A 105,528-nucleotide genomic window follows, 5' to 3' on the forward strand; every position below is an offset into this window, starting at 1 on the left:
GCCTGTCACTGTCAGAGCTGGATTTGCATCAGGACTCGGCCCCTCTCTGTCTGCATTGCACACGGACAAGCTGTCTGTACCTCTGTTTGCTCCCTGTGGAATGTGTGGACCAGTGGCCACTTCACAAGGTGATTGCTAGAAAACAAGACTCAAACTCACTTCCATCGAGTAGATGCCGACGCATAGCAAGCCCCCTAAGGGTTTCCGAGACGGTAACTGTTTACGGAGTAGAAAGCCAAGTCTCCTGAGGAGCTACTGGTTGTTTTGAACCTCCAACCATGCAGGTCGCAGCTCAGCGCGTAACCACTAGACCACCAGCATAAAAGGAGGTAATTGTCGTGAAGCACTTTGTACATTTCCTGACAGTGTGTGCTCAACAAATGGCTGCTGTCACTGCTGTTTATTATTTCAGGCACCACAGCCATGGCTGAAAAGCAAAACAAAGCACAGCAAACTCACTGCCTTCGAGTTGATTCTGACTCATAGTGAGCCTGCAGGATGGGGTAGAACTGCCCCTCTGGGTTTCCAAGACTAAATATTTATGTAAGTAGAAAGTCATATCTTTCTCCATGGAGCAACTGGTGGTTTTGAACTGCCAACCATTCAGTTCCCAGCCCAACACCTAACCCATTAGAATCCTTATTAGTCATGCCCATAACATCCTATGTTCGTGAATATGTATGTGCATGATCTTCGGTGGTGGTTTTTTATCTGTTCAACCTCAGTTAAGTTCAGTAGGCACAGAAAAAAAGGCCTTGAGATCCAGTAGGGAAGACCTACCTGTAAGCTCATGATTATAAACAGTATGTAGAATATTAAAGAGGCAAATAAAAACTGAGCAAACTTCAGTCGTAGCTCAGAGGAAGAAGTGAATGTTTTATCAGGAGGGTTTAGGAAAGAATTCATGAAAGAGGTACAATAACTGGGATTGGAAGGACTAAGAAGTTGGCATCTGAATTGTGCTGGAGAGGAATATTGAAAGTACCATGGTTGTGATTTACCTGTGGAAGTGTAGGATATGTGAATATTCTATCAAGAAAACCAAAGAAAAAAGAAAGAAACCAGCCTTAACCTATGGTTACCGTGGGTGAAGGAGGGAGAGTTGGTGCTTAAGGGGCACTGAGTTGATGTTCATGGTGGTGGAATGGTCTGGAAAAGGATATCATTAATGGTTGTACAGCAGGAAGAGTCTAATCAATGGCATGCAAAAGTTGAATTGGAGAACGTTTTGTTGTGAATATTTTTGCCACTATTAAAAAATAATTACATGATTAACAATGAGTGCAAGGAAGAAGAAAATGTTCTAAGATTGATTGTGGTCGAGCTTCTACAACTCTGCATTATTGAACTATCGAATGGTATGATATGTGGACGAAGTGCACTGTTTAAAAAAGAAAGAAAGAAGGAACCTTGGACTGCTGACAGGACAAACCCGTCTGTCTTGGAAGAAGGACAGCCAGAGTGCTCCTTCGAGGCAAGGACGGCCAGTCTCCCTCTTGCCTACTTTGGACCTGTCGTCAGGAGACACCAGTCCCTGGAGAAGGACCTCATGCTGGGTAAAATGTGGGCAGGGAAAATGAGAAATGCCCTTCATGAGCTTGACTGACACAGTGGCTGCCCCACGGGGCTCAGGCATAGGAACATTTGTGAGGATGGTGCAGGAGCAGACAGCATTGTGTTCTGTTAGGCATAGGGTGGCTCTGGGTCAGAACCGACTCAGTGGCACCTAACAACAGCGAAGGAGTTGAGCAGTGCAGGGAAACCAGGTGCTTTTCAGGCAACGGGAACCTGTGTGCTAAAATGCTCCCATTTGGAGCAGCATAGTATATGGTGCGACCAATTTGGCATGGGGCAGTGGCTGAAAGAAGAGGTGGAATCGTTTGAGGAAGCAATTTGTGAAGAATCTGAGCCTTTCTGGTGTGATGGGGACCTCGGAAGGAATCTAAACAGGACTGGTCTGCCCACACGTGCATATGAGGGAGCTCTTCCGGCCGAACAGCAGGGAGACTGGTCATGCTGCTGGGTAGGAGTGGGGCCATCTTGTATGTATGTGCTTGTAAGTGTCCTCTCTCTCGCTCCTCTGCCATAGCTCCTCAGTTATGTTTGGAAAATTCCCTAAACACCTATCACCCCCCCTGAAAAACCACACATACACACCCCACAAACCAGTGGCCGTAGAGCTGATCTCCAACTCTTGGCAACTCCATTTATCAAGGGAGAACTAATCTGCTAAGTCTTCCCTCTGAGGCACCTCTGGGTGGACTCGAAGCAGCCCCCTTTCACTTTGCCGTCGAGTATGAAATAATCCTTTGCACTATCCAGGGGTGCTAAGCTCCCTAAAAGACCCCTGGACTTCACTGGCCACACTCCCTTTGTCAATAAAAAGGTAAAGGCCGGTTGCTGCCAAGCCTATTCCAACCCATGGGGGTGACTGCACGTGCTTCAGAGTAGAACCACTCATGAGCATTTGCAGAATTGTGGGCTTTGGCAAGCGGCTCTTGCAAAGCACCCGTGTGTGCACCGAAACCACCAACCTTCCCGCGTGTAGGCCAGCCCTTCAGGCTGATCCTGTATTTCAGACCCTAAGTGTGGCGTGCCTCCCTGACCGGCCACTACCCCTCCAACTGCTGCTCCCTTTCCATCGGGCACCTACCTACAAGGGCTCAGTGAGTGGGGTAGCACTGAATGCAAGGTCTAGGACCCCACTGTGAGATGTCTCAATTCAGAACCAGCCCTCAACCTCTTGAACCAATGATGTGCCTTGGAGGGAGGAGCTAGAGGCCGTCTAGTTTTTTGTGTGTGCGCGTGTCTGTGGACAACTGATCTGTGCGTTGAGGGAAATGTGCCTTGGCCTTCTTAAGTCCAGTTGCACCCATGACGTCTGAGGAGACATATTGGCCTAGTCTCTAGCCATTTGTGGGAACATCAGAAGTAGCTGATGTGACCATAATTCCACACGAGAATCTTTCCACTTGGTGTCGCCACCGATGAGCCCTCCTTTCTGCTGCTTCCTGGAGATGGTCACTTGCTCAGTTGGTTCTCATATCCCCCAACCCCAGCTAAGCCCTGGGGACGTTACTGGACAAATCCCAGCAGGCTCCAGCACAGCCTCCCGCCTCTGCAGCTGGGGCTATAAATAACCACCGGAGGCTAAGCAGTCAAGTAACTTCATTTTGAAAATTGCTCAGACAATCACTGATCTGATCATGATTCAATAGCCGTTGGCCCACTCCTGCCCTACTCTCCTCTCCACACCCCTCCTCCCACCCCACTTATCTGATCCCAGCTCCCAGGGAAGTTATTCCCAGCACAAAGCCATCTTCTGATGAAGACATCCTTTCCTCTGACGGCCGGAGCCCTCCGGGGCTGGAGTTACAGCATGTTATGGCAGCAGAGGCCTCAGGGCAACATATGTTCCTTGGTGCCGTAACTGGGTTTGCTTTCACAGCCTGTCCCGCCCTGGGTTCTCCAGGCCCAAATTCACTTACCAAGAAGACCAGGGAATTTCTGTAATGGATGAGCCTTCAGTTTTCTATTACAGCGGAGCCAAATCCCTCCTGCTTCCCCACAGGTGTGTTCATTTATTCACTTAACAAGTATTACTGAGCATCTTCTACGTGCTCGGGATTGGGCTGGGAGCTGAGTGTTGCTGAGCAGCTCTGCACAGTCACATGGGGCTGCTAAGAGCCGGGAGTGGAGGGGACACAAGAGTGCGACTCTCCCCTCCCCACCACCTCAGAAAAATCTCAACCCAATGTAACCACCAAGTAAACGTTCGAGAACCTAAAAGCCATTCTACCCGCACAAAGCCATCTTTACTGCTCCCATTTTGCCTTCCATTTTTCTCCCCATGTGCATACATTTTATTACCTGTGTACTTACGCAGATGCACTCCTTGTTTCCATGCAGTTTTATAGTTTCACACAATCTCAGCATTTTCCCTGCTTCTCTGTGTTGTTTGGTGCCATTGAGTTGGTTCCGAGCCGTAGCGACCCTACGCACAACTGGACGAACACTGCCTGGTCCTCTGCCATTGTCACGCAACAGTGTCTCCAGGCCACACGTAAGGTTTTCTGTGGCAACTGCCTCTGACGTGACCGACCGAATTCCTCCTCCTCCCGGCCGGATGACAAACTGACAGACTAGCTTCCCTATGGCACTGTGGTCTCTGTGACGTTGCGTGGTACCCGTGACCCCCGTGCTCTTTCCCACCTTGGGTGTTGAGATTCCTTCATGTCAAACAAGGCTGCCATGAGTGGTTGCCTGCCTCAGTGTGAGCCTCTCCCTCGTGGATGTTCTTCCCACTCTCCTTCCCACTTAATTTCTTAACCCCCGGATTTGGCACAAATACTAAAGGGCTGCCAAAAGTCCATGGAGAAAAATTCCATTTTCCCAGGAGTGTTTTTAAGCTGTTGTCTACTGCGTTGCCCACAGCATGTGAGGGTGTCCGTTTTAAGACCTACTCTCCAGAATTGACTGTTACTCCTTTGGGAAATTTTAAGGAAGCAAAACTACTTCAAATGTGACTTTGAGTTTAGTTGCAGGAAACATACACTCTAGTCTTCCATGTGTTTATCTACTAGTTCTGTCTCTTCTGTATGAAATTGTATCCATTTCTCATTTCTCGACTGGGGTCCTGATGGCTTTCTTTGAAATCTGAATGAAAGAACACTAGATAGATGCCTGGTCAGAGCCACATCCAGTTACAGCGGAGTCAGTCCTATAAAGTAGGTAGACAATTTGCCTCATGTCTCGTGTTCTCTTTTTCGCTCCTGCTTCCCCAGAAAGCCCAGGGATTTTGGTCAAGCATGCACGCTGTGCAGAAGGCGGGTGACGTGCACAAAGGTGGCAGTGCCACAGACGAAAGCTGTGAGCACACAGCTTGTTTCTTGCCGCAGCTAATCTGGACAGGCCACTTCAGAAGTCGCCGTCACTGTCCCAGTGTAGGACCCATCAAGATGATTCTGTATTTGTGTCTGTGTGTGTGTATGATTAGGTGCTGTCAGGTAGGTTACTACTCATAGTAACCTGTGTACATACAGTAGAAGGAGACACTGCCTGGTCTTGGGCTATACTCACAACCAATCCTCTGTGTGAGCCCATTGGTGCAGCCACTGTGTCAGTCCATCTTGCTGAGGGCCTTCTTTTTCTCTGACCCTCTACATCACCAAGCATAATGCCCTCCATAGACTGGCCCCTTCTAATCACATGTCCCAAGTACATGAGACCAGGTCTCCCCATCCTTGCTTCTCAAGGGCATTCTGGCTGTACGTCTTGCAAGACAGATTCTTCTTCTGGCAGGTCATGATAGAGTCAGCACTCTACCAGCACCATCATTCAAGTGCATCAGCTCCTGTTTGGTCTTTCCTCTTCATTGGACAGCTTTTGCATGCATACCAGGTGTGGTTACATTATTTGTTGTCAGTTTGAGAGGATTAAGAGTGAAGGGGTGGAATTTAACCTATCAATCAGGTCGCAGCTTGATGACCTCATTTGAAGGTGCTAAGGAGGTAAATGGCTCGATGGAGGCGGGTCACATGCTCACTCCCTGGGAGACATTTGCTGTTGATATGCCACATGAAGAGAAGCTGATGGAGCTGGAGTCCTGGGGCTGAGGAGTCATGTGGAAACCCATGCCAGTGGTGAGATACTCCCACCACCACCACTGGACCCACAAGGCTTTCCTCCCAGTGGGCTGTGCTCTTCCTGCGTTCAGTGTCATTCATTGCATGTGTTGTGTGAGTCTGAAAAAGAATGTATAGACTGGTAACGGACTTATGGGCGAATATCAGATTTGTGGACTTAACCTGGACTGGGCTGGGTTGCTTCCTCAATATATAATTGTTCTTGTATATAAAGCTCTTTCTTATACACACGAGTTTCCTCGCTTTGTTTCTCTAGTCCACCCAGACTGACACACCAGGCAATTGAAAATACCAAGGCTTGGGTCAGATGCCGCTTAGTCTTCAAAGTCTTTGCTTTTGAGCTTTGAAGAGCTCCTTTACAGTACAGTCTCAGAAACCGGGAGCCGCTCTACCCTGTTCCCTAGGGTGACTGTGAGTCAGCATCAACTCGGCAGTGAGTTTGGCTCTTTGGTTTTACGGTACATTTGCCCAGTGACTTCTTGATGGCTGCTTCCATGGGCATCTTTTGTTCCAAGTAAAACAAAGCCCTTGACAACTCGAGTATTTCTCCATTTATCATGATGTTCCTTATTGGTTCAATGGTGAGGGTTTTTTGGTTTTCTTGATGAGGCATAATCCACACTGAAGGCTTAGTCTTTGATCTTCATTGGCAATGTTTCAAGTTCTCATTACTTTCAGTAGGCACAGTTGTTTCATCTGCAGATACCGGTTTGTTAATGAGTCTGCCGCCAGTCTTCTTCATATAGTCTTTGCTTGCTTCTTGCTCAACACACAGATTGAGTAAATACAGCAGAAGGATACGGAACCCATCGCAGTGATTGACATCACCACCACCACCACCCCTCCCCTGAGGGGGACGAACAACAGAAACTGTGGGGGACGGGAGCAGTTGATATAAGATATGAAAATAATAATTTATTATTTATCAAGGGGTCATGGCGGGAGGAGGGATAAGGGGGAGCTGACACCAAGGACTCAAATAGAAAGTATACTATGTTTAGAAAATAATGATGGCAATATATCTACAAATATGCTTGATGCAATTGATGTACGGAATGTTATAAGAGCTATAAGAACCTCTAAAAAATGATCTTTGGGGAAAAAATCTGTAAGACCTTCCAATAAAATGATTTAGTAAATTAAATAAGTAAACAAAACAAAGGATACAACCCTTACAAACATACCCCTTTCTTGAATTTAAAGCACACAGTGGCCCCTTGTTCAGTTTTGGTTTTTTTAAAATCATTTTTTGGGGGCTTGTACAACTCATCAGAATCCATCCATCCATGCATTGTGTCAAGCACATATGTACATTTGTTGCTATCATCCTTTTCAAAATGTTTTCTTTCTACTTGAGCCCTTGGTATCAGTTTCTCATTTTTTCCTTCCCTCATGAATCCTTGATAATTTATAAGTTATTATTATTTTTTCATGTGTTACACTGACCGGTGTCTCCCTTCACCCACTTTTCTGTTGTCCATCCCCCTGGGAGGGGTTTATAGATAGATCATTGTGATTGGTTCCCCTTTTCTCCCCCACCCCCTTGTTCAGTTCTAATGACTGCCTCTTAGTCTGTATTCAGGTTCCATAGGAGCACAATTAAGAATTAGGGAATTTCCATTCTTCACAGTCTTATCCATAATTCGTTGTGATCCACACAGTTGGGTGCCTTTCCACAATCAAGAAAATACAGACAACCATTTTTCTAGTGTTCTCTGGTTTCACCCAAGATCTTTCAGACATGACCATTGCTATCCCTTGTTCCACGTCTTCTTCCGCATCCAGCTTGAATTTCTAGAAGATCCCTGTCGATTACCACTGCAGCTGTTTTTTTAATTATCGTCAGCAAACTTTTACTTGCATGCGATATTAATGGTATTGCTTGATGCTTTCCACATTCTGTTGGATCACATTTGTAAAAGACACAAATAGGAATCTCTTACATTCAGTTGACTGGCTCTCAGTGTTCCAGACTTTTAGGCCTAAAAGAGTGAGCGCCTCCAGTGGTAGATCCATTTTTTGTGACATCTCAGCTGGTATCCTATCATTTCCTCGAGCCTTGTTTCATACAAATGCTTTCAGTGCATCTGGGACGTCTTTCAATACCATCAGGTTTTTTCATTCTACCTCCTAAACTGGTTGAGTATTGGCCATACTGGTCTGTTTTCCACCTTCTTTTGGTGCATCCTCTGTCATTCCGGGACTCCGTCACCATTGTAATGTGAAGCTGGATTTTTTCTTCCGTCCTTTCAGCTTGAGAAATGCCGAGCATGTCCTTCCCTTTTGGTTTCCCACTCTGGGTCTTTGTGCATTCTTAATAATACTTTGTCTTTTCCAGCCGCCATTGGACATCTGCTCAGCTCTTTGACTCCATCGCTCCTTTCACTTTAACTGTCTACATGTAAAGAGCATCTTTCAGAGGCTTTTCTGACATCAGTTTTATACCCCTGCCCCATCTTTTAAATCATCTTTTGCTTTCTTCATGTGTGATGTCTTTGATGTCATACCATAACTTCTCTGGTCTCAGGTCATCAGTCTTTTCTTGAGTTGACTCTAAATTCAGATAGGATGTTTGAGCTCTTGTGGACGTGTTTTCATTTTCTCGCGCTTCAGCCTGAATGCTGCACCGAGCAGCTGATGGGCTCTCTTGCTGTTGGCCCTGGCTGTGTCTGACAGATGCTATTGAGTGTGTCCTTCCTTCCTTTCTATACACAAATAGAGCTAATGTGGCTCCTGGAGGTCCCGTCCTATGAGGGACATGTGTATGTTGTGTTTGGTGCTGTCTAGTCAGATCCAACTCATAGTGACACTATATGCAAAAGAACAAAACACCATCCTCACAGTTGTTAATGTGTGAGTCCAGAGTTGCAGCCCCTGTTTCAGTCCAGTTCATCAAGTGTCTTCCTCTGTGTCTCTGACCCTCATATTTTACCATGCATCATGAAGACAGACTTGTTTGTTTGTTTTTTTAAATCATTTTATTAGGGGCTCATACAACTCATCACAATCCATACATACAGATGTGTAAAGCACATTTGTACATTCATTGCCCTCATCATTCTCAAAACATTTGCTCTTCTGGGAAGGTAGATGGAGGGTGGGTTGGAAAGGGGGGACCCAATTACAAGGATCTACATGTAACCTCCTCTCTGAGGGATGGACAACAGAAAAGTGGGGAAGGGAGATGTCAGACAGGGCAAGATATGACAAAATAATAATTTATAAATTATCAAGGGTTCCTGAGGGAGGATGGAGCGGGGAGGGAAAAAATGAGGACCTGATGCCAGGGACTTAAGTGGAGAGCAATTGTTTTGAGAATGATGAGGGCAATGAATGTACAAATGTGCTTTACATAATTGTAAATGTATGTATGGATTGTGATAAGAGTTGTATGAGCCCTTAATAAAATGATTAAAAAAAACATTTGTTCTCCATTTTCCCCCTCCCTCCCTGTTCCCTCATGAACTCTTGATAATTTATAAATTATTATTTTGTCATATCTTGCCCTGTCCTACATCTCCCTTCACCCACTTTTCTGTTGTCCATCCCCCAGGGAGGAGGTCACATGTAGATCCTTATAATCGGTTCCTCCTTTCCAGCCCATCTTCCCTCTACCCTCCCAGTATGGCCACTCACACCACTGGTCCTGAAGAGATCATCTGACCTGGATTCCTCGTGTTTCCAGTTCCTCTCTGTACCAGTGTCCATCCTCTGGTGTAGCCAGACTTGCAAGGTAGAATTGGGATGGGATCATGATATTGGGGGGTCGGGAGCATTGAGGAACTAGAGGAATGTTTTATTTTTCATTGTTGCTACATCACACCCTGACTGGCTCATCTCCCCAAGACCCTTCTGCAAGGGGATGTCCAGTGGCCTACAAATGGGCTTTGAGTCTCTACTCCGGACTCTCCCCCCTCATTCACTATGATAAGATATTTTGTTCTGATGATGCCTGATACCTGATCCCTTCTACACCTCGTGATTCACAGGCTGGTGTGCTTCTTCCATGTGGGCTTTGTGGCTTCTGAGCTAGATGGCCGCTTGTTTACCTTCAAGCCTTTAAGACCCCAGATGCTATATTTCTTGATAGCCGGGCACCATCAGCTTTCTTCACCACATTTGTTTATTTACCCACTTTGTCTTCAGCGGTTGTGTCTGGAAGGTGAACATCATAGAATACCAATTTAATAGAAGAAAGTATTCTTGCATTGAAGGAGTACTTGAGTGGAGGCCCAATGTCCTTCTGCTACCTTAATACTTAACCTATAACTTTATATATTTAGAGGTTAAGTATTAACCTCTAAATATATGCACATAGATCTATTTCCCCATCCTGTATACATATATTTGCATATGTACATGCCTTTATCTAGACCTCTATAAATGCCCTTTGCCTCCTAGCTCTTTCCTTTATTTCCTTTGACTCTCCTCCTGTCCCACTATCATGTCTAGTCCCCATCTGGGTTTCAGCAATTCCTCTTGGTTACATTACCCTTCATCATGCCCTACCAGGTCTCCCACACCCTCCTCACCACCAATTTGGATTACTTGTTGTTTCTTTGTCCCTGGGTTTGTTAACGCCACTAGCTTTCCCCCCACTTCCCCCTCTCCCATGTCCCCCCGGAACTGTCAGTCCCGTTGTTTTCTCCTCCACATTGTTCATCCAGCCTGTCTTATTTAGACAGACCTGCAGAGATAATAACCTGCACAAAAACAAGACAGAGCAAACTAAGCAACAATATACAACAAAACAACAAACCAATGACAAAAAAAGAGAAAGAAAAGCTTGTAGTTAGTTCAAGGATAGTTTGTTGACCTTTAGGAGTGTTTTCCAGTCCAGCCTGTTGGGGCACCACGCCCTGACCCCAAAGTCCACCTTCAGCATTCTCTGGGGACCTCGCCGCTCCATTCCCTTGCTGTTCTGTTGCACCCCCTTAGTGTTTTGTCTCGGTGTGGCAGGATCAGATCGGGTGCATTTCCCACACTGTGTCTCCGGTTAAGACAGACTTGTATAGTCACCATTTATATTGTTGGAAAACAAAGATATTTACAATGAATAAGTTGTTGGTCTTGCAAAATTCTCTCATACAATCATACAGTGTCAATTCTGTCACCAAGCCCTGCTTTCCTAACTGCTGACCCTCTTTGTTTTCAGCTTTCACATTTACCTACCAGTAATTATCAGTGCATCTGGATAACATGTTCCATCAATTTCAGATTGCAGATGCTGTTAAAAAATTTTAATTTCTTCGTATTTGGCCTTTAGTGGTGGTTGTGTAAATTTGAATGATAGTGGTGATAATAGAAGCAGGTTATGGTCTGAAGTACTACTAAAGAGGAGTCTCTTGGGTTGGGAAGCATTCAGAGTACGCCTCTGCTTCCCTATGGTAAAGGAGGAGGAGGAGGTGAAGGAAGAGGTACTGCCTCCTCAGCGTTGAGTGGACTTCGGTGATGTGAATGGAATGAAGTTCTCAGGACTTTCCGTGGTAGGTGTGGCACAACTCAAAATGAGAGGAAACAGTTGCAAACAGCCATTAATCATCAGTCTCTGGAATGTATGAAGCACGAATCTGGGGAAATTGGAAGTCATAAAAAACGGAATGGAATGCATGAACATTGATATCCTAGGCATGCTTGAGCTGAAGTTGACTGGCATTGGCCGTTTTGAACCCGACACGCATCTGGTCTGCTGCTGCTGGGAATGACAACTTGCAGAGCGATGGTCAGTGTCAAAAAGAGCATTTCAATCTCTCTCCTAAAATGCAACATTGTTAGTGATAATACCCGTGTGTGTGTGTGTGTGTGTGTGTGTGTAATATAGCTACTGTACTGCTATGGAATGACACACCAACCACTGAGGCAAAAAAAGGATGATATTTATATTTGTAGACACCATTATCTTGGTAACCTGGGAGAAAATGTGTCCCAGTAAAAAAGCTTCGCAAACAAACCAACTTTTAAAAAATCTTTTTTTGGGGCTCTTACAGCTCTTACAACTCATGCATCCATTGTGTCAAACACATTAGTATATATGTTGCCATTATTCTTTCAAAACCTTTTCTTTCCACTTTGATGAAAACTGGCCTAGCATTCTCCCATCTGTGAAGTATGGGTCCTCTTCTTTGTTGTGTGTTGCTGTTCCCGGAACAGAGGCTAGGAATGGGCCTCCCTTTGTCATGTACACATGCTCACCCTACTTCCTGTGTGAGTCATTGTGCCCAGTGTATTACCTGGCCAAGGTGAAGGGCACGGTAAACAGGACATACCGACGGGCGGCCTTGTCTCATGTGCTTTGGACATGTGCTCAGGAGAGACCGGCTCTTGGAAAAGACAGGCTTGGTGAATTAGAGGGTCTGTGAACAAGAAGACTCTTCCTGAGGTGGACTGACAGGTGCCTACAACAACAAGCTCAAATGTAATCATTGTGAAGATGACTTAGCACAGGGCAATGTCTTATTTGGTTGGACACAGGGTCACTATGAGTGACCAATGCAGCAGCAGCAGATACATGGACCAAACCTATACCCTTGGACCTCCTAGCACCATGCCATCGGTTCCTCGATGGTTTTGGCCTATAATCCCTTTCCAGGGGAAAAAAAATCCTCAGCACCACCAATTAAAAACTTGTACCCATGATCCAGGATGTGGTGGCGGTGGTGGTAGGTGCCGTTGAATCAGTTCCGACTTGTAGCACCCTGTGTACAACAGAACTAAACTGCCCAGCCCAGCACCAGCCTCGCGTGTTTATGTGTTTGAGCCCATTGGGGCAGCCACTGTGTCAGTCCATCTTGTTGAAGGCCTTCCTCTTTTTCGTTGCCCCTCAACCCTACCAAGCATGATGCCCTTTTCCAGGGACTGACAACAGGTGGAGAGGTGGTTGAAAATACCTTGGCTCTCTGCTTTTGCAGCCCCCTTGGATGGTCCCAGGACTCCCCTGGGGGGCATTAACACCCATTTTGGGAAACACTGCTGTGATGGAAATTGCTGGCCCCAAATGAGTCACTGGGGCTAAGGATGATTTTCTAGCTAGGCTGGAAAACTACTTGAGGATGAACTGACCTCTGGGGACTTCCTTACCTGCTTCTCCTGCCAGCAGATGTCACTACACCAAATTATTTTCTCCAAAGACAGCACTGGAAGAAAAGAGGGCTTCAGAAAGGCCTCGTCTGACCCTGGTCTCCCATGGCTCCCATGAATACTTCTGGGAAACAATCAAGCATAAGTACATGTGGTTACAGATTGTACTGAGGCCTGAACTCAGAAGATCACGACCCAAGGCTGTGGACAAAGTGGAGGTTCTTATCCATTGGACCTTCTCCAGATTGGGTGGGGAGCACATCTGCTATAGGAAGAGCAGCAGGGTAAGCAGGTCATTTGAAATGGGGGGGGGGGGCGAGGAGGGCGGTCATACATGATAGAGTTATCTAGGACCAAGAGCTACCGTCTTGGGACCATTCCAGATGTAATTGTGGAGCTGATACTTCAGCCAAAACACTGACCCCACCCATCCCTTACTCCACCGCACTGTCCACACTGACTGGAGCCATCCCTCCCTATGGGAGGCTTCTTGTCATGAAACGGCCTGGTCCATCTGTTTTTACACCTCCCTGAGCCAGCCAGACCCAGCCACATCACTCCAGACCACTGGACAAGTGGCTAGCAGTTTCGACCACCATTGCTGTTGTCCTTCCCAGCAAGCTTGAACAGTGCTGGTGACTGAGGAAAAAGAGCCATTGTCAGCCCTTCCGTGAAGACTTCTCATCCCATGTGCTGCTGTCCTTACCTGACCCACAGTGTCTTGCATGGCATGTCCTCATCCACACGACCCTTTGCTTCATTTCCTGTGTTGCAGCTTCAGCCTTCCCGCAGTTCCTCAGAAGAACACTGGTCCCTTCCACCTCAGGCCCTTTGTATGTTCTCTTTGCCTCGAACGTGCTTTCCCCTCACTCTTCCTTACTTCCTTTCACCGATCCTTCAGATCTCACACCAGTGTCTTTCCTCTGGAAGCCTTCACTTAGCGTCTTGGGTTAGATCAAGGCCCCCAGCACCCTCTACTTTCCTGTAAAGTACTTGTATCGGTGTGTAATTATATGCTTATTTGTGTGGTTGTTTGGAGTCTCTGTGGAGCCCAAGACTGCAGTGTCTCTTTTCACCACTGCATCTCCGCCCTCAGTAACCACTCAGTGTATGAATGAGTGGTGAGCAAATACAGGAAGTCAGAAAACATAGTTCCTCTTAGACACCTTCATGAAGCGTCCACCTATGAGATACAGTGCTTAATTCGGGTCAGAGACCATCATCTCCATTGGCCAAAAAAAAAAAGTGGAAGTTTCTACAAGGCAAGATTAAAAAGATGATGGAAAAATGGAGGCTGAGGATATGACCCATGCCTCTGGGTTGTTGTTGGTTTTTTGCGTATGGTTTATAAGGAGGCTGGAGAAAGCTGCACTTAGGCTTAGCAAATCCAAAATGTTAGCTCCAAGGAAAATCTTTTCAAAGCTAGACCTTGGATTCCCCAGAGAAGGACACCTCCCATGTGTTAACTTATTTCTGTATCTGCAGCATCAAGTATGATGCCCAATACTCAGTGTGGCTGACGAAATGCGCCTTGAAGTCTTTGTTATTGAAGTTAAAGGCAGTAGATTGGTCTGGGGTAAGAAGTATGCAATTATTCTTTTGAGAAACCCCAGAGACAAAAAAAAAAAAGATGAATAGGGTCAAGAAGGGTTCCTTTACATGTACAGACAATAGCTACACAATGAACTGTTTCAGGGACATTAGGGCTGTTCAAGGCCCATTCCATTCCGTGACCTTCTGATAGCCTCCTTAGGAAAAGGGCAGTTACCGTGCGCTCCCACCAAAGGTGCATCTTCTTTCCACCAGTAGGAATCAGACTCCCAGCTGTATAAAGCATCCATCTCCCCCTAGCTCACATGGCTAACTCTTTCAGAACCCCTCAGACTCTTGGACATGAGCCCTGTTGGTCCCTGGGGCGAATTCCACTCAGTTTCCCACCAGAGAAGGGGAAATCCCAGAAGGTGGTGCCCTTCAATCAGAAGTAAAAATGGCTGCATCTCTAAGGGCAACCAGGGCCTGCCCTTGGTATTCTTGAATCCGCAGCAGGGAGGCTCTTAGCCCAGGTTCCAAGAAACCCTAAGACCAGCATCCCTGGCATTTAGCCTTCCATCCCCAGCACTTAACCCCTTGGGCCCCTAAGTGGGTGTGAGGGGAAGGCATTGGAAATAGTTTTTTTTTTTCTTGGAGCCATGGAGGATTCTGAAGAATTCCTGCATATTAAAAAAAAAGAATCCAAACAGCTATTGAGTTGTTCAACCTCATTCCTTTTCTTTGCTCTCTCAGCAGAGTGAAATTTTTAAAAAGGTGGGAGGGGGGCGTTGAAGGTATGTCCACCAGCCTCTTCCTGGCCAGCTCCACTGGTCTCACCATCAAAGGTACCAGAGTCGCCAGCCCCAGCGGGGTGTAGGGCTGCCTTTGTCCCAAAGCTGGACCCGAAGGTGGGAGGCATCTAGAAAACATGCCTAGACTCTGGTCAGGGGCGGGGCTTCCCCTGTACATCACTGAGCATTAAGCGTTGTCTGGAGGACCGTGCGGTCACCACTGCTCTGCGGCTCCCTGCCAGGCAGAACGCTGCCAACCAAGCCAGAGAGACGACAGAGTGGGCATCAGGCAGGGCTGCCCATCATTTACCAACCCAACCCAGCAGCCGGGCACTCTTTGCAGCAGGGCTCTGGCAGGCTGGGCAGGCCAAACCACGAGGGGTGCACAGTCCGACAAGAGTTCCCCTGGTTTGACTGCCCCACCCCGAGAGGGAAGGGATGTCTATTTCTCTCAGTTTTGGTGGTTTCAGAATGGGATTGCTTTTTTTGGGGTCTTGAGTGGATTCTCCCATAGGGCTGCCTCTTGTAGCTTCTCTTTTGAACCCACAAAACACTTTGTCACATTACCTGGCACCCCACGGAGGTTTCTTAAAAGAGTCCTGGTTCCCGCAGGCTTTCTTAAAGGGCAGTGCCAGCCTTTCATTTGTCTAAGGAGCTTTGCCCTCCCTCCCTCCTCCCCCAAGGGAAGAAACTTAGAGAAAGGGTATGGATTCGGGCCTAGGCTAGGCCACTGAAGACGGAGACATCCTAGCCATGCTTTCAGGGAGGAGGAGTTGCAAAAGGTGCTGAGCTCCTCCCACACCAGAAGGGCCAGAAGCTGCCCGACTCATCCAGCAGTGTAAGCACCACGGGAGTTCTCCAGGCTGGGGGAGGAACCTGGGGTATGGCAGGCTTGCCTTGTAGTCCTAACTCTGACCTTCAGTCTCTGGGTCAGGAAGGGGCCTAGACAACGGTGTTCCCCAGACCTGGTCCACTGAACCCCTAGCAGCGGCCTGAACATAAACTCTGACCCATCACGTCTATGTAACCTCAACATGCTTCCTAACCTCCGAGAGCGTCCGATTTCTTGCCAGCGAAATAGGGGGAAATAACAGCTATTACATAGTCATGAGGATTAAGTGAGGCGTGTGTGTAAATTACTTAGCCTGTGCAAGTACCAAACAAATGGCCGTGTTCTTTTATGCCGTGCAACAGAGCCACGTGGCCTGCCCCATCCCTGGTATGCTGCTTCCTTCCTGGGAGGACCCTGAGGCCACTGTTTCCACAGGTGGTAGAGAATGCAAACCACCGCCGTCCCCGTCCCCCGCACCCCACTCCTCCTACTGGTTCAAGGAACTCAGGACTCTACTTTGAGATGGATTCAGAATGGGGTGCATGGAGAAACTGTATCTAAACCCTGACGTGGCATTTTGGGCAAACACCCAGGAGACCAGACAATTGGCGCAAGCTTCTTTCTGGATGGGACTTCCCAGGGATGGTGCCAATTTGTGTGATTTTATCAGAGGAGCAGGGCAGAAGCCAGACCAAGCTGTTTCCTACCCCAGTAGAATACAAGCTGTTTTGTAGATTACCCGGCTTTAGCCCAAGTTCTATGGAAGCTGGGATCACAGAGGTCATGGGTGGAATGTGCTGGAACATTCCAGGCCCTTCCGCTATACAGCACAAATCCTTGAGGCATTGAGCCATCATGGGCTTGCAGAAGTGGGTGCAAGGTCTTACCCCGCACCATGCACAGTAGAAGAACCCCCGTGCTGAAAGGGGCACAGTTCTAAGTGCCGTCCGCAGGTCAGTCCCGCCTCCTGGGATGCTTGCGTTCGAGAGACGTGGCTGCCAAGGCCTTTCTGTTGAACTGCAGCCATCTTGTGGAGCAGATACGCTGGAAATCCAGGAATAGACACCCAACACAGCCGGGCCTGAAGAGCTGGATGCAACCAAGCTTCCTTCTTTCCATCACAAGCAGATTTAGAGCAAAGCCAGTGAAACTGGAATCGGAGCCGTAGCACCTCACCTTGAATAGGCCCCTTCCGAGACCTTGTTCCTAATTCTGTATTCTACCATTTCCCCCAAGACAGACAATATTCAAATGCAACTTTAAAAGAATGCAGCAAACAACCTAAAAGGACTGCTACCCCCACCACCCGAGACAGAATTGATGTGCCTGATGTGGGGGTTGTGCCTAGGATTTCATCACGGGGGTTTTTGGTTTTGTTCTTCAGTTCACCCTTTACTAAAAGACCGGTAGTCGGGGGGCAAGAGCTCTTGTCTGGTTTGACTGTGTGGAGCTCCTGGTGCAGGTCTTGGCTGTTGGCACAAGGACCAGGAGCCGGGCAGCCCCAGGTCCGCGTGCTCTGCACAGTGAGTCTCTGCTGTCAGAGGAAGTCCTGAGCGCCCAGTCTGTGGTATTCCTTCTTGTGGAGTGGGTGAGTGGCTAAAGGAGAAGAAACTGGAGCGGCCCCTTGTGTGGCTAGCTATACCGCTCCACCCCCGAGCTTATAACGTTGAACCCCAACCTGATTGATGCATCGGGCCTCGCAAAACTTGCCTCTCGGTCGGCTGGGCATTTAGCCTCAACTCCCGGAGCGGTCAGGAATATTAGTTGGAGAAACAGTCAAATACTTTAGATAAGCAACATTAACTCCGCATTGCTGAAATGCAGCGGCTTGAACTAAATGCTGGCGAGAACTACCGGCATAAGTGGGTCCCTGTGCCTACAGGCTTGGAAAGGAAGGACAAATATCCAGCAGAGGAGCGATTGCAGGGCTGCCTAGAAACGAGTACCAAGGAAAGGGGTACACGCGCAACACCTCAACTCTGAGGGAACAATTTGTGCCTGGCAAGGTCAGCTGCGGGATGTTGGGAGGAAATGAGGTCTGATTGGAAGTTGGGGCTCATGATGGAGCAGGGATGAGAGGAAGCTGATGCACAAGGAATGGAATGGAAGGGGAGTCTGGTATCTTAGAGTGATTTTACGATTGACAACAGATTGGCTCTGAAAATATGTTACCCAGGGTCTAAAAAAAAATCACTCATCCCCCTCATATTTTTAAAACCGCTGAATTAGGTTTTCATTATGCTTGATGTTTCATTGGGGCCTGGTGTGAAGAGAAGGGAGGAAACATTAGGAATGGAAATCAGAGAATGCTGAGGGCATTCTGCTGCTTTGCCCCAGTGGCCACTGTGTTTTTTGAGGCAGATTTGAGAAAAATCCGTGGAAACACCAGTGGGAAGAGAGAAGCCTGAAGTGTGGACCAACCAGAGGCCTGTGGGGATGTATGTCATGTCACCTCTCGGGGGGCCTGGGAAAGTCAGGTGTGGGGAAGCAAACTGTTCCCACGGAAGCCCTGCTCTGGAATTCAGCTGGCTCCCCAAGGTGCCCACCACCTCATGACACAGATGGAGGCAGCAAAAACCGTGTGTGTTGCCCTGCATGGTGTGGAAGCCCCGTGGGCACACCAGTGCTAGGGTTGGATGTTAGAGGAAATCGGCTTGTTTTCATCTGACTCCGAGTTCGCCTTTGCACCCCACGTGGTGCAAGGGATAGGACCTTTGTGAGCCGGAGTAGCTGAGTTTGCAGAAGTAGGTCACCAGGCATTCCTTCCTAGTCTGTCCTAGTCCAGAAGCGCCCTTGAATGCTTGGTTGACAGAGAGATGAGGGGCGACACCTGCAGTGCGTTGACCTCTCATGTGGGGGGCAAACTATTCTACCACTGCCCCACACCGCCGCACCTCCCCGCTCTCCTGAGAAAGCTTGCATTTTCATGTGGGAGGATATTTCTTTAAACGAGGAATGTCATCTGGGGTGTGCTGGGGGCCAAACAAGCAAGCCACAGCGACCCTTGAGGGAGATCAGGGTGATAAGTGTGTTTCCTGGGACAGTCCGCTAAAAGATTATGTCTCCCATGAATCATGGATCTCAAGTCTAAATGTATCTGCATACGTTTTCTCCCTATAAAATTGTTTAAGGTATAACTTATACACCACACAATCTATGCATTACAAATAGGTAACTATAATCCTGGCAGCTTTACAGACTCATACAGCTGTCGCCACTGGCGTGACCCAGGAAGGCCCCTAGTGCCCATTTTCAGGTCGTCCTCGGGCCTGTTCCAGCCCTCGACAACCACTCACTGACCGACCGTCTCTCTCCATCCATTTGCCCTTTCAGGACACCTGTGTACACGGACTGGACTCTCGGTGTCTGGCTTTTTCATTTAACAATGTTTTTAAAGTCACCCGTGCAGTAGCATGTGTGAGTAGGTGCCTCTTTAATTAATTGGTGAGCCATGTTCCATCTAAATTCTAGCTACCCAAACTTGGCCGATCACTGGAACCACCTGGGGATCTGGGGAAACCATAGGCCCCCGGACTCTATTTGTAACCCAATGCATCCAAATCTCAGGAGAGGAGCCCAGGGAGCCCTCGTCTCACCAGCTCCCAGGTGATTCCAATGATCAGCCAAGTTTGGGGCCCAGGCTCTCAATTCTCTTAGAAGCAGTTTTGGTTTTGAGGCCACGTTGCACCAGGCCTAGGAGAGCTGGTCGCTCCCCTGCTGCGTGGGCCCTGGCAAGACCTTCCCTTGTTTGGGTCCATCTGTTTCCCCATCTGTGAGCATCAGGGGCTGAATCACATGGGAACCAAGATCTCTGTTCATTCTTTAAACAAGTCCACTTTTCCTCTGTCATGGACTGTCACTAGGTCTAAAATTTCAGAATTTTGATAAGATTCTGAGCCCACATTTTAAACTCCTGCCATCATTTTAAAGGTGAGGCATTTTACTTTTAAAGGGGCTTCAGGTGAGCAAGTAACTTGACTCCCATGGCGCCCCAGGCGTTCAGGAGGCGTGGGAACAGTTTGCTTCCCCACACCTGACTTTCCCAGGCCCCCCAGAGGTGACATGACATACATTCCCACAGGCCTCTGGTTGGTCCACACTTCAGGCTTCTCTCTTCCCACTGGTGTTTCCACGGATTTTTCTCAAATTTGCCTCAGAGGTGTTCAGGAGGGCGTGTCCTCCAAATGGAAAGGTTCCCGCAGAAGGTAGAAGGGGCAGGCCCAGGAAGGTACAGCGTGTATCACGGAAGGTCAAAATCCAGGCCATGCGGTTGCCCTGGGAGTGCGAGAAGCAGGGGCCCAGCGAGGTGGAGACAACCAGAGCAGGAAGAGATGCTGAGGCTTAGCACACCCACCCCCTCTGCTCCCATAACCTCATTCATTCCCTCCACACGCCTTCCCGATCTCGCCGGGCTGCTCAGCTCCTTCCACGCTGACCCCATTTCCTTAGGATTTCATTCCCTGAGGAGCCGGGCCTGACATTTCAGACAGGCCGAGCTGAGGAGGTAGGTCGAAAGAGACACCCCATCTGCGTCATCTGATTTTCTGTTTTATTATTTTGGACCAGGGAGGGCAAAGACGTAAGCACTTAAGCCAATTAGCAGGAAGCCCAGAGTTTGTCCCCCTAGTACCAAGAAATAGCAAGCCTTCTCTCTGAGCTGGGCGGTTGCTGCTGGTCATGCTGGTCATTAGGGTCCACACGGTGACCGGGAGGCCCGTTCTTGTGGGCGTCGGCGCCAGCACGAGCTGCCCGAGCAGAGTCAAGGTGCCCTGAGAAGTTGTTCTTGACTCTGGCCACCCCAGCCTTCCTGATTCTGATTCATTTTCTTTGGGTGGTTTGGGTATACACAGAGGAACCTGCCCCCCTTCATCGATTCCTGGGTGTACGATTCAGTGACGTCATGAAGTGTTTTGGCATTGTGCAACCATTTCCATTCTCCCCCTCGGAGTTGTTTCCTGTTAACTAACGCCCCCCACACACACCTCCCACCCCCACCCCCGGAGTCAGCCCATCTTTTGAGCGGTGGTCGGTGTGCGCCACTCAGATCTGACAAGACCACACTCATCAAGGAAGACGTCAGTATTAGGGCCATTTTTTGTTTTTTAAGAAATATTTTGGTTAAGGTGTAAATATTACCAGGGGCAATAGTTTGGGGGCTTCATCCAGCGTCAGTGACCGCAGAAAGTCTGGATTTCATGGGTTTTTTTTGGAATTTTGCTTGGCATTTCCCACATTTGATAGGGTTCTGCCATCACCCAGCAGGCTAAGACCTCCACAGCCTTTTCTCTACGGTAGTTGCACAGGTAGGTCCTGCAATTTTCACGACCACCAAGCATTATAGGAGTGTTGGGGGAGTGGCCATAACTTTGACCGCACCTTTAGGAAACAGAGATCCCATTCTGAGTCCTCACGTAGTTGTGACAGCTGGGAACATGCCAAAGAGCAGACTGTGCCCAGGAGACTAAGCATTTGCTGTTGGGGCTCCATGAAGCAAATAATGTTCCTAGGTTAAATATATTTGTACATGTATGTTGATAAATATTACGGATATAGCCGCCCACGTGTATGTTGTCAAGTCCCTGCCTCATCCAAAGTCCCTGAAAGCAGGTCCTGTCTCTCCGCTGAAATAGCAACCAGCCATGTAGGTTCCCCAGCTTGCTAGACGATGAGCTTCAGGGCAGGGCCCTAACTTGGGACGTTAATGCCCTTCCCTCAGTGTCCGCACACCGTGATCATTCCCTAAGTTTGTGGTCAGTGAGTTAACGAGTGGCATGGATGCTGGTAAGGATGTAACACTTGCTTTCCTGCAACACGAGGAGGGGCTTGGCCACACAGGTCATCCCCCTGCAGCAGCACACAGCCTGCCTCCAAGCCATGGCTTCTTCCACCGGAGGAAACAAGACAGGCGTCGATCTTCAGATGAGGTTCTTATCTCCCCATCATGCCTATGCCAGAGACGCTGTCCGCGATAGAGAAGGGAACAAGACACAGCTGGTTGGGTGTGATATTTGGTAAGGGGAGGACCAGGTTCTTTCCTGCTTGCTTGTCTTCTCATCCCCCAGCCAGGGCCAACGTTAGTGTCTTTTGCCAGCAATGTGTTTATCAGGGAAGACCATGACTCTCTGGACTCAGAAGATCCAATTCTTCAGCTGTGCCACCCCCCTGGCTCGCCCTCCCTTATCCAGACCCTCGATCCCTGGTAGCTTAGCTTTGGAGCACAAGGATTAAACCATAGGCCCTTGGGCCCACCCTTTGGCCCCTCTCCCCAGGGAATGAATGTGTTGGTACTATAATATTTCACTTTATCTACAGAACAAGCCTGTGAGGTTAAGAGAGCAGGGATAATTCTAGCACAGGGGTTTGAAGCCACTGACCCAAACGCTTTATTCTTCTTCTTGGGCTTTTACCTTTAAAACATTAACTGTGTAAAATGAGGAGCTGATTCCAGGAGCCCAAGCGGAAAGTGAACTTTGAGAATGATGAGGGCAACGAATGTGTAAGTGTGCTTTACACAATGGATGTATGTGTGGATTGTGATAAGAGTTGTATGAGTCCCAATAAAATGATTTTTTAAAACTGTGTGGCTCCACCAATAAGAGCAATACATCCTCTCCTAAATTTTCTCGAGGACATGCATGTGAGCCTTAAAAGGGTACATGTTTTCAGACCAGACTCTTGGACATCAACGGACCCATCTGCTGTGCCCTCAGTCAAGACAATGGCCTGGAAGATGAGTGTTGACCGGGAAGGTCCTTGAATCTGAAGTCAACGTACCTAGGATGTGAGTGCTGGTAATTTATTCATTAAGTGAATAATCTTGGGCAAATAATTTAACATCTGTGATTTAGCCTTCTGTAAAACGGGGCAACAATAACTGCCTTTTCTACGTTACGTTCACATTGTGAGAATGAGATAGGGTGATGTATGTGAAAGGTGGACAGTACCAGCCAATTGTGAATTAACTTTAACCTCTTCTCAGCCAGATTGGCCTCTTTGGAGACTCTTTATGTGAAAGATAAATAGAAATCCTTCTGTGTTCATAAGAAAAGTGTCACAAGCACAGAGATTAGGAGCTTGGTCCTGGAGATGCTTCTCTCTGAAGCCTCACCGAGAACGATAATAGCCACATGTGCATTATGAGAGAATGCACACACAGTGCTCAGCACAAGCCTGCGTGGAGAAAGGAACTCGGTTTGCTAGTGCTCCGCGATTACTGATTTTACTGGTCAAGCCGTGCGACAGGGTGGTCAATGATGGACAAAGAGCTGGGCTAGGAGTCAAAAGGTGTTGCATTTCTGTGGATTTCAGTTTCCCAACCTGCACTCTGGCAAGAATTCATGTGTTGTTTTTCTTCTTCAAGATTCTCCTGGGGGGTGGGGTGGGGGGAACAACAATTCTCCTGAGAATTTTTTTTTCTTAAAAAAAAAAAAAGACGAGAATGATTGGGGCAGGGAATGTGCGGATGTGCTTTATACAATTGATGTATGTATATGTATGGATTTTGATAAGAGTTGTATGAGCCCCTAATAAAATGTTTTTAAAAAAAAGACTTGAAACTCTTTGGGACTGAGGAACAATATAAATGTAAGATAAATTCAGAGAACCTTTTAAAAGCTTCTGGAAAAAATAGAATTAAAAGAGAATGGAATTTTCCCAAAACATTTCAAGCCCCCTTGTATACATAGAAGGCAAGTAAAAGAAAAATTGCAATAAGATCATACAAACGTATTAAAGGAAACATCAGAATCTGAAATTCTTGTTTCTCAACATCAGTCTCCGCGTGTAGGTCTGCATCATTTCTGGAGGCGATGTTTCCCGTCTCACCCTTCCTCCGAAGGATTCTGTTCTTCGATTTAAACCACATCAAACAACAGTTTGGGGCATCCTCTAGAGGTATTCACATCATGTTCCTTTTAAATATCTTCTGAGTTTGGAGAGGCTGTAGCATGGATGGGGTGAGAGGTTTCCCAACAAAATCCTTGGAGCAGAGGCCTTGCCACCCTGAAAGAATGAAAAATCCGACCACAACATTCCTGGCCTTTTCCTTGCCAGTGGAAGTTTCCATTTTCTAAAGTATCTTCTTACTAAGTCCTGTGGTTGTCCTGAGGTAAGTGAGGAGTATTGGTACTGGGGTTCGATTCATAAGTGCATAGGTGGATTCCACATGAAATGGGTTTGAGCGTGTCTCTTAGTAACACACTTAGCCTCTCTGATGAGAGTGCTATAAAAAACCCGGCCTAATCAAAGTAATGGCTTCTGAGGGGTCAGCTGGACCAGGTCAGTTCAAGGCAGAGAGGTCAATTTAGAAGGTGTAGAGGCTTTTGGAGGGGGACTCCAAATGGGTAATCTTGACAAGCGTTTCCCAAAGGATGACACTGGTGGCTGTAAGAAAACCAGGAACTGCTTTGATAAGGAAAGAGCCAGGAAACTGGTGCCAAGGAGCGAGCCATTGACAATGTGCCTGCTCTTCTTCCAGGGCAGCCGAGGGCTGGAAAATCCCACCCCTCTACCCCAGAGCCTCATCCTACTCCTACAGATTTCTTTGTGTTCTCCAAGCTCAAGAACATTTAAAAGTTTAAAAGGCACATAATTTGAGTCCCCAGAGGCTGTCTAAAGCTGCTGTTTTGAGTTGGCATAAATCAAAGAGGTAAAAGAATGATTGGAAATGAGTTGTGGTAGCAATTGTACAGTTCTACTTGACATTGAAATATGGAATGTTATATGTATTAAATCCCAAGTAATATTTTTTAGAAAAGTGCAGGATTCTTCAGAAAAGGGTTAGAGAGATGGAAACACTGCCTTCAAACGTATATAGACCTAGATGGGATAGCTACGTTGAGAAACAATAGTTTCATATATATATATGTTTAATAAAGATTTCTATGATTCTACAGCAGTGTGTTTTTGGGTTTTTTTGGTGGGTGGTGTATGAGAACTGAGTTTATACAAACTGAGTTTTTGTATTTCATCAGTTTTTTTCATTCCTCTGCTTGTCCCCTTTATGGAAAAGTAGTCCAGCATTTTCTCAGTCACTTAAAAGAGATTCAAAACGGCAGATCTTGAATGAAATCCTTCAAACAGGCACTCTGTGCACTCTGCAAAGACCCCTGTCCTCAGGAGATTCCACCGCTTCACTCCATTCTGTCTGCAGGATGATTGCAATATCCAGCAATTTCCACTTTGTGCATTATCTGCTTTGCGTATTTCATCCCAGAATGACCACACCTTGCCTCCAGCAGGCTCCCAGATCACCTCCTCTTCTCTGCCTTTAGGGAATCCCTTAATTTTAACATCAAACCGAGCAAAAACAGAAATAGATCTGTTGCAAACTTAAAAATAGAATTCATAGCGAAATAAAAACCCAAAGGGAATTATTCAATTATTTGAGTGGTCCCTTAACAGGCAATTCAAGGCTGATTGCCTTTGCTTTTTCCCCATATATAGAACACAATGGTTGATAAGTAGCAAGCATATTTCTAAGAATATCCTAGAAGCAATTTTCTATACTCAAGTGCCTTCAAAGTTATTCCATAGCGTGTGACTTCCACACCTTTTGGGGGTGATTCAGTGTCATTTTGACTTAGGGATCAGAGAGCGTTCAGCTGGGAAGACCACGAATGGCTTCCTCAGGGACTAACTTGGGCCCTTTCTTCAGTCACTTTGTTCCTTCCACTCTGCTGAGCTGGAGACTTGGAAAGCACGACTGTGAAGGGAAAATCCCTGCGCCTTTTCAGGCCCGAGTTAATTTGCAGGCTAGCAGCTGGTTCTTTTTTCCCCTAAATTGGACTAAATCCAAGTAGGGACCTGGAAACGTGAAGACAAATGTAGGTGTCACAAGAGCACGGGAGCCATTAAGCGCACGACTGTTATGCAAACCATATATGCAAATAAGATGCAAACTTTCCATTAACTTGCAGACTAATTTGGCGGTTACAAGCAACACTGATATTCTATGAGGATTCAAAACTAATGTTTTTAGATGAAAAGAATGCAATGCTTTCAGAAATTAACGCTCTCTCTGTGCTGGCTGGCGCTCAACTGCTGGAAGTTTGACACCTTCCCCAGCCCCCATAACGATTTCCCCAGTGCCGACTCCAACCTACACCCGGCCCCGCCCCCCCACGCAGCCTAACGTCACGTGGTATATTTGCATACTACCTGGGGCTTGGTGTGACGCTCCCCTTTTCTTCGTTTTCTCATTGGCGGCTTCGGAGGACCCGCCTACTTTGCGAAGGACCAATCTACGTTCCCAAGGCCTTCGGGAAGAAGGCCGGGGGCGGGGCGGGGGTGGAGCATGAGGTGGAATCGCCACGCCCACTGACCAATCAACCTTCAGGAAAGGCAAAGAAAGTTGCGAATTGGGCGGGAGGGAGCTCTGGATGCTGCGTAGACCAATAAGAGCCCCGGGCTGAGGGCCCGTCTCCGCCCCGTAAGGCAGATAAGCGGCGGCCGCGGGGGCCGGGGGCGCTGTGTGTGGCTCGCCGTGGAGCCGAGCGAGCCGGCTGCCGGGCGGGCGATGGCGGGGGCCCCAGCGGGCGGCAGAGGCGGCGGTGCCTGGGGGCTGGGTCGCGGAGGGGCCGGGGGGCTCCGGCGGGGTTGCTCTCCTCCAGCTCCCGCCGGTTCCCCCCGGACTGGGCTGCAGCCGCTCAGGGCCACGGTCCCCTTCCAGCTGCAGCAGCCGCACCAGCGCCGGGACGGGGGTGGCCGTGCAGGTGAGCCGGGCCTGGAGCGGGTGCCCGGGGAGGCGCTGTTGGGGGAGGGGGCGCGGGGCCAGGGCGCCGCGGGGAACGGGGAGAGGATTAGGGCAAAGAAGGGAAAAGGGGCACAAAGTCTGCGAGGGTGGAGGAAGCGAGAAGAGCCATGAAAGTGGGGTACACCGCCCGTACTCTGTCGCGGGTGAGGCGAGGGGAGGAACCTGACTGAAAGGAGCCGGGCTTTGGGGGCGTAACCGAAAAGTGGGCCGAGATGTTGTGTGGGGGCCAGTAGAAGATGCGGGAGGTGGCTGCGAGGGGGGACGTGGCGCGCGATGCGGGGCGCCCTGCGAGGAGGACTGGTCCTGGGAGCAAGGTGCGGGTGGGCGCAGGACGCCTGCCTCGAGGGGGAGGGGCACCGGGGAGCGCCCGGAGGAGCCAACCATGTGTTGCTTCTCCAACTGGAGTCTGTTCCCCGGCACCCCGCCGAACAGCGTGCGCTGCCCTTCATGCCACCACCCAGAGGCTATTTTATCGGAGCCGTTGGAATAAAGTTAGCTTGACGGCGTTGACTGCCTTCCTACGCGCCACTTGTCCCCGCACCCCTCTCTGCGAGGCTCAGCGGTCGTTGACCTCCTTAATACAATCAGCGCGTGCGTGCGCGCGCGCGTGTGTGTGTGTGTGTGTGTGTGTGTGTGGGTGGGGGGGGCGGTGTCCATTCGTCCCTACTTTCATGCCTTCTCCCCTACCCCCATCCCCCCACGGCTGTTTAGGGCATTGCCAGCCAACGTGGCAGTGGGGGAGAGGGCTACAATCAGCCCACTGTGGTCAGCACCCCACACCCCGCTTTCTGAACAGCCCCGAAGAAGGTGTCTTGGTAGCTTGCTGTGGTGAGCGTAGGGAAATAAGGGCGGAGCGAGCGTGAGTAACCTTGCTTTCACACTCAACGCTGGGAGCAGCCCCACAACGCAGGCCGTTAGCAAGGGGAAAAGAAACCTACTTGCACGAGGAGGTTGGCAGTAAGTTGAAAGTGAGGCTTGCATTTGATTCGCACCAGATGTGAAAAGATCAGAGCCCACTTGCAGAGTCTCAGAGCCTGTACCACATGTACAAACGTCCTGGTCCCTGCCATCTAAGGGCTCGTGGCATCCTCCGAACCAGACGCCCTGGAGCTTTCTGTGATTACTAAACACATCCCCCTCCTGAAAACAGAGCTGTTGTCGCTGCCTTGCTAGGTAGGCACAGGATTTGGAAGGATCTTGGAGGTGGAAAGCCCCCCACCCCACCCCAAAGTCTTTCTGGCCCTCATTGCAAATGTTAGCATCACATTTTAGAGCGCAGAAACCTTGTCAAATCTGGCAGCAAGATGGTGACCAAGTAGTGAAAGCATGTGCAGAAACCACCCGGGTAGACCAAGACAATGCCCAGACAAACTCTTGCCTCTCATGAGTTGTAGAGCAAACCACAGGACTGCAAACCTGTTGGTTTTGTTTGGGCTTCCTAGGAACCTAGGGAATTAGTAGAAGAGCAAGCCAAGAATCTTGGCTCACATGCACTAGCAGCGGGTCTTGGGGCAAACCCTCTTTTAAGGGCCATTATTTTATGTCTGCTGCAGAACTCTTGTAATCTCAAAAGGGTAAAGGACCAGTGGTGGGCGCTGGGGAAGGGGGAAGTGGGAAGGGTCCGTGTTCTGTTTAGAGGGCGAGGTGCTCCGAGTTACTGGTGAAAGCAGAGGAAGCCGGATCGGGCTAATAAGACACTAATATGCTGAGAAAGGATCTCGGAGGCATTCATATGACTCTTGCCTGCTGGATAAGGGCTTATCTGTTGATTTTCAGCAAAGCAGGCCAGAGGAGAGGCAAAAGGAGAGTGGCTGGAGAGCGTGTGCACATCTTTGTACCCCGCCATCCCACGGGTGACCCTCAGTGTGTGTTCTGAATGCCCATTCCTTGGCCTTGAGAACTGGCAGGAGTGGTTTGTAGACTGGCTAGTGGGATCTATGTGACAGAGGGGAAACCCTGGCAGTAATAAAACCTTTGCATAGCATGAGATTGCAAAAACCCAAGTTGTCAATCCAGGGTTCTGCTATTTAGTAATTCAAACCCACCAGCAGCTTTCCTCGGGAGCAAGTCGGGGCTTGCTTTTCCCCTAAAGAGTTACAGTCTCGGCATACCCACAGGGGCACTTCTGTCCTGTAGGGTCCCATGAGTTGGAAATGACTCGATGGCGGCCAGGTTGGTTTTTGGAGTTTGTCCTCGAGGGAATTGCTTCTGTGCCTCAGCTGCCTCTCCTGTAAACAGTGGGTAATAACGCCAACAGTGAATAGATTGCTAGTGCCGAGCACAGTGTCAGGCATGCTGGCGGTGCTGTGGAAGTACTTGCTGCTACTCATACCGGTCTGTTCCCCTCCCTTAGCCAAGATGAGAGCTCTGTTGGCCAGAGCCATTGCCTTTTCAGGCTTCAAAGAGCAAACCCAGATGGTCTGAAACCAGTACTGCAGGTTTCAGAATCCCAGACTCTCCCTCTTGCCCTTGCATTCCCTCATCCTTTAAGAGGAGCTTTCTAAGCATGGCTGGGAAATCCAACCGTTGAAAAGGCTTATGAGCCGGGACTGGGTGGCGGGAACAGCCGCTGTTACCACTGGTGCTCTTCCCCATCCCAAAGTGAAGCAAAAAGTGGGGAACCCCCTCAGGGCTGGCCAGTTATCTCCCCACCACACACCCTGCTGTGTTCTCCGCAAGATACAGTAAACCCTGTGCAAAGGGTCAGGGTGTCAAGGGCAGGCTTACCTTGTGCCCGCCGCACCGCCCAACGGAGGGCTTCATCAAGCCAGGAGCGGCTTCATTTCTGTGAGCCTGGTCTAGGCATGAGGAAAACGAAGGGCAGGCGACTCTCAGAAAGCAAAGAGCCCCACGAGTGGGTGATGGAAACAGAATGCGGTTCTGAAAGCATTTCCCCCCCGGACATTAAATTCTCTCCTGGGTTTTATGTCCATTGGAGGTGTCTAACTTTTGGGTACTTCGGGATGAGTGATAATAGAAAGGGGGATAAGGAGGGGACCTCCGTCGGATTCCATTCTTGCCCAGCCCTTTTAAGTGTCTGTCTTCATATCCCTTAGAGTATGTGCTTTCATGCCCGTGAGTCCATCCCAACTCATGGCCCCACTGGGTTTCCGTGGCTGTCCTCTTGCTGCTCCTGAGTTATACACGCCACCAAGCACACACTGTTTTGGTACTTTCTGCCCCCGCCACTCAGGGACATTGATTCCATACTTCCAGATGTGAGACCACTCCCCTCCTCCTTTCGGCATTGTTCCTCCCCATGAACATAAACTTGGGCCCGCAGAGGTTCCTGTTCATGTGACCCCGATAGATTGTCCTTGAAAGAGCACAGTGCTCAAGGCAGAGTTTTTACTGGGTAAGCCCAGCGATGACTGGGCTTTCTTTCAAAAGACTTCAGAGGGTGTTTTTGTTTAAGCTTTTAAGACTATGCAAGGCAATGGTTTCAGGAGCTCTTTCAATCTTCGTGGCTCCAGGAAGCTTAGAGAACTTGAAATTCTGATCTGTATTTTCCCCCTTTTGATCAGGATTCTTCTATAGAATCTTGGGTCAAAAAGTCTACTCATGGTTCCTGGGCACCCGCCAGTCCCTCTGTCTGGTCTCCCAGCAAAGGAAGCAGCTGCTCTGGGAGGCTGTTAGCCACACACTCCGTATCTTCCATCTAGTGACCCTCCTCCTTTCTCGGGTGCTCTGGGCAAATAGAGACCAGCTGTTAGGCCTCAGACGGCAGCTGGTCAGCAAGACCTCTGGCACTGCACAGTGAACTAGGACACACATAATGTATCCTATGTGGTTGTCCACAAACCTAGGCTGGTGGAATGGTAGCATATTGCCAAGCCTTTGCTTGCAGGGTGAGTTTGGACCACTGACCTTTCAGGTAGGAGACAGGTGCTTAACTGCCCCACTGCCAGGGCTGCTTGCCCTAGAATGTGGGTAACATTTCATACTACTTTGCAAACGAATTCTCTAGTGGACCAGCCCCACTGGACAACCCTGTGCTGCTTTCCTGCCTCCTTCGGTCCACAGTGCCTTCTGAAGCTAGGGGTCAGCAATGAAAGACCTACAGATCAAATCTGAGCCTCTGCCCGTTTTGGTAACTAAAGTTTTATTGAACCAGTCACTGTGTTTCAATAAAGCTTTATTGGCAATACCATATAAGGTATTTTCTGTGGCTGCTGCCATGCTCTAATCACAGGGAGCAGCTGTGATAAGAAACCATATGGCCCACAAAGCCTAAAATATCAACTCTCCCACATTTTACTGGAAAGTTTGCCCAACCTTGTTTTAAACAATGCACCTGACCTTTACGCCTACATAAAGATGTTTCAAATATGTATTCTACATGCCTGTTTGCATAAAATCCTACAGAGATCAAGAAAACTATCCGGTGTCCTGATTCAAGTTTTAGGGCAGAGTGGGGCCACCTGCTTCCAGCAACTCTCCATCTCTGTGAAGGTCAGCATGTGTGGGTCCAGGTTCCCCTCCCCATGCTACCTCTGCTGTTGGCTGGTGACAGGCTTATTATGTAAATTTTGCTTTACATAAAAACTGGATGGTTAAGTGAATTTGCCCTTCACCCCTTGTATGCCCATGTAGCTCCTGTTTTGGGTTTTCCTTGTTATCTTTCTTTAGTACCCTTTGATCTTCTGAATAAATCACTGGTAGCTGACAGTTGTTACAATTGCTCTGAAATATTGTCTCCCCCATGGGAAGGGCGCCCCCAAACACCCAACCCAACCCACTGCCATCAAGCCGATTCCAACTCACTGTGACGCTACAAGGTAGTAGACTCCCATCGGGTGTCACGACGAAATCTTCCTGGGAGTGGACGGCTTCCTCTTTGTTCTCTGAAGCAAGCCGGTGGGCTTGAACCACAGGGCTTCTTATAGGAAGGATGGTGTATCAAATGCTGGTTAGATTGCCACTGGAATGAACCCAGGCTGTCGGGCATTACGAAGCTCCTTTCCTTGGAATGCCTTGAAAGCGCAGCCCTTGGGGGTAGGTGTTGAAATATGCAGAGAAGTTCATGAAGGCCGTTGCTTCTCGGAGACCCTGAGAGAAAGCCCACGCACTAAACCGTTGTCCTGTCTGTCAGCTGGTGCCCGAAACAGCCCAAGATTAGAATCGAGTTTGACCTTTCCGTGCCAAGGGGCTGCCTTGCTATAATGGGGCTTGGGGGGTGGGTTGCAGTTAAAACCCTTTAAGAGCTACAATTGTCCTTCAAGACCTATGATTGAGGCAGCTTCTGTTTGGGCATTTCTCCGCCTGACCCTGTGAACTGTTGCTTTTGAGCTCCAGGCCCACGGTCAAGATCACCCAGGAAGAATCTTGACTTAAATGTTATCACCCACTGGTGACATCTCTGCAATAAATGGGAGGCTCCTTTGCCTCACTACTGTAACTATCCCCATTGCCACCCAAAGGACGGTGGGCCCAGGGGTGCAGTATTTTGGGTGGCAAACGCCGCCTTTCACTTACCTAACAAAGAGCCAGGAGATGTAACCTTTTGAGGTCCCCAGAGGAGGAGGTCAGCGCACTACTGAAGGGGGTGCTGATGAGAAGTTCTCTGTAGTTTGCGAAAAGATTTGAGGCAGGGCTGTCTGTCATAGTTGTCTTGGCAGTTGGAATGCTGTCACGGTGGACGGTGGGCTTCCACAGCCAGCGAGCCCCTCACTTGCATTTCTGCTAGTTTATAATGAATGGGGCGATGGGGCACCATTTCCTTGACCTTGGAAATAGACTTCTTCTTTCGCCCCTACCCCCCACCCCCCATCCCAGTCCCATCACCTAGTCCTAGAGCCGCCCGGCCAAAGGAGCAGACTGCAGGGTGGGGCAGGTCTGGGTTTAGGCTCTTCCCGACACTCACCGAGGTCAAATAATGTCAAGTGTTCCACTCTCCTTCCCTGCGCTTCCTCTTATTCCATTTGCAGTTTGGAGCCCTTTTGAGGGGCTGGCAGAGAAAACCTTGAGTTTCCTTCCCAGCTCAGAGTGAAGGTGGGTCCCCACCGGCAAGGTAGTTGAATGGGAGTGGACCAGCTCTTTGGAAGCTTATGAGTTCTAGCCCTGTCTGAGATGGCTGGTAGCCCCACCCGGGCACGGGAGGGAGCAGGGGAGAGTGGGGAATGTGGTTACTTCCCCACCTCTGCTGGTGTTGGATCTTCACAGAGGCCCGCACTGCTTCGTTTTCACGGTTTTGAACGAACCCAACTTTATAGTCTAGTCCGTTGACCTGGTTGGAGCTCCCCGGGGGTGGGGGGTGGGGTGTGTGTGAACCGTTGATTCACTTGGGCCGATAACAACAGCTGAAAGGGTGGAATCCAACTTTTAGAGGTGCCTTGGGAGAAGAGCCTGGCGGTCTCCTTCGAAAAAAGAATCAGTCTGTGGAGCCCCGTGGAGTACAGGTTTACTGTGACACGCATGGAGTCACCGGGAGCCACCCAGGTGGGACAAAGACAAGTCCCATTATGCTTAGAGTTGACAACTTCCCTGCTCTGATTCCTCTCCATTAGCATGGAGCCTGTGATGGAGCCTTGTGGTTGGGAGGGTCTTCTGCAGCTGGCTGCTAACCCACAGGTCCCCCCTGCGCCTCCTGGTTTTTCAAACTTGTCCTGGCACTTGGCTTCCGGCTCCACACTTCAGGTCAAGATTCACGACAAAGCCGAATGCCCAGCTTCAGAATCATTCGAGTGCTCATCCTCAGGCCTGAATAAGCCTCACTGGACTTTTCACTGTGTGGGAGCACCACAGCCAATCAAGGGTAGCGCTAACCAACTTGAAAGAATGCCACTAACGGGCATTTCATAATAGGAAAACTTCTCCGCAGCCCCTGGGGAGCCTGGAAGCGCAGACCAGGCCGTGTACTGGCACTGCCCCGCCCTGCTCAGGCATACCGGTTTGCTCCCGAGCCCCAGACAGCTGACATGGGGGTGGATGGAACGCCTTTGACCAGCCCTGCCTTTGAAAGAGCAGTTCTTGCTTCCAGCTGCCTAGTGAGCGGGGTGGAAGTGGAGGGAGGCCCAGACAGCTCCTCTGAGGGATTCGGCTGATCCAAGCAGCAGACCGGAGCGTTGGAGCTGGGTGTTTGCTCTCAGGGCTGCTTGGATGTGGCTCCTTCAGAGCAAGGCCAGGGCGGGGGAGTAGAGGTTGGATGCCTCTTTGCTCACGCTGAGCTTGGTCCTCTCCTGCCAGTGGTGTGTGTGACTTCTGCAGGGGAGCCATGTTGTCAGGGAGCAGCCTGGTCCACCCCCCGTCTGACTCCCCCTCTCATCCTTTGGGTCAAAACCCCATACCACACTCTACTGCCCTCAAGTCCATTCCGACTCACAGTGATCCTGTAGGATGGGAGGCTTCCAAGGCTGCAAACATCCCTGGCCAGCTGCTGAGCTCTGTCACCGCTGTGCCATAGGACTCTACTTAAAGGGCACTGGGGGGGGTGGTGAGCTGCACACCCCAAAAGCAGGCAGCTAACACCCGACAAGTGAAAGACCTGGAACTCCAGCTAGAGGAGGCATTGCAGACGGAAAACCAAACTCGGCTTCCAAGGAGTCAACGCTGTCTCCCTGTACGCCATAGGACAAAGCAGAACTGCCCTATGGGTTTCCAAGGCTGTACATCTTCCTGCGGGAGAAAGCCTCTTCTCTCTCCCTTGGAGTGGCTGGTGGATTTGAACTGCTGGCCTTGTGGGTAGCAGCTCAGCGCATGGCCCAGGACACCATGGGCTCCTAGCAGAAGCATAGAGGGAGGGAATGGCCAGTGGTGGAGGCAGGGGACTTAATTAGATGAGATGTTTTGAGAAGGTTTAAAAAAAAATTGGCTAGTGTACTATGCTCCCAAAGGTGGAATGATGTATTTTTCTCTCTCTCCTCTTCCTTTAAAAAAGTGATACGGACTTGGCCTTGTCTCAGACCTCTTTGGTTCCCCTGACCCCATCTTGGAAATGCTATGGCTGTTTGTTTTAAGAGGTAGGCACCTCCTGTTTCAAGTTCAAGTGCAGTGGCCCTGCCCTGCAGGGTGGACAGATTGGAGGAGGGCCATGCTCCATAAACACTTGTTGGATCACACGGAGCTCCCCCCGCCCCCAGCTCACTTGTAATGACCTCTCTCACTTCTGTGCGCACTCCCCCCCGCCCCCGACACACACCCCTACAATTCCTCTCAGCAACTCCCACCTACTACGGCTCCAGACGTCCTCCCTTCTCAGCACTGGCCTCCTATCCAGCCTGGTCATTGGGCTCAAAGCCCAGCTGGTGGCAGGACTTGGCATTGCAATGGTTGTCCCCGCTCAGCTTGTAGGTGCTCGAGCCGCACCCTTGAAGCCAGGGCGGGAGCTTGGGCCAGGACCCAGTTGGTTCATGGAAACTGACAAGGTTTAGGATTCTGTAAAACAGACACACAAACAGCATTTGTTTTAAAGCTATGTAGGCTACCTGGCTTTCAGTGGAAGAGTCACTGTGGGTAAGAGCACCAAGATGGACTTGTACCAAAGTCCTCGTGCGTGGTGCTGTATCGATAGCAGAGAGAAGCCGGGCCAGGACACGCCATTGCTGAAGCTTCCCTCACCGGGCCGTTGGTGGGTGGCTTCAGAGGTAGGATCTGGCTGGAAGCCACCCTCTCCCCGACCAGGACCATCGCAGGATGCCAGGCACTGCTGTTCCTCCTCCCCCATTCCCCAGGCCCACACATGCTCATGCCCAGAGTTCAGCTCCCTGGTCTTTCAGGTTGCCAACCAGGGGCGTGGGGGCTTGGTCCAGGTTGTTTTGTAAACCAGCCTGGCTGAGTGTAACTTTAATCCGAGTAGAAATGGGATTGGGAGGAGAGGCAGCTTCTCCTACCCCCACCTCTGTCCCACTCCCTTTGCTTCAGGAGACTTGTGTGCGTGTTTGTTCGCCCACAGGGCTCTGACAGAACCACCGCTGACTGCACGAGCACTCCCTGCCCCACAGCTGCGGGCGGCTGAAGACCTGCCGCGCATGCCCCCGTTTGGGGCTGTCTTTTTAACTCCTGCCCATCAGATACGGTGCATAAGCTGGGACCGAGGGGGGCAGGGGTGGGGAGCATTTGGCCCAATAGAGGGGAAGCCACCAGAGGGCTCTGGCAGCATTCTGTGGCATGGACTTGGAGACTGGGAGAGAACAGCACCCTGGAGTGGCACCCACGATGTTCCCACACGCTCATGACTCAGAGAGCGGGCTCCTGGGCCCTTCTCACTAGGTCCAGGATCATGGGTGGTTCTGGGTCGCATGCCCCATGCTCAGTGGTGGGAGGGCTGCGCGGTGCAGGTGGCTTTGCTTCATGATGAGGATAATATAGGACCCCCTGGGGTGACCCCCTGGCACACACATCCTTCTGAGGGAGAAGAGGCCTGTTGTACCCATGATGCCTCTGAGCTTAGGTGAGCCGGGAGTGGGGTTGTTGTGACATCGGCTAGAGCTCCTTTCGCCACAGGGATGTGTCCCATGACAGGGCAGCAGCGTCTTCAACTCCAGGACAAGGCTCCATCTAGAGCAGTGGTTCCCCAGCTTCCTCGCGCCGCGACCCTTTTATACAGTTCCTCGTGGGGGTGCCCCCCAGCCATAACATGATTTTCGTTGCTACTTGATCACTGTCATTTCCTACTGTCCTGGATCAGACGGCCCATGTGAAAGGCTCCTTCGGCCCCCAAAGGGATCTCGACCCACAGGTTGAGAGCTCCTGACCCCGGGGCTGGGTGTCACAAGAGTTTCCAAGCCCTCGAGAGGATGGTTATGGGACTCTCTTTCCACCCAAACAGGTTTTGTATAATATCTATGTTTACGTGGCCCCTCTGTTTCCCGGGTAATCCCCAACCGCACCTGAAAGCCAGTCCCATTTCAACAAATGTTGAAACACTGATTCTCTCCAATAAAGCTATTTCCATGGCTCCTATAAATGCTTTCTTGTTTTGTGTCTCTGTGATTTTTGTTTAAAGGAAGAGAGGGGAGGAGGTGGAGAGAGCAACAATCTGCTGTAACAGTGCTTTATCTGGTCCCTGTCTGTCGTCCTGCACGCCGCTAAGCCAGACCCCTCTGGAGTGTTTGCTGTTGTCCTTGGAGGCGGGGAGAAGGGAGCTGAGCTGTGGACACATCACCAAATAGCAGCACCCTGCCTGCTTTTTCTTCACCTCGAACCTCCCACCCTTGAAAACCTCCCTGTGCTTTGCAAGGAGACCACCAGAGAACAGCCCTGCAGAGGAGCGTATGTGAGTGTGCGTGTGCGTTCGCGCTTGAGCATGTGGGCGTCTTGAGCGAGAATGTAGGGGGGAGAGAGAGAGACACGTCAGAGAAGGCAAATAACAAAGCAAGTATGGGGAGTGAGAATAGTAGGCAGACCTGCATAAAGGTTGCATGTGTTTTCTGTATATTGTTTTTATTTTTGCATGGACAAACTTGAAATTACTTCCCACTAAAAGTTTTAAAAATAAATCTATGCTAGACTCATGTGACTGTATCCAGGACTCTGGAGAGTGGGAATTTTGTGCTCTTATTCATCATTATAACCTCTCTTATTCTCTCCCGTTTAACAGAACATCTGAAACATTAAGTGGCCTATCTGAGTCCACGTACCACATTGGGGCACAGACAGGATTTTGGTCCAGGTATTTGCCATAGTAGGCCACTTCTCGGGAGACTTCCACTTGACCCCACTCTTAGACACGGACAAGCCAGGTGTCAGGTTCTGGGCACTCACTGGGTACCTACCGCTGTGTGTCCGAGCCCAGGCCATGGTCCAGTGACCCAGCAGGAACGCCAGCAGGTTTGCAGCTGTCTGCTGAAGGGCACCGAGCAGACTCAGGATGTCCAGGTTCCTTCTAGGGAGCAGTGCTTCCTTCCAAGAAACTCTCTCTTCATGAACTGCAGCACACGAGCACGTCCCTTTGCCCCAGAGTGACGGCACTTACACGGAGTAGAAATCCGAGAGGAAAAGAGCTTGAGTGTGGTGTAGGAAGTCGTGCCGGGTGCGAAGCCTGGCCGTCAGCTTTCCTGTGCTCTGGACAGTCAGTCAGTTGTCTGACGATCTTGTGAGGAGGATGGTCGGCCTGGTTGAGTGCAGCACGCCTGACCAAGTGCTACAACTGGATCCGCCAAAGGATGGCTCTCTTTTTTTTTCTTGTTAGGGTTCAACCTCTTGCGACCCGTGTACGACCCAAGGCAACACCACCGGGTCTGCGCCATCCCCACAGTTGTGGCTGTGCAGCCACTGTGTCACGCCTTCCCACCGAGGGGCGTGTCGGCCACTTTCTCTGTGACTCCACTTGACCAAGCCTGAGGTCCTTCTCCAGGTACTTGTCCCTCCTGATCACGTTTCCAAAGTAGGTGAGACGAAGTCTCGCCATCCTTAACTTCTAAGGAGCGTTCTGGCTGTGCTTTCTCCAAGATAGGTTTGTTTGTTCTTTGGGCAGTGTTCTTCCACACTGTAATTCGAACGCCTCAGTCCTGTACTCTTCCTTACTCACTGCCCACTGTCCTTGCCTGTGAGGTGGTTGAAAATACCACGGCTTGGGCCAAGTGCATCCTGGTGCTCAGTGACAGCTTTCCTTTGGAGCACGTTCAGGTAGACGTGCCCCTTGCGATACATCATTTGTACAGCATTGGATGCGATGCACCGTTTGACTGCTGCTTCTGTGCGCATTGGTTGCGGATCCATGTAAAGGGAAATCTCTTCTCCATCAGTCGTGATGTTACTTATTGACCCAGTTGTGAGGAGCTTTGGTCTTGTGAGCGTGGACGTATACTCCGTAGTGGAGGCTGTGGTCTTTGAGCTTCATGTGTAAGAGCTTCACTTTGTCATGTGCACATCTTACGCTGCTAATGACGCTTCATTCCCTTCGTTCTTGGTTGAATGGCTCCCTCTTGGTGTTTGTGCGGCTTCTATGTGAGCAGAATTAAGTATCCTGGGATTCCCATTCTTCATAATGTGATCTGTGGTTTGTCATTGTGCACCCAGTTGGATGCCTTTTCATGGTCAGTAAAACGAAGGCGAACATCTTTCTGATGTTCTCGACTTTCAGCCTAAAGAAAGCTGACATTGGCAGCGTGAACGTGGCTTGGATTTTCATGGATTGCGGCCCAGTGCACAACCATTACGCCACCAGGGCTCCTCTGGCTTGCATTTTTAGCAGTTCCTGTTAATGTGTTGCTGTAACTGTTCATGGTTTATCTTCAGCAACATTTTACTAGTGTGCGATGTTAATGATATTTTTCAATAATTTCTGCATGTTGTTAGATCGCCTTTCACAAACGTGGTGGATCTGTTTCAGTCAGTGGGCCAGGTAGCTGTTTTTCAAATTTCTTGTTACAGATAAGGAAGCTCTTTCAGCTTTGCACCTGTTTCTCAACTCTCTCAGTTGGTATTCCATCAGATCCTCACGCTTTGTTTTCACCACTGCCTTAAGGACAACTTGGACATCTTCTGGTGCCTTGGCTTTTGGTCCTATGCTACCTCTAGAAATGGTTGAACACTGACCCATTCTTTCCAGTACGGTGACTCTGTGCATTCCTTCCATCTTCTTTTCATGCTTCCTGGGCCAGTCAATATTGGGTCCATGAATCCTTCAGTAGTGCAGTACGAGGCTTGAATATTCTACTCACGTCTTTCCACTGGAGAAATGCCGAGCGTGTACTTCCCTTTTGGTTTCCTAACTTCAGGTCATGACACATTTCGTTATAATATTTGACATCTTAAGTCAGAGCCCCCAAAGAAGGGTGACTCTCACCCCTGAGCAGAAAGAGGGTCAGACACTGCCATCCCCCCAGCCCCTTTTCTCTTGCCCAAACCACATGTCGGGCATCTGTCTCTGTTCCTTGAAGGCACTTGAATTAGTCTTCGTCATTTTCACTTACGCATAATCTTCCCCCCAGCTGCCAGAATTTGGTAAGTGAACGAGTCGTGCTCGGCTTTTTAACATAGAAGATGCAATCTTCAGAAATGTTTCCCCTTGGTGTGAAATGCCTCGCTGGAGCTACCCTCCCCCGACCGTGGTTACATTGTCATCAAAGGAAGTTGTTCATGGGCTCCGGCCAGGTGTACGAAACAGAGTCACGGACACCTATTTATTAGTGTCCTAACTTGTCTGTTTAGATGGGTTGTCCAGTTATATATGGGCCTCCCCACTATTCTGATTCTCTACTTCCTGGACTTTGCTCTGCCCTGCCCCAACGTCAGTAGCAGGTGGGTGACGACCGGAAACGGGGACAAATTGCAGGAGGATGAGGAAACCACCCTAAGTCTGCTGGATTGTCTGGAATTTAGAGGTCTGTGTTGGAGCTGCGGCCTCTGGTGACCATGACAGTCGAGCCTTTCTTCACCTTCCAGTTCTTAGGGGCCTGGCGAGAAGGCCTTGGTAACTGACGTCTCAGGCTGGGCCAGATTAGTTCTGTTTTTGCTCCAGGAGGATAGTCTTTCTCTCTACCGGACGTAATAAAGGAGATGAAGTAACCATCAAATAGCTCCTGGGATACGAGCAGATAGGAAGCCCCGTCATCTCCCGGGTAGGGTAGGTGGTGCTCCTTGCCCTCCTGGCTCTGAGAACACCTGTGGAGAGGTGTCAGGACCAGCTTCCTCCTGCTGTGAAGCCTTCCGCTGTCCCTGGCTTGCACCGAGGCCAGGAAAAAGGCTCTCCGAGATCTTTCTGGAAGCTCCATTGTGCCTGACTCTTCCAACGAGGCTCACCCTGAAGGCAGTGCCTAACTTGGAGCCCCCTTCATGTACTCTGAGCAGCCGGCAGGAACAGGGCTTCCGAGCAGGGGCTGCCCTGGAGTGGTGCCCAGCCCACAGGGTTTTTCCACAGCCGGGCACAGCACGGGAACTCACCAGTGATTTGAGGTCAGCCTGGAGCCGGTCCAGAATATTGGTGGCCTGATAGGAACCACTGGATGGTACGTAGTGACCTCATAGGCGAAGGTCCCCCTTTGATGTTGGGAACGTGAGGTGACACTTGAGTAAGGAGGTGGAGGTGGAGAAGACTTCCTGCAAGTGGGCCAAGATGCTTCACGGAAATGTTCTTTTTTTATACAGAATTTTATTGGGGAATCTTGCAGCTCTTACAACAACAATCCATACATCAGTTGTATCAAGCGGAAGTTTTCAAGGGTGTGAAGGTGGGGGCAGTGTAACCCTGATAAGGGGTCACACTGCCCAGTCTTACTACTGAGACCCTGAAGCAGGACCTTGAACGGCTTTTTCCTGGTTCTGTCACGGCCGATGAAGTGACCTGGAAATGAACCCAAATTTGTAAAACAGGATACCAGGGCAATCAATGGAACAGGGAAGATGACAGATCAATACTCGCCTGTAACTCACTCTTGAAAAGTGAGCTGTGGGTGCAACCAGGTCTCTTGATAGTTAGACCGGGAAACAGTACTTCCCCACCTCCAGGATGGCAGCCGAGCACCCTGCTCTGAACGTATGTTACTCCCCACCGTCCTGGCAGCGATCCGCTTTCGTGGGTGGGTCAGGGCTTCAGAAGGCTCGCTGCCTCTGCCTCCAGGCTCTGACTCATTGTCTCTCCAGCCCCAGTTACCGTTTGGGAGTGCCCATATTTTCCAAATTCAGCTCTGTTCTGATGTTGCTTTCGGCCACGGTTCAAGCCTGTTCAAAGCTCTTCTCCGAAGCAGAGCAAATTCTGTGGCTGTGACCCTTTGGCCCAGAGGAGAGTCTAGGGCTCCTCTCCTCACGCCCAGAGTTCAAGAGATCAGAGTCAAGGTTAAATGCAGATCCTGCTGAACTCCCACTGAGTGAGGTATGGCTGGTGAGCAAACCTACCTGTGAGGCTCTGATGTCCACTCGGATTACTCTCAGCTTGCTCAGTCGTGGCCAGACTTCTGCTGTGCCTGCTGCTTTTAAGTGCCATTGAGTTGGTTCCAACGCTGTGCACGAGCAAACAAAACCCTACCTGGTCCTGTGTCGTCCTCACAGTTGTTGCAGCTGTGATGTCAGTCCATCTCCTCGACGGCCGTCCCCTCTTCTGCTGCCCTTCCATTTTACCAAGCATGCTGTCCTTCTCCAGGGACTGGTCTCTCCTGAGCACACGTCCAAAGTATGTGAGACAAGTCTCGCAATCCTTGCCTCTAAGGAGCATGCTGGCGGTACTTCTTCCAAGACACATCTGTTTGTCCTGTTAGCAGTCCATGGTTACTTTCAGTATTTATCTCCAGCACCACCATTCAAATGCATAGATTTTTTTTCTTTAGTCATTTTTTATTCATTGTCCAACTTTCACACGCCTGTGGGGCAATTGACATTGTACCACAGGGTCAGGTACACCTGAATCCTCAAAGTAACATCTTTGCATTTCAATATGCGTAACTAGGTTTTGTGCGGCAGATTTACCTAATGCATCTCATCTTGCTGTGGCCGACCACAGGTCAATTGAGCTCCATTTACAGGGGGAAGAAAGGAGCCTAGTGAAGAAAGGAGCCTAGTGACACAGTGGTTAAAGCACTCAGCTGCTCCCGGAAAGGTCAGCAGTTCCAGCCCACCAGGCCCTCCAAGGGAGAAGGATGTCTGTCTGGTTCCCTAAAGATTTACAACCTGGCGATGGTGGCGGCAGTTGTACCATTACACTTGATCTAATTGAGTTATGGATTGTTACACTGTAAGAGCTCCCAATAGAATGAGTAAAAAGAAAAATTCACAACCTTGGAAACCCCCAAGGGTAGTTGTTCTCTCTCCTGGGGGCCATGAGTCAGAATCGATTAATGACAGTCTTGTCTTAGCCCAGGTGATAATTGGCTTTCAGTTTAGTGGGATTGATCAGGAACTCCATTCTGACTCTTAACCTGCCCTATAGGTTTCCAAGGCCCTAGCTCAGTGGTTCTCCACCTTCCTCATGCTGAGACCTTTCACACAGTTCCTCATGTGGTGGTGACCCCCAAACCATAACATGATTTTCGTTGCTCCTTCATCACTGTAGGTTTACTACTGTCATGAATGAGGCGACTTCTGTGAAAGGGTCATTCGACCCCCAAAGGGGTCGCGACACACAGGTTGAGAACCGTTGCCCTAAATCCTCAAGGAAGAAGCCCACTGTATCGCTCTTGGTTCTTCAGAGCAGCTGGGGGGCTCAAGCTGCTCATTTTTTGGCTCGCCACTGAAGGTAACACGTGACCAGGATCAGCAAGCGGCATGAGGAAACGAGCCCTGTCCTCAAGAGAGCCTCTTAGCCGTGTCGGTGACCGTGTCTCTGGTTCTTTGTCTCAGCCATGCAGCTCCTTGGCCTCTGTCCCGCTCAGACTGGTGTAAAACAGCTCCTTTTGTGCTGGTCAAGGTCTAAAGGGCGCTCTAAGGGGCAAACTTAGCCTCCTGCTGGGAGGCCCGGCTGGGAAGCCCACTGTTCTGCCGTGTGGCCTTTCGGTGCTGCAGCCTCTGGCGGCCCTGCTGCCACTTCAGGCAAGGATCTTGCACGTGGCTGCTAGGGGCTCTACTTTCCGGATGGTCATGGGTTTGCCCCGTTCCTGCTGCTGAGAATGGTGCCCTTTTATACCTCGTGGATTGGCAAAACTGACCAATACCCGTGTTCGAGCCCTCTACCCCGTATTTGCATCAGTCACTGGTTGGGAGTTACAAAGACTGGACAGACAAGTTACACCAAGTTATTACTGTTCACCTCAGAGTCCAGTGCAGTGCCCAAGTGAATTTGTCCAAAGACTGCCCAAGTCCAAAGTCTTAAGTGCTTATAGGTGTGCATACTGCATGAAGAGTGAATTAAATGTTGGTCTATTTCTAGCCCCCCCTTTTGTTTTAGAAAATCTCAAGCCTCCAGAGAATTGGTGGGTACAGCAAACACCCATCCTCTTCATCTAGGGTCATCTCTGTCTGCCCAACTGCCCCTCTGTCTGTCTGCAGGTGTGTCTGGGCTCACCTGTATGAGTAGGCCAGAAGGTAAGGCTCTTGGGGTTCCAGTTCGTACATGCACAGGTTTATTCCGAACAGAACAGGCGTGGCCACGTCTGAGTGGGGAGTGCAGTGGGTGCTGCAGACAAGCTCTCTCCTGGAACGCTTGCTGCACAGGCCTTCAGAGCAAAGGCTCCCAGTGACACAGTGGCTTTGAGGGGATTCCAGGCAGGGAGGTCAGCTCAGAAGGTGATGCTAACAATTTCTTGGGATTCCCAATAGGTAATCCTGAGGGATTGCTTCCAAGACACAGGATGATCTTGGAGGCTTGTTATGAAGAATTCTTTTTGTTTTAACTGAAAAGTATATTTCAGGTGCATAAAAGACTAGGAAAGTTACATTGAAACATCCCCTCCACCTCACCCCCTCAATCATAGCAAGGCCCTTTCCCCTTTCTTCCCCGGGGAACAGGGCTTTCTAATGAGGATTCATTAGGAAACCTTACCCCATGCGCCCTACAGCCCTGATCTTGCCCCATTAGACGCCTTTTGTCCCCCAAATTCAATATTTAAAAGGAACAGGAGGCCTTCGAGGATGCCCCAAACTGCCGTTTTTACACGGTCTAGATCTCAGAGCACAGCATTCTCCAGGGACGGGTTGGAAGATGGACACCGGCTTCAGATGCCGTGGAGACCCAGGTGGAAGCTGTTGTGAGCAACAGTAGCTGCACATTTTGGTGTGTCTGTTTGAAAAATGTTAAGGGTTTTGCAGCAAGACCTGTTGACTTTCTGGGTTCCCTATTTGAGAGCAAGTTGCTCTCGAGATGCTGCTGCACCATCACAGTATGACTGCTCCCTTGGGAAATCCCATGCCATCATTAGCCGGCCCGCCGTGGACTCTTCCCGGTGATAGCTTTTGTTTTGAATCTCGGGTCCAGTCCAGAGTTTCTCCCGTTGAATATCATGATGTCGTTTTAGTCTCTTGCCTGAGAACACTCCCTACCTTCATCGTTCTCATGAAAAAGTCTGCCCTTTTGAACAATGTCTGTCCGCGGTCTCCTAGCGGGGTGCTTTCTCACCGTGCTGCTGCCCCCAGTGCTTCCTAAAAGGGACCCGGGAAGTCCGGGGGGCCGGTTCCATTCGGGTTAAACACCTTGTGAAGAACTTTTCATGGTGCTATTGTACGAGGCCCCAATAGGGTGATTTCAAAAAGAAAAGGGAAGAAATACAGAACATTTCATGGGTGACCTTGTGTGTACTTCATCATATTAGGGTGTGTCAGAAAGTTCACGAACAAATTCCGTTTCCTTTTCGTTCCGTTTGCCCGTGAACTTTGTGAGGCTGCTTCATCTTGCTCAAGAAGGCACACGGTGGTAGGCCACTCGTTGCTAAACCACCAGATTCCCATGGTCGATGCACGTTATTCATCCTTTTCAAAAAGTCTCCTGTGGACTGCTGGAGATTGCCCAGCCACTGCTAGCGTTAGCTCCCACTGGCCACTCTTCCTGATGTGACATGCTTTGGAGGGCACGTGAAACCTGTTCTGAACTCCCATTGACGGTGGGGGGCAACGACGTGAGCAGCTCAGACAGGAAATAAGGAAATTATTTTTCTTAGGGGATTTGGAATCATAGGGCCATCAAGGTCTGTCCAAGTGTGTAGTAGGAGAGGGCTGCCAAAAATCCATTAAAAAATGGGCTTAAAAGTTAGTGAAATTTTTCCTTGAAGTGTTTGAACCCCTCCTTGTGGTTTGTGCGACTCAGGCAGCTATTAAATTTCACTGTCCATAGGTGCACTAGCCATCCGCCATCTGCTTGAGACCAGGAAGAAGGCAGGCTGAAGCTAAAAAGCAATCATAATTTGTTCATAAAGCAGAAATTATTGTGATCATTTGAAAGTTTTCCTATTCTTTCACTCACCTCCCTAAGAAAAGAGCCCTTATTTTTCAATCCCCCGCCTCCCCCTGCCTTTCTCCCCCCCTCCCTCCCCCCCGCCTTTCTTCCCACCTCCCCCCCCCCCCATTGTTTGAGCCAAATGTCTGAGGAGTAGCAATGTTCCAGGGATCCAGGTATGTCATCCTGGTTCCTGACAAAGGGAGGCGTGACCTCTGGCCCAGTGCCGGAACCAAGGCAGCCAGGCCACCATGGCATCGTTGAGCCTGACAGGGAAGCACAGGCATTGGAAATAAGCTGTTGAAAGTCTCCAGTTTGGAGGTGACAAGGCCTAGGTTCAGTTCTGTGACCTTGGAGAAGTCAGGTGATCTCTTGATGTGGGTGATATGTACCCCTATCTCCAACGCCTCGGCAGCTCTGTGCTCTCTTCCACTGGAGAATCCCCAAGGGTGTGAGCACCATCACGTTCGGAATAGACGGGAGAGTACAGCTTCAATCACAGTTTTCCCCTGGGGACTTGAGCCCAATCTCCTGTGCTTCCTGGGCCTCTGATCTGAAGACTCCCGAGGGGCAGACGGGGTGTTGTGAGGGCTCCTTCAGTTGGTGGGAATCAGGTGGCTGTGAGATGAGATGCTGTCGAAGGGCTGCGCCTGCCCCCTTGAGTGTACAGACCACCCGTCAGAAGAGGGAACCGCGCTCCCCGCCATGAGTGTTCTCTGGCTTGGGTTTTGTTTTCTCAGGAAAGTGGGGCTAAGCTGCGTGGCTGTGTCAGCCTTCCTCGCAAAGGGCAGGTAGGCCCCCAAGGCCAGCATGCTCCAATCAGGGGTTCGTCATGTTTGGTTTTAAGAATGTTGAAATCCTACAGCGCTCTTCTTCAGAGAATTCAGATCAAAGTTGAAGAGTTCACACGACTTCCTCTTCTTCGAACTGCAGCTTCTTGAGAGTTGAACAAATGTGAGTTACTCTTCATTCTGCTCTTGGCACGCCCGCCCGCGCACGCACGCATGTCCTCAATGGAGCCATCTTTTTCCCTCTCTGCTGATACAAAGAGCTAGCATAGCCCTTGTCCCCCCACTCCCCCAGTCCCACACACACCATGCCGCCTCCAGATGGGGCGCTCCTGGTACTCCACTCCAGCTGCTTACAGATGTGGTCTGTTTCCTGGAGAGCCAGCCAGCCAGCCGGCAATGCACTGAAGGCCTGGCTGAGAAGTCTTTCCTGTGTGTACAAAGACCAGTGCTCTTTTTGCCCTCTGAGAAAGCAAGAGGGAGACGTGGTGTTCGTCTCTTCCCTCCCCTTTTGCAAAAAACGGTCTCTCTCCACTTGTTTCTCCCTGTCCCGGCCAGAACCAGCTCTCATCCAGTGTGCGGAGACGTTGTCAGAGCCCCAGGCTGAGATTTCCCAGCTGGAGTGGACGCGGTCTTCCTTGGACTTTCCCAGGAAGGGCTTCTTGTACAGTCACTTCCAGCGATTTCGGTTTGACCCACAACTTCCCTCCCAAACCCACGTGCCCCTGAGCTGTCCGGCACTGGACCACAGAGAGCCCGGCAGACGGCCTGCTCGGGTCCGTCCCAGCTCATGTACCGAAACAGCAAACCAGCCCTGACGCTCCTGTGAGGACTTCTCACTGCAGAGCTGGTAGGGGAAATGTTCAGAAACTCCCAGCCCCCCGTTTGACTTTGTCCTTCTCCAAAGAGGAACACTTGCCCCCTGCCCCCCAAAGGGCTGCATCACAGCCAGAGGACAGGCTCGGGCAGGGCCAGCTTGCTTTGTGTCCAACCAAACTGCCCTGCCCCTGCCTGCCTGATGACCCTTCCTGACTTCTCCTCCAGCCCGCTCCCGACCACACGTCGCAAAACGAGGGCCACATCCTGTCTCTTTGGGCTCCAGCTCTGATTTCCTTTTTCTGTGTGTTTGGAAGGCACACGGGTACGGGTGGTGCGAGGGCCTGTCTCTGACCCGGCTGTAAAGGCCCTGTGAAGCAGCCAGATCCCCAAGGGGTAGGGCATGGTGAAGCCAGCTGACCAGCTCTCCAGTCAGTGTCAGGACAGCAGGGCCAGACACTGTGACCAGTTGTGACCTATGATGCACAGATCCGGCTTTCAGGTCACTGAGGGAAACGTGTCTATCGGTTGGGTGTTTGAAGAGGGGAAACGTTCCCGGGATGAAGCATGAAATTCATTGACTGAAATAAGCAGGTCAGGGAGTATTCTAGTGTGATCTCATGTTATTAAAAAATGCCGATGTGTGCGTGGAGGGAGCAGGCAGGGCGGTCTCCCAGTAGGGGTGCATCAGTTTCCAGTGTTTGCTCATCTCTGTTTTCTAATTTCTTCCAGTATATGTACAGCTTCTGTTAACAAGAGTCCGTTTTTTAAGAGGGGAGCCCGGGAAACACTGCTTCATAACCGGGCAGCAGGAGACAGCAGCTCACAACTTGTTTGTTGACAAGGTCGCTGTTGGGTTTGTGCACCATATGTGGGGGACCTCACTGGCCATCTCTCCAATTCTTTCTGGAGTCCTTGGGGTTTTAGGCTCTCGGGGCCTTGTCCGAGGAGCCCTGGTGACATGCTGGGTTTGAATCCACCTAGGGAGAAAGACGAGGCTTTTCCGGTAAAGATTTACAGTCTCAGAAACCCACAGGGGAGGTTCTGCCTGCTCGACAGGGTCACTGTGGGTCATAATCCACTCGACGGCAGGGAGTTTGGTTTAGCGTTTGGAGCTCTAGTGGGGCTGTCGGGTAAGTGTTGGACTGCTAACTGCAAGGTTGGTGGTTCAAACACACTAGCCGCTCCTCAGAAGAAAGACGAGGCTGTCTGCCCTTATAAAGGTCTGCAGCCCAGAAGTCGTACAGAGGGTCAGTGTGATTCGGAATAGACTCAACCGTAGTGGGTTTAGGTCCAACGCTAACGGAAGCTGAGTAGAAACGACTTTGTCTTTCTACCCCAGCCTCCTCCCACATTTGCTCCGAAGCTAGTGAAATAGATGAAATGGCCTCCCAGATGCTCAACCGGAGCCCACTGGCCAGGGCTGGGTCCTCCCAGTAAGTGGCAAAGTCTCCACCCCACACCCTCTCCGGCCCAGTGGAACAGCCACAAAGCGCCTCACTTCCGGCCTCAGCTGCTGCCTTCCTCTTCCCCCGGGCCCCCTGGCAGCTCTGCTGAGCTACCACCTGCTCCTTTGGGTGTCTGTGGCGAGGGCCTGTCGGTTTGGTCAGGACTGGGCACTGAGGGCTCTGAGTGCCTCTCCAGCAGCAGCAGCAGCAGCAGCAGCAGCGTGTCACCGCTGTGTCCCAGATGCTGCCTCAGGGTGTGTGCAGGACTCCGTCCGGGGGACCCTCCTGACTGTGGCTCACAATCTTGTCTATTGTGGATGTCCTTCCCCACCCCCACCCCCGTTGCAGGTCCCCCAGCAGGCAGACACTTGCCCTCAGGCCCTCTCCCCAAAGCCATCCAAGTCAGTAGTTGGGGGACAGGGCCAAGTGGCTCAAGAAGATAGCACCTAAGGCTTCTTATCTCCCGTGTGTGCTCTCCCCTGCCATCATCCGCCGTTGCCCCAGCAGGCCAGCATCCGCCACTGCTCAGCTGCACGGGGACTCGGCCTGGCTCCTAGCCAGTGGGGTGAGCCAGGTGGTTGGGCTGCAGGAGCTGCTGCGTGTGATGGGCCAATAGTACCCCCCACGGCTGTCAACAGGACACTCCACCCTCCCCAGTCCAGGGCCGATGCCCCACAGCCTGCCGCTTTGTCATGGCCTGACACCATGGGGCCTCCTCTTCCTTGATGGGGGAGCTGTTTGTCACCCCCCACCCCCACTCCCCAAATCTGAGAGCTTTATTTTCCAGAAATGAAACCAATTCATCTTCCAACCACAAGCAACAGATATGACTGGCCAAGGCTGCCTTTAACCATAATCACACCGTGGCAGGGCCCGGTCCAGGCTCTGGAGCTTTCCAGTCAGCCCGGGAGGGAGGGAGGGACCAGAGGACTCGCACCACCCTGATTTCAATTCTCCTCCCTTGGGACGTTTCGGGGGAAAGCTTTCCATTGAAGTAGGCCTTCCTGGGTTGCTTCCAGTTGGCGTGCCGGCCTGGAGCTGAACGTGGCCAGGCTTCTGACCTGACGGGATTAGCCGGTCACTCGGAGAGGGGACAGCTTTGACAGTGCACAGGAGTGTGACATCTCTGGGCTGAGGTCCCCCTTCCCAGGGACTGGGAGAGCATATGCTGGCTGAGAAGGTGGCTAGAACCTACTCCAGGTGGTCTCCTGGCTCCCTCGACCCCCCTCCCGCCATCCTAAGGGGCAGTGATTGGGGAGCTGTTGAGGTAAGTGGCATACCTTGGTTTGAGATAATCATTTCAAGCTCTCCAGGGCTATTGGGTGTAATGGAGATGGAATTTGGGGTGAGAGCAGACCCCCTGGGGCTGTGGCGCTGGCAGCAGTGGGCCCCCAGTGAGGACTTCCCACAGATCCACCCAGGCCACACGTCCCTCCTTCCCCTTAGTGGTCCAGCCTGCAGCCCCTCCGCTTTGGGTTCTGTGGTCTTGGGGGAAGGGAATGGGCTTGGCATCTTGCTTTAGGACTTCATCATTTTTGGGTGCCCACATTCGCAGGTGCTCTCCAAACCATTTTGGGGGGATGCTTGAAATAAGTGTGGTTTTTCTTTTCCTATTAAAATCTTTTTTTTAAATTCCCCCTCCCCACCCCTCTCATTTCCTAGGCATCATGGAAGCATGATCTTTTAATCTCAAAGGGCCAAGACGTGCCGAGAATGTCGGGCTTAAAGAGGGGGTGGAGTCATGCTCTCAGATGGTGCTTCTGGGGCTAGTTGAGGTGTGACCCCTGTCGTAGGCTCTCTCGTCATTTATGGGAAAGAAAACTGAGACAAGTCTTCTAATTGGAGTTCCGTGTGTCAGGAAGCCCGCTCCCCCTCACCCCTCCTTCCTGTTGGTTCACTGGGACCACTGATTCTGGTTTGGGAATAGCGCCGGGTCTTGGCCCGCCCTTCTTTTTATGAACATGGAGAAGCAAATGCAGACCCAGTGAGCCTGCAGATCTTAGCATCGCTATGGCCAGAATGTGGACTTGTCCACTTTAAAGGTCCTGGGAGCCCTGCCTCTGAGAGTGGGCTGGCTGTGGGAAAGGTGCCGAGGGCTGGTCTATCAGGAGGGCGACGGACACTCACTGCCCCTGGAAGCTAGCAGCTTCCTCTGCCCCGGCACGCAGAAAGCGCCCCGCAGTGCCAAGGCTACCTCATGCCAAGCACAAGGGGCCAGGCCTGCCATTTCCTCTCCTAGGAGCTTCCACCCGCAAGCTGGGGTGCAGATGAAGTCAGAGAGAGATGAGCCACCGCGAGTCCCTGAACGAGGGCCGATGCGGGATGCTTGGACTCAGAGGCAAACCGCCGCTAACCTATTGGGGGGAAACGATTCTGTCATAAGCCCGACTTTCCGTGCTTGAGTTCCTAATCTAGAACACACGGCAGCCCTTCCCAAGCCCGTGGGCTGGTGGTGGGTAGCACCCACGTGTCAGGGTTTTGTGGGGCAGAACCTGCATGTGCTGTTTGAACACATAAAACCCAGCTGATGTCAAGTGGTGACCTGCGTGTGTAGAACGCCTTGCCCCGTCGAGCCTTCAGGCACAGGTGGCGCACCCTTGGAAGAGGCCTACGGGTAGAGTGCACCCTCAGAAAGCCCTGTCAGCACAAGGAGGGGCCCGCGAAGGAAACCGTGTACAGGAGGCAGTGCCGTGACTCAGGCCCCAGGGAACCTTTCTCCCCACCCCTGGCAGCTTCTCAGCCCTGGCACCCCAACCTTCACCCAAAACAGTGACACTGCTGCCCGTGGGGTCGCTAAGAGCATGCCAGTCTTGCTCATCTGTGTCTCACCTGGCCCTTCGGCCACCTGCCATGCACCATGTCTGTACACGTGCTCTCCGGAGCCCCCACCCCTCGGTGGGCCCTGGGCTGCGGAGCATTTCCGTGTCTGGCATGCTCCTGATGTAGGTCTAAAGCTCCCAGAAATACCCAGATTGCTGCGGCCTTTTGATCTGAAATCCAGGTTAGGAAAATGAGTGGTTGAAATGCTGGTGGGAGAGATGAAGTTGGGGCTTGATCCCAGCATGCCTGCCGCTGACCCTCCCGGCCAACAAGATGCGAGGAGAGCGAGAAAGGGAGGGAGGGAAGAGCCCAGAGCCAGCAGACTGGGCCGCGCCTCCAAGGGAAAGAGCAGAGCAGAGAACCAGCCCCACGGGTGTGCGGATGACTGAGGCAGACCAGTTCTCGCCACACTGCTTCCACGGTGTGCGTCGGTGCCGGCCGCGGACCTAGAGGGACCTAGAGGGACCGGGCGTCGGCAAATGGAGGCGCTCAAGCCAGAGGCGGCTCTTTCGGAACGTACATGCGACGGACGTAAAATTAAAGCATTTTGAAGGGTGCTGTTCAGATGGTGATGATTTGCAAAAACCATATTTTAAAATTGTTGTGAGAGATAGGATATTTCTGATCCCAGCTCTAGACCTTGCGGGAGACACAGAGACACGCCAAAGATGGTCCTTGGCCTCCGCTTATTCCCTAGGAGTTGCAAATACCTAGAGTCCCAGGGAGAGGCTGCTGGTAAAACCCAGGAGAGTGCAAGGGACGGAGGAAGGGCTGGAAATGCTGGGACCTCACCCCGTGGCTTCGTGGAGATAGAGCATTGGGCTGGCCCCGAGAGACCGTTGAGTTCAACTCCTCCGTGGGGTTTCAGCTGTGGGTCCGCGCACGAACATGGGGCAGTGGACAGCGGCATCGAGCTGGGCGAGGACGGAGAGAGCTGGACGAGCAAGTGCAAAGTGAAGGAGGTCAGGGGAAGAGCCATGGGGGCTGTTGCCTTTTGACCGTCATTTTGGGAGGAGAGTCTTTGAGTACTGTTGAAGGTAGAAATGCCAAGATTCCTACAAGAAATGTGTTGTCGGTTGATAGTTATTGATTTAGAAAGAACTTTACAGTTACGGCCCACGTGTTTTACCTTAAAACCTGGATGTGCAGAGGCTAGGACATACAAGGAGCTCGTATTAACTATGATGCATACCTGCCCGTTCACCTGTCGATGATCTTTTTACCTGCAGTTCTCCGACGCTCCTGCTGTGTGCTTCAGCAGGGTACATCTGGCGGTGACCAAAGTTGAGGGTAGAGGGGAGCAAACCTGGCTGCGATGGTTAAGGATATGTGTCAGCTTGGCTGGGCCACGATTCTCAGTGGCTTGGCAGTTCTGTGAGAGAAAGTTTGGCAGATTGTAAATGGCGTAATCATCCTGTATTCTGTGGTTTGACATAGTCTCCCTCCATTTTCACACAAAACCAATGTTCATGTAACGACCTGGTCTTTGGAGTCAGCCGAACCCTGTGGATCCATGAGGCGTGGTTGTGTACTTGATGCTGTGCACATGTGGAGCAAGAAGGGCTTCCAACAAGTCCTTGGAAAACTGGAATGGGAAGAGAATGTCATTTCCCATGGCACTTTGTGCAGCCCCCTAAGATACATCATTTTAACTTTGGTTATCTCCACTTGTTGAGATTTCAGTTTTTATTTTTTAAATTTTGTTTCTAGGGGGCTTCCAAAAGTTCATAGAAAAGTGGATAATGAAATTTTCTCACAAATGTTTTTGAAGCCTCTTGTATTTTCTGACATGTCTGTAGTTTACACTGACTGCTTTTGCCATTCGAAGATCTTTTAAAATGCGTTTTACATGAGCATGTAGCGTGCGATGGCTGGGGGCAATGACCCAGAGATATGCTAATGAGTCGATAAACCGGAGAGTGAAAGTTGGTCGTGAGGTGACATTTATGATTTGGGGGTGGAGGTGGAGCAGAAGCTCTCCAAGTACTCCAATAATATGGGCATGGCTAAGTAAACGACTATATACCGATGTGGCGGGCTGAATAGCACATAGTTGTTAAAAATGACAGCTATTAGATTGCTGATACTTGGAAATAGATAAGAGAGATGGGCAGAACCCAATATAATACATTTCATCTTAATTCCAACTATGCTCCAAGAAACAAAAACTCACCACCATCCAGGGGATTCTGACTCAGTGGCTCCAGGTCAGGGTAGACCTGCCCCTGTGGGTTTCCGAGACCAACTAGTCACAGGACTAGAAAGCCTGGTCTTTCGCCTGTGGAGCTGCTAGTGGTTTTGAGCTGCTGACCTGTGCCTGGTTAACAGCCCAATTTGTAACCACTGTGCTGCCGGGGCAGCCATGCCAACTTTTACCTCCTCCCAGAAAGCTTTCACCACAGGAGACATAACGTGAGTGGATTTATGAATATTTTTGTCTCATTTGGATAGACGTCTGAGACAAGGAATGAACCAAGAGACTTGGGTGTTTTTCTCAAGTAGACACCTCAGTCCCAGATATTTGAGAGGAGTCGTATTCTCTTAGTGTCAGCCACCTAGGTTTCTGGAAGTAGGTGTGCGCATTCTTCTGTGACCTAGGTTGAATTTGTGTAGCGCAGAGACGGCCTGCAGTGGCTGCTGGGAAGGAAGAAGGTCAGGAGATAAGGACTTGGTTCCCTCTGAGCCCCTCTTCAGAGACAGGAAATAGGCCTGCTCACAGGAAGCTCAGCACGGAGGCCTGGGAGCTCCCAGCCTCTTAGGAGCAGGAAAAAATGCGAGGACGTGAATCAAGTCAAAGCCAAGTTCAATGTGGAATGTCAGTGGTTCCCAGTGATAGAACTAGCCGGCCAATTCTCCCATGTTTTGTGGGCCTCTTTGGAGCCTCTTCGCAGGGCGGTGGCTTTGTGCGAGGACGTGACAGTCAGGCAAAGCCCCCTGGTGAGCGGAGATGGTTGCTCATCTCCTTTCTCCATGCTTACATGAGGGTGTGCGGGCTGTGTTCTCTTCCAGCCAGCGTCCCGTGTTCGGTGGCCCCAGAAAAGTCAGTATGTAGGCCTCAGCCACCCCAGGTCCGACGCACATTCTCCCTGGACACCATCCTCAGCTCCTACCTTCTGGGCCAGTGGCCACGCGATGCCGATGGGGCCTTCACCTGCTGTACCAATGACAAGGCCACCCAGGTAACAAAGCTCTCTGCTATTGGGGTAAGGGAGAAGGATGGGGCGGGAGGTCTAGCTGAGGAGGCCTGTGGTCTACTTGCCAGCGTTTCATCATGGAAACGATGTGCCCCGGAGAGTACTCACCACCCACACATGCCAGCTCGTTTTTACAGGTAACCGTACGCAAAAAGGAACTTGAATCCCACCTGACTGGTGGGAGAAAGACCTCAACTGAGGTCTGTGTTTGCGTGTTTGTTTCATGTTGGTTTTGAGTGGTCACGTGTGGGTAATGGAAGATGGATGGGAATTTATTCTCGGTTGAAACCGGGGCCAGCAATGCACTGTGTTTGCGTTCCCTGGGCCCCTGGGAGTGGGCCAGCGCGGCCCCGCTGGGGTGGAGCCCTATGGGAGCAAAAGGAGTGGCAGCGTGGTGAGCGCCAGCGTGCAGCTGCTTCTGTGGGGTCTCTGACAGCCCAGGGTCCTCTAGTCCTTGCCTTCTCGCCCAGCAGTTCTCCACCCGTGGGTCGCGACACCCGCCCCCTTTCACAGGGCTCGCCCAATTCATAACAGCAGCATAATGACAGTGATGAAGGGGCATCAAAAATCATGTTATGGTTGGGGGTCACCACCACATGAGGAACTGTCTGAAAGGGTCGCGGCCTGAGGAAGACAGAACCGTTGTTCTAATCCGTCTTCTCAGGAAGAAACTTGGCTCTAGAAGCTGTCCTCACACGTCGCACCCGCCTGTGTGTCAGTTTTTTGGGTAAGAATGGGTAATCCGAGCAAGAGACCTTCTCATGCTTGCACGAACTTATACAAAGATATCTCCTCATCTGACCCCGGACGTCAAGCTTCTCAGCAGTGACTTAGGAGCCCAGTCTGAACCCGCTCCTGTTAGAGCGAAGCCAAGGTCCCCAGATGCAGAGAGAACACAGGCGCCGAGCCAGACCTTTGCTCTGGGTGGTCATCAGCCCTCTTACAAAGCCGGTGGAGGGTGCCTGCCCTGCCTACCTGGAGATGGGGGATGACATGGCGGCCAAGTGACGTTACCTGTGGACCAGGGCTCCGCAGCTGGACTCTGACCCTGTTCTTCCCAGTTCAGTGCGACCCACTGGAACAGACCCACTGTGTAAAACGTGTGCGGGAATGATGACTGGACTGGGAAAAGGCACGGGTTGAAGCTTTGTTGGAGACCAAAGCCCCCTCTTAGAAACCCAGGACTGGGCGCTGGTTGCATAGCAACCAAATCTCTTGACCATCAGAGTCCGACATGACAGTACCGTGCTCAGAGATGGTGACAGACCTCTCTGCTTTGAATGCATGTGGCTCTTCACACTGCTGGGGACAGTCCCTCCCCCCATTCCAGGCTCCTGAAAGGGTCCATTCTGCCTCAGCCGGTCCCGCTCCAGGGCTGCAACCTGCAATTTGTCCTGTTCCAGTGATCCTTCTGTCTCTTCCGATCCCAGTCTGTCCCGATTTCACTGTATCGGACGTGCCTGAGCTGGTTCCAATCGGTCTGGAGCCCTGCTCGGCACAGCTTGTTTGGCCCAACACGTCGGTTCCTGTCTTTTATTTATTTTTCATGAGAATGTTTTCAAATGTTGTTGCTGAACATGGGAATGCCCAGGACTGTGCTCGGCATGTCCGAGTGAAGAGTAAGGAAGCGAGGAGGGCAGGCTGTGGCCGCTGGGAGCCGATCCAGCCCCACGAAGGCCACTGTTGACCGAGTCCTGGGATCAGTGGGACCAGGAGACTGGCATGCGGAGGAGGGGCCTTCTCATGGGAATTCCCTCTCCTAGAATCCTCAAGAACTGGCCCTTGGAGCTCTGCACACAGAATCAGAAGTGAGAATGCTCTGCAGGAAGCAGAGAGAGTAGGCCTGCTCCCTGGGGCCCTAGGAGAGACGGTGCTCCCCTTCATAGGCCGGGGGTATGCGCTCACCCCTTTCTCTGGAGAGGAGTGCTTCCTTCGGACAACGTGGGTTCAGTCCAGGGAGCGGGGCTTCCTGGAGGAGCAGGGTTTGAGGATACTGGGCTCTTGTAAGCTCAACTGCTCCCCCTTTGCCAGATTGGCCTGTGGCCCATCCATCCCGTCTCTGTCATGTCCTTGACCAGCCTTCCAAGCAGCCTTCATCCCGCTCCTCAGCTCTTCCTCCTCGGCTCTAGGCAGAGCTGGCCCGGAGGTTCCCTAGCCGGGCCTGAAGACACGGGCTCCGGGCTGTGTGCTTTCGCTCAGGCCAGATCCTTTATGTAACAAGTCTGGGCTTCTTGCCATAGCAAGACAGAGGTCAGTGATGCTCCTCCGCGGGTCTGGCAAGGCCAGGCCATCCAGCTTTCCTCTTTCCCCGGGATGGGCTCCAGCCCTCGAGGAACTCTTAGCAACCTGTCAATATTGTGGCTGCAGTTGGGAGGTGGGAGAACATGGATCAACGAGGGCATCCAGACCAAAATATGCACCATCCCTGGCCTTCTGGGAGTTTTCTGCTTCTAGGCTTTGGGCTCCATTCAAATTCCTCTTTGAGCGCCCCTGGCCTGGCACGAGCCACCGTCTTTCCCCCTGGCATTGTGCTGTGGTGAGCACACAGGCTTCACAGTGTTTCCCTACACCGCTGCTTTCTGTCACTGCTGCAGGAGGCACTGGAGACGGGGACGTGTGGGCGACAAGGGTAGGGAAGGTAGCATGTTAGGATCTTCCAAAGTCCTTGAAAACTTTTAAGCAATTTAAGTTGGGTTGAAGCCAGATCTCCTTGCAAGTGGTTTGAGCTAGAATGTGGCTGTTTCTAAATCTGGCCCCACCTCTGCCCTTTCTCGTGGCCACGCCAGCACCATGGCTTATTTCCTGCTGGGCATCCTCGCTTCTGCTTTCCTGCCCTCCCCAGCCCTGGCCCCGAGGACACTGCCAGATTGGGAATGTGGAGTCCACATCAGCCCTGGCATCCGTGGGCCAACCAGCTCCCCTCTCCCAGTCCTCTAGCACAGGCAAGGGCCGCCCATTCGGAGAGTCCCACACCTGAGCAGCCAACACTGCTGTCGAGAGCGCCCTGCATGCTGGGTGTTCAAGACTCCTCTCAGGGCACAGGACAGAACTCAAAGCTCTCAGTTCTTGAAGATGTCAGGCTGCTAACAAAGGCAGTGTCCTTGTCACCTGTTAGTTGTTGCTGCTCTTAGGAGCGGGTTGTATCCAACAGAGGGTCCTTGTCTAGGGCTGCCGTGTCAGAGATAACACGCGTAGATGGCTTTCACAGGCAAATTTATTTCTCAGTTGGGGAAGCCAGACTTCTGAATTGAGAGTCCTGGTCCAGAGGAAGGCCTTCCAGCTTCTGTGGGCCCAGCAGCCCTTTGAAGTCTCCTCGTGTGTCGGCATCCGTCTCCTCCTGGGTCTAGGAGGTTCTGACCACTGGTCCCAGTGCACTCCCGCCCAGCTCTTCTTTCTTGGTGGTAGTTGGGTACCGCTTTCTGGGCTTGCTTTTGCCTCTGGCAAGGTAAAAGATGATGCTTGCCGCACCCCTGAGAAATTCCTCTTCGACCAGGGCTGTGACCCGAGTCAGGGTGTTCCATCCCACCCCACTCCCCGTACAAGGGATGGTGATCCTGTCAGACCACACCCGGGGAGATGGTTACTGCACAACAGCCCCATGATTCCATCCACGACACCCAGGGACTTCCTCCTGGGCTAGCTGTGTTGTCCGCTGTTCAGGAGCCACTGCAGAGTGTAGCCCGAGTCAGGTAAGTTTGATGTGGAAACCTGGGTTCCCCACAGATCTGAGGCAGGGGGACAACAGTGAGGGCGACTCTTAGTCAGGGACTTGGTGGCGTGACCCTGGTCCCTGTCACTTCTCGGAAGGAAGGGCAGCGATGAAAGTGGCCATCGGTGTAGGAGTGCGTGGCAGTGCCTGGCGTTCTGAAGCAGGACTCGCAGTGGGAGAGGAAGGGGGCCCAGGGGCTCCCCGAGATCAGCCGGCGGAGGGCTGAGTGGTTGGGACCCACAGGAGGTGGATTCACAGTGGAGTCCAGAGGCACCACCATCTGGAGGAGGGGGTTCTGCACGTGCCAACCCCTCCCGGGTCCACTGGCCCCCACTCCCAGGCCAGCCTGTGAAACGGAGCTGGCCACCACCGGGTGCTTCGGGCTGGCGGAGGCAGGACGGGTGGCGGCGGCCCCTCCCTTCTTGCTGTGCAAAGCATTTGTGTCATCTTGTTGTCTTGTGGAGAGGAAGTGGCCTCACCGCAGCTGGAGCGGCTGTTTGAGCAAAGCGTTCTGGCTGGTCTTGCCCCCCCCCACCCCCCCGCCCCAGCATCTAGGCAGGGCTCTGGGTACCCGGCCCACCTCGTTTCCTCTGCTGTCGCCAGGTGAGCTGGGGAGGCCTTGCCAACGGACTTTTCCGTTAAGCCAGACTTACCCATTGGGAGGGGAATCACCCGTGCAGTGGGCGGAGGTGGCCGGCTTTACTTGGGAAGACTGCCCTTTCTCCGTCATTTCCCTAGCGGTGTGCTGCCCTGCTCCCTTCCCCAAGACACTGCCTCAGCGGAGAGTGGTGTCTGACCCCGGGGCCACCGCCAGGGACTTCTTGAGAGGTGTGGGGACCTGGGTACAGCTCCTGCTTTCCAAACTGGACCCCAAGGCCAGCTGTTCGGCATCTGGTTTGGCAATAGCACCGGCTGAGAATGAGGCCATGGGCCCAACTGAGATGGTGGCTTTGGCTCCCCAAAGCCAGCATTGGCGGCGCTGGCCAGCAGAACCCCCTCAGAGGCTTTTCCCGCCTTTCTGTTTGTCCAGAGCCCCAGGAGCTGCTTCCCTGCTGGACTTGAGTTGAGTTCCACGCGTAGTTCCTGGCCATCTAGCATGCCAGGCACATGCTGCTCCTGGCTGCTCCTGCCCAAGGACAGTGGCTTCTTGTCCCAGGGCCCTACCCAGCTCTGCAGGACGCTCCTCAGCTGTCCCTGGCCCTGGGGGCATTGCTCAGATACAAATGGTGGGGGCTTGGGGGTGGCCCAAGGAAAGAAGGTTCTAGTCTGCACCACCCGGCCCCCGCCACCTCATGACACGCCCCGCCCCGACTGCCCTTCCCAAGGCTGCTCTGGGAGCGCAGGGTCTCAGACCAGGCTCCTTGGGTCTTACCCGCATCCAGTGGATACCACTCAAGGCTCATCAGCAGCCTGACTTTGCCCCCAGCTGCCCCCACCCCCACCCCAAGCTGAAAGGTCACAACAAGTCTGCTCTGCCGTCCGGTCCAATCTGGCGATGTGCTCTGCTGGTCTTGAACTCGACCTGCCCCAAAGGGCCATTCTTAATGTTCATGTAAAACGCTGCTGGGGCCCACAGGTGGCTTTCTTTCTGGGCTGTGATTGCCCTGGGCTTCCAGGGACCCTGGGTTCTGCCCTTTATGGGGAGACCCAGAGGAGGCTCTGGACTGGCCCTCACGGCAGCCCCAGTGCAGCTGGAGGGACGAGAAGCCCACACTGGTTTCCATGCCTGCCTTAGCCACCCTCGGTGCCAGCACGTGCTTGCAAACAGCCCCATGTTAGCCCGCCTGCTGGAGGGGGTTCCCCAGGCTGCTGGAACTAACTGCCTCGGCCTTAAGTTCTGGAAGCCCAAAGACCAAGTCTACTCCCAGGGGCTGAGGCCAGTGTGTCAGTCAGAGGGACCTCACAAATCCCAGAGGGTCTAGGGGAGAACCTGTTCTTGGCCTCTCCTGGCTGCTAGCGGCTGCCAGCATCCCTTAGCTTGTGGCCGCATCCCTCCAATCTCTGACCACTGTGCCTTCTCCTGGGTGTGTCTGCACTTCTTTCTCGGAAGGACACTTGTGATGGCACTTAGGGCTCCTCCCCTCAAGAGCAACAATGCTATCACGTCTGCAACAGCTTGTTTTATCAAAAGAGGTCCTGTGTAGAGGTTCCAGGGGTCAGGCCCTGATATCTTGGGGGGGGGGCATTTTTAATTGACCACACCTGCTGACCTCATCTCCTAGCACTCAGCTGTTGTCACAGCTGCCTCCTCTTGATCATTCTTCAGCATTTGGGGTTCAGTCCTGCCTCGGGTCTTGGTCTGGTTATATCGCCCAGGCCCGCTCCCTCACCTCCTTCAGGTTGTCGTCCAGGTGGTACCTTTTCAGGTCAGTGTATTTAAAACCATAGCATCCTCCTGCCTGTCCCCCAGCCCAGCACTCCTTGCCGGGCACCCTTCACCCTCCCTCCCCATCCCCTAACCGGAACACAAACTCCACAGGGCGGGGCTGTCTGAGATGGTATCACTGCTGAGATTTGGGTGAGACGTCTGAGCGTAAGCTGCACATGTTGTTCGTGATGTTGGTTGCAGCCCCCACCGTGTAGCTGTGCTCTTCCCACCCGCTCCTCGGGTACCTCGATTACTTCCCTTTGCCCGGCATCCCTGCCCCCCCCTGCTTTCCCAGCCTTGTCTTTTGGCCCATGCTGTCCTATTGATCCTATGGCCCCTGGGTGTTGGGGGTCCTTTCGCGGGCCCATCCCTCGCTTGGCTGTAAGGTGGTCTCTGCGAGCGGGTGGGGTGAGTTCCGGGTTTGGAGGAGGGTCTAGGTTTCTTCCAGTCTCCTATCAGCAGTCTAGTCTTCCACGGGATTCTGAATGGCCTTCTACAGTGCCCCTGCCCCTCCCGTGGGGACGAGGACCTTCCGTTGTAACCCCGCCAGAGTGGTTGGCAGTGGTGGCCGGGCACCATCTGGCTCTTGTGGTCTGACGCTCGAGGAGGCTGCCAGTGTGAGCAGGCCATTCGCTCTTAGGGCTGACGTTTACTGAGATGTCCATCTTCTTCACTCGCCTTTGCACCTGGGGTAGACACTAGTAACTGCCTCTTAGACGCCCGCTCACGCAAGCTTTGAAAACCAGACAGTAGGACGTAGAGCATTTTCTGTCCAGACGCCGTTGTGCCTGCTGACGTTGCTGGAGCCCGGCATCCACCGTGCTGTGTGGCTGCATCCCCCAGCACCCGGCGCAGCCCTGGCCACAGACAGCGTGCCTTCCCGAGCTGTTCGTCAAATGCATGACTGTTCGGCCGGAGCCCTCCACCCAGGGTGACAGGGTTAAGTGGTGGGGAGAAAACGTGGGGCGCACTCTCTCCTCGGGAAGTGTGGGTGGGGTGGCATCTTGGAGAGACCAGGCTGCACAGGGCGGGGGGAGAAAAGGAGATGCAGGCGGACTTGCCTGGACTGGGCGGAGGACCCACCGAGTGTGGAAAGCTGGTGAGACTGTGCCCCGGGGTGGGTGTTGAGACAGAGTCCTGGCGACAGAGCAGGCGGCTCTGCTGAGCGGGGCAGGGCGGGTGGAGGAGGAGAGGCGATGGTCCTGCCTACCGTGATTTTTACCTCTTTTCTCACCGCCCCTGCTGGCTTGCTCCCCAACCTACACACACACACACACGCACGCACGCACGCACGCTCGCTCACTCACTCACTCACTTCAGGTGAAGGTTTGTAGGACGTGTCCGAGAGCGGGGTCAGCCTGCAGGTGGCTGCTTCCTCCACTTCTCACCGCCCACCCGTGGGGACAGCGGGAGGGTCAATGGGAGTCATTCCCTTGCCCTTGTCATCCTGCAGGCTTGTGTGGGACTCAGCTGAGCTCCAGGAGGACCCTTGTGAGGGGTTCGAGGGGCCTCTGGGGGGCGCGGCTCGCTCCCTGCCTCTCAGCCTGTGTGCTAGAGCAGCCTTTTCCAAGGCTCTTGCCGAGAGCGCCCCAGACATGGGCATCTGGAAATGGAGCTGAGGCCTGGATTCCGTGTCCTGTCAGCGCCAGATTCCTGGGCCCGGGTGGGATGGGGGCTGACGGTGGGCTGAAGGAGGGGACTGTGGAGAAGGGATTTCTGCTGCTTCCTGTGATGCCAGTGTGGGGACCAAGCAGTCAGGGCAGCTGTCTCCCTTGGCTGTGTCTCCGAGCCCGGCCAGGGCTTGGTCAGCGGGCAGCTGGTGGAAGGAAGAGCCAGGGAGGTGCAGGCGTCCCGCAGCCCTGCCCCACAGCTGTCTCAGACGGCTCTGCCTCTGCTCGCAGAGTCCCCGGGCTGCGCTCCCAGCTCTCCTAACAGCTGTGCGGGTGAGCGCTGCCCTCATCGTCCCCTTTCCTGTTTGCAGCCGCCTCTCACCTCTCCGGGGAGCTGGGCGGCTCTTCTGGACGAGCTGGTTCCCAGGCCCTCATGCCTTTGGCAGTGTGTGCTGGGATGTCAGAGCAGAGCTGGTCCCTCCCCCTGGGGTCCCTCCCTTGCAGTGGACATAGGGACACTGCTAAGGCAGGAATCTGGTCCTCCCTGGCTTGAGCCTATTAGAGCCTCTGGGTACAGAGGAGAGAGTTGGAGAGGAGAACCCTTCGTGGGGGCTGAGCAGGGGTCAAGGGGAGTCAAGGTAAAGTCATGGAGGCCAGGAATCATTACTTGGCCCAGAGCTCTGGCCCTTCCCTTTGGGAACTGTCTTCTCCCCACTTGTTCGGGAGGGCCTCCAGGGGGGTCTGTGTGTGGTGCAGGGCCAGGCCCAGGGTGAGGCCTCACAGGGCACAGGAAGCCACCTACTTGGTTCTTTCGGCCCCGGACCCAGGGTGGGACACCTGCTGTCTCTGTCACCAATGGGGGATCCTCTGCTGACGACTCCCGGCGGGGCTCGCAGGAACCCGCGCTGCCTTCGGCACAGAGGGGAATTGAACTCAGAGCCCAGTGGTCCCGGGGCACAGGCCCTTTTGGAGCCGGCCAGGGTAGGGAGACGTCTGGGGTGGGCCAGACACACCCGGCTGTGCTCTCTCGATGGAACCACCCAGCGACCCTGGAAAGCCTGGCCCGGCGACCTGCTCGTGAACACGAGGGCCACGGACACCTGTGGAAGGCCGTCCTCCTGAAGCACACCGGGCCAAGGGGTCCCAGGCCCCTGGACAACACGGGCTTTGTTTGGTTTGGCTTTGTTTTGGGGGCGGGGGGGGCAGGATAGGGAGGGAGAGCACATCCTCACCATTTGGGGTGCACCTGGCATAAAAGGAGGGAGTATGGAGGAGTGGGCTTTACAGGCTACCGGGAGAGGTATCCTGGGGATTGTGGAGTGGGAAGGCGACCACCATTTGGTGGGGAAGCCTGGAAGAAAAAAACCAGGCTGGCGGGGTTCCGCCACGGGCCGCAGAGGCTGGGCACATCTGCTCCCAGGGCCTGCCCGGTGCGCGCTGCGAGGTTCTGTCTCACCTGCTTCTCTCCCCGCAGACCCCCGTGTCTTGGCAAGAGCTAGAAGGCGAGCAGGCCCGCTCCTGTACGCACAAGCGCTCAGCATCCTGGGGCAGCACAGACCACCGAAAAGAGGTGACTGCCCCTGGGACTCCGTGGCTGGGACCCCTGCCTCCTTAAGCCCCGGCACCATGGGGTCACGACCCCACTCTGAAGTAGAGTCAAACCAGGACTCTTCACACCCTCAGCCTCCCTTGTCCTGCATCGACTCCTGGGTGCCTGGTTCCCAGTCTCGTAGTGGCCAGCCCTCAGGAGCCCGGGCCCTGTGCTGGAGAGGCCTGTGCCCCTCAGCAGCCAGGCACAGCAGGTGAATCTCACTGTGCATTGAGTTAGGATCCAGAGAAGCGGGTCAGGATGTGAGAAAGACAGGGACTGAGTCCCTGGGAACTGGGAGCCCTCGGCCTGCCTGTGCTCCACTCCTCATCCAGCCTTCATTCTCAAGTAGCAAGAAAATAGTTCAGTGTTCTCAAAGCCTGTTCCTGGCCCGCCCTCTCCCTCAGGAGAAGGCTAAAGGCCGGGTCCAGGGCTCCCAGGCCAGCTCCACCCCGACACACTGTGTAATGGTGCCTGAGGGGCTATTGCGGGGCTCGGGACTCCCTTTACAATGAGAGCAGCTTCCGCCCTCCTTGCTGCTCAGACCGGCCATCCCACGTGCAGTCCAAGCGCACACTGAGTGCAGGGCTGGTGGGAAATGCCCCGGAGTGAGGCTCCAGTGCTGGGAACCGGCACGTGATTCATGCTGAGGTGGGGCCGGCGCTCGCTCCTCTGGGCTATCCTGGTGGACCTCCTCTCCAAATTCCATCCCGCGAGGCCGTGCCCCCGCTGCCCCTCGCCTCCCTTTGCCAGGTGAAGGCATGCAGGTTACAAAGGTGACTGGAAATTGATGCTGATGGACATGGAAGTCAGTATCTCTGGGTGGTGGCAATGGGGATCAGGCTCCGCTGTTCAACCAAGAGGTTGGTGGTTTGAATCCGGTCAAAGGCACCTCAGAAGGAGGCCCTAGGCACCTGCGTCCCCCGAAAGAGTCGCCGAGCACCCTGGGAGCCCAGTTCTACTCCGACACACTGGGAGGCCTTGATTCAAAAGCATCTCAACAGCAGTGTTCGCTAGTCTGTCTGTCTTTATGGAGGTCAGTGCAGAGCCTGGCTTTCCTTCCTGAGAGCCTGCCCATCGCTCTGCTGAAACTAGGGGGATGTTTCCATCCTTCCTGGTCTTGGGGACTCAGCGAGCCGTGAATCTACTTTGAGGAATAAATGGGCGGCTCGCATCCAGAAACATCATTTTCCATTTCTATTAATAGAGTCGTCTTCCAGGCTCTTGGAATCTGTGCAGGGCAAGCCAGTTTCAGGGCTGCATATTTTTAATCTTATGGAGACGGATCCGTAGAGGGAACACATGGTAATTTTAAAAGTCGTACCACCTCACGATGCAGGTAGCCAGCTTGCTTGGGGAGCATCCTGTCACCACTGGAACCACAGTGAGCTTGTTAGAGCTGGAAGATTAGCTTCCGGCCCAAGAGGATCATCTCCCTGGGCCTCTGGCTGGCACCATGCTTGCAGGGAGGAGACTGTGCAGCCCGGCTTTGCTCACCTGCCTCCTCTCCCCTCCTGCTGCCAGATCACCAAGTTGAAGCAACAGCTGCAGAGGACAAAGCTGAGCCGCAGCGGGAAGGAGAAGGAGAGGGGCTCCCCACTCCAAGGGGACCACGCTGTGCGGGGAGCGCTCAGGGTATGTGTCCCCCTCGCTCTTCCTCCAGCCAGGACACCGGGCAGAGTTCTCTCGGGTCTGGCCCTTCCCAAGACCTGTCAGGCTGTGACCCACCAAGGGGAGTTTGGGTCCAAACCTGGAACTTGCTGAGTGGCACTGGAAGGGCTTCTGGCTTTTCTGGATTTCTCTCTTGGCCCCCTCGCGCCTCTGACTGTGAGATAAATGACACACCAACTGAGGAGGCCACTCGGCTTAATGGACCAATCGCAGTCAGCCACTGTCCCCAGATCCCTTACTTCACTCTGCTGGGTGGACAAGACCCCCACTGCCGCTCCTTCCCCAGGAGCAGCACCTAGAACTGTGCGTGGTGGTTGGGTGCTGTTGAGTTGATTCTGACTCACAGCAACGCTCTATTCAAGAGGACAAACCCTGCCGGGTCCGCGCCCTCCTTGCCGTTGCTGCTGAGTTTGAGCCCTTTGCAGGCACGGTGTCGGTCTGTTTTCATAACGGTATTCCTCTTTTTCGCCGGCCCTTTCCCTCACCAAGCCTGCTGTGCCTCTCCGGAGACGGGCATCTCCTGAGGACGTGTCCCAAGTCCACGCGAGGAAGTCTCGCCGTCCGCGCGCTCACGGAGCCTCTGGCTGCACGTCGTCCAGTCAGAAGTGTCCACTCTGGCCCCGCGCGTGTGCTCCGTGTGGTGCGACAACACCGTCCCCTAAAAGCACAGGTCTTCCTCGGTCGCCCTTCTCCGCTGCCCAGCCCTCGCGTGGCCGACGACCGAGCACGCCCTGGGTTGCGCCTTAGCGCTCGTGGTGGGACCTGTGCTTCCGACTACGTACCACAGACGCGCCCAATGCACTGAAACAGCATTTCATTTCTTGGCCGCGGCGTCCGGAGACACGGGTTGTTGGTCTACGTGAATGAGATCCGTAACGGCTTTGGTGCTGGTTCCATTCGCATGATGTTGCTTATCGGTCCAGTTGGGAGGACTCGTTTTCCTGATGTTGGGGTCCGATCCGTCTTGAAAGCTCTGTGTCGTCTTTGATGTTTATAGGGAGTCCTCTCCACTCCCAGCAAGCGCGGTTTGTCACCTGTGTGTCACAGACCGTGACTGGCGAGTGGACCATGCAAGCTAGGGACAAAGAAGAATGCACGCTAGCTGGCAAACCCGGGCCTGGGGTTAGAAATGATGCCAGGCGTAGAATTCCACAAGACCAACCGTCTTCATTGGAAACAGAGTTTTCCCCAACAATATGAATGGTGACTAAACATGTGGACCTCACCAGATGGAACATTCCGGAATCTCCTCAGCTCCGGCTGTGTGCAGAGATGATGGGGAAGCTCGACATCCTGTCGGAAGAAAGCCAGGCGCTGACTGCGGACTAGACGACACTTACTCAGAAGCAAGTTCAGGGTGAAGCTCGGGGAAATGAGAGCAAGCCCCCCAGAGCCAGCAGCGTACCACTTTGAGTGTACCTCACGCGAATGTAGAGGCGCCGCCAGCAGAGGCTCCTGCACCGAGACCTGAGGAGCGGCGGGGGACCTGGCAGACCTCGCACACGGAGAAAGCAGAGCGTGATTAAACAGCCAGGGGAGGGCCAAGAGACCAAAGTGGAAGTCAGACGAGCCTCTGAACTTGCTCTGAAACATAGAGAGGCGAGAGACGACGGAAGGAATGATGGGAGAACCGAGCAGAACATTCCAGAGGGTGCTGGAGAAGACAGTGCAGAGAGGTGTAGTTAGAAAACCAAAAAGGGACAAGCGCACTTGGCACTTCTGAAACGACAGGAAAAATCCAAGCATCCCGTTGTCACCGCAGAGGATGCTGTGGGCCAAGACTGACGGGCGCAGGAAGTGTCAAGAGAAGACGAAAGAACTACAGAGTCATTGTACCGGAAACGGTTGGTTGGTATGAACCATTTCTGCAAGCAGCGGTCATGGAGGAAGAAGCCCAAGGTGCACTGCAGTCATGGGCGAGACACAGCTTCGGGAATCGATGGTCTGCCTGCCTGCTGACGGATGTCGCAACACAGGATGGTGGTCCAACGAAAGGTGGGATTAACTGAGCAATACCATGCTATCACATGCAAGTAAAATTTTGCCAAAGACCATTAGAAAGCATTGGCAGTGCACTGACGGGGGACTGCCAGAAATCCAAGCTGGCTTCAGAAGAGGGTGTGGCAGGAGGGATGTCATGACGGACGTCGGACAGATCTTGGCTGAAAGGAGAGACCACCAGAAAGCTGTTAGCCTGTGTTTCGTTGACAGGGCAAAGCATTCACCCGCGTGGGTTCAAACAAATGGGCAGAGCTGCGAAGAACGGGCATCCCAGACCACTCTGCCGTGGCCCTGCGGAGCCTGTACACAGGCCCAGAGGCAGGTGTGTGCGCAAGGGACGCAGGCTGGTGTGAAATCAGGACAAGAGAAGAGAACGCAGCATCAGGGTTGGGGAAGACGCATTTGCAGTCTGCGAGTGGCGGGCCTTGCTTGCTCATAACTGTGGGACTGGAGCTTCCCGTGATGGCTTCGTTCGCTTCTTCCCGCAGGCATCCCCTCCCGGCTTCTCCTCAGGGCCCGCTGTGCTCCGCCTTAGCCCCTGCCTGCACAGAAGCCTGGAAGGGCTGAACCAGGAGCTGGAGGAGGTGTTTGTGAAGGAGCAGGGAGAAGACGAGCTGCTGAGGGTGAGTGGCTGCTCCCTGGACACGCCTCCTGATTCCAGCTTGGGGAGGCCCAGGAGGCTTGCTCTCTGGGGGCTCGCGGGCTATGGTATGGAAACAGAACTAGGCCGACAGTCCCGACAGGGAGGGGCGCAGTGCGTTTATGAATTCCCAAAGGACTGAACTACAGGGCGTGCCGAGATGGGGGTGTCACTGGGAAAGGAGCAAAGGCTGGCAGTGAGGAGGTCCCAGCTGGGGCAGTGGCCCATCGTCCTCCAGCCACATGGCCAGCTCCCCACTCCCCGTGTCCTTGGCACCGTCGCCTCCTCTGCACTGCAGTTGGTGCTGTGCGGTAGCGCCTGCTCCTTCCAGCTCCACCTGGAGACGGGCACTCGTTCCTCCGTGCTCCACTCCCGGGAGGAATTATTTGTCCCCCCTTCTGCTGCCTCGAGGCCTATTTTTATCCCGACACAGTGGAGTTGGGAGCGCAGGTGGGACTGCCTGAAACCCTCAAATGACACTGAAATGACACGCTCCTCAGTTCATGCTTCAATTGAATGTCTGACTGGAAACCACGCACACGCCATGGAAGTTCTGCTGAAGGTTTGGTGGGGGGGGGGGTGACTTAGGTGTTTAGCCCCTGGGAGGAGTCGGAGCACTTGGCCTGCAGGCGTGTGCAGCACGTGCTGGTACCATGTGGCGTTCACCTCTGTGCTCCCCCCAGAGCCAGGTGTGCAGGAGGTCCCTGCCCTCAGGAGGCTTTTAAGCTGGGCGAGTGGGGGGACACGGCACATGGATTAGATCGTGGAGTCAACATGTCATCACACATGAGACACAGGACTATGGGATAAGAGACCGTGGTGCTACAGGAGAGAGAAGGGGCCCACTGCCGACTGAGAGGGGGTTGCAGAAATAGGGGCTTCCAAAAGCTTGTGGAAAGAGGTATTGTCTCTCTGAAGCCCTTGTAGTGACGCGCAGGGATGCCTGCTGGTGCCCTGTGTGTGGAGGATGAGAGTCACGGCGGGGAGCGCCCGTCACGATCCCCAGAGCACTGACATGTGACCCCGTTCCCCATCAGATCCTCGACATCCCAGACGGACACCGGGCCCCCGCCCCTCCCCAGAGCAGCAGCTGCGAGCATCCCCTCCTTCCCCCGGAGCCTGGCAACCTGGCCAGCTCTCCCGTCGTGCCCCTGGCATCCCCCCAGCCGTCTGACCGGGCCAGCCGCGAGGAGCACCGGGCAGCCGTCGAGGAGCTGGCATCCATCCCCAAAGACAAAGGTAGGCTGGGGAGGGCTGGCACGGGCACAGGAGGGTGTCTGCCGCCGCTTGCACAGGAACCGGTTTCAGGGCCCCCTTCCCCTTCCTCACAGCCAGCACGCCTGTCGGAGGCACGGGCCTGCGCCAGCAGTCGTGAAGTCTTCATGTGGCTTTCTGATTTCTGGCTCACGCCCTCTCTGCCCTGTGCTTTTATTTAACCCTCACGGTCACTCGGAGCGCCAGACCCTCCCTTCCCGTTCACTGGCGCGCAGGGGCGGGGGGGATCAGCCCTCGTTGTCCTTACTGGTGGCAGCGGTGGAGCGCCAGCCAGTCTCTGCTCAAGGTCTCCACCGTGACGAGCCAGGGCTCAAGGTGGCAGGGCAGTAAGAGGTGTCAACTAAGGGCACATGGTTTTCGCCGAGGATCCCCTACTCTGGAACCCAGTTCTGGCTGCCCAGTCCCTCCTCAGCTCCTTTGTCCCTGGGGGACATGCTGCGGCCCCTCCCTTGCGTCTTGGTGACCTCTGTGGCCTGCACTGTCCGGTGGCATCCTCACAGCCGCCCGGGAGGCGGGCTGGCCAAGGCGGGAGCTAACAGAGCCCCGCAGCAAACAGCTTCGCGTCGCGCGGAGTGCGTAGGAGACCCATGCAGATGGAGTGGACACTGGCAGCTCGGACAAAGGACGCTCGCTGTGTGGAGAGTGAGCGGGGTCTTGGCCAACAGTGGGGTTGAGCAGCGACTGCTCCCGGAGAGGAAGAAGCTGTGGCGTGCGGGCAGGCAGGCAGGCAGGCACCGCCATGCTGGAAGGAGACCGCAGCCGCATCAGGGCTGCTTTGGGGCTGGTCTGCCTGCCGGGCCTTGCACCTCCGGGTGCATCACGTCAGCTGCCGGGGCTCTTGGTGTCCCTCCGAGCCCTTTTCTGAGCTGCCGGAGGGGAGCCGAGCGTGGAGTCCCTGCGCGGTGCCGATGGCCAAGGGGCTCTCATGCCAAGCAGACGGTGGAGGTGGAGGTCTCCCCACGGGAAGGGCCCTGGGGATTTACTCCCGAGGAGTCACCTCGCGGTTCTACTCGGACACATGTCGGTGGCCAGGAGTTGGCACTGACCTGGTGGCAGCTGGTCTGGTGTGGAGTCTAAACAAAGAACACACCGGGGCGGCATGAGCACCGCTGCCTACCCCTCTGCCCACCTTACCCCTCACACCCAAGGGCCGAGCTGAGGAAAGCAGCGGTCAGACCTTTCCTCCGCCGCGCCGGACTCGGCCTTGCTCTGCCCACAGCCTCCCTGGAAGAGGGCAGCCCGTCGCCAGTGCTTGCCTCTGCCGCCTCCCCTCGGCCCAACCACAGCTACGTCTTCAAACGGGAGCCCCCCGAAGGCTGCGAGAGAGTGCGGGTGTTTGAAGAAGCCTCGTGAGTCCATCGCTGGGCCCAGGGCGTGGGCGGAGGGGCCCGGCATTAGGCGTCCACTGCCCCGCGTCACTCACCTGGCGGGCCGCTCAGAGACATGGTCAGCCTGCGCCTATCGATACGGTGGTTTTCCCATGGTCACACTTGTTGACATTACCTACTCTGAGCACCCCAGTCTTTGCTTATCGTTGTCTCCATGGAAACCTGCTCCCTGCCCACATGCCAGCCACCAACCAGCTCAGCGGGAGCTGGGAGGGGAAGACATCTGAAACTTAGGCTTTGTGTCTTCCGATTTTTTCCCAGCCCCAGGGTGAGAATTTGCTAGCCCACAATGAGCAGAAGACCACGCATGAACGTCGCAATGAGGGTGCTCTGAGGGTGCCAGCCATGCTCCCCGGCCGCGGATAGAAGGGGCTCACCTCCCTGGGTGGGCCCGGGTGAGAGCGGAGCCTACCAGACTTGCTTTCCGGTGGTTTCTGAACCAAGTCTGTTGGCGGGAGTGCTTCTAGGATCGTCCCTCCTAGACCGCAATGTCCAGACCTTGGACTGTTCCCGCCGGCTCACGCGGAAGTCATTCTTAGGGTTTTTCTTTATTGTAGCTCCCTCCCTTTAGCGGGGGGCACCGGGAGCTGGTTTTTTCCATGCCCCAGACAGTCTTGCCCCAGCCGACATCCCTCACAGATGCACCCTGGAAGTTGTGGTTTCGATGGCAGGCTGGAGGCTTAGTCATGGTGCAGGAGTGGAATTTGAGCTGGGGCCGGGTTTGGGTCCTGGAGGACACTAAAAAGGGAAGGGGCAGCCCCAGATGGGTGGGGAGCAGGGAAGCATGCTGCGCCCCGAGTGGAAGAAAGCCTTCGCTATCGGGCGGTGGGGTGCGTCCATCGTTATCTCGTTGCCCAGATCCTTTCAAGACCCCTGCAGGGAGCTGAGGGCAGATCTAGGGAGACTGGACTCTTCATCCCCAACTCCACCGCATAGCTGAGTCTTGACCTGCTAGGCAGTGGGCTGCTTTCTAGCTGGCCGCCGCTGCGCTGACCACGCAAGGGTTTCTGCTGGAGAGGTTCCCGGGGTCTCTGTTCCATGACCGCTCCTCCTGCTGGTGGGGCACGCTCTCCTCTTCCTCGCTGCCCTCCCCGCTCCGATCGCCTGGCTTTCCCAGCAGAGCAGTCGGCTGTTCCGTGTCGTGCTGGCTGGAGTCCCATCCTTGCCCTTCCACATGTACGCTCCAAATACCCAGAGTGCTGCCCCCACCCGGCTCAGCACTGGGAGCAGGATTCTTTAAAAGCCTTTCTACCAGGGACCTGCCACTGTGGGGCCTCCCCAGACAGACCCGACACTCCTCCGCGGTGCCACCCCGCCCTGTCCCTCTGCACTGCTCTTGTGGAATACAAATAATCAGCTTATCAACATCCGGGGGCTTAATCGCCTAGTGCAGTTTACCCACCCCAGTCCACCTTCCTATGTGTCTCTCATCCTTCAGTAAAAAGTAAGAAAGGAAAGGGGATGGATGGGACCCACTGGAGGTTCTGTCGGGTTTGGGTTGGATGGTGGTTCACAGCCCCTAGCCGCTCTGGGGGGAAGAGGAGGCGTGCCTGTTCTGCAAACCCCGACGGCCTCCGAGACCCTGGAGTCCATTAGATGGTCCTGTTTTGTGTTTTTTAAATTATTATGATATTGGTGATAGGACCCCCCCCCTTCTTCCCACCCACCTGTCTCCCGGCCCCCGCCTGCCCCCCGCCCAAACCCTCCCGCAGCGGATCGGCTCACAGCGCTGTCCTGCCCTCTGAGCATGGCCACCCTTTCTCTATTAAATCCTCTCCGTTACCTTGCTGCCACCCAGTCTATTCCATCAGGATGACCTGCCCTCCCAGAGGGTTGACCTGCCTGTCAGCTTGCAGATGAGCCTTCACCAACCACTGTGGCACTGGGGACGTGCCTTTTGTCTCCCAATCATGATCTCTTACTCCAGAACTCTCCTCCCCGCCTGGCTTCCTGGTGGCCCTCCAGGGTTGACTCTTCCTACGGGAAGATAGTGAGCCAAGGAAGACCTCCTTTCTCAAAATTGCTGCTTTCTCCTCCCACGGGGGCTTTGAAAAGCACACCTTTCACAGTGCTTGAGAGCGTTGTGCCCCCGGAGCTGTTCCTGCCAGGCCTGCAGGCTCTCGGTCGGGACTGAGGGCTGCTGAGAGCTGGCGTCTGGCATGCTGCCGCACAGTAGGGCTAGTGCCCTCCCGCAGCCGTCTGCTTCGGGCTAGGAAGGGTCTTCGAAGCTCCCTTGCCTACATCTCTGCCTTCCAGGCAAGGGGTCCGCCTCCAAGCCCCCATTCACTGGAGAACTCTCAATCACAGGGTCCCTCCGTCTCTTCTCCGATCACATGGCCAGGAAGTTTTCCTTCTGGTCTAGCTTCCACCCCTCTGGCTTTTAGCGAAAGTGTGTTTCCTGACTTCTGAAAACTGGGGAGCGGGGTGGTGGTGGGGCCTGAAGGCCTCGCTGTTCGAGTCTGGCCGGGTCCCGTTCTATTTGAGCAGAGGCCCAGCGCCCCACCTCGCCCATCCTTTCTCATCAGCTGTTTCTCTCTCTTCCTGTGTGTGCGCACCCCTGCGCACGTGTATGTCTGTGTGTCCCTGTCTTTCCATCCTTAGGTCCCCAGGGCCTGACCTGACCCTGACTTCCTGCCCTGACAAGAACAAAGTCCATTTCAACCCGACCGGCTCGGCCTTCTGCCCTGTCAGCCTGATGAAGCCCCTCTTCCCCAGCATGGGCTTCATCTTCCGCAGTTGCCCCGCAAGCCCAGGGTCTCCCCTCCCCCCAAGCAGCCCCAGGCCGCCTGCTCGGAAGGACCCAGAGGCCTCCAAGGCCTCCCCCCTGCCCTTCGAGCCGTGGCAGCGCAGCCCGCCCTCAGAGGAGCCTGTGCTTTTCCAGAGCTCCCTGGTGGTCTGAGCCCCTGTCCCGTGGAGCCCAGTGCCTTGTGGCGGCTCCTCCCGGCCCGAGTGAGTCGGAGCTGGAGCGGCCCTGCCCTCGCGGCCTTGAGCACTTTCATTCTGGTGTCAAAGCCCGGCTCCAGACGTGAGGGGCCCTGCCTGCCTTCCCCACGAGCAGCCCGCAGCTCACCGCTCACCCCCGGTCCCTGCCGCCTCCCGCACTTGGTGGACAACCCACCCGAGGTGGTGGGTCCCCACGCCTAAGTGTGAGTCCACAGGAGTACCCACGGGGCCCTGCTCCTGGTCCTGGAGCAAGCCGGCTGTGAACGAAGGAGAGGGGCTGGCCCAGGTGGCCTTCCCCCGGCCCCTCACACAGAAGGGGAGACCAGAAACCAGAGTGTCCATAGCCCCACCCCTGGGACTCCCTCTCTAAAGGGCCCTGCTGGCAGGGGGGGACCCCAGGGTCATCCCAAGTGGCATTTTTCATCTCCCTTTCACCCTGACTGAAGGTTGTCTTAAGCAGCAGGCTGGCCTGCCCAGCCCCAGGTGGGGAGTGGGGTGCAGGGAGATGGAGAGCGGGCGTGCCTCTGGATGGCAAGTGACCACTCTACACCCTCCACCTGCCCCAGGTCTGGGTAGGATAGGGGGGAAAAAAGCCTATTTTTCTTGTATTGATGTAGAAACTATTTTCTCCCAAAGACACTATTTTTGAAGTTTGTATATTTTCCGTACCGCAGCCATTGAAGACGAGCGTTCGGGGTCCGAGTTGTCTTATCCTGTGTTCAGAGGCTGCTTTTGCAGCTCTTGGTGTTCCTCGACCAAATAAATAAATCGAATTCCCGGCAGCTGGAGGTTGTGTCGCCTCTGTTTGCGGACGGGGGCTGCTGGCGACTGTAGGGCAGTCACCCCGATCACGTTCCCTGTCTTCAAGGGAGAGAGCCTCACTCACCTGACACCAAGGCATGATGCAGATAGGGCGTGGGGTAGATGGCCATGGGGCCCTGTCCTCCGGCCCCCAGGCCGCATGAGAGGCACAGTAGATGCAGGAGAAGGCCGGCCAGAGGGAGATGCTTCAGTGGGGGAGCCAGCCATCCACGGGAGAGTCTGGTTCGGAGAGGACGGGGGTGCCTGGCCCAGGGCTGCCCATCTGACCTGTGGACATTCCGTCCACCAGCACACGGAGTGAGGCCAGGGAATGGTGTGCAGCCTGACGCGACCCTCCGACGGTGTTGGCGAAGCTTTAGCTCCCTTGGGGCCCTCGTCTGTTTCCCTTACCCCGCGCGCAGCACAGCGAGTCCCTTTGCAGCCCCTCAGCTTCCTAGTGTCGCACCCGTAAGGGGCCTGAGGCCTGCGGGAAAATGAGGAGGACCAGCCTAACGGGACTGACGGCACGGCACGTTTGAATCCACAAAGCACAATTAAAATGGCTGTGATTGTATCAAGTACATGGTGCTGAAAGCATATGCACATATCTACCACACACCGAAGGCCTGACAATAAGTTCCCACGCTGGAAACTTACCTTTCATGGCTCGCTGGGTCCAGAGACGTGGTAAGTACTTGATGAGAGACAGCATTGAAATAACACAACAACCGGGGGGCTTAGGTGGAGAGCAAATGCTTTGAGAATGATTGGGGCAGGGAATGTATGGATGTGCTTTATGCGGTTGATGTATGTGTATGTGTGGATGGTGATGGGAGTTGTATGGGTCCCTGGTAGGGTGTAGAAAAAGAAAAGAGGAGAAAAAAATGATTGGGGCAGGGACTGTGCAGATGTGCTTTATACAATTGATGTATGTATATGTATGAACTGTGATAAGAATTGTATGAGCCCCTAATAAATTGTTAAAATTAAAAAAAAATTTTTAAAAGAAATAACACAACAACCCAAGAAAGAAAGAAAGGTGCTATGCTCTCGAGCTTCCTCAACATGATGATGTACATCCTACTTTGGGAAGAGTCGCTAAGGGCTTAAAAGCAGCCCCCTGAGCTCTCGCCTTGTCACCCTGTCCAGACCCCGAGCAGCGAGGAAAGCCAAAGATGTGTGGAAGCAATCCAAAATCTAATGGACTGAGTGAAACGCCACCCACCCGCCACAAGTCAGCCGACTGCGGGAACGAGAGCACAATAGGGACCCTGAGAAAAGTGGTGGACCCAAACCCCATCTGTAGGTCACTGGACACCCCCTTACAGAAGGGTCTGGGGAGGAGACGAGCAGTCAGGGTGTGATGTAGCAACGATGAAACATACAACTTTCTTCTAGTTCCTAAATGCTTCTACTCCCCCCCCCCCCCCACTATCATGATCCCAATTCTACCTTACAAATCCGGCTAGACCAGAGGCTGTACACTGGTACAGATAAGAACTGGAAACACAGGGAATCCAGGATGGATGATCCCTTCAGGACCAGTGGTGTGAGTGGTGATACTGGGAGCGTAGAGGGAGGGTGGGTTGGAAAGGGGGAACCAATTACAAGGATCTACATGTGACCTCCTCCCTGGGGGACGGACAACAGAAAAGTGGGTGAAGGGAGACGTCGGACAGAGCAAGATATGACAAAATAATTTATAAATTATCAAGGGTTCATCAGGGAGTGGGGAACAGGGAGGGAGGGGAAAAATGAGGAGCTGATGCCAGGGGCTTAAGTGGAAAGCAAATGTTTTGAGAATGATGAGGGCAATGAATGTACAGATGTGCTTTACACAGTTGATGTATGTATGGATTGTGATAAGAGTTGTTTGAGCCCCTAATAAAATGATTTAAAATGAAATAAAGAAGTGGGGGAACCATGTAAAAGAGAACTCATCAAGAAATACTGCCTCCTCTCCCCACTGTCATGACCCAAATTCTACCTTACAAATCCGGTTAAACCAGAATATGTACTCTGGTACAGATAAGAACTGGAAACACAGGGAATCCAGGACAGATAAACCCCTCAGGACCAATCATGAGAGTAGCAATACCAGGATGGTAGGGGAAGGGTGGGGGGAGAAAGGGAGAACTAATGATTGGTATATAATCCCTTCCCAGGGAGATGGACAACAGAAAAGGGATACAGCAGTCTGTATAAGACATGAAAAAAATTTACAAACGATGAAGGGTTCATGGCGGGGGGAGGGAAAAAATGAGCTGATGCCAGGGGCTCAAGGAGAAACTTTTGAAAATGATGGCAGCCTATGTACAAATGTGCTTGACACGATGGATGTGGGGATTGTGGCAAGAGCTGTAAGAGTCCCCAATAAAATGATTTTAAAAAGGAAAAAACCAAACCAGCTTGCTGCTCTGATTGAGGCTGGTAAAACTCCAAGACTATGACCCTTGGTCACCCTTGAAGTCACTCCTGTGGCTCAGCCTTCAGACCAACAGCAGAGAGGCCTAGAACAACCAAGCTCAAGAGCTCAGGGGGCAGCACCTGCCCAGGAATAAGGCTCCAAAGGCAGGAAGGGGCTGGCAGAGAAGGCCAAGGGGACTTGGTAAACACAGGGAGGGGTTGAGGGGTTGCAGTCAAAGTAGGGGTGTATTGTTGAACAGAAAAGCAGTTTGTAGGCTTTTAAGCCCCAATGACAATAACAAGTTTAAAAAGAGATGTGACAAATCCCATTGTGCTCCTGAGGAAAGGGCAGCAAGATGGAATACCTTTCCCCAAGGGACAGATAGGAAGGGGAGGAGCTGGCATGGAAAGCCAGATCATTTTGACCCCGTGTTTATGCTTTTAACCACAGCACCGGTGTGCTGCCCACCCTGTTAAGATAACTGTTATCTTTACATATCAATAACCTGCACACAGGAAATTAACAGGGGACGGGGTGGGGTTGTGCTTGAGGTTTGTAAAAACAGTATAATGTGTGTTATTTGCACTGAAGTACATAAGCACTCTCCCACCTCTGATGAGGAAGCTTGACTCAGCGGTCAGGGGACCTGTTGGAGACCCCAGCCGAGAAGAGGCAGAGCTGGACCTGGGTTTCTGGCAGTCTCACCCTGGCTGTCCCTTGGGCCCTGGACTCCTGGGCTGATAGGACAGAGGAAGCCCCTGGGCAAGGCAGCAGGTGTGGGGATCCCTGTACCTCACTCAGAAAGGAGACAGTGGGGTGAGGACAGACCCTAGCTGTCTTCTGCTTCCCCCTCCCTCTGAAAGAAGCCTGGCGTGCTCCCAAGCCTTCGTGAGTCAGGCCTGGTGTGACGGGTGTGGTGCTGCCCAGTGCTTCCTTCCCTTGCTGCAGGCGCTGCCAAAGGAGCCCGCTGCTCCAGAGGAGCCTGCACGCAGAGAGCTGTGGACAGCCAGCAGGCAGTCTGCGCTGGGCCAGTTGCTAAGAGGTGGGGGACGGCCGGTGGGGGCTATCGGTGACCTGTGCCCAGCAGGTGCACAGCACTCGAGGAGGGAGGTGCGAAGACTGACGCAGCGCAGGCTCCATTGCTGGTGAATTGTAAGAACTTAGAATTCACTGCCATGTGGGCTGCGAAGGAATCAAAGCAGGTTTGAGAGAGGGTGATGACTAATAACACCTTCCACGTGCACCGCACACGGTGCGGTTTACAAATGAGCCTTCTCGACCGTTGGATCTGCCATGAAGGTAGCCAAGGTGGCCGTTACTAGTTGCTCCTCGTTGAGAGTCCGCAGGCAAGCCTCGGGCTGCTCCCCGGAAGGCCAGCCGTTCACGCCCACCGGCTGCTGGTCAGGAACAAGATGAGGCAATTATCGATCTGCTCCCAGAGTCAATGGAGATTTGCACGCCGAGAACCCGGACTAGTCGGAATCGACTTGATGGCGGTGTTTTGGTTTTTTGAATCGACTGGACCACGTGTCGCTCAGAATTTGGGGGCACGCGGCGATTACGCGGCCTCGGGTGATTGAAGATCCTTAATCCAGCGGCGGCTCCGCAGCCACGCTCCCGCGGGGGCTCGGCCGGGGCGGGGGAGGAGGGACGGCTGAAGGCGGGCGGCAGCTAGAGGGCGATGCGGAGCCGGGAGCGGCGTCCCGGCGTTAGGACCCAGCAGAAGCCCGCCCGCCGACTGGGGAAGAGCCTAGTATTTAAATGTGCTTTGCCAGCTGTCCCGCCTCCTCCCCGCCCACCGGCCTGCCCTCGCACGGCGTCGCCAATTGGCGACGTCCACATCTCCGTGCGTCATCACGCCACGCCCGGGCCCGTGCTAGGCCGCCCCTGCAGGCTCGGGGTCGTGGTCGTCCGCGGCGTTGCCTGATCGGAAAAGCCCAAGGGCGAGGCGTTAACGTCGGGGCAGCAGCTCCCCTGGGAGCGGGGCATGGAGCCACGGCCCCAGAGTGAATCTTCTCTCCTTGGAAGCAGCAGCTGGGTCCACTCGAGTTTCTCCGCAGGCCATCCCGAACAAGGCAGTTGGGGCGGGGACCGCAGGGCCCTGCGAGGCGACAGTCGCATGCAGCTCCTATGAGGCCCCTGCCGCCGGTCGGCGATGTCCGACTGGACCTGTCGCCGCCGCCGCCGCCGCCGCCGGCTGTAAGCGGAGCTCCGGTCGGCTCGCCCGGGCGTCTCATGGCCGCTAGCAGCTCCGTGGTGCCCGACAGGCTACGCCTGCCGCTCTGCTTCCTGGGCGTCTTCGTCTGCTACTTCTACTATGGGATCCTGCAGGAGAAGATGTAAGCAGGGCCCCGCGCCGCGGGCCTGGAGCCCCTAGCCCCGGGCTTGACCCCCTGCCCGCACGAGGTCTCTGGGTTCTCGAGACCTGACTCTTCCCGAACCACACCTGCTTTTGACACATGTCGGCTCCGGGGCCCACGGGTTCCGGTTTCTACACTAAAGCAGTGACTGTGGCCTAGGCCAGCTCATCTTGGGGGCTCCCGGGTGGCTACAGACAGCTGATCACTCTGCCCTCCTCCTGGCGCCTTCGCCTGAGTTCCCATGCTTTTCTAGCTCCAGCCCATCTGGGGGTTGTTATTTCGAGGCTAGGAGAGCGGCTTTCTGGGATGCCAACTTTTTAGATCCAATAAAATCAACCCCTTTTTTGGGTAGACGATGAGAGTGAGCCTCGCCAAACTTTCCTTACATCCTAAACGAGAAGACAAGGCCAAAGCTCCAGGCAAAGGAACAGACCAACCTCTCGGTTCTCACTCCGCTGTTTCCTTCCTAGAACCAGAGGCAAGTATGGGGAGGGAGCCAAGCAAGAGACGTTCACCTTTGCCTTAACCCTGGTCTTCATCCAGTGTGTCATCAATGCTGTGTTTGCCAAGATCTGTGAGTACCTGGACAGGACCTGCTGCATGCCCCCTTCTCCCCTTTGTGTCCTGGGCGTTCCCCAACGATGGGAATTCGGCTGCTGCAGGGTCTAAGGACGACGGTCCCTACCCCCATTCTCCGTGCTCGGTAGAGTGGCTTTAGAACAGCGTTTTAAGAATGAGACCAACTTCGGAGTCAGAATGTTTGGGAAACAGCTCTTGGGTGTTCTAAACCCCCACTGAGAAAAGTTAGACTTTTATTTTGCTTGGTCCCGTTGGCTCTTTTCTTCTGTGTGTTGAGCTTTCCCTCTTTGCTCCCAGGGCCAGTAGATAGGATCGGTACCCTGCGGGCACACACGTGTGCATGCACACCCAGAGTCAGGCTTAGTGGGACGGAAGACTGAATGGTGTTCCGTCTAAGAGGGCAGAGATAGCGTGTGCTCGTTGGGACCTTGTCATTGGCTTTTGCTCAGCGGTTTACCCGACCAGGTGTCTCTTGTATGCTTTCTGTTGTTTTTTTGTTTCTGTCTTCCCCCAGTGATCCAGTTTTTTGACACTGCCAGGGTGGATCGGACCCGAGGCTGGCTCTATGCTGCCTGTTCTGTCTCCTACCTGGGCGCCATGGTGTCCAGCAACTCAGCACTACAGTTTGTCAACTACCCAACTCAGGTGAAACTACAGGGGGTGTGGCTCAGAAATTGTGTGAGAAGGTCTAAGCTTTGCTTCCCCCCCCCCCCCCCCCCCGTCTGTGGCTGATTGAATAATAGTACTAACCGCCCCAGAAGAGCGTGAGTGAGACATTGAGCGAGCATGCGACCAGAGAGCAGGGGTCTGGCCGGGGTGGGTTAGGCGAGGCTCAGGCCCCGCACTTCCTCCTCACGTCAGCATTGCGGATGCAAGACGTTATTTCCGGATTCCTTTTCAGGTTCTTGGTAAATCCTGCAAGCCGATTCCAGGTGAGCAGGAGGAGATGCTCTCCACCTTCCATCCTTGCTCATTTCTCTCTCCCGCCCCTCCCCTGCTAGAGCTCTGTGTCCTCAGGGCTCCATCACTCCATCCTCCCTGTCTCCTCCCCCTGCACTCCCTCATCTCTGTCACTTCCTGCACCCTAATCTGCTTCACATGATCAGCGCGTCAGCGTCCCGTACGCTGGTATTTGTTAGACCCCCAAGTCCCAGTTCTTTTACTTCTGTCTTCCCATCTCTCTCGCACTTCGCCACCACTCCCCACCCTTGTCCTGCTCTTCCTGGACCTCTCACCTTTGCTCTCCGCCTTTCTTTGTCTTGTGCTCATTGCTCAGCCCTGTTGCTCAATCGCACCCTCCTCTTGTCCTCTGTAGGCTGTCCTTTTCGGGTGTTGCCTCCTTCAGGCTCTTCTTGGCTCCTGGGAGGGAAGAGGTCATCACCTATGGGCGCCTGAATGATTCACTGTTTCTTTCCATAGTCATGCTCCTTGGGGTGACTCTCTTGAAGAAGAAGTACCCACTTGCCAAATATCTGTGTGTGTTATTAATTGTGGCTGGAGTGGCCCTTTTCATGTACAAACCCAAGAAAGTAGTTGGAATGGAAGAGCACACCATTGGCTACGGAGAGCTGCTCCTGGTATGTGGTCCTGGTGGGGTAGGCAGCCTTTCCCAGCAAACTGGGGAGAAATGGCTTCAAGAAGACGAGACGAGACGCCTGGCCTCACTGGCTGGTCTTTGGTCTTGCTCCAGACTCCCAGGCTGAGCACTGAGCTGCAGCCCTCCTGGGGAAGGTAGCCTCTGAGCACAGCATCCCAATCCCAGCCTCAGGTCTCTGCGAGACTGAGAACACCGGGTGGGGGTGGGGGTGGGGGGCCAGGGCGGCAGTGGCAGAATGTGTCTCTTCCCCCTGGAGCATTGCTGGAAATCTGGAAGCTGCAGTTAAAAATACTCTACCAGGGCTGCTTACTGGGCATCCCACCTGGGCAATCTTGTTGGTGCTGTGAGCTCAGTGCTGGGCTGCAAGGTTCAAACCCATCAGCTCCCGCAGCAGAGCAGCGAGCCCACCTCCTTCCAGAGAGGGTCACAGCTGGGAAACCGCAGGAGGCAGTTCTTCAGTTCTGGGGAGTCGCTGGGAGTCAGCGAGGACAGCGGCCAGGGGTGGGGGAGCCTCATAACACAAGGGGGATTATTCCTGTTTCATAGCTGGAGGAGCAGGCTCAGGGAGAGTGAGTGCTTGCTTGTGGCCACGTGGTTCTTAAGTGACAGTCACTTAGACTGTGGTCTCAGGTGCCCCTCCAGCTTCAGGGGAATGCGTGTGGCCCCACCGTCCACCACCCTGGGTGGCAGCACACCCGGCTCCGTGTCCTTGTGCTGGGACGTGGTCACCCAGCGGGTCCAAAAGCCCTCCTGCCCCTCCTCACTGCCCCCACATGCCCCCATTAAGACTGCCGAGCTAGTCTGTAGAACACGGTAAAACTGCCCCTGTAAGTGTGTGAGACTTAACTCTTTAGGGGACCAGAGAGTCCTGTGGAGAGCGGCTGGTGGCTTTGAACTGCTGACTCTGTATTTAGTAGCCTGGCACTTAATCTACGCCTCCACCTCCCTTCTCCACTACCACCGAGTCCTCGCTGCCTCACAGCAGCCCCCTGGGGGTTCCCAGACTGTTGACAGGAGTAGAAAGCCCAGTCTTTCTCCGGAAGAGCAGCTGGTGGTTTTGAGCTGCCAACTCTGTGGATCGCAGCCCAACACTTGACCCCTGCACCACCAGGGCTCCATAGCCCCTCCGTCGGCCTGGGGGTAGGGCAGTCTTGTGCTGAGGACTCTGTTTTAAGGCCTCAGCTTTCTGAGGAGCCAGAGTGAGGTCCTGTGCCCTGGGCTTGGGGGAACCTTGTTGGCCTGGTCCCTGCAGGCTGCGCCCTTTCTTTCCAGCTCTTGTCTCTGACCTTGGATGGACTGACAGGTGTTTCCCAGGACCACATGCGGGCTCATTACCAAACAGGCTCCAATCACATGATGTTGAACATCAACCTTTGGTCCACCTTGATGCTGGGTGCCGGTAAGAAGCAGTGCTGCTGTTCTCCCCATGCACCACCAGAGGGCAGGCTGCCCTCGTCCTCTATCCCATGTTCCCCTGCCAGCTGCCAGCTTCGCCCAGTCCGGAGCCTGCCTCACTTCCAAGATGCCTGGGGTCCAGGCCCCGGAGTCCTGTGGGAGCCTCCACCAGTGGCATCTGTGGTGACCTATAACAGTAACAGCAGGGAGACAGGAGCTGCTTCCCAAAACTTACTCTCCGAGGATGGAGATGAGAAATGGCTTAATGCTTGCCGGAAGTAGACTTAAGACCAGTGGTTCTCAACCTTCCTAATGCCTAGAACCTTTCATACAGTTCCTCATGTTGTGGTGACCCCCCAACCATAACATTGTTTTCATTACTATTTCATAATTGTAATTTTGCCACTGTTATGAATCATCCTGTAAATATCTGATGTGCAGGATGTATTTCTTTGTTACAAATTGAACATAATTAAAGCATAGTGATTAATCACAAAACAATATATAATTGTATATTGTGAAATATTTATGTATTTTCCCATGGTCTTAGGTGACCCCTGGAAAAGGGGTCGTTCAAACCCCAAAGGGGTTGCAACCCACAGGTTGAGAACCGCTGGCTTAAAATGTTTACGGAATAGAATTCAAACATGGTTTTCCAACTTTGGCACACAGAGTATGCTTTGTGCAGTACCATGGGGTAAGTGGAAGGGGCTGCTGGTGGCCCAAAGTGACCTTGTTAGCTAGCGGCTGCCTTGAGCGAGCATGTGCAGAGCTGTGTCTCCCCAGAATTTCTGCTGTACCTGTCTGCTGTGGTGCTGCATCCCTGCGCTCCCTCCTGCGCTCCCAGACCTTCCCACACGGTGCAGGACTGGTTGGTTCCTCTCATCAGGCAAGCACAGGAGAAGGGACGCATGCACAGGAGACAATGCAGACTCGCGCCTACGCTTCCCCAGGCTGCAGGGGACCTGGGGGTGCGCTGGGTATAGTCTGGCTGCTCATTTTTGGACACTTCTCCCCTAGGGATCCTGTTCACGGGGGAGCTCTGGGAGTTCCTGAGCTTTGCCGAGAGGTACCCTGCCATCATCTCTAACATCCTGCTCTTTGGCTTGACCAGTGCCCTGGGTCAGGTGAGCACCCGAGAGGAGACTGTCTGGCTTTCACCTGCGGGCCGGTTCTCAGAAAGCCTGGCTTGGATGGGAGATGATGGGTGGCAAGATTTCAGGCTCCTGACAGCAGACACCCCACCGGAGAACTAGCCCGGTCCCACCTTTCTCTGCTTCCTCTAGAGCTTCATCTTTATGACTGTTGTATATTTTGGGCCCCTGACCTGCTCGATCGTCACCACGACTCGCAAGTTCTTCACCATCTTGGCCTCTGTGGTCCTCTTTGCCAACCCCATCAGCTCCATGCAGTGGGTGGGCACTGTGCTGGTGTTCCTGGGTAAGTCCCTTCTGGAGCAGGCCCCTCCATGGCTGCCTGGAGCTTCCCACCCCGTGCCCATCATCTCTTTCTGTGTTTGGAATATTTCTTCTTCTGTGCAGCCCTGCTCACATCCAGGAGATCTCAGTGTGCGCTCCCCCTGACTTAGATTCCCCAGGGGCTGAGCAGGATGGAGTCGTTAGGCTTCTTCCCTCCTGCGCGTGAGCGGAGAGAAAGAACCAAGACGCTAAGGGGCTTGAGTCTTTGCTGTTCTTTAAGGGTTGTGGGGCGGGGGGAATGGGGAGGCACCTCTCAAAGTTGAAAACTGGTGGGAAAGATCCCATTAGCTTTTCATCCCATTTCCCACAGATGTTTTGAAGTCCCTGTGGGTGTAACTGCAAGTGTTTGGTGCCCTCTCTTTCACTTGATGTGTTTTCTCTGTTTTCTCCGGGCAAGTGTTCTGATGTTAACGTGACTGCACGAGAACGAATGTGCTCAGGCATGTGCGCCCGTGCACGCCCCCACACACAGGGTCACTGGTAGGTTTCTCACACACACACACACACACACACACACACACACACACCCCTCCCCTCTAGAGCTGAGCCCCTTTTCTCTCTCCCCTCAGGTCTCGGTCTTGATGCCAAGTTTGGGAAAGGAGCCAAGAAAACTTCTCACTAGGAAGAGGGCACTACCTCCACTCCAGAAATATTTAACTTATTATCTCAAAAAGTGACATCTCTTAGAAAATGGACTCAATAGGGACAAGGGGCTGGGTTCCAGTCTCTTTTTTTAAGAACAAAAAAACAAGCCTTGGATTTTAACAAGCTGAGTTGGTGGTTTCTGTCCCTGGGGAGCTGGAGCCCGATCAGCGCAAATAAAGAGGGGAAGGCGGCCGGCGGGGCGCACTGCGCAGGCTGCCGCTACGCCGGGTAGTTAGCAGGGCTGGCCTGCTTCTCCCGAGGTTGGATGCTCCAGGGCATAGCGTCCGGAGTCTGCGTATGCCCCACAGCCTCTGTTCTGTGCTCCGACATGGCTATTCGTGAGAGCCAGACCCTACCAAAGCCTCTCGGAGCTGTAGTGAGCACATTGAAAAGCTAGAAGCATCCGCTCTCGGGGCTGAGATGAAATGAGCCCAGAGCCCCCGACCCGACTGTGTTCTCACTCTCCACGGTCTCCCTCTCCGTTGGCCCGGCCTGTGTGTGTGTTGTGAGCAGCTCTGGAAAGTCTGAGTGAGCTTTCCAGGCCCTTCTGTCCATCCCTGCCTCTAGTCCACCTGGCCCTTCCCAGGAGCCCTGGATGGATTCTCCTAGTCTCCTGGCCCCTTCAGCTGCGAGAGCCTCACGGCCCTCTGCCATCCTGGCCATGCCAAGGTGTTGCCATGCCAGCTTCTGCCGGTTGGAAGGGATGCTGGAGGGAGGCTGGTGACTGCCACCTGGCCCTGAGCCGCAGTTGAGGTGGGGGGTGGGGGGTGGGGGGCGGATCCTGGAGCACAGCCACCCGCCCGCTGCTGCCTCTGCAGTTGGGGACCACTGTCCTCCAAGGAGCAAACTTGACACATGAAAGTGCGTCTCCACCAGCTGCAACCTCCCTCCATCTGTTCAGCAGCCCAGCCCCTGGGCTCTCCAGATGGGAGCCGGCCTCCTTCCTGAGTGGCGCCCGCCCGCCAGGGCCTTCAAGCCTGCTCAGTCACACACCTCGCTCGCCAGCACCGAGGCTTTCGGAAGCTCAGCCCCAAAGGCCTGCTCTCCTTTCAAGCTCCTCCTCCTGGAGGGGAGATTTAAGTACACCTGGCTGGACTTTCCTTCTCCACTCATTGCCCCCTCTTTTTTTCTTTCCTTAAGGTTGCATCAATTCACTCCCTCCCCTAATAGGAGGCGTGCTCCTCCCAAACATCTGAGGATTGGTTTGGTGGTCAGAGCGTGTTCACGAGGGACTGACTTTCCCAGTTCCTGACATACTTTCCCAGCCATCAGAGAAATCCTCCCACCTCATCGCAGTCCCTCCCCAAACCCCCACCAGCTCTCACGAGAATGTTCAACAGTCACACCTGCAAGACAGGTTTTCAGTAGCTCAGTGACTCCCTCCTGCCCAGGAGGAACAGCTCAGAGAGCAGGCGTCTCTGATGCTGGGCTGGGGCCTCGTTTCCATGGAGTCCTCGGGTCACCTGCCCGTTCGCATTCACTTGCACCTGTGTGCCGCACCCTGGCTGTGCTGGGAGTGGGGTAAGACCCACACTCGCCCGCTGGGGGTTCAGTCAGAAGGTTCTTACTGCATCTGGAAAGCGCTCGGCTGACACTGAGCGGAGGTGCCTGGGCAAGGTGAGGCTGGAGCAGGAGGGTGTAGGAAGACGAAAGGAGAGGAGCCAAAGCTACCTCGTGGGGGATGGGGGCTTAAACTGGCTGGCTGCTCCCCATTGCCCCCAGGTTGCCACCTCAGCTCAGCCACGTGGGAACATGGGCGGCGAGTGGATCCGAAAGAAGTCGTCTTTCAGCCAGGTGGGAAGGGGTTGGAAAGGCTGCCGTGTTGAGGGCGGCCTTCTCACCTCAAGGGTCATGGGAACCAAGCGTGCCTGGTGTGACTAGGGTTAACGTGACTGAAATATGGTGGGTTCCCAAGTGGCTGATCAGCTGATCCTGGGCAGCCCAAGGCTCCATTCCTTAAGATTAAAAGACTTCCCTGTGCAGTTCATTCTCAACTCAGTCTAGAAGGGAGAGACCTGGCACGAGCACCCCAGATGCCGTCGTCACCGTCACTGGGTGTCCTGTCCTGAGAGCAGGCTGACTGCTCAAAGCCGCAGTCCCCTCCTGCAGGGCTGGTACCCGGGCAGATGGGACCGTGAGTGTGTGTTTCCCATGCTCTGGAACACCATGGAAATGTGATGCGGAGGACAGCCGGAAAGAGCCGTCCTGGGATACCGCATTAAGACTCAGCTCATTGCCCGGAAAGGGGGTTGAAGTGGCAGGACTTGATGCTGCGCTGTAGCTCATCTGATTTAGGCCCCGGGGGCAGCCATGGTCTGTCCACACACGCCTCCCCAGCAGGACGATCCAAGAGCGGCCCGGCTTCAGTGAGGAGGACAGCACAGAAACCTCTAGCCTGCGGGTCATGGTGACCATCAATTCACCAGCAGGTCAATCGAGAGCAGCGGTTCTCCACCTTCCCAATGCCGCCACCCTTTCACACATTCCTCATGTGGTGTGACCCCCCCAGACAACATTATTTTCATTTCTACCCTAACACTCATTTTACTGCTGTGATGAATCGGGCGACCCCTGTGAAAGGGGTCTCTAGGAGTGGACGGTGGGTTTTTATGCGGCTCAGTTACCCTCTAGTGAAAAGAACTGGACAAGGGGAGCTGGACCTTTCAGAGATGAGAAGCCGAAAGTCGGGGAAAATCCGTGGCCTGCTGTGGGTCCTTGGGAGAGGAGCTCCAGGCTTCCTGAGTTCTAGCCGGGCTTTGGACTGGAGCCCTCAGAGGGCGGTAAGTGCAGCTCCTCCGGGGGCCATTGCCTTGCAGCCTGGCCCTGCTTGCCAGGAGAACAGTTTGTACGTTCTATGCCTGGTGCTGGTCATTTCCCCAGATGCCCAGCAGAGAAACTGCCCCAGGTCTCAGCAGGATCGCTCAGCCCTTCCCACCGCAGACATACCAGCTGTCTCCAGGAACATCAATCTCCCTGTCCCTAGGGCTCCTTTCCCAAACCTGTAACCTGAACCCAAAGTCTTGCCATTGAGTCTGCTCAGTGACACAGCAAGCTCCCAGGCTGATCAGAACCGCCCTACCGCCCCCCCCCCGGCTTCCAGGCACAGACTGGCACAGCTTTTCTCCCATGGGGTGGGCAGTGGCGGGGTTCAAACGACTGACCTTGCCGTCAGCAGCCAAGCGCTTCAACCACTGGGCCACTGGGCCTCCAAAGCCCTTGCCTTAAGACGTCTCCTTGAGCAGTCCTGGGAGGAGATTAGGCCGGAGTCCAGTCAGCCCCCATTTGGAATGGGGAGCCTGAAACCCACCAAAGCCCACCCACTGAAGGGCACGTGCTGCTTGCTCCCCTTTGGGAGGGTAGGAGCCAGACCTGAGACCCCCCCCCACGCACCCCCTCAGGGCTCAGCCAACGTTGAAGCTTCAGTGCGTGAGGCCTCTTGGATTCCTGTGTAGTAGAATATTCCAGTCATTTTCAGTACACATGGATACTAGCTTTTTCTCTCAGGTCAGTTCATTAAAACAAAATCTAGAGGCGTTCTGGGAAGAAGGGAGTGTAATCAAAGCCTTGTTCTGACCCTCCCCCACAAAGACCTCCGGAAAGACAGCAGAGCAGAGCAGTGGGGAACTGCAGAGACCAGCATCCAGAAATCAACAAGTTGCATAAGGCAAGAGAATTGCTCCTCCCGCTGTCTCTGTTCCTCCCTCGGCCACAGGGATCACTGGCCGTGGCCCCAGGAGCAGCCTGCTCCACACACCACCACAGACAGCCTCTGCCAAAGGGACGGGCCTGCATGTGCCCGAAATCCACAAGGCGTCCTGCCCACAGTTCTGGTTGTGGTGTGCCATCACCCCCCGCCACCCCCACCTGGAAGGCGCGAGTCTGGAGCCAACACTCCACCTGCTTCATCGCAAACATCTCAAGCTTGCAGGACAGAGCCCCGGGGCTCCGGTTAGGTCTGTGTGCTCTCCCTACAGGGGACTCAGGACTGCTGAGGAGGCTGCTGTGTGTTAGGAAGCAGGTCTTGAGTGGTGGGAACAGCCGTAACCAAAGATGGGACCTGCCCTGCTAGCCACTAGACAGACCTGCCTGGGGGTTCCTGTGGGGTGTCACTGTCCCCAACCAGTCACCGAGAAGAACCTACAGACGCAGCTCACCTCGGGTCACTGGGGCTCTGAAGGAAGCAACAAGGCAGGCCTCTCGGAGGGCCTTCTTGAGGGGGCCAGCCCCTCCTGCCCCCGAAACAAGAACACCAGCCTGCATGTCCTCCACAGAACAGGGAAGGAAACTTTGGACAGAACCAGAGCTGGGTGTGGGTCTGCTGACTTAAAAGGCTTGATTGTAGTAACAAAAACAGGAATAATAGAGGGAGGTGTCTGCGCCCCCTTGGGGGGTGGGCAGGTTGATTCCTATGTGATAGCTTTCACCAGTGGCACTGCCCACTGGTGGCTGACCACAGCACATTCCGTTGTGTATTAAGCGAGATGGCATGTTTGAAAAAACGAGACCTGGAACTTGTTAAACCGGGAGGGAAAAGGCGCCCCACAGTGGGCAGAGGAAGTGGTAAGCCAAGACCCTGTCGACAGAAGACTTTCCTGCACAAAGCAGTGCAGGCAAAAACACCAAAGACTGAGGGAAACAGAAAGTTCACATCCTCAAATTCTAATGCCTTCCCCAGCTTAAAAAAACCCACGAGACACACAAAGAACAGGCGAAATGGTCCAGCCCACCCAAGTGGCATGACAAAGTCAAAGGGCACAAATACTGGGAGGGAAATTAAGCATGATTAGATAATTATGTGGGTCTAAACCAGAGCTCTTGCCACTGGAAGGAACCCTAACTGAAATGAGAAAATCGAAGGACAGACCAACAGGTTTAATCAGGCAGAAGAAACAACCAGAGGCAAAGAGTTACACGTACAGGTGCGGAAGCACAATTAGAATGGAGGCTCAAGACGGCCGAGCACAATGTAATGGAATTAGGGGACGACAAGAGACTGTGTACACATGTCCTGCCCCTACCATGCTCCACTTTTACTGCTCTGTCCTCTGGGTTCTAGAATTCACTGCAATAGCCACACAGACCACCGATGGTCGCCACGATGGGGCTTATAAGGGAAGTTAAGAGGGGACAGGTCAAGTGAAAATGCACAGGATAGAGCTGGCTAGTCAGGACAGACAGTTTCTTCTCGGCCATGCATGCAGCCAGGCCTCTGCCTCTGGCCCGCAAGGTCTCAGCCTGGCTTCTGCCCTGCTGGGCAATGTCACAAAGCTCTTTGAGGGATGCCTTTGGTGAAGACACCAAACGGCGTGTCATCCTGCTGTGAGCTTCAACCCAAAGCACTCAGCAAAACCCAGCTCACGTAATTACATGCTCAGGGGCACCCACTCCACAGGCCAACTTCCAGCCCCAAAGCACTCAGCTCTACTGAAGCTGTGGCCTGGGAAGTCCACCACCCAGTCACATGCTCCGGCTCCTGGCTCTGCCGCTGCTGCTCCACCACACCTCTGGTGTTGAAGAGGTTCAATGTTCAGGAATCTCAGAGAAGTGCTCCACTCCAGGCTGGTCATTAAATTCCTCCCTGCTCCCCAACCCCGCTTTCTGAGATGGCTCAAGTCATACTGGGTAGGATGACAGCTCACAGTTATATCTGTCACTCACAGCTGAATCATAGAACCCAATCGGTCTATTTCCTCACCTTGCCTGGACTCATCAGCACAACTAGGCACATGTGGCTAGAAGAGCCATATTCAATAATCCACTGCATTCTGGGCCAACTCAGGCCCTTTTCACCATTGTCTTTTTCATACACGACAGATTAACTTCTTCCCTTTTAATAATTTTACTGTAAATACACCCATAAAAACTTATAACCCAGTCACTTGGTTGACCGTTAATGGAATTATGAGACCAAAACAAGATCATGGGAATTCCAGAAGGAGATGAGAGAAGTGGGTATTAAGAATATGTGAAGAAATAATGATGGAAGATTTCCCCAAGCTAATGAAGGACATGAATCCACAAATCCAAGCATCTAAACAAACGCCAGACAAGAAAAACCCCAAGAGATTTATCTATGCCCGAGACACATCACAGATAAGCTCCCAAAAATTAAAGATAAGAAAGGCAATGGATAATATATTTAAAGTACTGAAAGAAAATGGACAAGCGAAATATGGTCAACTGTGAATACTGTTCCCAGTGGGACTGGCCATTAATGTCCAGTGGGACTGGACATTAAAACATTCCCAGACCAACAAAGGTGTAGCGAGTTCATGTCCATCAGACTAGCGCTACAAACAATACTCATGGGAGTTTTGAGGGTCGATGGGGAAAGACACAGAGTGATTCAAAGCTGTACATAAAAAGAAATATCCCTAAGAAAGGGAGAACAGAGACAAGTACAAAGGACAGTAATAAATTGTTGATCATTACAAATGTTTTATCCTTCACGTTCTTAATACATATAGAAGAGGGAAAGATAGACATAGGGCACAAGAAATACCAAGATATAATCGTGATAACATCACAAGGGCAGAGGAGGAATGATATGTAAAATTCCCTATGGGTTACTAGAGTTAAACTGTTACCAATTTACCTTAAAATGTTAAAATTGCAAGTCTTTAAGTGTTCATGGTTGCCACTAAGAAAATCTATTTCAAACATAAAGAAAGGAAGCAAAAAGGCTCACATTAGAGTAAATCAATAAAGCAAAAGATAAAAACAAAGAAGGCTTAAGACAGGCATAAAATAAATAACAAAACAGAAAGTGAGTAACTTCTTATCACTAATGACAGAGAATGCAAATGTACTAAATGCTCCAACCAAAAGGCAAAGACTAGCAAAATGAATAAACAATAAACCAACTATATCCTGTTTACAAGAGACACATATTAAATCCATGTACACAAATAGATTGAAAATGGAAGGATAGGGGAAAAAATACTTCGTGCTAATAATAACCAAAAGAGCTAGGGTGACAATCTAAGTAACAGACCAAGTAGACTATTAGGAAAAACCTATGAGAAGAAATAAAGATGGACATGATATAGGGACTTCAAAAAGGTTATGATAATAGGAGGGGCTTCAAAAAGTTTATGATAATATGAGATTAATAGATAATGGGATAAAAGGGCAAAAGGTCAATTAATGATGAAGATTTAGCAATCATAAATATACCCACACCCAACATCAGGGGCCTAAATACATAAAGCAAATAGTGATAGATTTGAAGGGAGAAGTAGATAGTACTACAAAAATAGGAGGAGATTTCAATACACCACTGCGTAGAAAGAGAACCTTAAAGCAATGCCGCCTTCATAAGGAGGGAAGAGCTTTCACATCAACAGTTTAATGCAGCATCTCCAAGACGTGGAAAGAGAATGAGAAACGAGGAGTAAGCCTACCAGAGGAAGTGGAATAGCGAAGGGCAGAGCACAGATAAACCATATCAAAAACAAAGGATAAAGAGAATCCGTAGAACTAGAAGTTGATTCTTTAAAGAGCAAGGGTAATGTAACCAAGAAGAGTTGCTGAAACCCAGGTAGGGACTGAGCATGATAGTGGACAGGAGGAAAGTCAAAGGAAATAGAGGAAAGAGCTTGGAGGCAAAGGGCATTTATAGATAAAGAAACCTACATATGCAAATATATTATATATGAGGATGGGGAAATAGATCTATGTACATATATTTATAGGTTTAGTATTAAGGTAGCAGATAGACATTGGGCCTCCACTCAAGTACTCCCTCAATGCATGAACACTTTCTTCTATTAAATTGGCATTCTATGATGCTCACCTTCCCGACACAACTGTTGAAGACAAACGTGTGAATAAGCAAATGTGGTGAAGAAAGCTTATGGTGCCCGGCTATCAAAAGATATAGCGTCTGGGGTCTTAAAGGTAAACAACCGGCCATTTAGCTGAGAAGCAACAAAGCCCACATGGAAGAAGCACACCAGTCTGTGTGGTCACGAGGTGTTGAAGGGATCAGGTATCAGGCATCATCAAAACAAAAAAATCTTATCATTGTGAATGAGGTGGGGAGTCCAGAGTGGAGACCCAAAGCCCATTTGTAGGCCACTGGAGATCCCCTTACAGAAGGGTCTCAGGGAGGAGACGAGCCTGTCAGGGTGCAATGTAGCACAGATGAAAAATACAACTTTCCTCTAGTTCCTAAATGCTTCCTCCATCCCACCTCACCCCGCCACTATCATGATCCCAATTCTACCTTATAAATCTGGCTAGACCAGAGGATGTACACTGGTACAGATAGGAACCAGAAACACAGGGAATCCAGGGTGGATGACCCCTTCAGGACCAGTGGTGTGAGTGGCGATACTGAGAGGGTGGAGGGAGGTTGCAAAGGGGGAACCGATTACAAGGATATACATGTGACCTCCTCCCTGGGGGACGGACAACAGAAAAGTGGGTGAAGGGAGATATCGGACAGGGCAAGATATGACAAAATTATAATTTATAAATTATCAAGGGCTCATGAGGGAGGGGGGAGCAGGGAGGGAGGGGAAAAATGAGCTGATGCCAGGGGCTTAGGTGGAGAGCAAATGCTTTGAGAATGATGAGGGCAATGAATGTACAAACGTGCTTTACACAATTGATGTATGTATGGATTGTGATAAGAGTTCTATGAGCCCCTAATAAAATGATAAAAATAAAGAAATAAAAATTTAAAAGTGATAAAAAGGACAAACCTTTTGCCAGACTGACAAATGTAAGAAGAAGAAAGCTGCAAATGAGTAACTAAAGCAAAAATGGAAAGCAGGAACATCCCGACGGCCCCAGCTGTGAAGGGAATTATGACCGAATATTATGAACAGTCGTGTGGTGACAAACTCGACACCTAGAAGAAATAAACCGACTTTTAGACGCAACCCACCCAAACGAGCTCCAGAGGAAATTGAACGTCTCAACAGACCTACAAGTGAGGAGAGCAAGTCCATGATCACACAGCCACACTCAGCCACAAAAAGAGAAAAATAAACCGTGGACTAGATGGTTTCATCAGGGAATTCTACAAAACTGACACCAAAACTGTTTAAACTCTTTCAAGAGATAGAGAAGGCAGGAACACTCCATTATCTGGTCTGTGAAACAAAGATAATTCTGGTGTCCAAGCCAGACAAAGGCACACGCACACATACACACACAATGACAGGTCAATATTCCCTATGAGTATAAATGCAAACATCCCCAACAAAACACTAGTTAACAGAGCATGACAGCACATTAAAAGACTCATACGCCATGGCCAAGTGGAATTTATTTTAGAAATGCAAAGATGGTTCAACATTTAAATATCAATTAACGTATGTAATAAATCAGATGAATAGAACACAGGAAAAGAATGCCATGATCATCTCTATGGATACAGAAAATGTACTTGATAAAACATAGCATCCTTTTTGATGAAAACTGAAGCAAAAGGGAAATGTCTCAATTTGTTTCAGGGCATTATGAAGAACCAACAACCAACATTACACTTAATGGAGAAAGTACTTTCTTCCAAGGAAATTATAGTTGGGAGTCATACCACTATACCAGTAACTTAATGAGGTCAAACCATTTCTTTCTTTTTTTAAAATACTTTTATTGAGGACTCTTACATCTCTTATCACACTCCATATATTCATCCAGTGTGTCAAGCACATTTGCACATATGCCGCCATCATCATTTTCAAAGCATTCTCTTCCCATTTGAGCCCCTGAGATCAGCTCCTCATTTCAGCCCATTTCTTTTTTTTTTTCATCCCGTTTCTTAAGTGCAGAAAATGTTCAATGTGAGTGGTATTCTAGAATACACTTTGTTGTGATTTTTTGTTTGATTCAACTTGGTCACTTAGATAATTACATTTCTTCTTTTTAAAAATAATTTTATTGGGGGCTTGTACAACTCTTATCACAATCCATCCATACATCTATTGTGTTAAGCACATTTGTTCATTTGTTGCCATCATCATTCTCAAAACATTTTCTTTCTACTTGAGTCCATGGTATCAGCTCCTCATTTTTCCCCTCCCTGCCCGTTCCCCACTCTCTCACGAACCCTCGATAAAGCATTATTTTTCGTGTTTTACACGGTCTGATGTCTCCCTTCACCCACTTTTCTGTTGTCCCCGGGGAGGGGGTTCTATGTAGATCCTTGTGATCATTTCCCCCTTTTTCCCCCACCTTCCCCCTTACCTTCCTAGTATCATGACTCTCATTATTGGTCCTGAGGGATCATCTGTCCTGGATTCCCTGTGTTTCCAGTTCCTATCTGCACCAGTGTACATGCTCTGGTCTAGCCGGATTTGTAAGGTAGAATTGGGATCATGATAGTGGGGGGGAGGAAGCATTTAGGAACTAGAGGAGAGTTGTATGTTTCATCGGTGCTACACTGCACCCTGACTGGCTCTTCTCCTCCCTGAGACCCTTCTGTAAGGGGGTGTCCACTTGCCTACACATGGGCTTTGGGTCTTCACTCTGCACTCCCCCTCATTCACAATGATGGGATTTTTTGTTCTTTGATGCCTGACACCTGATCCCTTCGACACCTCTTGATCGCACAGGCTGGTGTGCTTCTTCCATGTGGGCTTTGTTGCTTCCCTGCTAGATGGCCGCTTGTTTACCTTCAAGCCTTTAAGACCCCAGATGCTAAGTCTTTTGATAGCTGGGCACCATCAGCTTTTTTTTTTTAACAATTTATTAGGGGCTCATACAATTCTTATCACAGTTCATACATATACATACATCAATTGTATAAAGCACATCTGTACAGTCTTTGCCCTAATCATTTTTTTCTCTTTTCTTTTTTTACATTTTATTAGGGACTCATACAACTCTTATCACAATCCATACATATACATACATCAATTGTATAAAGCACATCCATACATTCCCTGCCCCAATCATTCTCAAAGCATTTGCTCTCCACTTAAGCCCCTTGCATCAGGTCTTTTTTTTTCCCCTCCTTCCCCTCTCCCCCCTCCCTCATGTGTCCTTGGTAATTTATACATCGTTATTTTGTCATATCTTGCCCTATCCGGAGTCTCCCTTCCCCCCCCTTCTCTGCTGTCCCTCTCCCAGGGAAGAGGTCACATGTGGATCCTTGTAATCAGTTGCCCCTTTCCGACCCACTCACCCTCCACTCTCCCAGCATCGTCCCTCACACCCTTGGTCCTGAAGGTATCATCCACCCTGGATTCCCTGTGCCTCCAGCCCTCATATGTACCAGTTTACAGCCTCTGCCCTATCCAGCCCTCCAAGGTAGAATTCGGATCATGGTAGTTGGGGGGAGGAAGCATCCAGGATCTGGGGGGAAAGCTGTGTTCTTCATCGGTACTACCTCGTACCCTAATTAACCCATCTCCTCTCCTAAAACCCTCTATGAGGGGATCTCCATTGGCTGACACTTGGGCCTTGGGTCTCCACTCTGCACTTCCCCCTTCATTTAATATGGTATATATATATATATATATATATACATATACACATACATACACACACACATATATATATACATACACACACATATATATATATATATTTTTTTGCATGATGCCTTATACCTGGTCCCTTGGCACCTCGTGATCGCACTGGCCGGTGTGCTTCTTCCATGTGGGCTTTGTTGCTTCTGAGCTACATGGCCGCTTGTTCACCTTCAAGCCTTTAAGACCCCAGACACTATCTCTTTTGATAGCCAGGTTCCATCAGCTTTCTTCACCACATTTGCTTGTGCACCCGCTTTGTCTCCTGCGATCGTGTCAGGAAGGTGAGCATCATGGAATGCCAGGTTATTAGAACAAAGCATTCTTGTGTTGAGGGAGTACTTGAATAGAGGCCCAATGTCCATCTGCTACCTTAATACTAGACCTATAAATATATGCACATAGTTCTATTTCTTGGAAATTATATTTCATAGTGCAGGCCAACGGAGCTGGAGTGTGACATAAGCATGCTGACAAAGATGGAAGCAACCTGCTATGAGCGTGTACATAATTGAGAACATTCTGAGAAGGTCCATAATCAGCACCCTCTTTGTGAGCGCTTCCATCTTTCCAATGCAGGCTCAGACGGGAAGTGAGCTATGGAGACTCTAGGCACGTCCAGTAAGGGTTATAGGTAAGAACTCCAACATCTGCCCCCACAATGCCCAAGCTATTCCTTGGATTCCCCAGGGCAGAGTCTAGAAAGCATTTTGGAGGGATGCCACCTCCGTCTGAAAATCCGTTTCCAAGAGGAGCAGACTTCAGGCGGCTTGGAGGCCAGCGTGCCATGCTGGGCACTGGCTGGGAGGCAAAGAGAGACGGCCTTGGAATGAGGAGTGACTCTCTTCGGTGTTTTCCACGTGGCGGATGCACACGTCCACACAAGCGAGTGGAATGTCTGGCTGATTTTCCTTGCCTCCCTATCATTTCTGAGGAAGGAGGAAGTGGGTCAAGGTGTTTGCCAAGGGGAGGGACTTGGCGTTTCTGCCTGCCTACCTCAGGAGAGACCTGTCCCTGGAGAAGGACATCATGCTGTGGTAAAGCAGACAGGCAGTGAAACAGAAGAGCCTCGACAAGATGGATGGACACGGTGGCCATGGCCCTGGGCTCAAGCTATGAACAATTGTGAGGAGGGTGCGGGACCGGGCAGTGTTTCCTCGATTGGACACAGGGTCACTGAGCCAGAACCCACCAACTTCTGAGTGTCGCCATGGTGTGTGGGTGGCCAGAATGAACAGAGGCCCCGCCTTTCAGCTTCGGTGCTGAACAGAAATGCCTTCCTCTTACTTAGGACTCAGGAATTTCCACAGGCAGGCCACAGCCTAAGGGGGAATGCCCCGCTTGTACTCGAAGTTTGCCCATTCCTTGACATTTTACCTAAGAACTTGCACATGCTTCTGTGCTTGTTTTTAAGCGTGAGCACAATGGCACGAGAGCTCACACATGCCAACGGCACGCTCGCTTTTCTGCTGCGAGGCCTGCAGCTGTCTAGACTTCGTTCAAAAGAGCCCAGACACAAGGTCCACCGAAATCCCGAGGCATCTTTAAAGAAAAGTCATCTCCCAATTGCCTTGCAGTCACAGCTGCAAACAATGAGCAAGCATCATTCCCAGGCTGGCTTGGGTGGCGGGGTGGGGGTAAGGTTGCAGAGACACCACCGGATGGCACTTCTAGTTTCCTCCCAGCCCCGCCTAAGGCTGCCGGATTTCGCCAATAAAAACACAGGACGCACAGCTAAATCTGAATTTCAGATGAACAAGATGGCCCTTTCTTCATATAAATATTCCCCAAGACAATGTTTGGGCCATACCGATGCTAAAAGTGCATTTGTTTGCTATTTGGGGCACACTTGTAAGCCAACAGTTATTTGTTGTTAATTTGAAATGCAAAGGTAGCTGGGGTCCTCTGCTTTCCTGGGCAGTCTGACTTGTGGCGGTGGTAGTCAGCACACCTGTTCTCCTGGGCTCCTCTCTTCCCAGGAAAAGTAGACCCTCTCCGTGGGGGTTCCAACTCCGTGGGGGTTCTGTGCTGGGCTTCCAGTAGGGTCAGAATGTTGATCATTTCCTCCCACAGACAGGGCAGTGTAAGACCAGTAAGAGTCAGCAGGGGGCACCATTCTTTTAAAATAGATCCCTAGTAGCCTTTCAGGGGCCTCTGAAAGGGGTGGGGGCACACTACTGAAGTTTCTGCTACTGCTTCCGTCTTCCCTGGGTGGGGGCCGCGGGCGGAGCTCGCTTTTCCTCACCGAGCACCCTGCCAGCGTGCTCTCTCTGAGGCAGGAATCCTATCACGCCACTCCTTAATTAATCATTTTCCACCGTCCACGGTTACATGCTGCATGTGGCAGAAAAAGCTCTTCAGAATCCCAAGCCACCCATTGCAGGCGAGTTCATCGACTCCTTGTGACCCTGTTGGACAGACTGGAATTGCTCCCCGGGGGCTTCCAGGCCTGTGAATCCTGACACTCGGGCAGCTGGTGGGTTCAGACCACTGACCTTGGGGCCAGCCGTCAGGCACTTAACCACTTGTGTCACCAGAACTCCTCTTCAGGACCCAGGACAGCCCCTGCTTGCTTTAACTCCTGCTCTCCCCATCCTACCTCTGATGAGCGGCACCCCCATCCTCGATGGTCCTGAGTCTAAGCCCACCACACTCGAGTACCTCTATTTCCCAGGGGGAGTTCGTGTCCCTGCACATTCTCTCTCCCACCTGGTGCCTCTAGCAACCCCAGTCCTTCAATACATCTCACAATATACACTGCTATGCACTGAGGCCAACCATGCTCCAGGGGGATGTACGGGGGTGGGGGGATATAGTGGAGGAGTCCGGAAGAGGCCTCTTCTTCTCCCTGCCTCACAATGTGGTAGTGGCGGGGCTGCAGCTATGGGGGAGTGAGGGCAGACACCTGGGACTACTTCAGGGTGAACAATTGGCCCTTTCTCCTTGTAGTCTCTAGTGACTCTTCTTTCCAAGGGTCTCAAAATCTCCCAAAACAAAACAAAAATAAACAAACCTCACTGCCATGGAGTCTATTCTGACTCATAGTGACCTTATAGGACAGAACAGACCTGCCCTGGTGGGTTTCCAAGACTAAATCTTGATGGCTGGTAGAAGCCTCAATGCTTTCCCGTGGAGGGGCTGGTGGATTTGAACTGTTGACCTTGTGATCAACAGCCCAATGTGTAACCCAACAATACCCTCAGGACTCCCTGAAAACCCAGCACTTGGAAAATCACTTCAGGGAGCATTAATGAATGAAGCAAACAGGCTGTCAATTAAGAAGGGAGTTTGGGGTGGTGGTGATGGTGGTGTCTATGGTGAACTGAGGGTATATTTCCGATTGAAGGGGGACCGTGACTTTTTACCTCCCCCTGCAAGTTGGCAGCTTGTATGCTATTTCAAGAGAAGAAGGGAATTCTGGGTTCCACGTGAATTCTCTTACTGGTTTGAATTCATTGCCAGAGTGCCTGAACTCGCCTGCTGGTCAGATGTGGACACTCAATGTGTTACAACCCTTGCTTGGTGGTTTTGCATTTGCTTAGTATTTATAGGCTTGTTCTCCTGCCCCTAACACTGTGAGAGGCACTAGGTAGGAGGAGTTCAAACATGCTTGTGAAGGGGAGGAAAAGAAGGAGGGAGAGAGAGAGAGGAAGAAGGGAAGGGACAAATGGGGGACAACAGTGTGTGGAGGGAATTTCTTATTGCTACTGCTGTGACCACCGGACAGATGGAAGAAGTAAACCTGGGATGGAATTTATAGCTGTGTGTGTGTGTGTGTCCATGGTAGCAGGTATGCCAGCTGGGGAATGTAGCTAAGAACCATCAGCTCCCATCTTGGTGGCCTCCTAAGTCAGCCCCCCTCCCCACTCGCACAGGGTGTGGGGAGGAGACTGTAGGACCCATGGTGGATGTCCTGGCTCCCTTCCAGGGCCTGTCCTCACTGGCACAGAGATCAGAAAGAACTTATAGAGGCTTTTGGCACCAACTGATGCATCCTCCGGGGAAGGTGTCTAGCAGCTGCTGCCACCCACCGCCTGCCCACTAGAGTGCCCACGCATAACAAGCAGTTGAGTTGGGTCAGGGGAACTGCTGGCTGTCTCTTCTTGTTTAATCGAAGCAACCACGAGAATGACCTTAGCGCTGCGTCGGGGAAGGAGACTTGGGAGCCGTCAGAATTTTGGTGTCAACAGGCGTGGAGGGGGTTCCTGACTTCCTCTCCCACGGGAAACAGGCTGCCGATTTCTGCTCACTGTGTGCCCGTTATTTTATCAAGGGAGGGTGCTACCTTGCGCCCACATGGCGTCGCCCAAAGGAACTCTCACTGCCTCCGTGGATCAGGACATCGCTTAGGGAAATAGACGCCCAGGCTGAGCGAGGTGCATGCCGTTTGCCGGGTGTTTTGTTTTGTTTTTCCTGGAGAAGTACCTAGATCACATACAAGCTGTAAGCATCAGACTCTCCATCTTGGGCCGCATGTCTTGTATGAGGCCTAGAAATAGACGATTTTCTGACCGGGAGGGTGGAAGGGCTGGGAGGGGCCTACAGCAGGGAGGCGGTGTGTGTGTGTGTGTGTGTGTGTGTGTGTGTGTGTGTGTGTGTGTGTGTGTGTGTGTGATTCTTTAGGTTAGAAACCTCTGCCTGTCACATGACTCTCCCCCTTTGATGAGCGGTGCCTTGAAAGTAGAAGCGCCCACCTGCGCCCCCCTCCCCCCTGCCTTCCACTCCAGCACATGGCCAGGCAGCAGCTCTGAAGCAAGACTTTCCAGGAAGCAATTGAGAGTTTGGTTGGTTACGCTCCTCATATCGTCACCAAGCGGCACAGACTCAGACTAGACTCCACGCTTCCAGGTGGGTCTCCGCCCCAGAATGACCCATAGAGCCAGCAGCGGTGCCGATGGGTGGAATCCTGATCTAGCGGAGCCTTTGGAGGTTGAAGCAGGGAGGAATGGACCCTGGCTTGCTGAGGCTTCTGCAGAGGGAAAGCGAAGGTCCAACAGCTTGAGAGCCAACCCTGTGCTGGCAGATTGGCCACCTGTGAGACCAGGTCCAGCAAGAAAGTTAATCTCTCGGGGATTCCCAGGGAAGCAGCAGGCAGAGAGCAAGAACATTCCTCCATGCCTTTCCCCGCTCTCTCGCAGGTGCCTCCAGCCCCGTCTCTGCTCCATTTGGATGAAAGGGACAGGACAGGCTCTCTCTCTTTCCCTCTCCTTCTTCACAAACTACCCATGATCCTTTCCCCCTCTCAGCTGCTGCCTGCTGCCTGCCCGCTGCCCTCCCTTCCCACACACCCTCACTGTCATGTTCCTCTCTCCACACTCCCCTCTCTCTAGGGCTCCAGTTCTGAGGCGAAGCCTTTTCCTGGCACAGGGCCCTCCACTCGCCCGCCAACCCTTCTGGGTGGCTCTCCTCATTTCTGCAGCTTCTGCCCAATTATCTCTCTGGCCAGGCTGGTGGAAACCCTCCCCTCTGAGCAACCCAGTCCACTCCCTTCATGCGGCTACCAGTGTGAGGGCCCACAATGGGTTTCCATGTGGGGATGGGGTGACAAGCCCTTGTGAATAAACTGGAAGACCTCTGGCATGAGGACGCTCCCTTGGCCATGGCCCGAGGGCCCCAGCAGAGTCACAAGGCCCTTAGAGAAGAAGGAGACGGCTTCCTAGACCATTAAGTGCTGCGGGATCTGTTTTAACCAAGGTGGGACCCAAAGGTGCTGAGTCAGTCCCTCGGGACAGCGAGGGCCCCAGTGACAAAGAAAATCCTGGGGCTTTGCCACAGCAAGCAAAGCTGGGGCTCCAAGGTATCACAGAGCTGCCTCCTTGCACAGCCAAAGCCTCGTCTTTGGCTTGGGAATGAACTCGGAGACTTTTTCAACAGAGATAAAAATAGAGCATATAAATGCCACCATAGGCCCTTTCGATACGGCGGCCTTTTAAGGGAAGGCTGGGCTCCCAGCAGAGAGTCAGAGTCAAGGAGTCTCTTGGGCCGGTGTTAAGGACTCTCACAGCTGGCTGCCCAGCCAGCCCATGGCCGAACAATGGACATGGGAGGAAGAGAGGCTGGAGACATCAGTGTCTAAAACTCCCGGCCCAAGCTCCTGGAAGGAGGGGACATGTCGCTCAGCCTGCCTTTAGTCATTCCACATCCATTCCTTTGAATAGATGCGCTAGGAATGCTGCACTGGAAACATAACAGAAAAGGGGGAAAAAAAGTCCCTCCTTCCAAGGAGCCCAGTGAGGGACAGCGAGAGAATCTGCAGCCACAATCCTGGGTGTCAGTGTGGCAGCAGGAGCTCGGGGTTGAAGCTTGAAGAACAATCGAAGAATGGACAAAGGGAGGGGAGGCGAGCGGACAAAGAGAAGACTGTTCTGGGCAGATGGAACAGTGTGTACAAAGGACTGAAAGGGAGGGTGGTAACAAAGAGGACTTGGTAAATTCCAGGAATTAAGAGTGGCTCTTTCGGCGTGGAGCTAGCGTGGAGCTGGGACTCAGACCGTTGAGTGGGGTGGTAAGAATAAGACAACACCTTGACAACAGCAGAGGCCGCTGGTAAAGCGCCTCTCAGCACTGGTGAGGGCTGTGCATCTTATCTTGAGGGACCTCTGGAGCCACTGAAGGTTGCAAGCAAAGAAGTGACCAGATCAGATCGATACTTCAGGAAGCTTCCGAAAGCTTCTGCAGAGCAGAGTGAGCCGGAAGGAGGAAGGAAGTCGAGCGGCTGGGAGACTGGCGAGGGGGCTCTTGGGATCCAGAGGAGACTTGGGAAAGCGGCAACGAGGAGGCAGGAGTAGGAGATAATGGGAGGCGTGATGAATTGGACGCAGGCTGGAAGCGGGGAGGCTGCGACTCAGTTCTTGAAGTACTGGGAGAGGGTGAGTGCTGGAGGAGGAGTGTGTGTAGACCTGCCAAGTATCAGGTTGGTGGTGGGGGAGGTCAAGTGGATCTTGGCCCCAAACAGAAAACACCAGAAAGATATTTACATGTGTTTTGTTGACTATGCAAAAATAGTTGACTCTGTGAGTCATAACAAATTATGGGTAACATTCCCGATGACTGGAATTCTAGAAGGCCTATAATTAGGGTCATGTGGAACCAGTACATAGACCGAGAAACAACCATTAAAACAGCAAAGGGACACTGTGTGGTTTTAAATCAGAAAAGGTGTGTGTTAGGTGCCATCTAGCAGGGAAGCAACAAGCCCACATGGAAGAAGCACACCAGCCTGTGTGATCAGGAGGCACTGACAGGAAGTTCAAAACATCAGAAGTTCAAAAACAAGCAATCAAGTTGACCTGAAGGAGTGTGGACAATGTGGAGACCCAAAACTCACCTGTAAGATAATTGGACATTCCCTCATAGAAAGGCCACACGGAAGGGATGATACATCTAGGGAGCATATAGCACTGACAAAACACATAACTATCTTCTCATTATTTAACATTTCCTCCCCTGACTATTATGGTCCTAGTTTGACCTCATTAAGCTTGTTTGACCTGCGTATTTTCATTTGTATAATTAAGATCTTTCAAAGCATGAAAGCCAAAATAGATAACCTTTCAGAAACAGTAAAGGGAGTAATGAGTCCCTGAGGGTATAGGAAGAGGGTGGGTGGGGGGGGGGAGGAGGAACTGATAAACAGTGGAGGGGAATGGATAATAGAATTGCAGATATATATATGTATATATGGTTCCTAGGGTGAGGAAAGGAGGGGATAAAGGGGAGCTGATATTAACGAGTTCAAGAAGAAAGGAAATGTTTTGAAATTAATGATGGCAGGTAGGTAGCAATTGTGAAATTATGCTTGATCTAACTGAATTGTGGGTTGTTAAATTCTCTCTAAGAGCTCCCAATAAAATCATAAAGAACAAAGAAAAGATGCGTGTCAAGGGTGCATCCTCCAATCACACTCATTCAATCTGTACGCGGAGCAAATAATCCGAGAGGCTGAATTACAAGAAAAAGAACACAGCATGGGGATTGGAGGACAACTCATTGTTTTAGGCTGAGTTCTCTACAGAAGCAAGACCAGGGAAGCTCACGTATGTATCCATACAGAAAGATTTAAATCAAGGAACGTGCTTGCGCAATTTTATAAGCAGGCAAGCTCGCCCAGCCTGTGGATCAGGTGTCAGGATGCAGACGTCTCCTGACTCACGAACCCAGGGTCAGCAAGTCAGACGGAAGGCTGTCAAGGTCAGTAGAGGCAAAGGAAGTCAAGGTCAGTAGTCAAGATGGCAGGCTGTTGACGATTCCCAGGCCCAGCAATTAACACAGCAGGCCACTGGCTCCAGTCCGAAGACCTGGGGGTAAGAGGGTAAGGCAGAAGCGGCACCAAATGCAAGCAAGTTTTAGCGCAGGATTTATCCCGGAAGCAAGCCGTACCTCTGAGGAGATCTCATCGTGGAGATGACCGGGTCCTCAGGGCCAAGCCACTGTGAATCCTGGCCCAGCCAAGAGGCTACCAGAACCTAACCATCACCCTCATGAAGGAACAACCTGTGATACGCAGCGAACGCAATCTAGCTGGCTGCAAGTGAAGAAAACGTGAAGCACTTATTGATCGACTAGGTATGGCTCACACCTCGATAGAAAGAAAACAAAAATCCTCACAACAGGACCAATAACCAACATCACCGGAGACACAGAAAAGATCGTCAAGGATTTCATTCTGTTTGGCGCCGCGAACGATACCCATGGGCGCAGCATTCAAAGGGCATGTTACACTGGGCAAGGCAAATCTGCTGCGAAAGAAGTCTTTAAAATGTTTTTAAACAAAGATGTTCCTTAGAAGACTAAAGTCCCCCTGACCCCAGCCATGGTACTTTCAATCATCTCAGCTGCATACAATGAATAAGCAGGGCTGAGAATGGATGCCTTTGAATGTGGGGTCGGCAAAGAATCTACTGAATATAGCTGTCAGAAGAATGAGCAAGTCTATCTTGGAAGAAGTACAGCCAGAATGCTTCTTAGAAAGAAGGAGGGTGAGATTTTTGTCTCCTGGACGGAGGACACAGTATCAGGAGAGACCCGTCCCTGGAGAAGGAGCTCACATCTGGTCAAGTGTCAGGGAGAAGAGGAAGGGCTTCAAGGATTGACCCGGTGGCCGCAACAGGGAGTCCAAGCACAGGGACAGTCGTGAGGGTCGTGCAGCTCGGGGCGGTGT

General features: G+C 52.5%; 2 protein-coding genes across 2 annotated transcripts; both read left to right on the plus strand.

The window, feature by feature from the left end:
- Positions 1 to 26,352: 26,352 nt before the first annotated feature.
- FAM117A (family with sequence similarity 117 member A) lies at positions 26,353 to 74,397 on the plus strand. Its single transcript, XM_075561649.1, has 8 exons — positions 26,353 to 26,587; positions 54,246 to 54,415; positions 63,592 to 63,687; positions 65,230 to 65,340; positions 67,866 to 68,000; positions 69,055 to 69,256; positions 70,512 to 70,641; positions 73,282 to 74,397. Exons 1-8 carry the CDS (start codon positions 26,392 to 26,394, stop codon positions 73,577 to 73,579), a joined length of 1,338 nt encoding a protein of 445 aa, XP_075417764.1. The 5' UTR covers positions 26,353 to 26,391; the 3' UTR covers positions 73,580 to 74,397.
- A 4,344-nt stretch (positions 74,398 to 78,741) lies between these two features.
- Positions 78,742 to 85,008, plus strand: SLC35B1 (solute carrier family 35 member B1). The gene is made up of 9 exons (XM_075561651.1): positions 78,742 to 79,170; positions 79,662 to 79,765; positions 80,285 to 80,415; positions 80,672 to 80,702; positions 81,190 to 81,347; positions 82,640 to 82,766; positions 83,783 to 83,889; positions 84,049 to 84,202; positions 84,810 to 85,008. The coding sequence occupies exons 1-9, from the start codon at positions 78,962 to 78,964 to the stop codon at positions 84,860 to 84,862; spliced, it is 1,074 nt and encodes a 357-aa protein (XP_075417766.1). The 5' UTR covers positions 78,742 to 78,961; the 3' UTR covers positions 84,863 to 85,008.
- Positions 85,009 to 105,528: the final 20,520 nt, after the last annotated feature.

This window comes from Tenrec ecaudatus, chromosome 10, assembly GCF_050624435.1.
Source record: "Tenrec ecaudatus isolate mTenEca1 chromosome 10, mTenEca1.hap1, whole genome shotgun sequence".
In the NCBI taxonomy this organism is placed as follows: domain Eukaryota; kingdom Metazoa; phylum Chordata; class Mammalia; order Afrosoricida; family Tenrecidae; genus Tenrec; species Tenrec ecaudatus.

What these genes read in the sequence shown, in the direction of transcription:
- FAM117A (XM_075561649.1), top strand. Translation starts at nt 26,392, where the DNA reads ATGGCGGGGGCCCCAGCGGGCGGCAGAGGCGGCGGTGCCTGGGGGCTG. An exon ending in ATCCATCCCCAAAGACAAAG is followed by an intron (nt 69,257 to 70,511) that starts GTAGGCTGGGGA and finishes CTCTGCCCACAG; the next exon opens with CCTCCCTGGAAGAGGGCAGC. An exon ending in CGGGTGTTTGAAGAAGCCTC is followed by an intron (nt 70,642 to 73,281) that starts GTGAGTCCATCG and finishes TTCCATCCTTAG; the next exon opens with GTCCCCAGGGCCTGACCTGA.
- SLC35B1 (XM_075561651.1), top strand. Translation starts at nt 78,962, where the DNA reads ATGAGGCCCCTGCCGCCGGTCGGCGATGTCCGACTGGACCTGTCGCCG. An exon ending in TGCTGTGTTTGCCAAGATCT is followed by an intron (nt 79,766 to 80,284) that starts GTGAGTACCTGG and finishes GTCTTCCCCCAG; the next exon opens with TGATCCAGTTTTTTGACACT. An exon ending in TGACCAGTGCCCTGGGTCAG is followed by an intron (nt 83,890 to 84,048) that starts GTGAGCACCCGA and finishes TGCTTCCTCTAG; the next exon opens with AGCTTCATCTTTATGACTGT.